The 142806-nt window shown below is 50.3% G+C and overlaps 1 protein-coding gene across 2 annotated transcripts; it reads left to right on the plus strand.

Annotated features, from left to right (window-relative positions):
* Positions 1–41762: 41762 nt before the first annotated feature.
* PTCH1 (patched 1) lies at positions 41763–99243 on the plus strand. 2 transcript variants are annotated; one of them, XM_004591810.2, is made up of 24 exons: positions 49422–50523; positions 51918–52110; positions 69322–69511; positions 71526–71595; positions 71709–71800; positions 72986–73184; positions 73492–73613; positions 74404–74551; positions 75421–75552; positions 75949–76104; positions 76595–76693; positions 76988–77113; positions 81466–81584; positions 81820–82222; positions 82556–82865; positions 86735–86877; positions 88320–88503; positions 89813–90093; positions 91691–91828; positions 92798–92940; positions 95363–95462; positions 95945–96199; positions 97223–97787; positions 98577–99243. In XM_004591810.2, the coding sequence occupies exons 1-23, from the start codon at positions 50308–50310 to the stop codon at positions 97784–97786; spliced, it is 4383 nt and encodes a 1460-aa protein (XP_004591867.2). In that variant the 5' UTR covers positions 49422–50307; the 3' UTR covers position 97787; positions 98577–99243. The 2 variants fall into 2 exon arrangements, with proteins under 2 accessions (XP_058513319.1, XP_004591867.2); XM_058657336.1 differs by lacking the exons at positions 49422–50523; positions 98577–99243 and adding an exon at positions 41763–42294 and having other exon boundaries at positions 97223–98138.
* The last annotated feature ends 43563 nt before the right edge of the window (positions 99244–142806 follow it).

Here is a 142806-nt window from a genome sequence, read left to right on the forward strand (position 1 = left end):
AAGCAGAGCTGGAAAATTTTTTCTATATTATTTATTGACTCAACATTATTTACTCTACAATAAGATTTTTAAAAAATAATTTTATACATGGTGTGTAATGTTCCACTCGTGGCACACAGCTGGTGCTCAGAAAGTTTCAGATTTCAGGATATGTTGATTTCTGGTTTTCATGTTAGGAAAGCTCGGGGTGTGTTTCCATTGATGCCAGAGGCCTGGAATTGAGAGCATCCTCTATGAGGTCCCATTGTTCATCAACAAGTGAAGGGAGATTCCATCTTCAAAGCTGTGTTAGGGAATCAAGGCGAGGGCAGAACTTTGTCCTAGCAGTTAAAGACACCCGTTTCTGGGGAGCTTGCAAACCAAATCAGAGTAAGTGGTCTTTGGTTCCCACCTCTGGCTCCAGCATCCTGCTGTTGTGGGATTTGGGGGGTAGCAGTCATGGCTCAAGTAGTTGGGTTCCTGCTGCCTGTGTGTGAGACCTGAACTGAGGCCCTGGCTCTGAGTTTCTACTCAGCACAGCTTCATGTGCTGCAGGCATTTGAGGAGTGGTTAGGTTTCAGGCTGTCACCGAGAGATGCCTTCCATCCGCCCCCTTGAGCTGGACATGCCAGCACTAGGACACGTGAAGCAGCGCTCTCCCACAGAATCCATGCTGGGCTGACAGCCGAAGGGTTAAATCAGAATTCCTGAGGATGGGGCTCAAATCTTGGTATTTGTTGGGTACAAGACTCAACATATTTATTTTGGCTCTCTAGGTAAGAAAGTACTGGACCCTGTCCTTCAGAGGCACATGGGCAAGATACCATTGCCCCTCCCCAGAGACTGACAGCCACCCCAACCCTCACGTTGCAGCAGCAACATCCACATCCCATCACCGTGGCTTGCAAGTGACCCAGCATGCAGCCATGCACCCTTGCCCAAGGCTCCCACTCTCAGCGATCCCAATGCAGCTCACAAATCCAAAAACTTGCAACCACATGAGCGGAGAGACCCTGGAGATTCCTGCCCCTTCTTACAGGGCAGCAGGGCGGGTACCATGACCATCCCTAAACCAGAAGCTTCTTCCAGGTCTCCTACTTGGGTGCTGGAGCCCAGACACTTGAACCATTCTCCACTGTCATCCTCGCCTTACAGACCTCTTCAGATGGCCACTGTTAGGTCTTAAAAGTTATCTATGAAGCCTGTGTGACTTTCTTTCAAGAGTTGAGATTCTCTAAGAAGACTCCAATTGTAGGTGTTCTTGGGTCAAACTCCTTGGGCTTGCCTGGGAAGCTGTCATCTATATCGTGGTTACTTTCTTGACTTAGGCTAACAGAAGAAAAGATAGGAACATAAGTACTCCCTTCACTGGTCAACTCTGTTAGCTCTTACAATGCTATTTCTGCAGAACAAAATAGCCCCAAATCAGCAGCTGCAAGAATAAATATTTCTTTCCAGCTCACACGTGCGTGGTTGGCTGGAATGCAGCTCATGTTGGCAGGGCTTCCTCCCAGACGTGACCCTGGGGTTGTAAGTTTGGTTTGAGCCTACTTCTCACCATCCCTTTTCTCCAGAAACAAGCACATATCCATCATACATTCCCACAGCTGTGATGGACACACAGGAGGACAGAACCTACCACACAGGCACATAGCACATTTCAGCTTGTGTCCAACGGGCCAGAAAATGTGATCCACCTCTGGTCAGAAGGCTGAGGATATAAAGACAGAGATAGGGTAAGACCCTGGGGACAGCTCTGCCACCCACCGCATGAGCGTTCCTGTGCCTCAACTCTGGGTGTCAAGCAATGTGACAGGGTAGCTGGTGTTTTCCCATCAAACACACACACCCATGTATTTCCCAAGTCAGCAACAGCATCGTGGAATATGGCTTGGGAACTTTTTTTGGAAGCAGAGCTCTAAGTTTTGCACCTGACTTATGAAAGTAACAGGAACATTTGCTAGGGGGTAAAAAGGGGGAGTCCAATAAAGGAAATGTTTCCAGATCAGCCTGCTAGGCCAAAAAGGTAGAAGACTTGGAAAATACTGGGTCAGATTTCCACAGTGCGCTCTAGAGCAAGCTCGGATAAGTGAAATCGAGAAAGCATTCCTCTTCTTGTTATGAATGTAATTTTTTCTCACTCAAGTTTTACAAATAAGAGTCCTAATGAGATTGGCCCCAGACACTTAACACCCAAGCATGCTTTTTGTTTTTTTCTGATTTGACCCTCCAACCACAGGATTAGCGAGACCCGTTTGCTCTGGCAAGCTCTGCAAATCCTTCCGGTTTCATAATTCAATCCAAGATAATAGTAAAATGGCGCAAGAAGCTAGCTGCTCCTGGGAAAGCCAAAGGCAAAAGGGGAAACAAAACCAAAGGGAACCAAAGACTTACATTTTATGTATGTCTTGAATCGGCTTGGCAGGGGACCAGCCAGAAGAAATTGCTTCTCCTTCTCAGCTGGCACGTTTCCATGCCGCTGAGGCATTGTGAGGCCTGGTGTACTTCTGCTGCCTCCCACAAAAGGCTCAAGAAGAAGGCAAGCCTGGATGCAAAGCACAAGTGCCATTCAGACTCCCCGGGAAAAACCAGCCAGCAAGTGGCTCCCAGAATCCAGGGGACGTCCTCCAGCCTGCTGCAAAGTCGCCCAGGAAAACCTCCAAAGAAAACCAAGAAAATAGCATGGCTCTCAGCAGGGTCTCCTGACCAGAGCAATAATGAAGAGCATGGGCTTTGGAGAAATTTGGTTTCAGGTAATGAAACAGCTAGCTGTGTGGCCTGGGACACAATAGCTAACTTCTCTGACCACCCCCCGCCTCATGTTTTCACGCATCCTATGCAAAATACAAGTAAGGCTCTTGCTTCTCAAGGTTTTGGTTATGGACTGAAAAGCAGGGCCTGGCACAGTCTACAGGCTCTGTAAGTAGAAGTTGCTTTGACTTGAAGTTTCAGAAGAAAGCTCTGTGCTGTTCACAGATCCCTCTAGTATCAACTGCCCTGTTATCAGAGCTAAAAACAGCAAGAGACCCATCAGCCACATAAATGCTGAAGAGAAGGAGCAGATCCATCGGGCCTGCTCTGGGGACCTAATCAAACTGACCCTTGAAATGACATGTCTGCAACCAGGTAAACCAGCAACCAACATCAAGGTGGACACAATAGCAGGCCCAGACAAGAGGGGACTCCTGTGTTGGGTTCCCAACACCTTCCCCTGTGGCCTCGTCTGCTCACTGCCCAGCTCCCACAGTGAAGGGAGGGATCTGTGAGCTCAGCCACACCCCTCCCAGAAACCACATCCTCTTTCCTGGCCCATATTTGATGTACCTGGAACCCAAGTTTCTCTGCTTAAGTGGCCCAGATCTGTAGCCTGTGATGCCTCATCCCCTGAGCCAACACCCCATGCTGGTTAGTACTTCTGGGATGCACACTTCCAGGCCCAAGACCTGCCAAGAAGCAGCCTTTGGCAGAGTGTGCAGGAAGAAGCTGCTACACTGGTCTGCATGGATATAGCATTATCTATCCATCCATATATCTATTTATCTATCGTCTATTATCTGCCAATCTACCATCTATCTATCCATCCATCCATCCATCCATCGCCTATCTATTTATCTATCCATCTATCTTTCTCTTCCAGATTCTTAAGAAGAGTGTCAGCCAAGATGGCAAGGCATGCTATTTATCTCATGAACAGCTTGCTTCACTTCCAACTCGGGCATATTCACACCTGCAACAGATGACCTTAGCCCATGCGCTTGTTTCAGGCTCTGCAAACATCTGTGAGTGACTCGTGGCCTAGTAAATACATCTCAGACACTCACTGCACACTGCCAGCCTGACCCCAGCCTTCTTCCCACTTACTCACTTCCAAGTTTCTGGCTATAGAAGCCACAGCTATCCTCTCCTTCCCCACCCACCAGCGCAGGGGTCCCAGGCACCACCACACAGTCTGCACCACACACTACTGCTGTCATGGAGCCGGCTGGTCTTCAACTCTCCATCATGGGGTTGGAGGAAGTTTTGGTTTTGCAGCTATGGCAGCCACACTCTGACCGGACCTTGCCATGCCCTCATCAAGAAACGGTACTCACACGCCTCCTCTAGAACTTAGGGAATACGGTGTGACAAGCGACGTCACCTGACAGCCAAGGCTGCATCACAAACGGCTTCTGTCTTCCACCAGGAAAACCTGTATTGAGTGCCTGGCTTCTGGCTTCAGCCTCAACCTAGCCCAGGATGCTGTGGGTATGAGAGAAGTACAACAATGGACAGAAATGTGATTTCTCTCTGTCATACATATTTTTAGATTAAAATAATAAAAAGATGGTCTCAAAAACGGTTACATTGAAGCTCCTCAATGGCAGATGGCTTTATCTGTGAGGGGTAAGGGATTATTTAACATGTATTATTTAACATGTATTCGTCTGAAAGGCAGAGTCGCAGACAGAGTGAATCCATTTACTGGTTCATGTCCAGTTATAATAGCAGGCCAATAGGTCAGGCCAAAGGCAAAAAGAGGTCCATTTGGGTCTCCCATGTGTGTAACGGGGCCATGCTCCACTGTCTGCCCAGGCCCATTAACAAGGAGCTGCATGCAGCCAAGACTCAAAGCAGTGCCCATGGAGGAAGTCAACACTGTAAGCAGAAGTTTAAACCCCTGCACCATAGCACCAACTGGAGGGTCTGTGCTTCCCATGAGCACTGATTATCCAAAGGTCCTCTTGGCTACTAGCAGACCTGGCTCTCCCTGTCTCTCATGCAAGGACCTTGCTTAATGCCCAGTCTGCCCTGCAGAAGCACCCAGATGGACAGATTTCCCAGCAGACAAATAAGATCACGTCTTGGCTCCAGGCTGGGGCCAGAGGCTGTGATGAGCGTTATCCAAGAGCTGGCCTTTTCAATACTTGAGAGTCTTGGGCTTGGGCGTACAAGGACATGGACCAGTCATGGGGGTGGGGACCTCCGATCCCAGCCCTGGCTTCTCCAAGTAGCAGATAGAGCAGACACAGGAGCTTCCCACCCTCTCACAAGCAAACATGTGCTGGCGTCATGACTCCCCTGGTGGCAGATGTAGGGGAGGACAACAAAACCATGTCCATCTTGGTCCTTTCTGTGCCCCTTGACCTGAGGTGTATCAGTTCAGCTGTCATGGGTGCACATCAGGCTAAACGTTATGCAGCTTCAGACAGGAATCTACACGCCGAAGGCTAATGACACACTGGAACATGGGGCCCCATCTCCCGGGTGGGCAGGGGAGCAAGGAGGAGCACAGCCAGCTGGCTGCTGCCTTGGAACAGTGTCAGCAGTTGTGCTAGGTCCTTCACGTGTTTTTTTTTTTTTTCCTCTCTCTCCTTCCCCTCCAAGAAACCAGAAATTTGCATTTTTGCACGCAGGCTCCCTATTTTTAAAATCTTGGCAGCCCAAACAGAAACCATGAGCACCACACCCAAATCCCCAGGGCCTGTGGGCCCACCTCCATGTGTGCCAGCTGACTTCCAGCTGCCACCAACCGCCTCCCTGGGACAGGGGCTCTCCGAAGCTCTGGAAGGCCTCCTGCCTGCGAAAGGAGGCAGGAGAGTCACCACCCTCAGACACCAACAGGACTTGGCGTGCAAATACCCCCAGCTCCCTCACTGTATGCTGCCAGCCAGCCATGGCCCTGGGCCTTGCTCTACTCTGCGTTCCACCAGTTGTACCACCCCTGGGTCGGACCTTCAGCAAAGGACTGTCTTCTCTCTCTTTCCCCCTCTCTTGCTCTCTCTCACTCTCTCCCATTCCATCCCTGCTTGCTCACTGGCATTTCCTGAGCTCCCAAGCCCAATTCCCATGGAAACAGCCCCAGCCACAGCACCATAGCCCACCTGTCTCCTGTCCCACCCAGGCCGTGTCCCATTTCCACTGATAGGGTGCTCTTCAATCTCCTCACCAACACTTAACTTTCTCCCTTTTCTAAAATCACAACATCTATTAAATTTGGATTTCTCTAATGATACTGGACATCTTTCCATGTGCTGTTGTCTACATGTGTATCTTTTTTGGAGAAAAAGCTATTTGAGTCTTTGGCCAATTTTGAATGACATTGTTTGTCTTTTATTGTTGTTGTTGAGTTATAACAGCCCTTCATATATTCTTGGCATTGAACCCTTACCAGAAATACAGTTGGAGAATATTTTCTTCCCCCCTGTGGGTTGTCTTCCCATGTTCCTAGTGGTACCACTTGTAGCACAGGTGTCTTTGATCTATCTATATTTTCTATTGTTACTTGAAATTGTATTGTCTCCTGCAAGAAAGCTCGGCATAATTCAAGGTTGAAAAAATGTACCACTGTACTTAAAAGATATTTTTTTAAATGTTGCATTTGTTTGAAAGGCAGGGTGACTGAGAAATAGACAGGGAGACAGACAGATAGAAGAGAGCCTTCATCCACTGCTTCACTTCTCAGATGACTACCATGGCTGAGTAAGGCTGACACCCGGAGCCAGAAAGGCCAGGTACACAAGGGGTGTTTCCACGTGGATGCAGATGAAATTTACAAGTGTGGGTCTTCAAGATTGTCCTGTTTTCTTATGAATGCTTTGCCTATTTGGAGTCCCTTGAATTTGTACGAATTTTAGAATCAGCTTGTTAACTTGCCCCCCAAAAAAATTTAAAGGGAGCTGAGAGTCTGACAGACATTGGATTGGGCCTATGGAGTCGGAACAGGGAGTATTTCCTTCTTAGCAATACTAAGACTTGCACCACAAGGACATGAGATGTCTTTCCACTTCCTTTCTCTCAACAATGTACTTTAATTGTCAGGACACAAGTCTTACACTTGTTTTGTGAGATACAGTCCTCAGTGTTTAGTTTCTGATGGCGATTGTAGGATAATTCTTTTTAAAAAGAGATGTATTTTATTTTTATTTGAAAGGCAGAGTTACACAGGGAAGAGAGAAAAGAGGGAGAAAAATCTTCTATCCACTAGTTCACTCCCCAAATAGCCAAAGCAGACAGAGCTGAACTGATCTGAAGCCAGGAGCCTGGAGCTTGCTCTGAGTCTCCTGCATTCTGACAGGGGTCAGAGAATTTGAGCCATTCTCCGCTGCTTTCTCAGGCCATAAATAGGGAGCTAGATCTGAGGTGGAACAGCCGAACCATTGCTTGCCATTGCAGGCAGAGGATTCGCTTGCCATGCCACCACCCCAGCACCAGGAGAATATCATTTGTGGATTGTCCAGTACAATTGTTTGTGCGCACCGCTCTTGTGACGTGAAACGGGAATGAACACATGTTATAGGCTGAGTGCTGTGCAGTAGGTTTCTCGGGACATATGTCATGTCATCTGCAATTAGAAACACATCATATTCTTTTCTAATCTGGATGCTTTTTATCTCCCTTCTTGCCTAATTTCCATGACAAATACAATGTTTTATTACAATGCATTCTACATTCAAATTTATGACACTTATTTACTAGGAAATGAGAACAATGAGGCTATTTTGATGAATTCCTCCAATGTGGAACCGTGGGTTCCTTCACAAGCGGTGGCACCAAGCTTGCAGTGACTATGCAATGTCAAGAAAATTCTTCCTGGAGAAAGGTGGCTACCAGCATCACTTTAAACGTTTTGCAGAGGAAGCATTGTGACATAGCAAACTAAGCTTCCCCCTGTGTCACCAGGATCCCATACGGCACCAGTTCTGTTCCCAGCTGATCCATTTCCAATCCAGCTCCTTGCTAATGACCTGGGAAAGCAGGAGACAATGGCTCCAGTTCTTGAGCTCCTGTACCCATATGGGAGACCTAGAAGAAGCTTCCGGCTCCTGGCTTCGGATCGGCTCAGTTCTGGCCATTGCATCTATTGGCTTGTCTCGGAAGAAGTGACAGCACGCATCAGCACTCCAGTGTCCCATTGGGGGCTTCCTGGGTTTGAGTCCTGGCCTTGGCTCCCGACTCCAGCTCCCTGCCAATGCAGAATCGGTGAGGCAGCAGGGTTGGCTCAAATAAGTTGGTTTCCACCACCCACATGGTAGACATGGATGGAATTCTTGGCTCCGAACCTTGGCTCGGGGGGCGGGTGGGGGCAATGAAGGCATTTGGAGCACAAACCAGCAGATGGAAACTCTCTATTCCTCATGCTCTCAAATGAATTAATTAACCAATTGATTTGTTTAAAATGGAGGCTAGAGAGGTCAGCACTGGCAAATTAACAATAGGGAAGTTCTTCATTTCAGATATGACCGAGTAGAAAAGGCATTCTTGTTCTATAGTGCTTGTTGCTGGGGTGAGGCTCCAGTGGGTGGGGTGGGGGGAGCAAGGGTAGGGTGTGCCAGCGACAGTGCCCGAGGCTCTAGACTGTGCCTAGGATCCTTTGCTGCAGAAGAAGTCACCAAACATCGATGTCTGCAGACAACATGTACCCTCAGCCTCTGAAGAGCAGGAATCTGGGTGAGCCTTGTCTGAACCCACCAGCCCAGGGCTGGGGTCTCTCCTCCAGGCCTGGGAGGGGAAGGGTCTGCTTCCATCTGATTCCTGCGGCTGTCGGTGGTACCCACTAGCTATGGGCCCCTCCACAATGCACAATGCCCCTTAACACCCAGCCACCAGAGTTTTCAGAATGGATGATGCCAGCAAGGCACAAGCACCGCTTTTTGGTGGTTGTTCCATCACAGAAATGAGTTCCCAGCATTTTTGCCACATTTGATTAGGATGAGGGTCCCAGGTACAGCCCGATTCAAGGCAAGGAACTCGCGGGAGGCCCAAGCAACAGGAGGTGGACATTAGGAGCTGTGACAGCAGGTGCTCCCACAGCAGCTCCCAGCGTGGGTGAGAAAAGCTGACGGCACACAGTTGGGAATGGCTCCTACCCATGGAGGCAGCCTTGTGGGGCAGCAGGGTGAGCCACTGACTGTGAGGTCAGCATCCTGTGTATGTGTATTGGTGCAAGTCCTGGCTGCTCCATTTTTTACCCAGCTCCCTGCTAAGGCACCTGGGATCATAGTGGAATTGATCCCTGCCACCCACCTGGAAGATTCAAATGGAGTTTTTGGATCCTGACCCAGCCCTGCCCATTGCTACCATCTGGGGAGTGAACCAGCAGATAGAAAATCTCAGGGTGTGTGTGTGTGTGTGTGTGTGTCCCTCTCTCTGTATCTCTGCCTTTCAGAAAGAAAGAGAGAAAAAAAGAGAAAAGAAAAGAAAAGAAGAGGAAAGGAAAGGAAAGGAAAGGAAAAAAAATCCTTGCCCAGTGCAGTAGTCTAGTGGCTAAAGTTCTTGCCTTGCATATGCTGGGATCCCATATGGGCTCTGGTTCATGTCCCAGCTGCTCCACTTCCCATCCAGCTCCCTGCTTGTGGCCTGGGAAAGCAGTAGAGGACGGCCCAAAGCCTTGGGACCCTGCACCCACATGGGAAACGTGGAGGAGGCTCTTGGCTCCTGGCTTTAAATCAGCTCAGCTTCAGCTCTTGTTGTCACTTGGGGAGTGAACCAGTGGATAAAAAGTCTTTCTATTTGTATCTCCTTCTCTCTATCTGCCTTTCCAATAAAATAAATAAATCTTAAAAACAAAAAATATGCACTGGAGGGCCTGGCGCAATAACCTAAAGGTTAAATTCCTCACCTTGAACGCACAGGGATCCCATATGGGCACCGGTTCTAATCCCACCAGCTCCACTTCCCATGCAGCTCCTTGTTTATGGCCTGGGAACGCAACGAAGGATGGCCCAATGCCTTGGGACCCTGCACCTGTGTGGGAGACCTGGAGGAAGCTCCTGGCTCCTGACTTTGGATCAGCTCAGCTCCAGCCATTGCAGCCGCTTGGGGGGTGAACCATCGGATGGAGCATCTTCCTTTCTGTCTCTCCTCCTCTCCATACATCTGCCTTTCCAATAAAAATAAATAAATCTTTTAAAACTCTATGCATTGGCATAAAGAACACTCTCTTAAAAAAAATCATTGATTGTGAAATGCAAGTGCAAGATATTACATAGAATCATTCATTACTGATGTGATGACACTCATTTTAAAGTACAAACTACAGTGCTGGTATGCAAAAAAAGAGAGAAAAAAGGATAGAAAGCATGCCTTGCCAGACCGTCGGCTCCATCCTATTAATTGCTAATGTCAGCAGGCCACAGCTCAACTGAGAGCCCTGTGAGTACAAAGCCTGAATCCCACCACCCCACAGCCACCATAGCTGTCTCGCTCAGTCTAAGCATGGGACATCCTTCCAACATGAAAATTCTCAAAGCAGCAAGGAGTGTATGATGGTTTGTATCACACCTTGAGACTTGAGTTCTACAAGAAGAGATGAAGAGACAGACTCTACCACCTGTCAACTGTGTGATTTGGGGCAAATCACCCTACCTCTCTGAGCAAGGATTTGTGTCTTCTTTGACTTCTGCACTCTAGGAAAAGATGATGGGCACGGAATTGGGAGTCTGGCCCGTTACAAGTGTTCAAGCAATGCACCTGCTATTGTTATGAAGCAACACTACTGAGCAAAACGTGACTAGTACGTGTGCTGAGATCACCCACGTCGCCATGTTGCCGACCAAGGGATAGTGTCTCTTTCCGAGTGGGTCTATGAGGTATAGTCACTCCTTAGTGAGAGGCGCACTGGCCAATGAGCTTCGTTCCAATCAGGGAGGGATTTGGACTCAGCACAGCTCTGACACAGCTATGGCACTCAGGTCGTCCTAACCAACACTTCGGGAATCCCTCCCACCTCATGTTCTCAGCGCTTGCACTGATTATTGAAGGATGACAATAATCCCAATGTCATATGGCTGTATTTCCAATGAGGCACAAGTAGATGAGAAACCTAGCCCAGCTCCAGCAGCTCTGTAAGGCAGGAGAGAGGCTGATTAGCAGGTGACAAGCTGCAACTAGCTGGGAGGAGGTTGTTCTGGGGGTCTGTCATCCAGCAGGGGGAGTGGGGCTACAAGTGATAACGTGCCGCGCACTTTTCTGAAAATGACACAAACTCCAGAAGAAAAGATTTTTTTAATATTATCACTAGACAAAAACATAAATGTTGGAGTAGATGTCTCACCCCGATCGGTCATATGTTGAAACCTCACTTGGCACCTGATAAACCTGTATGCTGTTTGTATGTCACTTGAAAATAGGAAAACTGACATGTTCAAAGATTTAAAAAAAAAAAAAAAAGCAGACGCAGGAAGAAATCAAATCTGCAACACACATGCGTAACAAGGGTTACTTGAAATGAGACACTACATGGGAAACTTTTAAAGAAAAACGGCACAGAGCCTGGGAAACTGGCCAGTGAATGGTAACTGGGTTGCTGAGGTGTGAGCATTTGGCTAGCACTTAAGTTTCAAGTTCACCACATCCCGCTCTGGAGTAGCTGGGTTCGAATCCCAGCTCAGCTCCAGCTCTCCAACGAGGCAGATGCTGCAAAGCACTAATGATGAATAACTCCCATGAACTGTGTCCCTGCTGGCAAAGGTCATGAACTGCCTCACATTCATACAGCTGGCACCTGGGGTTAACCGCTGGGGAGTAGGGGCTGGGGGTGCCCCGGGTTGGTTCTGGCCAGTTCCAGGCTCCTATGCTGATGCCAGGGGTCCCAGAAGCTTCATCTGTTTCTCCCCGATTGGACGTGCCCCACCCCACCCCACGCTCATCTGGTGCAGCCCACCCTCAGCCACAAGCTGGCAGAAAAAGACAACTCGGGTTACTTGCAAGCTGAAGGAATTCGGCTCCCTAATTTTTTCCAATGCCAAATATAAAACAAACCCAAAAAGTATTAAAGTAATGTGTACTTCAAAGACTCTAACTCCTTGTGGTCACAATGAAGTTAAATAAAAATAAGTCCTTCTCCTCTCTCCTCTCCACTGCCCTCCCTTCTCCTCTCTCTCTCTCTCTCTCTCTCTCTAAGAGAAGAAAAAGTAGAGAGGACCCAGGGCCCATGCAGATCCAGGAAATGCTTGCACCAAACTTATTTACCTTCTAACTAACATTTGTAACCCAGGATTAACCAGCAGCCTCTTATAATTACCCTTGCTGTCCCATTTGCGGCTGGCTATCTCCGTGAGGCCAGTAAATCTTCAAATTGCGGGCTGACCACCCGGGAGCCTGAGACAGAGGCGGCCACATCTCTGAAAAGGCCCTGCCCTGAGGCCATTTCCACCCCCACTCCACAGCTCCCCCCCAAACACCCCCCTAAACGACTCCCCAGCCAGGAAGCAGGGCCCGCCTGGGAGTGGTTCCCAGACCTCACTGTGGCTTCGAGGTAAATAAACCCAGGGTGGCCCCGGACGCCCTGCACCCCTGCGAGCTTAACAGAGGCAGCTGGCTCAAGCAGGCCCTGTTCCTCCCAGCTTGGATGCCGTCCAGTTCAGGCCAAGAAAGGGACAGGAAGACAGGCCACAGCAAATGCCCTGAAAAGGAGATTTTTGCCGCCTGAACTACAAAGGTACTTCCAAAAGTTCCTAGAAAATGGAATGAAGAGACAAGTTTAGTTGGACATGAAAAAAAAAATCACACACATAGAAAGCCACACAGAGGCTTTTTTTTTTCCACTGTACACGATTCCCATGAACTTTATGAAAATCCTCATATGTGTGAATTCCAACATTTATTTTGCACCAAAGAAGCTTATTGTTTAATTTCATCTTTTCCATAAGCGTTTTGATGCATCTGTATTGTCCTGTGTCCTTGGAAGAATACAGCAGTACCCAAAAACTAGTAGCTTAGCCAGACACATGGCATTTTCAATCTGAAGGGCTGGCACAGTGGTACCGCAGACAACCCAAATGCCCACCTCCCAAGAGGGCCAATGAGAGCCCTGGAGCAGGTAAGCAGGTGCCACTGAGGCCCCAGCAGGTTGTTAGGATTCGCAGTGAGGCTTAATCAAACCTAAGGAAGGGGAAAATGAGAGGGAAAACATGAGGGGAAGAAACCAGGAAGAGAGAGAGGGAGAGAGGGAGAGAAAGGAAAAGAGACAAGGAGAATACCAAGTCCCGAAAGGCTGGGCTCCAAGCTGCCACCTGCAATGCTGAGCACCATGTTGGAGCACCTACTCCGCTTTTGACCTGGCTCCCTGCCAATGCACCTGGGAAAGCAGCAGAGGATGGTCCAAGTGCCGGGGCTCTTGCCACCCACGTGGGAGACCTAGATAGAGTCCTGGCCTCCTGGCTTCCACCATTCCAGTCTTTGTGGCCATTTAGAAGCCAACTAGCAGATAGAAGATATCTCTCTCTCGCTCTTCAAATAGATAGACAAATCAAGATTTTTCAAAAACAAAAATCATTGCAGACCACAGCGTATGATACACATGCAGTAAATTATCACTGAACTCCATAAAGTTGTGCAATTATTTTTGCATCAATTGAAAAGGAAGCCACCCATCAAGGCGAGAGTGGGTTTCGCTGGCGAAGCCTCAGAGGCAGTGCCGCAAAGTGGGGTTACGTCTGCTGAAGCCCAGAATTCTACTCAGCACCGCGGGCCTGGGTTGGAGGGCTTGGAATTGCTTACCTACAAGCGCCCCGAGGCGGGCCCGGCTTCCCCCCACCACCACCCCTATCCCGGCGCTGCTGACATCAAAACAGGTCCGACATTCCCACGCTGACCTCTTCACCTTCCCACCCTCGGCGACTCTGGGGTGGCCAGGGGGAAACTGAGGAACGGGGTGGTAGCCGGTGTACAGCAACAGAGCTAAGGCGAAAAAGGTAAGGCCTCATTAAGCCTCACTGCGCATGTGCGCCATCAAAGCGCGCAGGGCGTCCACGCTGCAGGATCTAGAGAAGACGGAGCGCTCTTTCCAGAGCCAGGAGGACCAGAGTCCCAGGTGAACACCCAGCTCAGCACTTTCAGGGCTCTCCTTGGCCACGCCTTCCCACTGTCCTCATCCACTGGCTCGCTGCCCGCCTGCCTCTCGCTACCCTATCCATTTCCAAAGGGGAAAAGGGCTGCTGGAAATCCAGACGCCCCGTGGAGGGAACTGGTACCAAATCGTCTGGGGCCCCTTCCCCTCCACCCCCAACTGCGGGGTGGGGGAACAGGAAGCAACTCCAGTCTTGTCACCGTGCCCTAAAGTAGGATGGATGGCCCTGGTAAGCCGATCCCCACTAAAGTAACCATAGGTGCTATTTCATATAAATACATCCACCCAGACATTTCCCATCACACCAGGCCCTTCCCGCCCCGCCCCGTCCCCCACCCCACAGCATGAAAGCACCAGGCATCAAGACAAGCATACACTCCCCTCCTCGGGGTAGGGGCAGCCCCAGTGTGTTCAGCGTTTTTGTGAGGCCGGGGCAAAGGAGGGTCCCCCAAGCCTACCCTTTCTTCATTCATCATTTTCTATAATGTTTCGATCACTTCCTCTGCCTCCCTGCTCTGGCCAAACCAAACCCTAGCCCTAGTCTCGCTAATCTCTCCTCAGATGGAGGCCACGCCATAAATCGGAGCCCATGGTAAGGCCCTCCCCAACCCATCAGCAGCCTTGCCATGGGCACTGGTGCTGCACGCACTGTGGTTCACAATCCAGGAGATAAAGGCCAGACCGCTGTTGCTGAGCACCGCTGGGTACCACTGGGCACTGGGTGCCCGCTGAGGGCTTTCCCTCTTCTCTTCATCCTTCCTCCCTGGTGGAATGATGTGTTGGGATGAAATTTCCAGGTGGGGATAGGAAAAGGAAGAACAGGATACCAGCAAATTAAATCCCCTGAGCTTCTTCCATCAATGTTACAAAGGAAAAAGACTTTCTGGCTTTGGCTCCAACATCCTCTGCATGGTGTTTTAGAAAGAGACGAGACCCACCCCCCCAGTCTCCAGTCATCACCTCTCCACCCCAGACACTTGCCCAATCACCTTTCAAAGCCCTAGGCTATAGGAGGAAACCGAATCTGTCTCCTCCACACACTCCCCTCCCTGCTCCCCCTCCCCCCCCACACTCCTCCCTCCTACCTTCAGAGAAGGAGGCAATTCCAAATGGGAGATATCACAAAAGGCACTAAGTAACACTGTGGTTGGGCACGTTAAGCTGATATTTGTGAGGCCGTCATCCCATGGTGTCCCATATGGGCACTGATTCCGGTCTTGGCTACTCCACTTATGTTCCAGCTCCCTGCTAATGTACCTGGGAAAGCTGTGGAGGATGGCCCAGGTCTTTAACTCCCTGCACCCACCTACTTACCTGGAACTGTGGGAGCTGAGGTACCCCAAGAACCACTATCTGATTCAGGAGACAGAACTAAAGTCCATGCTTGTCATGGACCAGGGAATTTTTCCTTTCTCCCTTGGTTTGGGTTCACCCAGAGGCAGACCCTTTGGCAAGTGCAAGGAGTGTATTGAGGAGGAGATTCGAAATGTGGAAAGCACTGCAGGAACAGGCAACAGCATCTGGAAGTTACCCACTCCAGTTGGCACTGTCCGTTGGGTGAGGGGGCAGTGGGAGACCTCACAGATTTCAACCAGGGACCCATCCCATCTGTTGGGTAGGGGCACAGGGGTACTTACACACACCAACACCCCAGAGCCACGGGGGCAGGGGAGAGGTCTTGAATTCCCTGGCACTTTAGTCAACCTGGAGTAGAGTTAATTCAGAAGACAAAGGCAGAGGCACACAACTGTTGGTGGATGGAAGGGTGGGGGTGGCAAGGCAGATGCACAACCTGTTCACCCTCCACAAAACGGGACCTAGTCCCACTCATCGATGGTTTAGTATTAGACATGCTGGCAAGGCATTAGCACGTAGATGAAAATAGCAGGGTCCATCACCAGTCAACTCTTACTGTCAAATAATGCTCCAGGTGCTTCTCCTCTGGTCCTCCACCCCATCCTCCCCCCACATACTTGTCTGGGGGAGCTTCTACAGAGTCCTATCATTGGGGACTCCCACCTGGAGTTCACGGCTGAACCTCCACCTATACAGCAAGCACAGAATACCTGCCCACGCACAGCCCTGCCAGGGACAAAAGAAGTTTCTGTGACATGTAGCTGAGAGTCCCTATCCAGCCTGAGCATTGGACTACCAGGACTGTGGATGGCCTGAACTGAAGAAGGAAGTGAACCAATCAAATTCCTCCCTAGGGGCTTGGAATTGGTATCCAGACACCCAGACAGTGAGAGAACACAGTGAACCAGGATGGGGTGGGGTGGGAGTAGCATCTCTTGGTTTGGCTTTTCCACTTGCATTTCCCTTCCTTCTGATCTCCTCATTGATTCAATTTTTTTCTTTTGTTTGCTTTTTAAAGAGCTGATTTCTCCGTTGTATGTCATCTCAGTGTCACTGTCAGATGTCAAGAGACACCGTCATCTGTAGCCCAAGAGTTTACTGACCCATGCCGGGATGGAGCTCCATCTCTGCAGGGATCTTGACATGGAATGGGAGGGGAGCAGCTTCAGACCACTCTGGAGTAGGAACTCAAAGCTGGCTGTGCCCTCTTCCCTGTCCCCTCCATCCACCTGCTCAATGTCTCTTCTGACACCTGCTAGCAGCTTCCTCCTGCATCCCATCCCTTGCCTGCAGCCATGCTGTGGTATTCTGTTCATCCCCACAATGTGCTCCCTGACACGCTGCCCCAGGGCTCTGGTACAGGAGGAATTTACCACCCCAAAGCTTAGCAGAGCAAAACCATCATTTAGTTTGGCTTTACATGGCTCAAGCCATTGACAAGATCCACTGGTGAATCATTGGGGTTCCCCATACAATTGTACTCAGCCAATGGCTATAACTCCATTGATATTCACCTGCATGGTGCCCATATGAGAGAGTTGCGGTATCTTTGAACTGTCAGCTCACTCGTGTTCACTCTCTCTCCTGCTCACTCACCTTGCAGGCACTCTCCCAGAGCTCAGCACAGGAAGCCAGGCCTTAGCCCAGCTGCCATGGCTGTCTTCCTCTCCTTCGCGTCCTCCTCTACTCTCACCTGTGGATCCTGACAGATGCCCTGACTCACACTCCAAGTCGCTTCTGAGGTGGCATATGTGCCCCCACGCTCTCCCACTGCCCCCCAGAGCATCCTTTCTTCGCTAAGTCAAGTTGTTTGCTCACAAGCAGAGCCTGAGGAGAGGCAAGAGGCAGAAGGGCATGCGGGTGCATGGTGCCTGAGTGCAGGCCATTGTCCTCAAAGGAAGTGACAGTGCAGCCACAAAGGACTGCTTTCCCTGGTCAGTTTAGATCTCTCACCACCTGTGGACCTCAAGGAACACCACAGGACCCTGTGCCGTGGCTCAACTGGCTAATCCTCCCCCTTCAAGTACCAGGATACCTTATGGACACCAGTTCGTGTCCAGGCTGTTCCACTTTCCATCCAACTCTCTCTCTGCCTGTGACCTGGAAACGCAGCAGAAGATGGCCCAAGTCTTTGGGACCCTGGACCACTTGGGAGACCCAGGAAGAGTCTCCTGGCTTCTGGCTTGGATTGGCTCAGCTCTCTAAGCCATCGCAGCAATTTGGGGGAGATGGAAGACCTCTCTCTGTGTGTCTCCTTCTTACTCTGTAAAATCTGTGTTTCAAATAAAGATAAATAAGTCTTTAAAAAACAAAAAAGGAACACCACGGTGAAACAGAGAAGTACATAGCGCATCACCATTGATCTAATGCCTCGGCACCAGAGAACTACAGCTCCATCACTGTGTCTTTGTAGCCCCTTTAGAAGCCCCCAAGATACCCTCCTCATGTAGACCAGTTGACCCTGAGCTCTGCTACCCTCCTCAGCTATCCCTAATGCAAAGGCTCCTGCGAGGACAACTGAGATTTGAATCTAGATGGGGTAAAGTGAGAGACTGAGTAGGGACTGATGTAAGAGGGTCTATGGGAGCCCAGGAACCATCTGGGGATATTGGCACCCCAGGCACAGAGAAGAAACAATGTAACGGGTGGGAGAGGGATTGAGGAAGCTAAGAGAAGGAAGGAGCCAAAGACCAGCTCTCCCTTCTGGGGAATTTGGTTTCTTCGGATCTTACCATGCTTACCTCCTTTGAGGTAGACAAGAAAAACTACGCTGTGCCAGGTGATAACAGATTTATGTGGGTCCCCCAATCAATGTGTAAAGTTTTACTTGAGGCATCTGGGTCAGGAGATCTGAAGATTCTCAACACACACACACACACACACACACACACACACACACACCCCAGCTCCACAGTACTCAATTGGAAAGACAGAGGAGACAGCTAGAATGGAAAAGTTCAATGATGTTCAAAGACAGCCTATGACAGGCGAGCCTTTGAGACTGGATGGCATCCAAGCGGAGCCACCCAAAGGAGCAAAAGGGAAAGCCTAAAGAAAAGGCACAAACCAGGATATCCCAGACAAACAGTGATACAGGTGCATAGGGACCCCAGCGCATGCTCTGTGAGTGACCAGAAGTTTACAATCGGAACCCAGATCAAATATGTGATTAGCACAGTTCCTCTTTGATTGAAACAAAAGAGTAGGAAATGTGTAAGGCGTAGCACTCAGAAAGATCTGGATTCAAGTCTGGACCCAGACTTTCACCTCTTAACCTCAGACAGGCAACTTTGCCCTTTCTGCAAAGTATGGCTGACTCGACCCATCCTCAAGGCTGGTAGGAAAGCTAACAACCACCCGACACAATCCCAGCTAACCCACGGCTGATGCGATGCTGGCAAATATCGTGTCTACTTGGGGGTAAATCTGGATAACCTCAGTGCATTGAAGAAAAAAAAAAAAAGAGGTTAGACCTAACGCAAGTGTCCTTGAAAACTATCAAAAGAATTCACTTGTGTTTCCATTAGGGTCTCATTAGGAATACACTCAGTTTCTTTCTTCCATGTCTGGTTACCCAGCCCGCCAGGCTCCTCCGTGGTTGAACTCGGACACAGCTTTGAGCACCTTTCCGCTCTCAGAAGCAGAACATCCCACCAGCCACGTGGGAGGGCGGGCATCTCCATCAACCCTCTGCCTGAGACCACTCCCTACCCCCTCCCATCCCAACCCAGGGCAGGCCACAGGCGGGGTTTGTGTCCTGCACTTGGCCGTCTCCACTGCCAGCTTCAGAAGGTACCATGGAAAAACTTACAGGGCCTAAGAAGAATAAGATGGAAGGTTTCAGCTGCGAAGGAAGACCACACACGTGGTCCCGAAGGGATTGCACCGCGGACCATCTTCAAAACATGGAAGCGGTGTTCGGGGCAGCCGTGCGTAGGCCCTGGTTTAATTAAACATAGGCCACAAACGGGCTGGCAGAGACGGGGCTCCTACTTCTGGGGGCGGAATTTCCCACCGTCCGGTGTTTCCCCGATGAGACGTACCATGCCAAGTGTAACCTGAAGGCCTGGCAGATGGGCCCATCTGGCTTTCCATCATTTTGAATTTGGTAGGAATCCCTCAAGCTATGTTTTGACACAAGCATGCTTTTTTTTTTTTTTTTGTTAGTTCCCTTCCCCACATTTTGAAATGACTGTGTTTAGAAGCTAATTAACTCCATATGCTTCAGATTCATTTACACTTAACTCATCAAAATGTTGTTTTGTAATAGCCATTTGAAGTCTGAGGCGCCTCTCGTAAGCCTTTTTTTTTTTTTCTAAAAACCAGGAAGTTATGGTTTGCCAGTCAACAGCAGGGTTCACATGCCCAAAGGTTCAAACACGGTTCAAGGCCAGATCACGGACCCAAGAGATTGCTGTGGTTAGCAACTGCTTTCTGGAACCTCGCTGGGGACTGTGACCTCGGAACCTTCTGTCACTGTCGAAGACACTCGCTACCCAAGATGGCAGAAAAGAAACTAGGAGAGAAAAGGGTGAGTTTTACTTGGATCTCTGAACCCAGTGAAGAACTTAAGTTCACAAAACAGCTGCCGACTTTTTTTAAAAAAAGAAAATGTATTTATTTTTATTGGGAAGTCAGATTCACAGAGAAGAGGAGAGACAAAGATCCACCCACTGGTTCACTCCCCAAGTGGCCACAACTGCCAGAGCTCAGTCCATCTAAGGCCAGGAACCAGGAGCTTCTCCCGGATCTGCCACAGGGGAGCAGGGTCCCCAGGCCCTGGGTTGCCCTTTGTACTTTCTCAGGCCCTAAGCGGGGAGCTGAATGGGAAGTGGAGCTGCTGAGACAGGCACCCTAATGGGGATCCTGGCATGTTCAAATTCTACTGAGAGTTTATTTATATGTATATATTCTATATGTAATATAGAATATATATATAATATAGAATATATATTATATATTGTTAAATATATATATATATTTTGCTTTGTTGGAAAGATAGATTAACAGAGAGATTTTCTATCTGCCGGATCACTCCCCAAATGGCTGCAATAGCTGGAGCTGAGCCGGGAGCTTTGTCAAGGTCCCCAACATGAGTACAGGGGCCCAAGCACTTGAGTTGTCCTCCACTGCTTTCCCAGCCCATAAGCAGCGAGCTGGATTGGAAGTGGAGCAGCCGGGATTCCAACTGGCATCCATGTGGGATACCAGCACTGCAGTGAGAGGATTTGCCCACCACACTACTGTGCTAGCCCCAACACTGTCATTTTTTTTTAAAAAGGAGCTCTTGTTTGACATATTTAGGCTTCGTAATTGAGGGCTTCATGCGAAGCTCTTCCCAATGTACAGTAGTCTCAGGACTACCTAATGCTTATTTAATGCGTTTCAGAGTTGGCCCAGAAATCAGCATGAAAACATAAGCCAAACTCCCCTTCTTGCAATGGTGTACTGAAGCATTGGCTAGAAACACACCTGAGAGTCACTGAATTTTGCTGGAGATGTCATTGTACGAGTCACTGTTTGTCAGTGTTCAGACCTTACATGGACAAGTCTATGGTAAGATGTTAAGCTGTACATGTTGGGGATGGATATTGTGGTCACAGGGTTAAGTCGTCACTCGGACACCCCATCAGCGTGCCTGAAATGAAGTCTCACCTCTGCTTCGTTTCTCCACTGAACCCTTCCTTAGGGCTTGCGTTCATTTATGTAGCAGGCACAGTTGACACAGCGAGGGCCTTTCCAATAAAAATAAATAAATCTTTTTTAAAAAGTGTACTCTGAAATTGCATAGGACTCAGGCTTGGCTTATCTGGTATATCTTTCCTCCTTACTAATGTCCATTTAACTGTGTACATTGAGTGAGCAATCAGAAAATTAAAAACTAAGTAGAAACGGTCCAAACGCTCAGCCAAGAGGAGGACACGGAGAAGGATCTAGCAGGCTGACAACCACAAGTGTATCAGTTGCCCAGATTTCATACCGCTTGGAAGTGCAGACAGACTGGGCACTGCCAGTCCCAAATGCATGTGTCCTTCTCAGCCCACCACCTCGTTTGCTGCACAGTGCAGAGTCTGGACAGCTAGAGATGGGGCAGGGAGGGAAAGAACACAGCAGTGTAAGAAGGAGAAAGGTGGGTGTGTGCTTGCATAGCTGTGAAGTCGGCAAGAATCCCCAGACTAGCATAGTGACTCAAAATGAATGCTTTAGGGACCTGGGGCACCTGCATGCCATATGGATACTGGTTCAAGCCTCAGCTGTGCCACTTCCAATCCAGCTCCCTGTTATTGTACCTAGGAAAGCAGCAGAAGATAAGCCAAGTGCTTGGGCCCCTGCCACCCACATAGGAGACCCAGCTATAGAATTCCTGGCTCCCGGCTTCAAAAATGCCTGCCCCCAAGAACCCTGGGGTCATTTGGGATGTGAACCAACAGGTGTAAGAACTGTCTTTCCTTCTCTATCTTGCTCTAACTCTGTCTTTCTGAGAAAAATAAATAAATCTTTAAGAGAAAGTAAATAATTTAAGAAAGAATGCTTTAACAAGGGCTGGCAGGACCCGACGCAATAGCGTAGCGTAGCCTAGCAGCTAAAGTCCTTGCCTCGCACACACAGGGATCCCATATGGGCTCTGGTTCTAATCCCAGCAGTTCTACTTCCTTCCCAGCTCCCTGCCTGAGGCCTGGGAAAGCAGTTGAGGACGGCCTAAAGCCTTGGGACCTTTGCACCCACGTGGGAGACCTGGAGAAAGCTCCTGGCTCCTGGCTTCAGACTGGCTCAGCTCTAGCCATTGTGGTCACTTGGGGAGTGAGCCATCAGATGGAAGATCTTCCTCTCTGTCTCTCCTCCTCTCTGTATATCTGCCTTTCCAATAAAAATAAAATAAATCTTTTTTTTAAAGGCCTGGCAAACTCGGATGCCCACCTTAATGACTTGTGCTATGCCCCATACATAAGAACAGGCTCAAAACCAGGAGCTGATGGGGGAAAGAATCACTTCCGAAGCCCTGAGGAGGAACACCGTGGGCTTCTCATGTGAGTCCCGGGCTGTACACTGCCCCTGTGAGGGACCAGACCAACACCAATATAGCTAAAATATTATGATCTAAACTAAAGGCAACGAATACAAAGATTACTAATAAACTATCTTATATTTTTTCTTATCTTATTAAGTCTTCAAAAATCCATGCTTTTCTTTTCTAAGATTTAGTTATTTTTATTGGGAAGTCAGATTTATAGATGAAAAGAGAGACAGAGAAAGAGCTTCCATCTGCTAGTTCACTCCCCAGCTGCCAGAGCTGAGCCGATCTAAAGCCAGGAACCAGGAGCTTCTTCTGGGTCTCCCAAGCGGGTGCAGGGTCCCAAGGCTTTGGGCCGTCCTCTACTGCTTTCCCAGGCTACAAGCGGGGAGCTGGGAAGGAAGTGGAGCAGCCAGGATATGAACTGGTGCCCATATGGGATCCCGGGGCATGGAAAGCAAAGATTTTACCACAAAGCTACCACATCAGGCCCAAAACTCCGCGTGTGTTTTATACTTAAAAGCACGAGCCAATTTCTGTTGGTCACATGTCAAGGCCTCCAGAGTGGTGGCAGCAGCACTGGACACAGTAATTGTCAATGATTCCAGTTGTGACATACTTCTCTTACTGACCTTCGATCCTTGAGTGGCGGGGCTTATTCTCAGAAAACCTGCCAAGTGCAGAAGTGATATCTGGGGGTTTCCAGAGGGCTCTCCTTCACTGCTTTCCCAGGCCACAGGCAGAGAGAGCTGAATCAGAAGTAGAGCAGGTGGGCTGCAGATTAGGGCCCGTATGTGATATTGATGCCACGGAGCCTTGCCCGTTTTTCATTCCTCATACCCAAGGCCCTCTCAGGATTCCACGGAAAACACCTGACTGCGATCTCTGTTTATATAGGTGGAGATGTTGAACGTACACAGAGGCGAAGCAAGCAGCCTGAGGCCTCACAGCAGCTACAGGGCAGAGAAAGGAGTCCAAGTCTGGTTGATGCCAGGCTCAACAGCGTGAAGAAGCAGGTGCGTGGAAGCTGACTCCTTCAGGTGATGAAACCCAAGACGCACAGATGCTTGCACCTGCTGTGTTTCCCTCTCCCTGCTGCAGCCCCAGCCTGGAGACACATCTTTCTCTCCTGTTCCTCATCCCTGGGCTGCACCAAAGCACTGGAAAAGTCCCACCCCACACTTTGTTGAACACTCTCATAGATGCAAAAGCAAAGGGTCCCCCCCCCCACCCCACCAGCCCCACGGAGTTGGCACTAGAGGGAACACAGGCATTTCAGAAACTCTCTTCCACCAGGGAGGTGAGCTCACTTCCTGAGGAAACGGCTGCAGGGGGCTGTCTGCAGGGGCCGGCCAAGCCTGCCTTGCAGGCCTCTGGAATGAACGGTCCACGGGGTAATCAGGCATGAATACAGTTTCAAATAAATTATGCATATTTGCACACTCGATGATTTCTTCACATGCTCCAACACACGTAGTTAGTCCTGAGCAGCCTGTGGGGTAGTCAGAGCTTGGATGCCTCAAAAAGTTTTTGCTGTGAAATATTTGGGAGGCCAAAGAGAAATACAAGTCATTCGGGAAAATTAGACCCAACATGACAGCAAAATTCTCTCATTTGGAAGAGCCTCATACCCAAGTTGTCAGTATCAGGCGTTGTCCTCGTTGCTGGTCTGTCGAGGCACTATAGAGGAGAAAATATGGCCAGCTCCAGAGCGTTCTAGCAATTATCATTCTAACAAATAGGGCTCTTTTCTGAGATTCGCATTCCTTTCCCATGGCCTCATGAAAACACAAACATTCACTCCATTCTCAAAAAATGCAGGCACTCCACGAGGACATGGCTACCGCCTGGCCCCGCAGCCCCAGCTAGATGGACAGTTGAGTTGGAGATTGGGCCCAGCCCTGGATTCCCTAACTCCCGCCAAGCCTCCTACCACATCCAGCCATGGGATGGATCGTTTTCTGATTCAGCTGATAAGCTCTCTGGACTTCTGGCCAGCCGTGGCACGTCCTCAGCTCAGACCTCTGCGACTTCCAGCAGGCATCTATCCGTCCCTTCACACCTACACAGACCTGAAGCCTCATGTTTGTTGAATCTTTGAAATGTTTGAAAGGCTGAATGACCAAGAACGAGAAAGACAAGACAGAACTCATATGTGTTGATTCACTCCCCGCAAAAAAGGGTCACAGCAGCCTGGGCTGGGCCAGACCAAGGCATGACGTCTAAAAGTCAATGTAGACCCCTCCAATCACTCCAGTCATTGCCTACTGCCTCCCGGAGTGAGCAGCAGCAGGAAGCTACAGTTATGAATAAAGCTAGGACCCACACCCAAAAATTCTGATGTGGGACACTTGTTTCATATACCACCAGCATCTTGACTGCCAAAGACAAAGCTGATATTACACGTTCATCTCCATCTGATGCCTTGGGTCTGTTCTCACTGGATTTCTCACATAAAAGGAAGTAAAATAAGCAATCCAGATTCCTTCAGAACATACCAGGATGCATAGATTTAAAAAAAAAGGGTTGGTACTAAACTTATCGTTTAATCCCATTTTCCATATACTTGTTGAAACAACCTCAACATAAAGGGATTTTTATTCCCAACTTGCACTGCATGTTTTGAATAGATAAATTAGCAGGTAATTTTGCCTCTGTGTAGCCAGGAGTGGGAGGTGTCAGATGTAATCATTTGGTAACCAGTGTGGATGAGTTGTTATTTTAAAGAAATGTGTTTCTTTTTATTTGGAGGACAGCTTTACAGGGATAAGGAGAGACAAAGATCTTCTATCCACTGGTTCACTCTCCAAATGACCACAATGGCCAGAGTTGAGCTAATCTGAAGCCAGGAACCAAGAGCTTCTTCTAGGTCTCTCACATGGGTGCAGGGTCTCAAGGCTTTGGGCCATCCTGCACTACTTTCTCAGGTCAGAAGCAGCAAGCGGGATGGGAAATAGAACAACCAGGATACAAACTGGTGCCTATGTGGGCTGCCAGTCCTTGAAGGTGGTGGATTAGCCAATTAAGCCAGCCCCTGAAGGATTGTTTTCAAATATCTTCATCTGAGAAAAATGAAAGTGGATGACACAACTCATATTCTCCTAGTTCCTTTTTAGATTTTTTTTTTTTTTAAATTTCGTTCTATTTGAAAGACAGAGTCTGAGTTAGACATACAGGAAGACAGAGTCTACCCTTCCCTGGTTTACTGCCAGCCACATAACCCACAATTAGGGTTGGGTCAAGCTGATGGCAGGAACCTAGAACTCAACCTGTGTGGGTTGCAAGAACCGGAGTACCCAAGCCTCCGTCACCTTCTACATCATAGGTTGAACTTCAGCAGGAAGTAGGGCGGGATGCAGAGCAACCTGAACTTGGCGCTTAACACAGGATATGGATACCAAGTCATAACTTAACCACAGTGCCCAACAGCCCTCCATAACCACTCTCTGTGAGACAGACACAGAAATGTTTCACTTTCTATAGTGTGCTTCTCTAATTTTTAAAAATGATTCAGTGAATCGTTTACACAAATGACAAAAAGAAAAAACTGCTTTCCAAGGAAGTGAAAGAAAATGGAATGTCAACATGTAAACCCTTAAACACTCAGGGAACATAAACAATGAACCCAAATCAGGAAGGCAGGGAGAGGCAAAAGGGAAAAAAGAGGTTCAAGGGACAGATGCTTAGCACAGAGCTAGGATGCTCCGCAGGGCACCCGTGTTCTGCCTCAGAGTGCCTACGTTTGAGTCCTCGTGCTGCTCTCCGTCCCAGCTTCCTGCCAGTGCACACCCTGGGAGGCAGCAGGTGCATGAGAGAGACTCAGATGGATGTTGCAGTCTGGCCCTCCCAAGGAGTTGCAGATGTTGAGGCAGCACACAGAAGGCCTCTCTCTGCCTGTCTCTGCCTTTCTAATAGAAAATGGAAATAGATGCTTAAAGCAGTTATGGGACTATGATCCCAACACACAATTCTCAGTAGTTTCCTGCTGAAGAGATCCATCTTTTGGCTATCACAGGGCACTTAACCTTGGAGTAAGTGTGCCAGGAACTCGAGACGGGCACTGTCTTTAAGTAACTGCCCTCTGGTACCTCGGGAACTCAGGCCAACCTCCACATACTAAATATTCATGGCAAAAGTATCCTTCTAAGCAGCCATGGAAAGAGGAAACTTCTAATGGAAAACTCAGGGCGATGATGGAAGACAAAAACTCAATCTTGTAGCCAAAGTAAAATGGGGGGAAAAATCAGAAACAGGTGTTGTGATTCGGTGGGCTAAGCAGTCGCTTGAAAACCTGTATCCCCTTCCACAGCGCCTGGAGTTCTGTCCTGCCCAAGCTTCTTAACACCTGGGAAACAGGAGGTGATGGCCCAAATATTTGTACCTCTACCACCCACATGGGGATCCTAGACAAAGCTCCTGGCTCAGGAATTTGGGTAGTGACCCAATGGACAGAAGATCCAAGTCTCCCTGTCCCTCCCTCTCTCTCTCTTGGCCACTTTGGCTTGCAAACAAAGGAATCTTCAGGAAAGGAGATCTCCCGCCCTGAATCTCCTCTTTCCTTAAAGGTCGGCCAAGGGCATCCATGCACACACACACAGACACATACATACCGCACCATGGCAGCATACCATACACACACTCCTCCACCACAGCACACCACACACACACACACACTACACCATATACCACACGCAGTATGTACAGAATACACACACACACAGATATACCCCTCCACCACGGCGCACCACACACACATACACACAATTAACATACTACACACAACACACACACCTTCATCACAGCATACCAAACACACAAAATACACACATCACACCTCTATCACACATGCACACATACATCCACCACAGCATATAAACACACACAGAGTACAGGCAAACCCCACCCCATAAACCCTGATGGCCCACATCAGAAGGCTGAGCTTTCACTGGGCCTCCCTTGAAAGACTGACTGGTCATTCGAGTGCGACAACTTCCGGGGCTGACCCCAGGAGCACAATGGCCCAGCTTTGGGCAGGGCTGGGGGACAGGGCAGGCAGACCCCCTGCCTGTCATTCTCATCCCTGGGATCTGGACACTGTAGAGGGCTAGGAGAGGGAGCAGCAGCAAACCTTAGGGCCACAGGTGTATTCTCCTTGCCTGGGGCGCTTCCAAAAGCCGAAAAACAGCAACACTCAATCAAAGGAACATAATCATGCTTTCCATCCGACAAGAGAGTACTTCAGAAAGTCATGAGGAAAAACAACATTCGAGAGATCATTTTTTAAAAAAGATTTATTTATTTGTATTGGCAAGATCAGGTTTATACAGAAAAGGAGAAACAGAGAGAAAGAATGTCCATCTGCTGATTCACTCCCCAAGTGGCCACAATAACTGTAACACATCCAGCCCCGGCAAGTCCCGGTCAGCCCGGCTTTAAATCTACCAACAACAAAGACCAAGTTGAGCTCAGGAGCACAGGGCAGCATCTCAGAGGGCTGAGCTTTGTGTCTCAGAAGATGGACCACGAATTTGCTGAGCATCGCTACATCGTGGCCCCTAACTCTTCAAAGAGCAGGTGTATACCCCTCCTGGAGATCAGCACTGGTGAGCGGTCCTGTTCCCGAGGCCACAGCCATCTTGCCACATGGAAAGCCAGGTGCCGTCCTGATGTGGACATGGAATCCATCAGCGCTGGTCTCTGGGAGGACTGAGCTCCTGCCCCGGGGATGTGTGTGGCCACACTGTGAGAGGATGGGACACATGGACCCGACATTGCCTTGCATTTCTTGAGGCAGCAGTGGCAGGGCCCAAACTTCTCCCAGAAGGCCTTCCCCAACAGGGCTGCATGGCTTGTTCACTGATTTTTAAATTAAAAAAGAACAAGAAGAAGAAAAGAAAATCCAGTGGTGACACCATACCAGGGGCTGCAGCTCAGCCTAGCAATTCTCTGACTCCTCACTGAAAAACACTCAGCCAGAACTAGCCAAATGGATCAATTGATCAGAACAACCTACCTGCACCCGCAAAGTCGGTCCCTGATCCCTAACACTATGCACTGAAGAAACCTGTGCTGCCTTTGCGTCGTGGGGACCATCCTGGCCAGAGGGGGCCCTAGGAGGTACTTTTCCACGTGTGCAGACAAGGTGGGCTCGGCCTGCTCTCATTTTGTCGTCTGCTATCCCCCTTGGGTTTAAGAAGCTTTGAGAACCTGTGTTAACCTGTGCTCCAACACTGACTGAAGCCAGATGCGGTAGGAAACATCTGGAATTCCCATGTTCCCTTCTCCTCCCCAAACCCAGGACCCAGCAGGCTGCTTTCCCTACAACCCCGTTTGCCCTGGTGCTCCCATCTGCCACCAGGCCCCTGCCCCTGGCTTCCCAAGCTCTGTGGTCTCCGTGTGTGCATGCACGAGCCCCCAGGCAGCCACGCTGTAGGCACGGGGAGGCTGCTGCTGCTGGGACTGGCTCACTCCCCACCACACAGCCTTCAAACCAGGGTGGGCTTTGAGCAAAGTGATGGGGATGGGGGAAGGCAGGGGGCGGGGAGCACTGAGGAATGTCCCACTTCCGTGAGTTTATTGAATCTGGAAAGCCTAGAGAGGAGAGGGAAGGAAACAAATACAGACAGACCCTCTTCACACTCTCCAATGCTCACACATGAAAAAGCGTTCACCCACAAAGAAGGCAGAGCTGCAACTTTGTGGGTGGTATTATGGAAACAGCTCTGGGCTGGGAGGGGAGAAAGATTCTCACCCGGTTGTCCCTGCCAGTAATAGTTCTGGGCCTGAGGGCATACGACTGGGTCTTCAGTTTTCTTCTCTTCTGTAAGAAAATGTTTGCGTTCACTCATGATGTCTTCCAGCTCCAGAATTTTGTACATCCTATGGATACTGTCGTGCGCATTCTCTTACAGGGAGGTTTACAAAAAGTTTGTGGAAAAGGAGCACCACGCAAAAGCCATGTAGGGGTTTTAGACACTTTTTAAATTTCTGTGCACTTCAATAAAAGCATCTTGGAAGTTCACGCTCAACTTTTTGAAGTAGCCCCCATGCATCTATAAGGACTGCATGAGCCAAACGCGACCTGCAGACTGGACCGCGTGACTTATTATCTCACTCGCAGAAATTGCGTTTCCCACCAGGCTGGCTGGCCCAGGCAGTCCACAGGCAGTGTGGGTTAGCCAGGCCGTCTTTGAAGGAGGCTCACCTTCTGCGTGAGTGTTCTTGTCACTCACTGGGGTTCTCGGGCTTTAACTGGCTTCTCTCCCACCACATCCCTGGATGAGAAAGCAGAGTCAAGGTGAGATGGGGAGAGGAAACCTTACAACCTAACAGGAACAAACCAGGAGGGGAAGAGCAAAGTAAGGAAGTCTAGAAAAATCACCAACAGAAAGATGTTCAAAACCCATCCAGCCGTACAGCTCAGCCTCCCGTTTCCCGGAAGCCAGAAAAGGAAGTTCAGCAAGGTACATAATGAGCACCTGGCAGCAGAAAGTTCCAGAAGAAAGAAACCAGTGTTTTAGGGGCCCTGATGCTTTCCCAGCACCGCTGATGGTGTGTAGACAAGGCATGTCTACACAGCGTCTCCTCTCGGATCAGCCAACCACAGGGAGGCCCACAGGCTTGTCAACACACCTGCCACACAGCCCACAGGAAGAAGGGTCTCACCAGAGCATACAGGCCAGTCCGTCTGCACGTCTGACGGGAAAGTCGGGCAGACAGAGAGAAAGGAAATAAGGCAGCTTTAGGAGGGGCTGGGCCTGTGTGGGTACACGGCAGCCTTTACCGTTCAGCCCCACTCTGTCGCTCTCATAGAGGACACTGGACCTTGGGTTTGGGGTCCACTCCAACAGTAGGATGCTCTCTCCCTGAAAACTTTTCCCCCGCTGCCACTCAGGGCACACTGGCAGGGACATGGCAGGAGCAGGAGGCTGTGATGGTATGTGGAATTAGCCAGACACAGAGGTACAGGTAGCCTATGACCTCAGTCTTCCATGTACTCTCAGAAAGCAGCTCTCCTGGACAGTTCGCAGGAAACTGAGGATTCCCAGGGGCTGGGGGTGGTGAGGAAAGGCTGATGGACAGGTACTACAACATAGTTACATAAGAGTAATAAGTGTTAGTTTTCTGCTGCACAGCAGGGTAACTGTACTGTTTCATAATTATAATATGTTGGATATTTCTTTTACTTCAGAGTTATAGAGAGAGCAGGAGAGACAGAGAGAGAGAGAGGAAAAGCTATTCCATTTGTTTATGGCCAGAACTGGGCCAGGCCAAAGAGTCCAAATTCTTGGGCCATTTTCTGCCGCTTCAAGTCATCAAAGCTGCCAGCTTTGGCGCTGGGCATCCCAAATGACACCGTTTCATCCAATCCAATTCCTTGTTGGTGCACCTGGGAAAGCAGTAGAAAATAGTACAAGTGCTTGGGTCCCTGCACGCTTGTGGGAGACTGGCTGAAATTCCTGGCATCAGACAGCTCCAGCTCTGGCCCTTGTGGTAATTGCCAAAAGTGAACCAGTGGAGAGCAAGATCACTCATGTGCTCTCTCTCTCGCTCAATAATTCTGCCTTTCAAATGAGTAAACAAATCTTTTTTAAAAATAATAAATATGTTGGACACTCCTATTGTATAGTTCGTGGGAGATCCAGAAGAAGCTCCTGGCTCTTGGCTTTGGATTGGCTCAGCTCTGGTTGTTGTGGCCACTTCGGGAGTGAACCAGTAGTGAACGGATCTTTCTCTCTGTCTTTCCTTCTCACTGTATATCTGCTTTTCCAGTAAAAATAAATCTTTAAAAAAAGTCAGTATAAAATGGAGTTAAAACCTAATTTTATTTTGGTGCAAAAAATTTTTTTAAATCCACATTTTCATAATGTGTATGTCCATGAACTTTATTATTTTTAAGATTTACTGTATCTTTTATTTGAAAGGTGGAGTCACACAAAAGAAGAAGAGACAGAGAGAAAGATTTTCCATCCAAGGATTCACTCCCCAAGTGGCCACAATGGCCGGCTGAGCTGATCTGAAGCCAGGAGCTCTTCCGGGTCTCCCAAGCAGGTGCAGGGTCCCAAGGTTTTGGGTCATCCTCGACTGCTTTCCCAGGCCACAAGCAGGGAGCTGGATGGGAAATGGAACAGCCAGAAGATGAACAAGCATCCACATGGGAACCCAGCATCCACAAGTCAAGATTTAGCCATTGAGCCATGGCGCCTGGTCCATATTTTTAATATATTCTATATTCAAATTTTTCATCAGATGTGTGATTTGTAAATACTTTCTCCTACTCTCTCTGTTCACTTTATTGATCATATCCTTTGATGCACCAAGACTCTAGCCTTTTTAAGATTTATTTATTTTACTTGAAAGTCAGAATTACAGGGAGAGCGGAGGAGAGACAGAGAGAGCTCTTATATCAGCTGGTTCACTCCCAAAATGATTGCAATGGCCAGAGCTGGAGTGGTCTGAACCTGGGAGCCAGAAGCTTCTTCTGGGTCTTCCCTGTGGGTGCAGAGGCCTAAACACATGAGTTATCTTTCACTGCTTTGATCCTATTAATGTTTCCCTAGAGAAACCCGACCAATAACCTAGTCTCTCCTCTGGAATGATTCGTCATGTCATTCCTTCTGTCTCCATTTGGACTATCAAACAAAGACGCTGGGATTTTGATACACACAGGCAAGAGACACACGGGGGGTGGGGGAGGCAGTGCTATCAGCAGGGACACCATGGAAGTGGGACAAAGTACAGCATGGGCTGTGGGGCATCCTGAAGCTGGAAGGGTCAAAGCTGTCCCAAGCTCAAGCCGCTGGGTTGAGTCTTTGCAAACCCATCCCCTCTCACAATGGACCAAGTAAGGAGCGCACTTTGGCCTGTCGGCCTCCTCTGCTAAGATCAGTACCCCAAAGGACCCCGGGAGCATCCTCCTCGGCCCACTCCCTCAGCAGCTCTGAGAAGCCATGCCTTCAAGGCAGGCACAGCCCTTCAAAGTTGGCCCCATTTTCACTCAACCAGTCAAGAGGCAAAATCCAGTCTTTTTGATTGGGGTCTTAGGGGGCGGTGCTCTCCCTTCGGTATTTAAGAGCTTCTGCAAGCGAAACTGAACAAAAAACTAGCAAAGAACACAAAAACAATCACCCTCACTGAGTGCTGAAAGAATTCTGCAGCAATTGGCAAGAACGCTGAGAAGCTGATGTCTGGATACAAAAACAGAATCTCAGAGGCACTTCAGAAAACGCTGACGTTCAAAATAGAGACCCTCGCACACGCAGATAGGCCTGCGGACGGATTGAGGGACCCACAGCACTTGAGCTACAGCCACACTTGTCTTCTGTATTTTCTGCTTTAGGTACTGCACTGAAAGAGCCTTCCTATGGTATGTGGAAAAGAAAGCGATTTGTTTTTCCATAGTAGAGAAGAACTGAAAGAATGAATTATTCCAGATAAACATATGTTCTGAGTTGCAAATATTTTCCATCCCTTGTTGTAGGAAAATAAACCGAAGACAGAAAAGGCCAAGGTGATACAATCAATTATGTATACATCATTGGCGAGAGAGAGGACGCCAGCTTCAACGCAGTGCTCGCCTGCCTGTAAAACCAGTTTTCAGCATTGAAACTCACTAGTGGCCACCACCTCACAGGGCGTAGGTTGACATTTGAGGCATTTGTAAAAGCCTTCTAAGGGACAGTTTCTTTCACATGGGCTCTAGAGCATAGCGGTTAGGCTTACAGATACCAAAACCTCTTCCTCGTGAATCTCGCCCGTCACACAGTGCTTCACTTCCGCTCACAGTCAACCATGTTTTCTCTTCTCTCCCAGCCTGGTTTAAGTGCAGTTCAAATTAAAGGACTCCCCTTCCATTGCTCCTTGCTTATGGGGAAACACACACACACACACACACACACACACACACACATACACATCATGTCCTTGAATTTCCCCAACAGAAAAGTGGGGCTGGCTTTGGTTGTTGGATTTCTGCCTCCCAGCGGAGATCTGCAAGGGGACCCTGGCTCCCAGCTCGCTTCAGCCTGGTCCAACATGCACCGCTGTGTGCATCTTGGGAAAGGGACTCAGTGGACAGGGGTCCTCTCCGTCTTCTCTTTCTGTCTCTCTGCCTCTATGGTAAGTAAACAGAAAACCAAATAAATGAATAAATAGGAGGCATCCAGTTTAAAGCAATGGCCACAGATCGAATCTCCCATGTCTGCGGTTACTGTAGATGGTATTTGTGTATATATATATCTCCTCAAAAAACGATTCTTGTGTTTAAACAGAGAGAGTAATCTAAATGAGAAAGGATCCTCTGCTGCACAACAGAAGAAAATAAAGCTCCCGGAATCTCTCTGAGGGATGTACACTCTTTTGACTGCACAGCTCCTGACCAGTTGCTCTCACAGCTACTGTATCCATCAAGACAAAAACCATTTATGACCCAGTTGATTAAAAGGCCTCATAGCTGGCTAGCAGGGTTTCTTGCCAGAATCTCAGGAACAGGTTCCACAAACAGGTTCAACTGAGTCCCACGATGAAAATGATGAAAATGCTTCGAGGTAATGGTGGTCACATAGATTTCCCCCAAAAGACTGAGTGTAGGCAGCTGATGAGGGGAGTGGCCAAGTGGGCAGGTGCAACAGAGAAGGGAGGAGGGAGAAAGGAAAGAGAAAGCCACAGAGAAAAGAACCTTGAACCCTGTTAGAGTCATCTACCTGCGTGTGAGTTCTACCTCCAGCACTGTTGACCCCAGCCGCTGAGTGGGGACCACAGGAGGCACTACGAACAGATAAACCTGCTGGCAGCTGGAAGTTAGCTCTATGTTACGAAGGGGTGGACTAGGAACATAGCTAGGGCACGGGCCCAGCTCTGTGCATGCCTCTTGCATATTCTGATTCCCGAAGAACCCCTCAAGGTGGGTATTATCACTAGGATTTTATAAGACAGGGTAGTTAGCATCTCCAAGATGGTGCAGCTGGCATGCCTCGCTCGCCAGTTCTGAACCATGACCCTGTCAGTGTCAGTTCTGATCCATGACCCTGTCCTGGGAGGACTGTCCCTGCCCCTGGGTGAACATGGAACACCCATTGCTCCACAGTGAATCTCATGCGGGTACAAGGCGGCCTTCCAACCAGTCAGGCACTGCCCTCTGCTTCACTGGCTCTTTTCCATTGGCACCAAGAGCGGTGCCAATTATTCAACAGTCAGTTGACCAAATACAGGACAACTTTGTGCAGAGCAGGGGAGCTCTGTTGGGCCTTTGACCGAAACCTGCAAATGAACATTCCATGTGGCCAAGGGCTCAGTGAGAAAAGAGCTTTATAATGGCTCTGGGCAGTGTTTGACTGCAGGCAGGCCTGAGCCACCCCAGACGGAATGCAATTATCAGCGGGTCGTCCCAGTGTTTCGGGGCACAAGGTGACTGTTATCTGAAGTCAGAAAGGAAATGCCTGCAATTGCTGTTGATTGTCCAGTGAGGTACAGAATAAAACCTTACTCTGCCGGCCCCTCCCAGGACTGGACCAGGTAAACCCTTGAGGTAGACCATGAAACCATTTTCAGGGACCTTCCTTCCAACAGCGAGTAACCCACCCATCTAAAACAATCTCCTTTCTGTAAACTGTTGCAGTATTAAAAGGTTTTGTTTTTGCGGACCTTATTGTGTATATTCAGAGTGAAGTCAGACCAACCAAAATCCTTCAGAGGAAATAAAATAGTACCTCTTCAGCCTTCATAGATTGAAGTCACAGTCTTTTCATTTCACCTTAAAATGAATGCATATCCAAAATGCTGTGGGTTTTCTGATTGTAATGTGCCCTTCTTTGCTTTTATTGGTTCCGGATTTCCTACCTCTGTTAGAAAGGTCTAAGTCACATATTAGGGGCTCCTCAGCCATATAATCTTCATGTTTTACTCTTCACTTGCCAACATAGATGCTATCTAGAATTTAGCAGAGGTCTAGCTATGTTTTTTTGCGGAATTTGTCAACCAGGGCTACTGCCCCCTTGAATTCACCACCAACTTAACTGATATTGTTGTTGTTGTTGTTGTTTGTCAAATAACAAAATTCCCTTACTGCTGTGTGTGTGTGTGTGTGTGGTCAGACACATGAATGGTAGACAAGGCAGCTGAGGTGGCACTGGGCTACTGTGGGTTTTGGTTATTTACCTGAGAGATAGAGCCAGAGGCAAATGGTTTGGAAGCAAAGGTGCTCTGATAGGAGAGGCACGCCTAACCCAGGACATCACAATAACACCCTAGGATAACACCCTTGTGTTTTGTTTCTTTTCTTTTCTTTTTAAGATCTATTTATTTTGAAGGGAAAGGCAGATTTACGAACAGAAGGAGAGACAGAGAGAAAGATCTTCTGTCTGCTGGTTCACCCCCCAGATGTCAGCAACAGCCGAAGCGGAGTAGAGCTGAAGCCAGGAGCTTCTTCCAGGTCTCCCACAGATGGGGCAGGTCCCCATGAGAACTTGGGCCATCCTCCACTGCTTCCCCAGGCCACAGGCAGGGAGCTGGATAGGAAGTTTAGCAGCCAGGACACAAACCAGCACCTATGTGGGATCCTGGCAATTATAGGCAGAGGAATAGCCAACTGAGCTACTACATCAGCTCCTGACATCCTCGTTTTAAAGAAAGCTTTTTATAATCACACGGCTCTTACCAAGTGTTGTTAACAGCCATATGTACGTTTTAATGCAGAGTAATGAAGGGGAAGATGCAGCAATAAAGTGAATTATTTGGGGGAAGCTCGCCAGTTCTCGCCACCTACCCTCGGAGGTAAAAGTTCTCCGGAAATAATGTATCATTCCCTCACTTTCCTCCACAGCACTTGGGGGCGGGGCTGATGGATGTGCGTTCTTAGGAGATTTGCTTCTGACTAAGGCATGCCAGGCAAAACAGTTTGCCCTCAGCTAAGTCTCTGATCTAAGGGACTGAGGAAGGGGGGCGGGGAGAAGCATGTGTGTTTTCTCTGGTTTTGCGTTGAAATTCCCCAGGTGACTGTGACCAAGGAGCCAGCCTTGAAAAACCATTGGCTTTAAGGAAGGTGATGAGATAAAGAAAGAAGACAGACTCCCAAGTAGCCCAACAGCCCTCCTGCCTTACTGGAAACCTCAGACCACCAGCAGGGCAGGCAGCGCTGGCTTTGTGGAGGCATGGGCAGGTTCACCAAAGACAGACCCTCTGGGCACTGGTTGCCACAAAGGACCCAGCTCCCTCCACCCTGGTTTCTTCTTCCAAACACCACAGGTCTGAGATGCCTTTGCCCTTCAGACCCTAGCCAGTTCCTTTCAACATCTGGGGAAATGTTTGGATGATTGGAATATGGTTTGGTCCCCAAACTCAGGCAGACATGGAAACCCCAAAGTCATAAGTTCATGCCACAGAGGGTGAAGGTGTAACTCAGTTATGGAATGAGGGAGACAGGGCCACTGGAGACAGGCCCTGGGAAGGTAGTGATCTCAATAGGGTTACAGTGAAATCGCGAGCCTGGACCCACATCCTTTCTATTTCCTGCCTTGCCACCACGTGATCTTCCTTTACCTACAAGGGCCACTGGATCTTGGGCTTGAACCTCTAAAGTAGTGAGCTAAAACATTTTTCTAGGTGGCAGGCACCATGGAAAATCAGGTTAAGCCTCTGCCTGGGAAGCCAGCACCCTGTATGGGCATCAGTTGGAATCTAAGCTATACTACTTCCAATCCAGCTCTCTAACAGGTGCATTAACCATGCTTGTGCCTCTGTCACCCACCTGGGAGACCTGGAGGAGGTTCCTGGCATTCAGCCCTGGTCAGTGTGGCCATTTTAGGAATGAATCATTAGATGAAAGACCTCTCTCTCTCTCTCACTCTCTCTCTCTCTGTCTCTCTCTCTCTCCCCCCTGTAACTTGCCTTTCAAATAAATAAAATCAAACTTAAAAAAAAAAAAAAAACAACCACTTTTCTGTTTATCAAGTTAGCACCCTAAGGTACTTCAGAGAGCTAAGAGCTACAGGTAAGCTGGAAAGTTTGACCCTGTCCTGCCCCAATCCTGATGCTGAACTCGTAACTCCCACCTCCTCAGGATACGACTGTACCTAGAGAAAACTCTTAAAGAGATAATGAAGTGTGGCCAGTGCCGTGGTTTCTCAAGCTAAGCCTTTGTCTGGCATCTCATATGGGTGCTGGTTTGATTCCCAGCTGTTCCACTTTCCCATCCTGCTCCCCGACATGCTACAGAGGATGACCTGAGTCCTGGGGCCCCTGCACCCACAAGGCACGTGGAAGAAGCTCCTGCTCTCAGGTTCAGACCACACAATCTCTGATCATTGTAACCATATTGGGGGGGGGGGGGAACCTGTGGCTGGAAGATCTCTGTTGTAACTGCAAGAGGTAATGAAGTGAAGAACAGGACATGAGGGGTCCCTGACCCACGACAACTGGCACCCTCAGCAGAGGAGGTTAGCACGGACTTGCACAGGAGGCAGATGCCCGAGGGCGTCTAGCAGCCAAGGAGTAAAGGGAAGGCACTAACCGGGCATCTGCAGGCAGGGCAGGAACAGTAGCCAGACGCCAGCTCCCACCTGTCCTGAGTGCTAGACAGGCCTCCGTCTGCAGCTGCACCTAGCATCCTGTCCATAGCAGGGATGGGGCAGGGGTGGGCATAAAACAGAAACACAGACTCAAAGATATCACAAACTCAAGTGTTGGCAACATCTAGCTGCCTGGGCTGTGGTCTTCTGAACCATGCTCTGGCCAGCGCATCCCCAGAGCACTTGGTACAGGAGTTAGGACTCAGCTCAGCACGCTCACATGCCACGTCTGAGTGCTTGGGTTTAAGTCCCAGTGTAAGTGCATGGGTGCCTGCCACCTACATAGGACACTTAGGTGGAGTTCCTAGCTCCCCTATCGAGTAGAAACACATGTTGGATGACCCTTGAGGAAGTTTCCAGCTTTGTCCCTTGCCTCCCAGCCCCGTACAACATTATCAAAACGCATGATGCGTTCCGTGAGCAACAGCCCCAGCCATGCCAAACTTGCCCCTTGGGTCAGACAAGAGCCTGTGCTTCCTATTTTACTGCATTTAATATCCTTATTTGATCCCGTAGGTCCCATGACCGTGACCCCTGTACTGCCCTGCTAGATAGCGGTGAGCTCTCTCTCTCTCCCTGGGCACTGACTCAACACCAACCCCTGGCTGCACCTACCTCTGCAGTCCTCTAGGCCTATTATTCATTTGCTTCATTCCCAAGGTTGCACTTGTAGGTTTCCTACAGCCTGGCCTCTCACCAGGGGCTCCTTACACAGTCAAGTGCACAGGATTTGAGGAAGGATGAGTACTTACAGAGCAGGCAGATTGGCCTGTGAGCTTCAGTCTCTGAGCTGGGGGTTCCACAGGTCTTTCCCTCTCTACCTGTTCCTTCTTGTCTCGAAACAATCATCTCATCTTTTGAACCTTCCAAAGCCTCACTAATGGGGTCCCGTGAAGCCTCCGGTTTAGGATCGTCTGGGTTTCACTCTGCTCTCTTTGTTTCCAGGCTTTGTTTGTTCTGCTTCTGCTATTCATGCACCCAGAACTGGCTCTTCTGCCATCCTGTATTCCTTCCTTTTGTTCTTGTTTCGACAATTCTTTTGACAGTTTCGATCCATCTTTCCATTTTGAATCTATTGCTGTTTCCACCTAATTCCATGTTGTAACAAACAACCAAGCTCTTTGAAATATTGGACTGGGCTTGTGAACATCTCCCTTCCTAAAGCAGTGGAGGGTGTGGTGTGGTCCTTGCAGAACTGGAAACGGTGCATGGAGCAAGGTTGCTTTATAATGGCGTGCAAGGATCCATCTGGCATTGCCAGCACAGTCGGCTGCAGGCTGTGTGCAAGGGAGCCCTGATCCTGAGGTGGAGAGCGAGCGAGCCTATGTTTGCTCAGAACCCTCAGCTATGTGTTTCAAAGCTTTCCAGTGACTGGAGGTTGTTATGCAATTGAGGAATGGACAGAAGGCTGTAGGCACTCACTTGTACTGGGGAGCAAGGAAAGAAGGGACCCTCGTGCTCACATGTACCTATGTGTGTACAGAACAAAAGCAACACTGTATGTTCTGAAAGATGGACAGAGCCAGGTAGAACCTGTCCAATCACACATTAGATCATGCCCAAGTGATCCATTTCTAGACATGATGCAAAAATTCTTTCTGTGTCCCCTCTCCCAAGGTCCCCAAATCTCCAAGGCAGTGGATGTCCCAACCATCTCCAACTTTTGGGACATCCAAATGGACTTGCCAGAGCATTGCCTGGCAGCCACATCAGCCATTCAACACTTAGATGACAAACGCAAGCTGAAGGGTAGCTACGCCTACGTGGTAGCTTTCTCAGTCTTGAACACTTGGTGCCAAAAGGGTTGTTAGCCTGGGCAGCTTTGGGGTCGGGGTCCCAAGAAGGGAAGAGCCAGGAAGCTGTTGTTGGATGAAAGAGAGCCCACCCTGCTTGGGGAGTCTCAGAGCCGCACCTGCTGCTTCGTCCTCCCCCAGCCCTCTCAGCCCCGACCTGGGAGGAAAGCAGCGTGGAGAGGAAAGACAGAGAAGAAGCTCTGCTTTGCTCATGGGGACAGCATTTCCAGCAGTGTCCCCTGAGTCCTGACCCTTGCAATTCTGGTACCAACAGTCCTTTCTCCCTTCCTCGCCATACCACCCACTACCCAGCTCCTAAGTCTGCACACTCCCTCAGGGCATGTCTTAGCACCCAGTTGTTGGAGATTGTGCCGGCAACACACATCACATGAACATGTCAAATGCTCACTTGGGGATGGAGGATACCCCCAGCATGACCTCCAGCAGCGCACTCTGAAAGGTGGGACAGAGAGGCAGCACGGTGATTCGTTGGAAGCCCACAATGCTGCAGAGGCCTTTCCAAAGTCTTGCTCTTCATTTTATGTCTGTAAGCTTTTAAGGGAGCCCTCCACTCATGCCCAGCGTGCACACACACATACATACACACAGAGCCCAGGTCTTGCCACCCCCTCTCTCCACCCCCAAAGCTGGGTTCCAGTCCTGATAACTCATCCAATTCAACAGGCACAGAAGGCTGGGTGTGTTCCCATGAGGGTATCCATTTCTTTGTGTGTGTGTTTGTGTCACAAAAAGCAAGCCCTGCAGGTCCTGTCCATTGGGCCCCATGCCACATTCACACCTGGCCACTGCACCTTGGGTGCTATTGTGCACAAAGCCCTTTCCTCAGCTGTATGTTTCTCTTGTACAGCCTCCATCACTCTCTGCCCATGTGTCTGTGCCTTCCCCTTCCTCCCCCCACCCACGCTCACTGACGCCTCCAGTCCCTGCCTGCAACACCAGGAGAGAAGGAGCTAGGGCTTCCAAGGGAAACATCCCGTGCTGCCACCAACTTTGTGTGCGTATTTCTCATTATTCAGGAGTCCTGCCCACCTCGTGTGCCCACTTTGAGCCCATTTCTGACAATTGTGTCGACTGTCACAAAACGACCTTCTGGCCCCACCGCCGTCCCACCTGGCCCTGTTTACAGAATGCATTGGAGACACAAACATTCCGGAAACCCAAATAACCTTACTACAAAGGCGATCAACTGTGACTTCTGGGATTATTGTTTCAGTTTAATAACACCTGGCCACAGAGATTCCCTCCCAGCACTGCCCTACCACACACACACACCCATTCCACGAATCCGATGGTCCAGCATACAGTAGGGGAAAGGCTGGCTTTTTCTGCACGCAGCCCACGCAGTTCACTCTAAAAGGTCTTGGTCCTGCTGGCCTATACCTCTAACCGTCTTCCCCAAGTGGTGCGTTTTAGACACTGCCTCCCAGCACCTCGTGCTTTAAGAAACAGGAGGTCCCCAGCACCAAGTCTCTACCGAGGGTGAGAGGCGCGGGGTCCCATCCTCACCCAAGCTTGCTTCACACGGGGAGGCAGCGTGGGTGGGAGCATTTGGGTGGCATACCCCAGAAACCACAGTAATTGGAAGGGAGAGGAAGCAAATATCAATTAGCGACTGCTCAGCCAGCTACCAATCTTGGTTTCCAAAAGACTCCACCTTGGTTCTCTCTAGAAGCGACAGCTTCCCGGGAACCTGGCTCAGCAGCGATGGCACCTCAAGGCCTTGACCAGTGCGGGCCTTCACCCGGGCCCAGGGAGTCATCCCCTGAAATCCATGCCGCTCTCCGGCGCCTGCGTGAGGCTGCGCCCCCAGGCCAGGCCAGGTGGTGCTGTCCCGCGGGTCCCAGCACACTACCCACGCCCCGCTGTGCAGGGGGCGCTGGCTGGAGCTACCTGGCACCCCAGCATCCACCTACAGGCCCCAGGATTCCGGCGAGGTGGCTAAAGGTTAGCAAATAATAAGGGTGACGGGTATTGTGTATGCGCTCGCGCGTGTGTATGTGTGTTGGAAGAGCAAGAGTGTGTGTGTGTGCGCGCGCGCACGCGCGCGAGGAGGGGGAGGGAGGGTGAGCGGGACCCCGGGCGGTAGTGGTGGCCCCCCGCAGACAGACCCGCGGGAGTGGGGGGTGGCGAGGCGAAGGGGCGGCGCGGCTCTCCCGGGCTCGCGCGGCCCGGGCGCCTCCCAGGAAGGCAGGGAGGGGGGGCGGCTGTTTACCCAAGAGGGTTGTACTGATAGCACGTTCCTCGAGTTGACTTTGCTTTCCTTGAGTTTATTGTAAAGGGGTAAAGTTTTCGGATCCGTCACGTGACCCTGACAGGTCCTGCCTATGGCGCGGCAGACCACCCACGCCGAGGGCCATGGAACTGCTTAATAGAAACAGGCTCGTAATTGTGAGTCCGCGCTGCACTCCGCCGCCAGCCTCTGGCGGCCCCGCGCGCCGGGGCTTTTACACTTTCCGTTCCTTTTGTAAAGAAGGAGCAGGAGGAGGAGGAGAAGCCCAAGACGACGACCAAGGAAAAGGCGACGACGGCAAAGACAAAGAGACCCGCGGCGACCAGGCCAGGGGGAGAGCGGGGCACACGGGGAGAAGACGCAGCAGTGCCGCATCCGGACAGAGGGGCCTGCTAGGGGAAGAGAAGGAGAAAAGGAAAAAAAAAAAGAAGGGGGGAATTGATGTGAAACCCAAGCCCGGCACCCGCGCCAAAGGCACCCGCGCTCCCGGCAGGGCTTGACGGCCGGCTATGGTGAGTGCAGCCAGCGAGCCCGCGCCCTCGCCCGCGCGCGCCTTGCGCCGTCCACCCGGGGGGCCGCGGATCGAAACGCCAGCTCCGTGCCGCGAGCGAGGGGCCGGAGGGGCGCGCTGCGCGCCGCGCCGTGGGGCTTGGTGGGCTGCGCCGCCGGGCGCGGGAGCACCAATCCCGCGGCTCCGCGCTCTCTCGCTCACTCTCTTGCTCTCCCGGAATCCTTGCCCCCCGAAGCTGGCCCCGCGGGGCGAGGAGGGGCGGGGGGCGCCGACTGCCGCGGGACCCGGGCCGGGGAGCGGATGCGGAGGGGACTTCTCACGGAGGGGGTCGCCTGGGATCCCATTTTCACGCTTGAAAGGGTCGCCACCTTGGCTTCTGCTCGTCAGCCTGCTGGTGGCTTCTGGGCTCGCCAGTGGAGGCTGAGCTGGTGATGGAGGGGCTGGTGCGGAGAGAGTGACAGCGTGGGGGTTGGAGGGGCGGGAAGGAGGAGGTGCGGGCTCCGGGGAGGGAGCGCGCACATGCAAGCTGGTGTTGGCCGCTCGGCGGCTCGGCGTGCTGCTTCTCCTGGGGCCGCCCGCGGGAACGGGTGCGCTCGCTCCGCACCAGCGCCCTCGTGGCTCCTAGAGTAGCCCTGATCCAAACCCGAGATTGTAGCACTTACCTCTCCCGTCGCCAAAGGCGGGGGGGTGGGGGGGGGAGAGGGCGCCAGGGACTTTTGTGAGTTCAGGAAGGGGCCAAGCCCGGGGAGAATTAGAGGCGTGTTGGGCCAACTCTCGCGCCCACGGATTCGGGCGCCCTGGTGCCTGCCACCCATTAAAGGAGTGGGCGGGCGTTGGGAGCGCCCTGGGGGTGCGTCGGGACACCCAGAGATCGTGCCTCTGGGAGGCATGTGTTAGGACTCTGTGTTGACGTGTGTGTTTAAAGGGATTCCTGGAGCGTGGATGAATCGCAAGTGTTTTTGATCCGAGAACCATATGGATTGTTGTTGATGAGAGACACCCAGAGGCGCCTGTTTTCCTGGACCTGGGTGAAAAGGAGCGTCTTCCTGCCTCCCTGGCCTGCCTTCCTCCCTGGGGAGGAGAACTTACAAAAGCCCCAGACATAAATCATAGAGCCCCACAATGGGTGGCTCGAAGTATTTAATAATTGGATCATTGAGGTCTTCAGCTACTACAATAGTCTTTTTCAGCATTCTGTGTGTGTTCAAAAAAGAAATTTTTTTTTGGCTCCTGTAGTTCAACATGCAATTAATTGCCTCCCACAAAGAAAGACAATGCTTCTTGGTTGGTGTCATCCTTTGTTACTGTAGCTTATTGTTTCTGGGTGGTACCTCGGGATACTGTTGCCTCAGGTGCAGTATGTCCCGTGTTGTAAAACAAGGGCCTTTCAGTACCAGTCTGTGTGTTCCAGTTGTCACCGGGCTTCCCTCCACAAGGTTGTAAAATGCCTTTGAGGGCACGGTCGCGTTCAATGAAAATGTGGCCTCAACGTGGACACCCAGAGGGTCCTTGGGGAGCCAGTCCCCTAATCTCAATTTGGAGTATTAGCTTCATTTCAAATGGACTGTGAGAGGTGTGTCTAATTTCTGATTATAATCGAGTCAGAATCTGACAGGCTCTGTTTGCGCCGTAGTTGTATTATTTTTTTTGTGTGTGTGAATAGAAAAAAAAAGACTTTCACAAATTGTCTTTAACTTAAAATCTCTGTCCCCGTTTTATCCTCCTCCTCCTCTCTCTTTCTACACACACACACACACACCTTTTATATTCTCCAGCCTCTACCACAGTGTATAATGCCCTATTGAGACATGTAGGCGTGATGTGTAAACCGGATTAGCAGTATGAAAGACAGACACACAATAAGCTGGAATTGTTTTACTTCCCTTTCATTTCTCATGCCTATATCTCTAATAAATTTGTTGCTCCAGCAGTGGGTCAAAGGGATCATGTTGCTTAGCTTCCCCCCCGCCCCGGGCCCCGCATCCCAATGGTAGATATCACAGACATGAGCACGGGTCCCTTCTGCCCAAATGCAAAGCTTGATATAGAGATATTAAATGGGGGAGAAAGAGATGGGAGAGAGGGCGAGAGGCAACAGGAGCTGGAGAAGCAGAGAGACTCGGAGTCTACATCTCCATCGTAGCAGAACCCTGTGGGCCAAGAAGATCCTTAGGGAAGGGGGTGGGAATCAAACCAGGGCCAAAGCTGTGTTTTCTTTCAAACTCGTTGTAGCTCTGAATGAGCCCTCTCCACCACTGGTGACTCAAGCTGCAGAGTACCCGGAGCTTTTGCCATATGAAGTCTGACTTCCCCTGCCAGCCAGGGGCTTCGAAACCTGGACTTCTCAGGGAAGCCCCTGGCGGCCCCCCTCTCCCCTCCCCAGTGCCCGGGAAGCTCAGAAAATGCCAGTGCTCCTGGTTGGTGCTGGAGCCCTCTCATTGACTCCTTTGTGGAGTTGGGAGCAGCTTCCCATTAAAGGAGATCAGGGGTAATTAGCAGCATTATTTTGACAAGCTGGCGAGGGCTGTTCCCTTTCCTTCAGCTTGAGGTGGGGGCTGGGTGAGGGTGGGGGGGGGAGAGGGAAGCAGGCGCCAGCGAGGAAGGGGAGGTGAGGCAAGTTCAGTAGTTTGAATATTGGGTAGCTGTGGACAATTTTACACACACACACACACACACACTTCCCTGGAACTTCTGAGACTCCTTTGCTGCCATCACCTGCTAAGTAAATACCAGAACTGCCAATGAGAAAATAAGATGCCATTCTCACAGAGCCAAGAAAATGTTGGTGCCTGGTGGCAAACTGCCTTGAGTTGAGGCAAGACTTCACGGAGGTGTCTAGCAGCTTTGGACTGCCCAGGCCCAGATCCATGGCTCCCATCCTTACCCCAGGCTCCCCTGTTTTTCTACCAACGATTTCATGTTATCTCCAGGCCCTCTTCCCTCCCACCTTCCTCCACCTGGGTCCCCTGGGAGGTGTGCAGCTCTTTGCTTGTCTGGAAGACAGCATTGAAAAAAAAAAAAGCTCAGCAGATAGAATTATAAATGACGTGTGAGTCGTTTTACCAGAACATACTTACATCTGCATGCATTTATAATCTGCAAAATCTTAGCCAGATCACATTGGGTTTGACAGATCCGTTTGGTTTGCTCTGTAGAACCCAGGGAAAAGTTAAGCTCACTGTGTTTTTCTGGTGCCCTCCCTGCCCCAACCCCATCCAGTGTGGTGCCCACCGTTGCCCAATGGATCATCCAAGCCCAGAGGGCAAATGTTTCCTTTTAGTGTCATCTCATCTGATGTTATGTAGGAGATGTGTGTGGCGCGGCCACAAATGTTGCGAGTATCAATCCAGGCAGTTTAAAGAATCTGCGTGTTGAAAACTCCCAAAAGGAGTCTTGGGTGGCAGTGGGGAGAAGACAGACATGACAAGCTCTGCGCGGAGCCCAGAACTTTCTCCGGAAAAGGAAACAGAATAGGCGCCCTTCCCCCTCCCCCCACTCAGCTCGCACGTGCTGGTGAACTCTCTAGGGGAGCCCCCCACCCCCCAAGGCCAGAAAAGCCCCTTTAGCGAGTGCGTTCCCACTTGCTCACACTTTTAGCTGGCCTGGCTAACCCACCACCACCCTCGGGAGCTTCTTCTCAGGTCGGTGGAATCTTACGGTTTCTTGAAGTTAACCAACCCGGCTGGGCCTAGCGGTCCCCTGCGCCAGGCATGCATATTAAAGTAGACACTGCTTACAAATGTAAATACGAGCAGATTGATTAGGAACAACATTCTCGCCGGGAATGTCGCACTCGTCTGCATCAGCAATGAGGCAAATTGGGGGCAGCCTGAGCCCCGGCCACCCACGTAGAGCAGGCTTTTTTTTTTTTTTAACCCTGGCTCCTTCCTCTTCCTTAAAAACTGAAACAAGGCCAATTAGATCCTCAAAGTAATTCATCTCTGCGTATTCAAAAAAAAAAAAAAGGCGGACCACAGGGAGAGAGGTGTGTGGAGAGAGTGGGGGGCTGGGGAGATTAAGACTGGCGCTTGGTGGGAGCCCTGGCTGCGGCTTTGGGATAGTCCAAGGGATAGCATTGAGAAACTGGGACCATTCATTGCGTTGCTGAAAAGTTAACCTACCCAACGGCGGGAGGCAGGGCTCGGAGCGCCAGGCAGCGTTCGAAACGTTTAGGAATGAAGTCTCGAGTGAGGGAACAGGAGCCTGAGTGCTCCCCACCAGCACAACCACGAAGGCGGTGGGCACGACGTGCCTTGGAACGGCCGCCGGAAGGGGCAGAGACACGGAGCCACGCAAGGGCCTGGGCCAGAACTCCTTCAGATCCACCAAGTCCCTAATCCAGTTGCGCATAAAATGGGGAGCATACGCGAGTGTCTTGGGAAGGGGATCTCAACACAAGTACGAACAGGGCAACGCATTTTCTGGGTGCGCGACCATTTTGCTTCCTTGCAAGCCTCGAAGGCTAGGGAACGGTTTTAGCTGGCAAAGCGGGGGACCACCGACTGCCTCTGCCTTGCCCGGTGCCAGCCGTCCAACGTTAAATAGGACGACGTTCCTCTGAGTGGAAGCCGGCTGCAGGGGGATGGAAAGGCAGCGGGAAGCAGGGCGCAGCCTACACTTGCTGTGAATGGTGATTGTCGTTTCAGCCGAGAACGCACCCGCACGAAGCTGGCCTTCCCGGCCCTTGCGGTGCGCCCGCCGTTCCCTCCTGAGCCGCCTGCAAAATCCCGTGCTGCCTGGGAGCTGGGAGTTTTGAATTTCCGCGCTGGCTCGGCGCACTCGCGTCCTGCCTTGCCGGCCTGCGAACGTCCCCGGACGCTTCTGCGCCCTTTGTCTCCCACGACTCCCCGCGACGCGAGTCCTTCGCGCGCGGGCGCACACACACGTTTAACCAGTTCGAGATTACAGGGGAGCAGGGTCCTCTCTGGGGGGAGCCAGGGAAGGAGCTAGAAAAAAAAAGGGGGGGACTTGCAGGGGAGAAAAGTGGCCAGGCTGGGGCCTGGAGTAAGTGGTTGGGGGTGGGGGGAGACGGGAGGAAGAGGAAGGAAAGGGGGGGAGAGGGAGGGACCGCCCGAGAGGAAGGAAGGGGGAGAGAGGGAGGGCTGGCGGCCGGGTCCCCCAGCGGGAGCCGCGTGCACAGCCGCGGTGGCCGGCGCGCCCCGCCGCAGCCCCTAGCGGGCCCGAGCCGGCGGCGCGGGGCTGCTCAATGGGGAGCTGCGCCAGCGCGCGGCCATTGGCCGGCGGCGGGGAGGCCGCGCGGGCATTGGGCAACGCCAGGGGGCCGGTCCGCCTTCAGGAATGTTACTACGGCGCGCCCGGCACGTCCGTCCGCACCGGGCCGCGCGCGCGCGCGCGCCTCCCCTGGCTTCTCCTGGGCTGCGCGGCCCGGCGCACGGCCGGCCCAGCGTGTCCACCGCCGTCCCGGCTGGGCTCCACGCGCGGGAGAGGTGCGGGATGCAGTGGCGGGTTTTGGCGGGGGAGCGGCTCCGGGCACGAGGCGCGCGCGTCCGCGCACGAACGGACCCCGGCGCGCGCAGGGCCTCGCCAGGCCGGGGTCACGTGGCCGCGCGGGCTCCGCCCCTCCCTCTCTTGCCCTCCCCCATCCCTCCCCCTGGCCTGCTCCATCTGGGTTTCTTTCTTTCCCTTCCTTTCTTTCTTCTTTTTTTTTCAATGAACACACACCGTGTGCATCTTAAAGCCACACCGCCCCATTTCACGGCTGCAGTGGGCGGCTTGCTACCGCGGGGCCCTCTGCCATCCACCCCCCACTTTTTTTTTTAATAAAGAGGTGGGTGGGAGCGGTTAAAATAAATACTAAAAACAGGGCAGAATCCAGGGTTTGTGGGTCTGGTCCTTGGCTCAGGAAAGAACCTCATAACTTTACAAACGCAAGAAAAACACATTCCACTTTGGCCGCCTTTTTTTTTTTTAATGAAATAAAAAGCGTCGCTGTGTGGCGGAGACTCCCGGCCCCGCACCCGGCGCCAGAAGCCGCGCGTTCCACGCAACTCGGCCCCAGCGTGGAGCTGGCCCTGGGACTCCCGCAGGGATCCCGGACGCGACGTGGGGACGACCCTCGCCGTCCGCGCGCGGTCCTGTGGTCGGGTTGACTCCACTCTCCCTGACGTCATGCTGTTATTAGGGACCCACGGCGCGCACGCCCGCGTTTGCACTTCATTAAAAGGCTGATTCCACGGGGGACCGTGGCGACGGGGCAAGATGCTCGCTCCGCGTCTCCCGGCTGTTGCAAGGATCCAACGGCTTTTAGCTAGGAGGAGCTATCCACAGGAACGTCCCTGCCCCCGCCACCTTCCCCGCGTCTGGAGTCCACTTTCGTGACACGCTGGCTGTGCCATCGTGAATTTATATATTTATATATGTGTAATTGAAAGGCAGGGGACTGCTTTTTTATTCAGGTGGCTTTCCTCTTTAACGTTTCTTGTTTATACCAACGCGAGGCGCTGTTCCCTGCAAAGGCTCCAGTCTTTCCACCAAGTTAGAAAAGAGGAGGGAGAGGGAAAGGGGAAGGGAAAAAAAAAATCTGGCACAGGCCGGCGCACTCTCCACCACCCTGTCATTATCGGTGCAGGCCTGGGAATTCCAACCGGACCTCCCAGGCTTCGCTGCCGCTGGAGGCCAAGGTGCCTGTGAAAGGGCTTTCTTGGAGGAATTTCTGAGATTGTTTAAGCGCGCCCAGAAAACAGAGAGCGCCCCCCCCCACTCCCCGCCCGAGGCAGATACTGGTGTGTGTGTGTGTGAGCGCGCGCGTGTGTATGAGCGTGAGCGCGCGTAGGGGGCGACTCACACACACACACACACAAAAAGGGGGCCCCCGTGGAGAAGAAAAGGGACCGGCGAGCCAGGAGGGGCGAGGGGCGCGTTCCTGGATGGCAACGTTGCGTGCGCGGAGGCTGGCGCGCTCCTAGGCTGCCCCGGAGCCGGGATGCGCGCTCCGGGGTTGCCTACCTGGGTGGTCTCTCTACTTTGGTGAGCTGTTGCTAAGCAGCTAATAATAGTCATGTTTGCTGAGTAATTTCTGCCCTCCGCGAGCCAATCGCCGCGCAGAAACCCAAGCCATCTGACAGCCCCGGGGGCGGGAGCTCCAGCCTTTTTCTCTCGCTCGCTCGCTCCCCCTCCACCCCCTCCCCTCCTCCTCCTCCTCCTCCCCTTCTTTCTCCAAATGGAGAGAGTTCTTTTTTTTTCTCCTTCCATCTCATCTATTGAATCAAGGAGCTGCTGCGGCCGCTGCCCGCTGCACACCACACACACACGGCGGAGTCCCCAGATCCCGGGAGCAGCCGCAGAGGCGCGCGGCGCGGGGGCAGAATGGTCCCGCGGGTCGGCGAACAGCACAAGACAACAGAGCCCGGGACCGAACAGCCACCGCGAACCCAGCAGCAGCCAGAACCCGAGCAGCGCGAGCAGCAGCTTCAGGAGCCGCCAGCACCGCCACCGCCAGCAGCGGCAGCGGCTGCGGCTTCGGCCCGGCAGCACTGAGACCCGCCGGTGGGCACCTTCGGACTCCGCGGCGAAGGCAGCCGCTCGCGCGAACCGGGAGGCGCCGAGAGATTCGGCGCGATCGGCGGCGGGGATTTGCTGGCGCTTTTTGCAGTGAAGGGGTCGCGGCGTGGGGCGGGGGACGGATAGAGGGGACTTGGGGACCTCGAGGAGCGCCGCCACGGAAGCACCCGGAGGACTGGCTGGCTTGGCGCGTCGGCTCTCGCTCTCCCGCGAACTGGATGTGGGCAGCGGTGGCCGCAGAGACCTCGGGACCCCCGCGCAATGTGGCAATGGAAGGCGCAGGGTCTGAGTCCCCGGCAGCGGCAGCGGCAGCAGCGCCCGCCGTGTGAGCAGCAGCAGGAGCAGCGGCAGCCAAGGCAGCAGCAGGTCTGTCAATCGGAGCCCGAGCCCGAGCAGCCGGCGACCAACAGCAGCGTCCTTGCAAGCCTAGCGCCCGAGCGCCCCGGGCCGCCCCGGTCCCCGTGGCCGCGCCGGCGGCGTTGGCGGCGGCAACATGGCCTCAGTTGGTAACGCCGCCGACCTCCTGGAGGACCGCGGCGGAGGCGGCAGCGGCAGCGGGGCCCTTGGCTGGTCGGTCGGTGGCGGGAGGCGTAGACGCGTTGGGGGGCTGCGCCGCGCCACCACCGCCGCCGCCGCCGTGCCGGACCCGGACTATCTGCACCGGCCCAGCTACTGCGACGCCGCCTTCGCTCTGGAGCAGATTTCCAAGGTGCATTTCCAAACTCTGTTCTCTCCCTACCCTCCTCTTCCTCCTTGGGGTCTCCGCGGCCAACACGCACACACCCCTCGCAAAAGCAGCAGACAAGTGGGGATTGAAAAATTCAAACCCTCCCTCTGGTGCTGGGAGGAAAAGTCTGCAGGGGGTGGAGGTGTGCACGTCTCTGTGTGTGTGTGTGTGTGTGTGTGCGCGCGCGCGCGCGCGCCCTCCCAGCTCGCCTTTTCCGGAGCCTTGCGCCCGCGGTGTGCGGGGGGCACCACCGCGCCCCAAAGTACCCCGGGACCCCGGAGCGCCTTCTGCTCGTGCTCCTGCCATCCTGCCACATTTCTTAACATCTTGGAAGAGGGGGGTTGGCGGAGGGGAGAGGCGGGGAGAGGCAGCGGGGGGGGGGGGAGGAGAAGGAGGGAGCCTTAATAAAGGTGGTTTCTTTTCTTGGCAGCCGGCATTGCTTTTGTTGAGCCCGAAATCTCAGCTGCCTTAAAACCTAGCCTGTCTGGGGGACATCCCTCCACTTCCCCCGCAACTTTTCAGCCACCGCTCCCCCGAGCCTGCGGCGCGGAGGGGCCATGGTAAACAAATTGCCACCTTAAGTGCGCGGCGCGGCTCTGCCGGGCGGCCGGGTTCATTGTGTTTACGAGGCTTGCTGCAATGTGTGGAATCCGGGGAAGGCAAGCGCCGGGACCGGAGCCCGCGGGGAGCAGCCCGCGCCAGCCCGGGCCCGGGCCCCGGCCCCATGTGCACTAGTACGTTTAACCACCCAGAGCTGGGAGATTAAAAAAAAAAAAACGTGCGAATACCCTTTTCTGCCCCCCCAAATAAGCGTGGTAAGTCGCCCGCGGCTACCGCACTTAAGTTTCTCCTTGGGCTCCTAACGCAGTGGAAAGAAACGCGTAGGAAGTGAGCCTCCCGCGGCCGCGCTCACCCACGTGGACTCCCGCAGGGGGCCGCCCGAGACACACGGACCAAGACGGCGAGCGCGCCGCCGGCACCCGGCCTGGAGAGGGTGGTGGGGGTCTCGCTGAGGTAGTTCACCGGCTTTGCGCTGCGCAGACTCATCCTCCTCCTACTAGCCAGGGGCGACTGTGGCTCCCCCTCCACACCCACACACTCACACATTGCCCACGCCGCGTCTGCTTTGGCGTCCCTGCGTGGCACGGGCGCGAGTGGGGGCGCCCCTGACGGTCGCTCCCCACACACACACCTCAGGTGCAGCTCCCACGCTTGGCGCCTGGAGGACGCATTCCACGCCCGCGGCGGTGGCGACCTCACGCCCGCTCCCTGGGTCCCCGAGAGGCCAGGGTCGCCGCTGTGAGCTTGGCCCGGTGGGCGAGCGTTCGTGCGTGGGCCTCTTAGTCCCTCACTCCTGCCTTTTGCTTCGTCCTCAGGGGAAGGCTACCGGCCGGAAAGCGCCGCTTTGGCTGAGAGCGAAGTTTCAGAGACTCTTGTTTAAACTGGGGTGTTACATTCAAAAGAACTGCGGCAAGTTTTTGGTCGTGGGCCTCCTCATATTCGGGGCCTTCGCGGTGGGATTAAAGGCAGCTAATCTCGAGACCAACGTGGAGGAACTCTGGGTGGAAGGTAAGAGACCCCTGCGCGCCTGCTTGCGCCTGGCCGGGACCCCAGCCCTGCCCGTCGCCCCCACTGATGAAGATATTCGGCCTGCACGCACGCACCTAAGAGCCCCGCTGCGGCCGGCGAAAAGCCCCTGCCCGCGCCCGGGGGAGTTGTTTATTGTTTGCGCGCCTGGCGACCGGCCAGGCCCTCCCGACAAAGGCCGCGCTGTAATCGACTCGGCCCCGCTGGGCTCTGCTAGGTGAGGTGGGAGAGAGGGGCGCGGGCGCGCCGGCGGGGAGCGGCCGTAGGGTCTCCGCAGTGCGGCCTCGCCCCATCCCTGCCCCCACCCACACACACACCCCAACAGACCAGACCCCCACCTCCCCGCCCCCCACCCACCGCGAGGGAGAGAAAAGGGCTGGGGGCGAGGGGGAGGCGGGCCACCCCCTCTCTGGCTGTAGGGCTGCGCGCGCCCCCAGCGGCCGGGGCGGGCGGGAGGGGGTGGGGGCGGGCGCCGCGCGGGCCTGCGGAGGCGGCGGCGTGTGTGGTCCTGTTTTTGGATGGCTTTCAACTCCCGGGGAAAAAAACATTTGTCTCAAGGTACAAAAAAAAAAAAAAAAAAAGGAGGAGGGGAGGATGGGGGTGGGGGGAGAAGTTGAAAAGAAAAAGGATGAAGCACAGTGGAACTCGTGTTTGCAAAGTGGATTAATGTTTCCTGGCGGGTGGGGGCTGCTTCAGTGGAATGGGGGGCTAAAAAAATGTTTTCAAAAAGTGGATTTAGAGGGAGGGACAGTGCCAGTCTTTGCTCGTGCTGCCTGGATTTGGGGATTTCCTTTAAAATGCAATTGTATATTTAAAATAGGCGATATTTTTCCCAAAGACAGGCACATTGTATATCCTCCAGGTGATGTGCAATTTTAATGCACTTTTTTTCTTCTCCCCCGCCCCCGTTACTTGTTTTTTAATTATCCTGTGGAAAAATTAATAACAAAACTTGTATATTGGAGAATGTTTTAATCCCTGAGCACAACATTGAGCACCTCTTTGAAGGCATGAAGGAAATATTCTAGGATAGCTAACTGTTGCACTTCAAAACGGAACCAGCCGTTTTTATAAAAGCTACCAAAAAAAAAAAAAAAAAAACCCAATGGGGAAGCAGGAGTTACCTGTGCCCCAGCTTCAGTGATCCGCTGTGGAGGGCAGTGGGAAGCCGACTTTGGAGGGAGGATGAACTTGGCAGTGTTTTGCAAGCCTGCAGCAGAGCAGTTAGCTGAGAAGTGACGATTAAGATAATAGTCCAAATAATTAAGGCGGATGTAGAAAAAGTAGCCCTGTCGTTAATACAACGGTGTGTGATTTGGGTGTATTCCACAGGGTAATTCAGCTCTTCTGTGTCACTGGCAGATCAAAGAAATCATTAGTTGAACACCTATTAGGCCTCTAGCTACACATTTGGCCCAACACCTGGGGCATCGGTAGTGCCAGTCTGGACCCCCTAAGGGGCCCTGACCTGTGTGAGGCACTGTGTGCAGTACACGGGGGGAGCTCAGATGGGCAGGTAAGTTTCATGGAAGAGCAGAGGCGGCAAGCGGGGCTGATGTTCGGAAGCCAACTAGACTGTGGGGAGCTCCCATGAGGCTCCAGGGCAGAACCGTTGGCTTCCTGCCCCTTAGATCAGCAGGTAATTTGTGAAGCACCAATGCCCATCATCGGTCACTGATGGAAGATGTATTCCTGTGGCGTTGGGAGGGACTTTTCATTGTAGACCTCGCACAAGCGCTGTAACAGAGGCCATGATGTGTTCCTGTTTCCTGTGAGCTCTGGGAGGGAATCAGGGAGTTGGTTTTTCCCCCGTGCACCTGCTGGCTGAAGACATACCTGGGATGCAGACACACCGCTGGGCCTCCACTCTCCTGTTTCCAGTTCTGGCAGTTCCAGAATGGTTCACTAGTCCTTGGGCCAAATGCTGTTTCCTCAATACTGGTGCCATTTTTGTTGAGCGACTGGGGTGTATGAGGCACTGATATTTCAGCCGTTGCCACAACACTATAAAGTGACTGTTATCATCTTTTCTTTTGTTGGCGTGACTGTTGATGTTAACCCATCTTATGTATAATAACCGTCACCCCAGTTTTGCCAATGAAACACACTTGAGTTGCCTGGGCCTCCATGTCCACCTGGCCTCCTAATGACCCCCGGGAGTCCACCACACTGTTCAGTATCAAGTGGTGGGACCTGTGTAAGAGGCCTTGCTGGTGATTCAGTGTGGTCAGTCGGTGGAGTACCTTGTGCATGCGCTTTGGGGAGTGACTTTCCTGTTGTGCTAGACTTTCGTCAAGGTCAGCTCCCAGTTGAGGCTCCTTCAGCGCTCCTGTCTCTTGGCTAGCACCTTGTTCCTCTCTGCAGAGGGTGCTTCCTTAGATACAGGGCAGCTTCTCGATCATAAACTTGGGCCTGCACTGGGCAATTGGCTTTGCAGATACACAGAATAGAAGTAGCATATTTCCTCATTAACACTCAACCTAGAAAAGAATTAAAAATTTTTCTTTGAAAGGTAGATTATCATAAAGAGAGAAGGAAAGAGAAGAGAGAGAGAGAGAATCTTCCATCCACTGGTTCACTCCCCAAATGGCCACAACAGCTAGAGCTGAGCTGATCCAAAGCTGGGAGCCAGGAGCTTTTCCCAGGTCTCCCTGGTTGGGGTGCAGGGGCCGAAGGACTTGGGCCATCCTCTGCTGCCTTCCCAGGCTGTAAACAAAGAGCTGGAATGGGAAGTAAAGCAGCCAGGACTCAAACCGGCACTTCTATGGAATGCCAGCCAGCACATGCAGGCACAAGATTAGCTTGCTACAGCAAGGGTCAGCCCCTAAAAGACCGATTCGATACACAAAGTACTGAAGTGACACACATGGTTTCTCATGAACTGTTCTAAAGCGCTTGGTTTATGTATGTATCCAGTTGCCCTTGCATGTATGTGTGCATGTACACATATAAGCTTGTCATATGCATCCTTGAATCTGCCAGAACATTATCTTTTCAATACAGCCAGCAGAGCAAAGGGATCTACTTGAAGGTTTCTGTGTGGGATTTGCCTGTTGACCTGTTGGGGAAATGATGCTTTATACAGGTGGTTTTGAATACATGAGCCATATGTGCAGACAAGGCTACGCGCGGTAAGAATTCTTTATATGAAGAATATAAAAGGCGTGATGGTATGAGAGTCTTGATTGTGCTGTTTTAAAGGGCCATACTATGATTATATTTGAAGAGATTGTCATATCTGTATTAGATGCCATATTGGGTCTTGGGGTTATGATCCATGCAGAAGGAAGAAATGTGACAGGTCACTCATTTGGGAGTGATGAAAAACGTGTGTCATGCTCTGGTGGCCATCTGCTCTTACAAAGGGTGGCAGCAAGGTTGGGGAGAGGCTGTCGTTTACAAATAAATACCCTCGCTTGGCACTGCACACGGCTCCCAAGACATGGGGGCCCTCCACGCAACAGGCCCACGGGCTCCTCTCTCCCCCACGTGTGCACGCACGCACATGCACACCCATGCTCACAGAGAAGTGGCACCTGATGGGGATGCTGCCAGAGACTGCCTTCCTTGCTGGTGGGGTTCTTGAGAGGCAGACTTGCAGGGCCCCCCAGGGTTCCTCCTGCCAGGAGTTGATGGGATTCTCTCCTCCCCCAGGCCATCCGTGCCTTCTGGCTGTCACCCCTCCAGGGATCCTGCCCCCCCCCCTTTTTTTCTGCTAAAGCCTCACCTCTGTGTTCTGCAGTTCCCTCCCTTGCCTTGGTATCCACCTGCAATGTCCACAGGGCGCTCAGAGGTCTCTCTGAGCTGTTTCATTTTTGTCCAAAAGCTGGCTCACCCCTGGGCATACCTGTTCACGAAGGGTAACAACAACCTTGAAGTGCATCCCTATTGCCCACAGGAAGGAAGCAGGAAGCAAGTTACAACTTGGATCTTGCTCCAAAAGAACGAAAACAAGAAGCAACAGTAATAATAATATGTGTTCGGTGCTGCATATGCTCCCTAGTGCTTATTCGCTGCTCACCTGTTAGGTGGGATGACCCTCATGGTGGGAGCTGCCCTGGGCCCCACAGGATGCCAAATACATCTGGGCCTCTGCCAGCTGGGTACCAGGATCACCATCCTCAATGGATGACCGGAATGTTGTGATCAGGGCCGAGCGGTCCTGCCTGGTGGGGAGTTGGACTGGAGAGGACAAAGCTGTCAGGGTGACAGACTGCAGCCGGAGGGCTGCGCAGCCCCACTGTGACAGTGGAGTTGTGGTCGCCCGTGCCTTGCCATGAAGTCTCCATCTTCTTTAAGATAACCCTCCCATCCCAGATCCTCAGTGAAACCGTTCAGGTCGCCATGTTTTTTGTGCAAGGACTTTCAGCTTCCAATGTGCTGTTTCATAAAATATCCTTTGAAAGAGCAAATTTACACACACACACACACACAGAGAGAGACTATAAGGGGGACCAAAAAAGCTAGGGAAAACCAAAAAACACTTTCTGTTGGAGCACGAGGAAGGCCATAGAAGGGGGTAGCTGATTTCACAGAAAGACCCCATGGAACCTCAGCCATTGCAGACGGGGGTCTCTTCCTCCAAAACGTCTCCGGCCACACTGGACTCCATGGCTCCTTTCAGAGTCAGGGGGTGCCTTAGCTCTTGCGGGGAGGCCCTCTTGCTAGAGCAGAACCAGGAGGTGGGCAGTAGGGGGTTGGGGCATCCCAGCCCGGGGTGCTTGCTAACCAACAGAGTTGGTTTGGGGACCTTTCCCAAGGGGGTGCAAAGACAGCAGAAATACATCATCTCTCTACTATTTGGGCCCCTATTTTTTTTTCTTTTTTTTTTTAATGGAAGAATATGTTTATTTAGATAGATAGTAATTAGATTCCAGCCATGGCCACACACAGAGATGGCAGCCCTGGTGATATTTGGATTTGGAGATGTAAAAAGCCAGGCGTGATGGCTCATGGGCAGCTACGGAGCCTAGGGGTGCTCAGGGCACCCCACCTTGCCTGCGGGGAGGGGGTGAAGGTTGCCGGACCTCCCCACTGCCCGCCACTCCTGCCTGGCCAGGTTAGGCCGCGGGGTTTTTCCAAGATGCACACACCACTCGGAGGTTCCAGCGGATGACAACTTCCAGATGTATGCGCCGGCCTGATCCGTTTGTTTAGATTCCGCGCCACAGCTGATGCCGAGATTAATGTTGGCTGGAGGAGCGATGGGAGATTTGTCTGGTTTCCACAATGCCATGTTTATATTTCGTTGGGAGTTCTCCTTCAAAGCTGACCTGCCCGTGACCCCCCAGGGGCCCTTGTCCACTCTGGGTGAGCTGGAACTTGTTCCCTCTCCCCTGCTCCCCTCATATTGGGGTGAGGCGGGATAGGTATGTGTGTTTGTGGGGGTGATGATCACCCATTTCACTTGCCCAGCCATCTGTCCAGTTGGGGCAGCTGAGAATACTTGGTTTCGTACAGGGATTTAAGCATGAAAAGTTTACTGGGCTTTCAAGACAAAATGTGGGAATATTTTAAAAGTTATTTTGCAAAGGGGGACCAAATTGAATAGAGGCCATTTTGCCTGAATATAGTGTTTTAACTCCTGGCATTCTTTGGCTGGTGGGGTGGGAGGGCAGGCAGAAAAAGTTGAAGGCACTGCCCCAGGTTAGGTATCCCTGAGGGACCACCCTGACATTGTATCACTCAGACCATGACTTCCCTAGGTTCTGCCTGGCTTCCAGCACCTTCTCCCTTCTGGCCAGTCTCCTTCTAGCCACCCACCCCCAAAGCCACCCAAGTGACTTCCTCCCACATGGCTCTCTGGAGATACATGAGTGTATCTGAAGTGGCCCGAGGCATGGGTTCACACACAGCTGTGGGCAGGTCTGGGTGCAGAGCTGCCGTTGTCATCTTAGGGTTCTCCTCTTGGTCGAGGTGCTTGTAAGAGCACACTCTACACGGCGCTCTTGTGAACAGATGTAATTCCCCACATGCTAGAATAGGGCGTGGCTCTGCAGAGTCCATGGACATGGTTGCAGTCCATACCAAGGTGATCCAGGAACACTAGATAGAACCCAAGTATGTTCGCACGGGTGTGTCCGGCATTACTCCCCACCACCACCACTACCACCATTGCATCCCAGTAGAACTACCCGCTGCCCAAGCCAGTGGCAACATGGAACCTAGCTAGAGATACAAGAGAATGGTTCTCCTTATCTACATTTTGGCAGGCACCATGGCCTTGGGTTGTTCCTCCTCCATAGAGGTCTTGGTGGACATTTCAGGGAGCCAGGGAGAGCTCTTCTCTGTTGGTCTGGAAGTTCAGCAGGAAGCTCCTGGAAATGAGAGTCCACAGATAGAACGAGGCTCATTGCGTATCCATACTTCCTTTCGCTCACTGTTTACTGCCAGTTTCTGAAGGGGCAGGTACCTTACTAGATTTTTTTTTCCGCTGTTAAATGGGAGTTGGGGGGGATCATTTCCACCTACTGTTTGAGAAGCTGTTGCGTGTTAGGGAGACTCACAGTCGAGTACTTACTCACAGATGCCACATTTGGGGTTGAGAGAGAAACGTAGCATGTACCCACTCTACACTGGGGTCATGTCATCCCAGTAGATGTCAGGGGAGACCAGTGTGAAGCAGGTCCCCTCCCAATCCTGCGAGCTTTGTTTGCTACGGTGAATGAAAAGAAGCTGCAGGCGACCACAGAGCCCATTTAGCAGCCAAGATAGTTCTCTGTTACTGATGCGGCACGCACTGCAAAGGGAACTGCAAACAGGCTTTGTTAAGTGCAATGTGCGAGATTTTTTTTCCCCCTTAAATCATTGCTTAAGGGCTTCTGGCCCCTCGCTTGGGAAGCCTGCCCAAAAATGCCAGATGTATTACACAGTCAAGTATTGCAATGTAAACACTGCTCTGTGCCACGAGGCAGGGTGGTCCACCTATTTCAGAAGAGCAGGAGTTTGAGAGGGGTAAGTCCTGGGCCACAGAGTCATCGGATCCCGTCACGTTCTGGTCTGGGTAGAACCCCATACCTCCAATTAATGAGCACTTTAGCAATGGCTTGAACTGGGATGCTAGGGGAGGCAGGATAGGGGTTCTATTGGATCCTGGGGTCAGCGGGTGGAGAGCAGAGAGGAAGAGGCTCCTGTGGGTCTAGCAGCAATTTCAAGTCCTTTTCATTTGAAAGGTGAGGAGATGTCAGGCCAGCTTCCGGCACACCTTCCTGCTGGCCCAGTGTGTCCTCCTGTGCTTTGGTTTTTGGCTTTTTTTTTTTTTTTAACCGAAGTTGAGTGGTAGGCAGGGGTTGGATTGCCCAAGAAAACTATGGAACAAATGACCTTGCAGTTGGCTTTGGTTGGCTCATGGTATTCTCTAGGGGTGGTGAGGGAGGCACTGGGCACCTGTGGCCACGCCTCAGGGAGGTGTGCTCTTGGAGAGCAGTGGACTCCTGAAGCAAGCTGGAATGCCCAGGTGTCATCCAACCAACCCCAGAGCCTGAGAACCAAGCAGGTGTTTGGTGTGCTTTGGTATTTTTGGGGAGGGGATTGCTTGTGTTTTCAAACCCAAAGGAACCTATGTTGTGGATCAGGAGGAAACAGAATCTCATTTTGACCTTGATTCTCTACAACCTAAGAAAGTCACTTCTGGGGTGATCCAAGACAACTGCTTGAAGAAACAGCTGATCTTAGAAACGGGAGTTTGGAGGTTCGGGCCAACCCCTTTCCTCCCTCCACTACGCCTTTTCTTTTTTCCCCAAACCCCACTTCCCTTTCCGCCTTTAATGGGAAATCAGAAACCTTCACAAAATAGATTTGAACGCCCTGCTGCCTCTTGTTTAAATAGAGGCTTTCCAAGAGAGAATATAACTGTAATTTTTTTCTAGCTGCCTAAGAAATGATTTTCTCCCTTCTAGCCCACCCCTCAGCCTCCAGCCCATGAGACCCACATGTGGTGTACTGAGCGGTTAAAAAAAATGATAAATATCACATCATCCATTTAGTGTACCCATGATCCAGGAAGGGAAAATGCATGTGTTTAATACCTTGCTTAATTGCAAACAAAGCTAGCAATTTGAGAGAATTGGGATTAGGGCTAACTATCTATTAACTGCTCTTTCTGGAGATTTGGGGAATAGGATGACCCTTTTTTTCCTTCTTCTTCTTCTTCTTCTTCTTTTTTAACAGGCTACAGTTTCACATGGCTCCCAAAAAGAAATCTCTCTCTCTTTTTGTTTCCCACACCAATTGATTTATCATTTTGCTTGCAAGCAGTTCCAGAATGTTAGGGCAAGAACACACTCACTTTTTTCTCGTAACTTTTTTGTTGCGGACCGAAACCAGTTGACTTGAATAAATTTTTCTGAGGCCTGAATGTAGCCAGCAACGTGGAAAAGTCTTGCTATTCAGGGCCGTCTGAATGTACATTTCAACCACACAGTAAGCTGCATTGGTAGGCACTGGACTGCTAAATACAACCATTTTTCGCAGCGGCGAGTTAGACAGATGATTAACATAATTAGCACGGAGCCGCTATACATATGGTAATGCTGAGTGTGTAAATGCCAGCTGCGGTGTAAAATTTATGTCAGGGGTCGGCAGGGCTGTGCGAAACTATTGTGTTCCAGCTGCAGGTCAGAGCCGGCACAGCTCACCTCCCTTTCTCTTGTGGCTGAATACGCCAAACAGAAGAGAAAGACAGAAATATAACAGATACGGACGGCTTTGAGGGAACAGCCAGAGCTGTGCAAGCGAGGTTGCACAGGAACGCGCACGCGCATACACACACACACACACAATCGCATGCGCTCACTCACTCACACTTACAGGAGATCTCGTTCCTTTCTCCGTAAACTGTTTCCTTACTGTAGGACCTGGCACCTGGGCAGGGGCTAGGGGAACTCCTGCTGGCATAAATTTCAGACTCAGAGTGTCCCCAGAGTTAGCAAATTTTTGCCTTCCCTTCCTGGGCCCTGGCCCCTCCACTCTCCTCCCTGGATCGCTTCTCCTTCATGTTCAACCATGGTAATCTCTTCCCCACCTACTCCACTGGCTTTTTGGAAAAGGGTTAGCAGATGTAGTGGGAGCCTTACTTACAAGGGCACTAACTACCCTGTCCTCCCCAACTCCCAGTGTACCCCCAAATATCTGTCAAACAAGAGGAAGCATCTCCCAGGCTTCCTGTTTGCAAAGGAGTCTTCAATGGCTCTTGCACCTTTAGAGGCATGATGGCGAGTTTGTGGCTATGCCAAGGTCAGACGTTTGGCACTGTGAGCAGTTTTTTCCACCGCCACCACCACCACTGCCACCACCACCCGTGGCTCAGCCTTAGCGCCCTCCCCTCTCTGTTTTCGGGGCTGGGGCTTCTACGAAGTGATGATGTTGACAGAATACAGTTCACACCACTGCCGACTTCCTCGTTGCACCAGGGGGTCCTTATGCCCTGGCCCCCTAATCCAGCTAATCCTCATGGCAACAAAATCATGCAAGTGCCCCTGGTGTCATTGTGGCTGTTGCATCTCCCTGCACGTACTGGATGCAGAGGAGGAAGCGGCAGTGTGGGAGAGAACCAAGGCCAGCATGGTGGTGTTCCGGCCCAGGCCGGGGGAACCTGTGTGCACGCAAGGTGGCGTCTGTAGTGCCTTCTCCGCGGCCCCCCACCCCCACCTCCTGGGCAAGCTGCTCCAATGGGAGCCCCCCCCCAGCCGGAGAGCTGAGAGGTGATGTCAGCCCACAGAAGCGGGGAGCAGGCACTGGGGTTAATGTTATGCATCAGGGCTGGGAGGGAGGGAGGGCCAGCCAGCCAGCCCAGCCAACATTGGGGTTTTGTTGTTGTTGGGTTGCTTTCTGCTTTTATTTTGGTTTTTTCGGTGAATTTTTTTTCCCACCATGAAGGCATTAAAATGTCTCCACCAAGGACTTGTACAACCGGGCAAAAATTCTCTCTCTCTCTCTCTCCTTCTTTCTCCCTCTCTCTGCCTTGGATTATGCATGCTCTGCTGCATGCTGGCTGTCACACCCTCTGGCCTGCCCGGCCTGGGGTTTGCATCTGCTTACAGCCCACCAGTGTCCAGGAAAGAGGCAAGATGTCCCCAGGTCTGCCTGCCCTGTCCCCTACTTGCCACTGCAGCAGGTAACCCCTCTTGCTGATGGATACAGTGTCAGCCTAGGAACAGTCTCCGCAGCTGCACACAGCAGCTAGGTCTAGGGCAAACACAGGATTGGGCTGACCTGATCGTGCCCTGTGCCCAACAGGGCTAGCGGGCTGATCTCGGGCACAGGCCACATCAACTCAGCCAGCTGCTTTTGGCAGGCCAGAAGCTGTGCCAGGGACATCCATGCCCATATGCCCACGCATGCCACCCATGCTGCCTACCTGTGTTTGGCCAGGCGAGCATTCCCCTGGGTGACCCCAGGACAGCACCCCTCTTGAGTTTGGGTTGTACTCATCCTCCCAAGTGCCTTCCATTCACAAGGGCAGATTTTTCTTTGGGCTATCTGCTTCTAGCACTTTCCCATGGCAACACCCAAAGGCACAACCCTCCCCCCCTCCCCCCAGAGAAGACCAGAAAGCTTAAGCAGCCTTTTGGGAAATAAATAAAAGAGGTGGGTGGAAGAGCAGCTAAAAACTTCGCTGCAACCCGGCGGTTTTCAAGCCAGTCGCCCAGATGACTGGGTCTTCAATTTTTTTCTTCTCTCCCATTTGGGAAAGGAGCTGGTGCGAATAATTCTGCAGCGACCCCCTTTGAGGGACTCGTACTTTTTCCACCCTCACAATAAGGAATGGCAACAGTGAAAGAAGGACCTGGAGCAAGGAAGGGGCTGTTAGATAATCCATGGGATTAATCAAACGCAAATGCTACGCTTGCATATACACAGACCCCATTTTCCTAATTGGACTCTGAGTGGGTACTTTTCAGGCTGAAAGGGCCGTTTGTTTTGACTGATTGACTTTTGGAGGCTTCGGGGGGGAATTAATATCTTGTACAGATGACTGCCTGTTCCCAAGGCTCTGTATGGAGACTGTTCATTCATTCATTCATTCCGTCAGTTTCCCAGCACAACGTCTGCGTGTGTGCCATGCGCCTCACGGGGAGGTGAGTGGACGGGGCATCTTGTGGCAGTGGGCCGTGAGGTCCTCTTTGCATGGATCACAGTTGGCTGTATAGCAAGGTTTCTGTGAGCACTGCAGATGTCCTGTGTGTGAAAGAGGATACTGAGGAAGGATCAGGTGTGGGGGGTGCCTGAGTGAGCACCTCGACTGGACTGGACAGTGGGCTCCAGGAAAAGACGTCTGGGTTTCTCACCTCTGCTGCGCTGGGAAACCACCACAGTGGGTTTGACTTGGCAGGGGAGAGGCCCCGACTGAGCTGCGTGAAGTCCCAGCTCTGTGTGTACTCTGGGCGGGCATTGGTTGAAGCCTCGAATTTCTGAAGACTGGAGCTTGACGGCTGCTCTGTGGGTACCCTCATCTGCGGAGCCACCCATTGCAACCCTGTTGGGAAAAAAAAATAATCTGTCCTTCTCAATCCCAGCTCTGTGCCCTGTAACACACTTCTGTGCATTCTGGAAGGTCTGGCTGAGAGCTTAACATCATCTGACTCATGGGATTTGGCACTCCAAAGCATTGAGGCTGGCAGGGGCTGAATGGACCCAGGGTTAGAGGGTCAGTTCTGCCTGCTAGGGAGTTATGTGCCCTTGAACAAGCAACCCAAGCTCTGCCACCTGCATTTTCTCCCCTGTAAGGCAAGGGCAGTGGAGCACGCTCTGTAGTCAGTGAATGTATGATTCAATTAGTGAGTGAATGAATGGTCACCTGCTCAGCTTCTACGTAAGGATCTGGGCCAGTTTTTTGTTTTTAATTATTTTTATTATTAGTTATTTGAAAGAGTCACAGAGAGAGAGACACAGAGAGAGATCTTCCATCTTCTGGTTCACTCCCCCAAGTACTCCCAGTGGCCAGGACTGTGAGCCAGGCCAAAGCCAGGTTCTCTCTTGTGGGTTTCCAGGGCTCAAGTCCACGGGCCCTCCTTGACTGCTTTCCCAGGTGCATAAACAAGGAGCTGGATGGGAAGTGGAGCGCTGGGAGAGGAACCAGCATTTGGGATGCTGGCATCACAAGCTGTGGCCTTGCCTGCTGTGCCACCACACCGGCCCCTGGAAAGTTTCCCACCCGTTGTCAATGAACCCTCCTCCCACCCTATGAGGATGCAGCATTTTTACAGAAAAAGGTGCCAAGGCTTAACTGGGATGGGGATCTGTCCCAAATCTCTGTGCCTCAAGTGGAGGTATTGGGAACCTTGGTTCGCTCTCCGACTGGGCTATCCCCACCTTATTTCTGAGTAAGTCAATAATGTGAGCTAAAAGCTTTTGCATGCAAAAGACCCAGCAGATATAAAAGGCTCATTTGTATCCCAGAATCCTTAGATACTATTTGAGTCTAGTTCCAAGAGATTGGTTATTGTATTGTTACAGTTGTTGCTTTTGAGGGGGAGAGCAGTAAAAAGGGAAGACTATCCAAAGGCATCAGGATGTAGTGCAAGGGAAGACACTGTGGCACTGCACATTAAGCCGCTGCTTGGAATGCGCACATCCGCTATCCAAGGGCCCATTCAAGTGTGTAGGCTCCAGCCACCCACTTTGGAGACCCAGACAGAATGGTGTGAGCTCCCGGCAGGCACTGGGAGAGAGAACCAAGAGCAGGACACAGTCCCCCCTTCTCTCAGCCTGTTTCCACTAGACATCAATACATAGTTCTTCAAAGGATTTGATGCAGGTACACCTATTATTATTTCTGCATTGAGCTTGGATTTCATTCTAATTCCTCCCTCACAGCTTTTTCTATTTCCTTTTTCTTTCTTTTTGGTCCATGTTTGTGGGGGAAGGGAGTCCAGAAAGTCCATGGGCATACATCGAGTGTTGGAAAACATCAAGAATTTCAAGGATTTCGCACCATAACAAACCGTTTGGTCCCATTTTCCTGGGACTTTGTAAAGTATCCTTGAGATAGCCTCAGTGGAAAGAATTTAAAAAAAAAAGAAAAAAAATTTTTTTGCAGCCCACAACTGTGACTTTAGTAACAAGAGGGGTTCCGTGGGACTAGTCCTGGGCACAGAGTTCGTACCATGTGGATGATGGGGTTGATGGCAGGGTGATGGCCAGCTCTGGGCTGTTGTTGAGCTATGATTTGGCATAGGCACCTGCCACAGTAGCAAAAGTCAAGGAGAATCCATCAATTGGATGTGTGCACAGGGGTTCCTATTTCTTGTAGCTTCGAGTGGATGCTGATGTAAGGCCCTATGCTTGTTGGACAGTCCATGACACAGGTATACCCGAGAAGGAGCTAAGTGCAGCCAGGCAAGGACGGGAGTGACATCATTGAGGTCTGCAGACTGAGCCACTCTTGTCATTTCCCTTTCCCTGCCTGCAGTGAGTGGTGCTCCATTCCCAACTCTGCCCATCTAGCCAGCGTGGCCTCACCATCCTTATGTCCTTCTTGGCACTTGTCAAGCCATGAAGTGAGCTCAGGGGCTGGCTTGCGTTGGCAGCACCCTGCTCTCAGACAGCAGCCGTGGTGTGAAGTTGTCAGAGGCGGATGCTCGTTGGGGAAGCAGGCCGTCCTAGAAAGTCTAGACACACAGAGTGCGTGATGTGCACACAGTCCAGTCACTTTGCAGAAAGTTTCACATTGGGTTAAATGCAGCGCGAACCGTTCGGTACAACAGTAGTCGCAAGTGGGATAGGGTATAGGTGGTTGAGAAAACGTCCAGCTTGTTTTCAAGGGGTCTCCAGCCTAGCTGCGTGGCCAGCTGGTTGTCACAGCGGTTCCTGTTCTTGTGTTTTAAAGATTTAATTTGTATTGGAAAGATTAAGTTACCTGAGAGAGGAAGAGATGCCTGGGCATCTGCTAGGGTAGCAAAAGTTGAGGTGAATCCATAAAATTGCTCTGTAGATAGAGAGATCTTCATCCTCCAATGTCCATAATGGAGCTCAGTTGATCAGGAGCCAAGAGCTGCTTCCAGATATCTCACATGGGAGCGAGGTCCGAAGGCTTTGGAGTCATTGCCTGCTGCATTCCCGGGCATAGGCAGGGAGCTGGATAGGAAGTGGAGCAGCCAGTGTTCTGTACACACAACACTTAGGTTTGATTACTAGGGAAAAGACAGGGACACATAAGCCTTGGTTAAGATGACACGTTCCTTTCCAGTACATTTCTGGAAGCATCTCAGAAGGTGACACTGGGGATTCCCCGAGGTTCCGGTGTATTCTTTGGGGAAAAAGCAGCCTTTCTGAGAAAATCTGTTCTGAGGTTGGGTCAGAAGGGTACAGAGCAGAGTTCTTCCCCCAGCATGGGTTGGCTTTCTGGCTGTTGCTTTGTCACTTCATGAGTCATGTGGTTACAGGCAGCCAGCTGGGGCTGGGGGGTTGTAAGTGGTCCCTGCTGGAGTCAGTGCCCTTCCCAGCCCACCACCTTCCACAAAATAGCTCTTGGGGGGAAAAGAGAGTGTGAAGTTATTATGCTGTTAGTTTAGTTGTGCCTCCTGGCTTCTTCTTCTTTTTAAAATTTATCTTACTTAAAATGATGCATCCTTTTTTTTATTGTAATAGTCAACATTGTACCTATTGGAAAGATAGGGAGAGAAAAGAAAGTTTTCATCTGCTGGTTCACTCCCCCAAGATGTCTTCAGCAGCCAGGGCTGGGCCAGGAGCCAGGAACTCAACCCAGGTTTTCCATGTGGTTGGTAGGAACCCCGGGAGTCAGGATAGGAAGCAGAGGCTGGCTCTCTGTCTCTAAGGGTACCCTTCCTGCCATGCCAAATGCCCACTGTCCGTGTGCTGTTTAGTACCTGTGTACAGGGTGCGTTGGTCAGCTAGGGTGGCTGACATAGCCATCGTTGTACACATTCATCCACTCTGGTTGGGAAGACTCCAAATCACCCCCCACTAGTCCTTTGGGGCTACAGTATTTGTTGATGCCTTGCACAGCTACCCTTCTGTGCCATCAAGCCTGGAGATGTCCTATCCCTGACTGCCCCTCCCCAGTCCACCTGCACCTGTTAGAGCCAGCCTCTCACCAGCCCCATCTCCCCACCAGGCCACATCCCTTCCAGCCTCAGCTCACCACCCCTCTACTCTGTGCCTCTAGGAGAACAACGTCTTGCTTGGCACATATACAAGCAAGGACTTCAAAAAGTTGGTGGCAAAATGAAGTTAAAAGATCAGTTTGGGCAGCAAAAGAATTTTGACATCTGTGCGTCGTTTCTCATGAAAGGGTACCTGGGAAAGTGCCTGTTGGAAAAAACACTATGCATAGATTTTTTTTAATTTGCATCAAAGCTCATCTTTTAATGCCGTTTTTCCATGAACTGCTTGAAGGAGCTTCCCTGGGGTGTTAGTGAATCTCAGAGTTTGAAGTCACCTGAAGTTTCTAAGGTGCAGCAAGGGGACTAGCAGGCCACCTTGGGTGCAGACGGAGGCAGGCAGAGGCAGGGTCTGGCCAAAGGCTGGGGCCAGCTCCCTGGTGACCTGTTCCATGCAGCTTTTCGAAGTAACCTCTGGACTACTAATTGGCTTTTTAGCCTCAGAGTCTCTCTCTGGCTTTGGAGCCTGCGGGACTGAGTTAAATTCAGCTCATTAGGTAAATTGGCTGCCAAGTCCTTTTCGTAGAACAGCTATTCCTGCCAAAATGAAGCAGTGCCTGCCCTCAGGCGGCTTGGGAGAGGCCCGTGGGGAAGGCCCAGCCCTCTCCATCTTCAGGTGGTCCTCCAGCCAGTTTTGCCCATGACTTTTCTCCAAACCTCAAATGGATGACAAGACTGTCCTGATGCCCCGCCATGACACTTGACCATGTTTTCTGCCATCCTAACTCCCCCCCCAACCATCACCACTATCAGAAATCTTACTGTTCTAAATAAACCCCACTGGTGCCAGCCTCCCTCCTGTGTGTGTGTGTGTCCTGTGGTCCCCCCCAACACCTCGCAGAGCCCCAGCATGGCTCTGGCCTATCTGGGAACCTATAGAGAGGGTCCCACCAGTCGGTGAGTCTGTGCTGGTTTTCCTAATGAGGGCATGCTTTGCTTTGTAGCCTGCCCCCTTGTTTATAAAATATGCCAAGGGAGCTAAACACCCTGCTGTTCCCAGTACTTATTTACTTGCCCAAACCAAATGTTTACGTCCTTGAATACTAAACTTGAGGAAAAAGGATTCCTCTGCGTGGGAAAGCTACGAGCGCTGAGTGGTTTCTAAGCTGTCGCTTGAGGCCAGCTTTTCAGAAAATGCTCCGTTTACCCCTGTGACTTCAGGACTGAAGATGGGGCAAGGGGACTCTAGCTTCTTCCTTCTGGAACTGTCTTGCTGGGCTACTGCCCAGTTGCAGGTACACCATTGTAAGCCTAGCTTGGTACAAAGGAAAAAAAGGGGGGGACTGTAACCTGGACCCCAGAAATTGGCAAAGGGGAGAGACAAAGGCAGCCTGCTTGGCTTGAGCCCTTTTTATTGATGCCCAATATGCCTGGCTTTGCCAGGCTGGTGCTGCATGGAGCTTCCCACAGCAGATGTAGAACCCATAGGTGATTCAACCTGTATGTTTTCTGGACATTGACCAGGTGAGTGTTCTAGAACCAGATTCTGAGGGTTTCATTCATTTGGTTTCTCTCCAGTTGGGGTGAGAGTGTTTCTCTGTGCGTGTTACTGGAATGACTTTTTTTGTTGTTAATCTTCTGGCAAGCCCATGTTCAACACACTGGCCACCTCTCCTTGTTTTTTTTTCCACAGCGGAGAAACATTTCCTTGTTCCCTTTGCCACATTACTTAGAGGAGAGTGTAAATTGAAGCCATTTATCCTGCAGGGTGCCGCAGGAGCACACTGTTTATACAAGCGAAAGAAATTGTTACGGGGTGACTGGGTCTGGGCTGCAGGAAGAAGTGACTCAATGTCCCATACCGCCTTTGCCTGCTGCGTGGTGGGTCTGTTAGGTCCCTGGCCACGCGTGCCCTTGGTTTGGGGGTGTGGCGGCCAGTGAACCCAGTGGTAGGCTTACTGAGTCTTTGCCTCTCATCCAAGCAGAGCTAGCTGTTAAGGAAGTGAGAGCTTCACTGCTCAGGCATTAGACTTCATTGATTGCGTAATCCCGTCTTGGGGCAGGAGGCAGCAGAATGGGACTCGGTGGGGTGACTTCGCCCTTCTCATTGCCATTCGTCCATGTTTGTCAGTTGGTGGCCGAGTAAGTCGTGAATTAAATTATACCCGCCAGAAGATTGGGGAAGAGGCCATGTTCAACCCTCAACTCATGATCCAGACGCCGAAAGAAGAAGGTGCTGATGTCCTGACCACAGAAGCGCTCCTTCAACACCTGGACTCGGCGCTGCAGGCCAGCCGAGTCCACGTGTACATGTACAACAGGTAAGGCCTCAGGGGAACCTGCCTTGGCTTCTGTAAATAAGGTTGCATCAAGAGTATCGGCTCACAGTTTTCTAATGGAATCTTTTTTTAAGTCTTGATTTGGCACTAGAGTTTGGTATGTTGTGACAGCTTGAGTGGCCCTTATCCAAATGCAGGTTGCAGATTTTGATAAATGTGAGAATATTCGTATGGATTCAGTGAGGTATCATGGGGATGGGACTCAAGTCAAAACACCAAATTCACTTAACATTTCATAGACCCTTGTGCATGGAGTTTTACATAATGGCTTCAGTTTGTGTTTGAAGCAAAGTATGGTGTGGAATTTGCTCTGCGCTTCATGGGTGTGCTAAAAAAAAAAAAAAAAAGACCTGTTTAGATTCCACATCTTTCCATCGAGGGTGTTGAGCCTGCAACCACCCAGACCAAAAGAATAGAATCTGGACCTGCTTGTGTAACTCAGCACAAGGCGGGCTGTGAGATATTCCATTGCTGGGAGTGAGATATGTAAGGAGCTCATTTTTTGCCAAGTTGCCCTCAAGGTCTCACTGTCAGGAAAACAGCTACCCAGCACATGGCTACAAAATGTGACCCTGGAAGGTGGCTTACCAACACACATGCTCGTTTTGTGGCTCTCCCTCCCTGCTCTGAGAGGGCTCCTCGCTTGGTGCTCCCAGGGGAGGGATGTGGATCTCTACAGCAAAGTCATGGGCCAACCAAAAAGTTTAAGCAAAAACACAAGATTGAACCCATCGTCTTCTAATGATTTGATCTGAATGATGAGCAGATATGAAGTTCAGGTACGTGGAACCAGGCCTCAACTCATCCCTAGCGTACCAAGGCCACTGCTTTTGCCCTTGTGCCGCCACACTGTTCTTAGGAAAGCATTGATAGGTCACATGGCGAGCCTGCTCGAATGGGCCAGCCTGTGTTGATGCTGAGTGGAAGTGTGAAGTTACACAAACCTGAGTGGATGGAGGGGTGTCCAGTGTGGGGGGAGGGCAACACAGACAAGTACGCTCATCCCACTGTGGGTACTCCATAACTCCTGGGCAGAGGCAGCCTAACAGGTATCCTCTAGAGCAAGAAGGAAGAATCAGGAAAGGCTTAGCAGCAGAGCAGGTTCCCGGGAGAGAGCAGAGTACTGAGGCAGGTGGGCAGGTTCTGGGGAGAGGGCTTGGACAAAGACGATGTCCTACCGCACCCCCACCTTAGGAAGCCAATGAAGCAGAACAGTCTGGAAGGAGTTTTTTTGGTTTGGTTTGATTTGGTTTTTCCCTTTGTCTGGGGTTTCTCATCCCCACCCTCTTCCCAATTTCTTCTTTTCCCCAGTTCTGGCCCTGATGCCTTTGGAAAGGCATATAGGGCACTGTGAACGATAAGACGCCTTCCCCCCCCCCCCCAGCCCCACTACTTTTTCTGTTCTTTAAATCATACATTGCTGTGTGTTTCCATGATTCAAGGAACGGACGAGTTGATCCAATGGGAACTGGATCAGGCTGGCAAATGTTGTTTATCTGTGTGATTTGGAGCAAGGGAGAGTTGGTTTTGAACGCTACCAGTAAGAGAGCCCGTTATCTGCCAAGAAAGCAACCAGAAATGTTTGCCCACCTGAAACTATATCCTTGACGTTGTACAGCTCCCTGATTTAGCCCTCCCCCCGCCCACAAACTCATTGGAATTTGTGATCATGTAACTGGCCTGCCCTGGAGTTGTTTAATGTATGTAGTAAAGCAGCTGAATGGTGTAAACAAGATTATTGGGAGAACACTTAAAGAAACAAGACTTTTCAAGTACTTTGGTAGCATTCATTTACATAAACACCCTACATGTTAATTGCAATCGAGTATTATCTATTCATTAAAGCAAGCCCGCCCCACTCCCCCACTTGGCAAAAGCCCCGCTCGTTTTGACAGAGGCTTACAAGCCATCGAAATGGCAGCTCTTTCTCGCACATAGGCGATTCTGCACCAAATTTCTGTCCCCCCACCGGCGCCTCTGCTCTTTGTTTCAACAGGCAGTGGAAACTGGAACATCTGTGTTACAAATCAGGAGAACTTATCACAGAGACGGGTTACATGGATCAGGTATGATCTGGCTTGCACAAGTTGCTCAGCTTTTCAAAAGCACACGCGTGCACCCACACACACTCGCGCGTGCAGTCTGTCCGCCTCACGCATGGTCCCATTCTCTCTCACAGATCATAGAATACCTTTACCCATGCCTCATTATCACACCGTTGGATTGCTTCTGGGAAGGTGCGAAGCTCCAGTCCGGGACAGCATACCTCCTGTAAGTATGCACGGCTCTGGGACTCCAGTCTTCCCCGGTTACTCATCAGTGTTTATTCTGCTTCAATTGTGCATAGGGAACGGGGGTGGGGAGGGGGAAGCATTGAAATCCCATGTGCATTTTTGGGAGTGAATAGTGAGTAGGGAAAGGGGGATTTCAGCAGAATGTTTTTCCTCTTTTCAAAAAAAAAAAAAGTTCTGTAGGCATCATTAAATTTCATTCACTTTTAGCAAGCTATTTATATGCAAATAAAATGCAAATCATGGTAGAATATGCGTGATTTTTTTTTTAACTCTTTAAAATGTTTGGGATTTCACAGACCCCAGGCAGCTTTCACTTACTTTGGAAGGGAGAGAATTGATCAGAACTAAATATTTCTTTGGACCACATGAGTGGCATTTTGGGTAAGAAATGCAGTTCTTAAAATGCATCAGTATTTAGCAGTTGAATAGCAAATGGACAGCACCAGTTACAGAATGACGGTTAATCAGTGTGGACATTTTCAGTTAATTATGCAAGAGTTAGTGCTTGGGTTATTGTTCCTGTCTGGCCTGGCCCATCTCTGCCAAAGCAATTTGCAGTGGCCATCTCCTGACCCTCAGTGTACAGTTGTCGGTGGGAAATAAGGGCTTTTGTGTTTTCTGGTTGGGAGATTCTGAATAATGACTTCAGCTTGGTTAAGCAGCTACAGTGTGGTTTGAACAACATCGCAGGCAGCCAAAAACCTTTCTGCTCTGTCAACAGCACAGATTCAAAAGTGAGCAGGGGGTGGGGGGACGCGGCCGTGGCAGTGGTCGTGGTGGTAGTGGCAGAGGCCATCGGGAGTACACCCCACCCACCGCCTGAGTTGCCTAAGTGTGGGTCCTACAGGGACCAGACATGTTGATCAGCAGAGCATCTGTTAGGCCACCAAGTGCTCATCTCACGTGGCAAGTCCCTGGTGTTTTTCGTTGTTAGAATTTTGGAAATCAGTATTCAGATACCCCATCGCCTGTATCAGTGAAAGACATGAGAGCTTCCGTGGTGAATTGCCTTCCTGGCTGGAGTTTGCACGCAGATAATGTTGGGAAGGGTCATTGACCCAGGGCGACAGCCGTAACAGCAAAGCCATTGGCACTTCCTCGCTGTCCCCGACTGTGGTCTTAGAAGGTTGTTTTCAGTCTGATTTGCTGCTTGCTCCCACAGAGGTAAACCTCCCTTGCGTTGGACAAATTTTGACCCCTTGGAGTTCCTGGACGAGTTAAAGAAAATCAACTACCAAGTGGACAGCTGGGAGGAGATGATCAACAAGGCTGATGTCGGCCATGGCTACATGGACCGGCCGTGCCTCAATCCAGGAGACCCAGACTGCCCGGCCACAGCCCCCAACAAAAACTCCACCAAAGTGAGTGTGGTGCCCCAGCTGCTTCCGAAGGAGCAGAGGGAGAATGCTGTGCGTTCGCTGCTATTTTTAGTTTTCTGTGATTTTTTTTTTTTTATTTCACTCCTCGCGCTTTTTTTTTTCTCGGTCTGTAGAACTAAGTTCGTTAATGGATCTAAATTTTGTTGCAAGATTCTGCCATCCGCCTCTCGTTAGCTTTGTTTATTAATGTCCTCTGTGAAACCAACAAGCCCTTAGTGCCCTGGATTGTAGCAGGGCGTGGGACCTGCCTGTGAATGCCTGTCATGATGCGGCTGTCTTTCCACTGCAGCCTCTTGACATGGCCCTCGTGTTGAACGGTGGGTGTCACGGATTATCCAGGAAGTACATGCATTGGCAGGAGGAGTTGATTGTGGGTGGCACTGTCCGCAACAGCAGTGGGAACCTCGTCAGGTAAGCTGACACTCGCAGAGCCCAGCCCAGGCTGTCTCTTCCTCCCGTTCACCCCCCGCACCAGCCAACTAGCCCCCAAAGCCATCCCCTCTCCCCACCAACCTGGACATCTCTGTACCTGCATTTGTATTAATACTTAACTCTTCATGCCAGCCAGCCATCTTGTGTCATCAGCTAAACATTACAGGAGAGGGGCAGGTGTCGGGGAGCCTCTTTAGGAACTGTAGTTTTAATCAACAAGGTCCTAGCAACTGACTTCAGGGTTTCTAAAGAGCTGCCTGACAGGTGGAGAAGAAATGGGGGGGTCGAGGGTAAGGTTGGCAGAGACACCTGTCTTAAGGGAACAGAGTTAAAGGATGGGAGCTGTGCAGGGTCACACTGCATCCAAAGGAAAGACCCAAGACCCCAATGCTAAGTGAGAAGGATGTTTTGTGCGCTCTGGTGAGGTGAGGTGAGTGTGGAGCCCACTGCCCCCGAGAGAGCTGTTGTCTGGGATGTCTGCACAGCCAATGTATACAGTTGAGCTCCTCTGCCCTTCCTGTTTCGTGGAATAGAAACTGAGAAAGGAAATTGCCTATTAATTTAATTTGGGGTCTATCTGTAAAGGTTGGTAAGGTTACACCTTGAATACGGTACCTCCATCTATTCAGATAAAATAAGCCGACCCGGTACCTGTGTGAATGGAAACGTGCATCACTGTGCCAGGGCGGGAGTGGGGGAAACTCAGGCCAGTGTCCCTGGGAAAGCTGCTGACTACAACCTGTGTCCTGCCCTCCTCCACCCGTCACAGCGCCCACGCACTGCAGACCATGTTCCAGTTGATGACGCCCAAGCAGATGTATGAGCACTTCAAGGGCTATGAGTACGTGTCTCATATCAACTGGAATGAGGACAAGGCTGCGGCCATCCTGGAGGCTTGGCAGAGGACGTATGTGGAGGTAAGCCCACCTTGGCTGTGCATGGCCATGGGGATGCCCTGAAACGTGTTCAGGAGCCCATCGTAAGCTCAAAAGCAGAAACACACACACACACACACACACACACACGCGATCACGCATACTCGGTGAACAAGGAAAGATATCTGGAAAGCATTAGCAAAGCACCGTCTGTTCACAGCTGCGGTCCCTTGGTCAGGTCACGTGACAGGAGCTGGCCTTTGTTCCCCAAACAGTGACCTTTGAAAAGTGGCTAGAGAATGAGGATGGTGCCACGAGGGAGGGGGAGGGCGGCAGAGCGCCTGTGAAGAATGAGTTGTTTGGGATTAGGGGTCGGGGCACTGCTGGGGCTGTGTATTGGTCATGAAGTTGCACAGAGGAAAGCAGGGGGTCTTAAACTTGGAGTGAGTCAACGGCTCTGAGCGAGGACCCCGATTGTCAGCCAGATCCAAGGGCTGACTCGTGCTAGTGTCAAGTTCAGCCCCTCCCTCCCACCTGAACCTCTCTCTGCAGGTACTGCTTTGGTAGGTTTCAGAGACACATAAGAGAAGGTCCCATCTCCTGGTTTGGTCCTCCAGGTGTCCATAGCTACAGGCAGGCCTGGGTGGGACAGCAGAGCTGGGAGCTGAGACTGTTTGATCCAGGGCTGTCACATAGGTGACAGGGAGCCCGCTGCCTCTCGGGGTCCGCATGTGCAGAAGGCTGGAGTCAGGAGCTGGCGTGGCCACTTTGTTCTGGGAGGTGGTATCTGAACTGGCATTTCAGCTGCTTAGGGTACACTTTAAGGTCTAGAACTTTCTTAATGTATCACAAAGAAGGGGTGGGGAGAGGTAGGGAACATGGGAGCTGAGCAGTGTGTATTGTGACTGCAGGTGGTCCACCAGAGTGTGTCCGCCAATTCCACGCAGAAGGTACTTTCCTTTACCACCACCACCCTGGAAGATATCCTCAAGTCCTTCTCGGACGTCAGCGTCATCCGCGTGGCCAGCGGCTACCTGCTCATGGTAACCGTGCTCCGTGGGGTGGAGGAGGGTTCAGCTGGAGGTGCTGGTTGGTTGTTTTACTTTTGCTCTTATTTTCAATGTTTATTTGCCTCCCCCTGCTTTTTAATTGCTCTTAACACACCCATGCACCCCAGACTCAGCGAGCTGGGCGGCTTCATGGCAGTTTAGGAAATGGTCCAGTTATAGAGCACGGGTTTTACCCCGTTTGCGATGGACAAAGCGGATCGCGTGGTAATGTCGCGTTCTGTGGTAGTCAGCTTTCCTGAGTCCTCCTCCGGATTGGGGCACCCGTGGCGGGGCATGGTGGTGTGGGGGAACTTTAGGATCGTGCCCCGTTCTGATGTTTGGCTTGTTTTGTGTCTCCCATCCCCATCCCCACCATGGTCCTGCTTACAGCTTGCCTATGCCTGTCTAACCATGCTACGCTGGGACTGCTCCAAGTCCCAGGGTGCCGTGGGGCTTGCTGGCGTCCTCTTGGTGGCCCTGTCGGTGGCTGCAGGATTGGGCCTGTGCTCATTGATGGGGATTTCCTTTAACGCCGCGACAACTCAGGTATTCACCGAGCTATCTGTGCATCCCACGAAGGGTATCCCAACCTCCCCTACCAGGAGGCCAGCGGGCGGGAAGTCCAATGGGCTGGTTAGAGGATGTGCAACGATCACTGGGACCTTGAACGCTGGTGGGTGTTGGCAGCACCTGCAGGGCAGGAGACGCCTAGGCTACTGGGCCTCTCCCCCAGGCTTCTGTCTGATTCTGGAGATCTACATGGAAGCCCGTAGCTTGTATTTCTGCCCAGTTAGCTCCCAGTGGTATAAATCTAAGGGAAACACTCTTGAGAAACACGTGACTGTCTCCCACAAGTGAGATCCCATCTCAGGTATTGCCTTTCCAAAACTTACTATGCGAGCCTAGATGGGCTGTGAGTTGGGGGCAGGCTGGGGTAAAGGATCTGCCAGCCTAAAGCCTCCACCACATCGTCTTTCTGTGAGCTTGCACTTGCCCTGAGAGCAGCTCTCATCGCTGCCTTCCTGCTCGGTTTCAGGTGTTGCCATTCCTCGCCCTTGGTGTTGGCGTGGACGACGTCTTCCTCCTGGCCCACGCGTTCAGTGAAACGGGGCAGAACAAGAGGATCCCTTTTGAGGTGAGGATGCAGACGGGGAAAGCAAGCTTCGGGGGAGGGAGGATGGGTGGTGCCTGAGCACCGGTCCATCTGGCCCCGCCCACAGTGCACATCTCAAGATGGCCACTTGGGTGTCGTTAGAGCCATGAGGGACTATCCAAGTGCTGCTTGCCATTTATCCAGACCATTGCCCAAGCCCTGTTTGCTTCCTGCAAGGGGTCATCCTCCCACATGGCTCCGAGTGGGGAGGGGATGGCACCTGACTGGCTGGGGGGATGGCACCTGACTGCAGCGTGGTGGCTTGTCATTCCACAGGACAGAACCGGGGAGTGCCTAAAGCGCACAGGCGCCAGCGTGGCACTCACATCCATCAGCAACGTCACTGCCTTCTTCATGGCTGCGCTGATCCCAATTCCTGCCCTGCGAGCCTTCTCTCTGCAGGTGAGTGTCACAGGCTAACATGGCTGCCTCGTGCCAGTGGTACACCAGTGGTCACCATTTCTGAGTCTACCTGCTCCCCCTCTCTCCCTGCGTCCCAGGGGCATATGGAAGGGACCACTGCTAGGATGTAAAGTAGAGTCTGCCAGCTCTCAGCTCTGCACAGCAGGGGGAATAGGTGCCACTTGAGGCTGTATCTCTGACAGGTGTTACTAAACAAAGTTGTTTCTCTCTGCCCTCCTTTGGCCACCTCTTCCCAACCATGCCACCCTCTTATCTGCCTTCCCCAAGTACCCCCAACAAGTGGGTGGCCATGGTGAAGCAGACAAAGTTGGATGCCACCCAGGCCAGGTAGCACTGTGGGAGCAGGTGTTGGCGACTCCCCCTACAGGGGTGTACCTGGGACAGGGGGCTCACTTGCACCTCCCTTTAATTGGTCAGCCCCCACAGTCTCTCTGCTCTTTCTGGTTGCCTAAGCAAACTCCAGAGGTTTCCCAAGTATGCTCTCCTCTCCTTCCAGGCCAGGCCCCTGCACATCGCACCCAGTGGCCATTAAGTTCTTTTTCTGAGCTAGCAGTCAGGTTGTCATGGTGATAGGCACAAGGAGGTCTTGGAAGAGGTGGCAGCCCTAGTGTCGCTGTGCGTGCAGCCTTCTGATGACATGGCCATATGATTGGCAGATGAACGGGGGCCTGGTCCCTCCGTGACAAGGTCCATGTGAGCCTAAGGCAGTTGAGGACTTTGGCGTCTCCCAGTATTCCCGACATGTGGGGAATGGATCCCTTCCCCAAAGAGAGACTAAAGGCACAGGTCTGCTTCTCTTCTCTCTCCCTCCCTCCGGATGCAACGTTCCAGGTCCTTAAAGGTGCCCCTCCTGCTCAGTCCCCCATCTTAGTCCCAGAATGACTCAGGATTGCAGCCCAGGAGTCATGAATTGGGCTACTCTTTGTTCTTTAATGCACATGTTCCGTCTCCCTTGACTTTCAAATGTATCCTCTAAGAGTCAGGTGGTAATGGATTTGAATGTCATTTCACAATGACCAATTGACTGTGCAACTCTATGTGTGTGTGTGTGTGTGTGTGTGAGTGAGAGAGAGAGAGGCAGATAGAGGCTCCCTTGGCGATCAGTGTATGAGGAAACACACAAGATGTGTCATTAGCCACCACCAGCCGAGAGGAAGTATCCTGAAAACCAGGTTGATTTTTTTTATTATTATTATTATTATTATTACAAGTGTATGTAGAAGTGGAACTTGTGAATCAAACAGTAAATCTGAAACTGGCCCTAAACACAGGGACCATGGAAATAGCTATCATGTGACTGCATGATGCTATGGGGGATAAGGAGCCAGAGGTGCCGTCTGAGTTAGTGGTACAGCTAACACAATAGAAAGCCTTGTCAAAATGGTTTTGTCTAACTATTCGAGAGGATGAGTCACAGAGCACTTCCGTCCTTTGGTTCCCCCTCGACAAATGCTCACAGCAGCTTGAAACCAGGCTCTGCAGCCCAGAGGCTGGGACCAGGTCTCCAACGTGGGCAGCCCAGTGCTTGGTGCTTCCCTGTGCCTCCAGGGTCTACTCCAGCCAGAGTCTAGACGGTAAATACAGGCACCGTGACATGCGATGTGGGTTTCTGGCCAACACCTTTGGTTCTTATTCCATGACTCCAGACCTGAGAACTGGCCTTCAGGTGTCCTGACAGCGGGGCCCTGTCCTCCTGGCTCTCTCCGCCTCACCCCTTCTCTTCTGAGCTCGACTTTTGGCCTCCCTGTCTTGGTCTGCTCTGTTCTGTGTCTGCTCACATTCCTTCCTTTCTTCTCTCCTCTCTCCCCTGTTCCCTCCTCTCCTCTCAGTCTACACTGATGCTTCAGCAAGGCAGACCCGCCTTTCATGATATGCTATGGCGTGGTGCTCCTGTGTCTCCCTTGCGAGGAGTAGCCAGTACGCTAAGCTCTCCCAGGTAAGCACCTTGCCAGAGACGGCATCAGTACTGCTTTTCTCTCCCAAGGTCCCAGAGGAGTATCCTGGCTCATGCTCTGTGCCAAGCATGGACATGTAAGGGACAGAGAAGGCCAGACACCAGGACGAAAGAGAGAGAGCTTGCCATGGTTTCTGTAACTCCCAATGTTGGACCCTGAACAACACACACAGGGTTTGAGTTTGGTTTTTTTGTTTCGTTTTGTTTGTTTTTTTCCACCCAAGAAACCATCTTAAACCTCCTACCAACCTTTGACTATCCACTCCAACGCCTCCTCTCTTCTGTTACACCACAAAGGCAACAGCAGCAGCACCTAAAGCTCTTGACCTGGGGCTCAGCCCTGGGGTATGCTCCACTCCCAGGGTGGAGCCCCGGTTATTCCAGGTATACAAGAGAATCTCTTACACGGTGACCACTTTCCTGTATTTAGAACTTTGAGCCTCAGGCATTGGGAGTGGGGCGTTTGGAGGCACTGAGGTCTTCCCTGAGAACGTGCCTACCCCCTTGTATACAGTCTGTAACACAGAACTGGATGGGATGCTGCTTTCTATTCTCTCATCGCATCCCCTTCCATCTCCATCACTGGCAATGGGGCAAGGGACTTGGCAGGTGTCTTGGACCCAGGTCCAGGGTCAGAGACGGGCCCTGCGCTTATTAACCAGCTGGCCAGCCAGCCAGCACCCTCAGTGTAGATACTCGCCTGGCTTTGCCTTTTGTGACCCCTGCCCTTGTCCACGTGGACTTTGCTGTAGGTGGAGACACCTGGGAGGTCTCCTCTTGCTACTTTCCCACATGGCTGTCAGTGATGGAAGGGATTAAAGCTCCCTCCTCGCACCCCCATCCTGCCCCATCATCACTTGTTTAACTTCCCCAATGGAGTTTGTGGTCCCAGCAATATCAAGTGACTAGAGCCAGGTGGCCCCTGCCCTCCTTGTGGACACTGCCTGTTCCGGAAAATGGAGCATCTGGCCCACCCTTGCTCCTTCCCAATCCCTGTCTCTCCCCCTAAATCCCGCACAAGAAACATCTCCCAGGAAAGCCCCACTCTCACACTCCCACCTCCTATTGGAGCCAGCCTGAAACACGGGACCAGCTGTCCGGAGGTTTGTAAGCCAACTGTAATCACTGGGTCTGGCTGTTACAGGATACTGGCATCACTCAACCCCGTTAGTGCAGCCCTGGCACCTTGCACATGTCTCGATCCATGCCCCAGGCCTCCCTATTGGCATGCGTACTCATGCCCATCTCATCAGACAGATCTGAGGCACCTTGCTCCCATTGGTGTGGAGAGCAGTACGCATGTTTCTGAACCGATGAGAGATGCTCACGCAGGCTGTGCCACTTTTTGATGGAGACTTGGTTCTCCTATGCAGAGCTAGCAGGTCACAGCGAGTTCTGGCGCAAACCATTTGGGGAGCTCTTCCTGGAGGCTGTGAGGTACCAACTGATAAGGCCAGACCGTCCGTCCGTTCTGGCCCAGCTGGAAGAGTTCTCTGGCCAAGCCGTTCTTTGGGAAACCCCGTCAGAGTCCTTTAACCTCACCAAAGCCCGGCTTTGCTCGCTGCCAGGCTCTTAGCAGCCTAGCCTCCCCCCCCCCGCCCCGTTCCCAGGCCTCTCCTCTGCCGTGCGCCTCCCAGCCGACTCACCCTTTCAGCCATCCTGTGACGCCTTCCTCCTATTAACAGCCCAATTCTGTAATTTTTACTGGGTCAGCAGGAGACTTGCCAAAGCTGCTCCAGTGCCGAGCCTGTGTTTATTTTAGGTTATGGAGTGACTTTTGAATCTGTACTTATTTATTCTGCGTTACTGAAATCACACACAGGAATTCCTTTGTGCGTAACTCTCCCCAACCCTTTACATTGCGCGTGCGCTCTCTCTCTCTCTCTCTCTCTCACACACACACACACTCCAGGCTACTCCTGAGGCTGTGGAATGTGCCCATTCAAAAGCTCAGGGAACACATGCTATATTTTGTGTCATGTGCAGAATCCAGAGGACAAAGTCACGACTACCTGTGCTCTGAGAAACACTTTTCTATATTTTCCATTAAAGCGTTTTGAGGACGTAGCATGTTCTGAGAGTGTAGCTTGGGTTGAGTTGGGTTGTTCGTAGGACAAAGGCATGCGTATGAGATGCATAGTTCCTACCTTGTCCCTTCTGAGTTTGGGGACTTACTGGACTTGAAAAGGCCTTTCTCTTCTGGTTCCCGGTGGCCTCTTGCTGATGGGAGAGTAGCAGAAGAGTGAGAAGCCCCACTTTGGCGCTGCTTCTGTAGAAACGTGGGAGAGTGAAAACCAAGCACCTTGACTTTCAGAGCAGTCCCTGGCAGGAAGGAGCTCCCCCCTGTTGACCCTTCCCTTCTGTCTCCTGCCCCCAGGCTGCGGTGGTCGTGGTGTTCAACTTCGCCATGGTCCTGCTCATCTTCCCTGCTATTCTCAGCATGGACCTGTATCGGCGGGAGGACAGGAGGTTGGACATTTTCTGCTGTTTCACCAGGTACGTCTCAGCAGGCTCCTGTGGGCTCTGTGGTAATGGCTTAGTCCTCCCCCACCAAAGTAGATGGAGAAGGGGGTGTAGGTAATAACTGTCACGAAGACCCCAGACAAGGGACATCAAGTCCCCTGGACTTCATCCCGCAGCTGTACAACCCCAGCTGCCTTAAGGCCCTGCAGCCCTGGGTCCGTGAGCCGAATATAGATGTTGCCATCCTCCACCTTTGCCTTTCTTGTAGCCCTTGCGTCAGCAGGGTGATCCAGGTGGAGCCCCAGGCCTATACGGAAGCCCACGACAGCCCGCGCTACAGCCCCCCACCCCCCTACAGCAGCCACAGCTTTGCCCACGAGACGCAGATCACCATGCAGTCCACGGTACAGCTGCGCACGGAGTATGACCCGCACACGCACGCGTACTACACCACGGCCGAGCCTCGCTCCGAGATCTCCGTGCAGCCGGTCACCGTGACACAGGACAACCTGAGCTGTCAGAGCCCTGAGAGCACCAGCTCCACCCGGGACCTGCTCTCCCAGTTCTCCGACTCCAGCCTCCACTGCCTCGAGCCCCCCTGCACCAAATGGACGCTCTCATCTTTCGCCGAGAAGCATTACGCACCCTTCCTCCTAAAGCCCAGAGCCAAGGTAAGGCGTGGCCAAGACTCTGCTGTCTTGACGTAGCATTGACGTAGTGTGATCAATTGCACGGCTCCCCCTAGACAGCATCCATTCGGAGGGCCAGGCCCGTGTGAGCAAGCTCGCCCAGCAGTCCTGTTTGCCCTCGCACATCGGCGGCTTTGTTCTGCATGAAGCTGTTACAAAATGCACTGGCTGGGCTTTTTTTTTTTTTTCCCTTTCTTTTTCTTCTCCCATATTTCTTCCCCTGTGGGAGCACCACCCCTCCTGATGCACTGGGCCGGTCTTAGTGGAGGACATCGCTGCAGAACGTGAGCTTGAGTTTTTTGCTGTGTGTTGCAGGTCGTGGTGATCTTCCTCTTCCTGGGCCTCCTGGGGGTCAGCCTGTACGGGACCACCCGAGTGAGGGACGGGCTAGATCTGACAGACATCGTCCCTCGGGAAACGAGAGAGTATGATTTCATCGCTGCGCAGTTCAAATACTTTTCCTTCTACAACATGTACGTAGTCACGCAGAAGGCGGACTACCCGAACATCCAGCACTTACTTTACGACCTGCACAGGAGCTTCAGCAACGTGAAGTATGTCATGCTGGAAGAAAATCAACAGCTTCCCAAAATGTGGCTGCACTATTTCAGAGACTGGCTCCAAGGTAAGAAGCTGCCCAGTGGGGAGAGGCACTTGGGGGAACCTCGACCTTCTATCGGCAGCGCCAGATGAAGAATTCAGTGTACCCGGTAGAGTTTGGATAAACAATCCATGGGATTCCAAATTCCATATTTTAACCATCATCTTAAAAAAAATTAAAATTCATTTTGTTTTTAAAAAGTTCCATTTATCTGGATGGTAGACCGACCCAGGGAGAGACAGAGAGGAAAGGAGAGCTTTCTTTCACTGGCTTACTTGCCAGAGGGCTGCAACAGTGAGGGCTGAGCCAGGAGCCAGGAACTCCGTCTGGGTCTTACCCGTGGTTGGCAGGGACACCAAGCGCTCCAGCCATCTTCCCAGTGCCTTCCCAGGCACAGGAACAGTGAGCTAGACTGTGCAGCAAGGAGTGGAATGGGCACTGCCATATGGAACAGTGTCGCGTGCAGAGGCTCAACTCCCTGTGCAACACCGGTCCCTCATTTATTTTTTAACATCTTGTTTTGAGGGCAGTGTTCAGTACACGGTGCAGTTGAATGCAGGGTACAGAAAGGTCTGGAAGTCCACCCTTGTCACTCACAGCCCCCAACCAAGGCGTGCATTTGTCATGGTCCAGGAGCCGACGTCGGCTCTGTTACCACTGCAGACTGTGCTGCGTGCCTAGAGGCTGATCACCTTGGACGTGGCAAGTGGAGTCCACGTCTAAATGCTTGATTACGTTTCACTTTGGGGTTGTTTCTGGACCGTGACACACGGCGTGAAGGGGAGACTCCTCCACACAGTTCAAGTAAAGATGCTTTTACTGGAATACCCAAATAATGATGGCCCCAACAATTTTTTTTGGCATAGATTATGCAAATGATCATCTTCATTTTCCACTTCATTAATCTTGGTGAAGCAACACAGATTGAGGTGTCCTGTCTTTGTTGCTGTTCTGAAGTTCATACACTTGAAACAGTCAGGTTCCCTGTGAGCGGACTTGAGTTGGTTCTGGACTAAAAAAATGGCTTGACACAGTTTCTGGCCTTTGCTTAATATTCCTAGGATTTTGTGCAGATGTGTATGGGGGGAAGGTGGAGAAAACTGAGTGCCACCGTTATGCTTACTGAGCATGCTCGAAAGATTGACTTGAGTATGTTCCAAATGTAACTTTTTTTTTTTTTACACTTAGTTTTGGAAGCAGTGGTTTGGGGATAATGAGTCAAAAGACATCCCCGGAGAACAGTCCCTTGTTTTCATATCTCCCCATTGACCAAAGACAGGCAGATAAGGTGCCACAAGTGTCAAGGAGATGCGCTGGGCAGAGGAGGGTATCACCAGTTCTTGGGGTGCCCAACGTGTGGCCCAAGGCAAAGGTTGGAAAGCTTGGCAGGGGTAACTTCTTCATAGAGTGGAGGTTACCACTACCCTCTCCTCCCTTGAAAGGCTTAGAGCACTGGGACCTGAAGTTGGACTGTTAAGATACCTTGGCATTGCTACATAAGTAGCACACAGCAGGCCACATTCAGTCTCTTGCTTGCTCAGCAATTCCTATACCCGCTTTCCGGATTCTAGGGACCCTTGGCTGCTTGCACATCTGTTAGGTTATGGTGTGGTCCATATGGCCTTTGAACATTTCCTATAGGAAAGAAATCACCCTTGGTTCAGTCTGCCTTCCACTCACTGTTCCAGCAGTCATGAGTAATGGAAGTCTCCTTGGTTTGTGATGGAATCACCATACAAACCATTTGAAACATTGGCCTTGATCAGGCTCACGGCAGTTTTGAGGTTCACTCAGGGAAGTATCCATGCAAATGAAATGAAGAGCCATACCTTGCACCTGTACAAATGGGGTTCATTTAGATTTCGTGTTGCATTGCATGAATAGAATTGAAATGAACGTTTTCTGTTTTGGGTCTTAACAGTTGAAAGAAAAAAAATCAGCTGTCCTTACACTGTCCTCTGCAAATGTGGCCCGGTGACCTGAAGGGTTTAAAAAATTTTGGAAAGGTGCACTTGGCCTTGGGAGGACCCTCCTTTGGTGTCCCCCCCACCCCGAAATACTGTTGGTACCTGAGTTAGTTTGCTAGATGTATTCTTGTCTTCAGGGAATGCTTCTTGGGTTGTGCGGGATGGTGAAGGTTGGTGCCAAGCCTGGCATATCCTGCCTGCCTTTCTCAGCCTCAGCTTCTCCATCTGTAGATTGGGAATAAATGTTCTCATGGCACCGCCTCCAGTGTAGTTGCAAGACTTAAGCCAGGGACGACTCTATATCCAGAAAGGAATATGGAGCCGTGACAGGAAAATGGGGTGGGCCTCCCCCACTTGTGGGGGGTCAGGACTGGGGTGGGGGTGGAGAGCAGTTGTTTTTCAAAAACAAGAAGGGGAAGACTTTGGGTCATAAAGTAACATCTGTTCAGCATGGCCGTGTGCAGGCCTGGCTATGAAAAGCAGGCTGTCTGCAGGCCGGGAGTTTGGCCGTGCTGGTGGTCCCTCCCCACCCCCAAGCAGGGGCTTCCTTTTTCGCCTGCCACCACCCTCTCCCCCAAAATTACTCCTTTAAGGATCTTTCCCTGAAGCCATTCAGGAGAGAGAAGCCAGGAGGAGGAGCCTCCCTTCCCATGCCTCCAGTCCCCCCACTGCTACCCCCAACCCCAGAGCTTAACCAAGGCAGCCAGATTTTTTTTGTGTGTGTCTTTGAAGTCACCCAAGGCATGTCCTGAAATGAAACAAACCCCTCTCCCTCCTTACCAGCCATGTCTAAGCTATACATATACAGCTTGTTCAAACGCTGTGGTTTCCTGAACTGCTGGGGCCTGGGGGTTCTACTTGGGAGGTGCAGGGGGTGGGTAGGGAGACCAGGGGGAGCCAGGGAGCGGGCGCACCAGCCGGCGCTCAGACCCTAAGGCTGGGTCACCGGGGGCCCTGTTTTGCCTTCCAACACGCTTATCTCTTTACAGCTGTAGCCAAACCATCAGGTCTGTAATGATGGTTTTGATTACCCAGGCTGAGCGCAGCTGTGTGTGGTGGTGGGCTGGTGGGCTCCCCCATCCCCACCCCCACTCCCTACCCCCTTGCCCAGAGAGTGCCTTGCCTCTCCCTCCCCCACCGCCTTCCCCCGGGCTTGCGGTTTGTCATCTGTTCTCACAGAGCCTCCTTGTATTGGCCTGTGGCTTCCTGTTCTGCTTCTGCTCCAAGTCAGCCCTGGGAGGCATTGCCCCACTGTGTGCACAAGTGTGCACACGCACGCACACATACACACAATCTTCCCGCGGTCCCGCACCCCCACCCCTGCTCCTGGGAGAGGAAAAGAACATGGTGGCGAATGAGGAGGTGTTGGCTGGGATCTTTACACAACCTGGTAGCAGAGCCCACGGCTTGTGTTAGCTCCTCGAGCCGGCCAGATGGAACGAATTCACCCCCCGACTCCAGCAGCAGGCACATGGGTTGTTTGAAGTCGGGAGCCTGCGTGGCTTCCTCCTCCCATGCAAGTGCGGTTGCTGGGTGTATGGAAGCCCGTGGCTTAGCACCTTCCATGGTGTGCCACGGCTAATGAGCCAGGAATATGTCTATCTCACTCTCACTGCTGTGGTTTCTCTCTCTATCCCTGTCCTGTCTCTTTTAGAAAGGTTAGATGTATGCTTGAGTTCCCCAGAAACTCGCATCTCTTGCATCGCTCCCGCATTGGGAGTGACTATTAGCAACCTGCAGCTCATTCATGGAAACTGTAATCGTATTAGTTGGAGTGGAAGTATGAGCCAGAGATGGTTCTGATGGATGGCCAGCCATCCCCTGTCCCATCCCGCTGCTGCCCCGCTGTCCTCACCCCACCCGCATGAGCCCTGGGGTCCCTGTGCCTCAGAATGTAATGCATTCCACACACTTGCCGTTTCCTAGGGCTCCAGGATGCGTTCGACAGTGACTGGGAGACGGGCAGGATCATGCCCAACAATTACAAAAACGGATCAGATGATGGGGTTCTGGCATACAAACTGCTCGTGCAAACTGGCAGTCGAGACAAGCCCATTGACATCAGCCAGGTAGGTACTTCCCTGCCTGAGCCCCAGTGGGCCCCAGGAGGATGCTGGGGGCAGCTGCTTCGGGGACTGGGTTGGGAGAAAGACTTTGGACATGGCTGCAGTTCACCTCCTCCCACCAGCCACCCTAACTTGCACCACACACACACACCAGGGGCCCAAGCCCCTGCGTGATGGAGCCCGAGTGTTAGCACGGAGTCGTTTGCATGGGGTGGCCGTTGTCCAGCTGCGTGCTTGGCTTCTGGGCATGCTGAGGCGTGGCCAGGGGTGAGTGTGGTCCAGCCCTGCTCTGGGGTTCCTGCAGAACTTCTTCCCTCTACTCTCTGTAGTAGGGCTTGCTGGTTTCACCTTCAGGCGTACAACCGTCACGCTAGTGATCCTCCTCCCGGCAGCTCTGTTTATTGTCTGGCATGAGAGGTGACAGATTTACAAAGTACATTGTTCAGAGTTATTATGGAGTGTGAAACGTCCAGGCTGGGCAGCAGCGTGCAGCGGGCTGTCACGGCTGACGAGCGTGTGGGCAGATGGGATGCTCGGAGATGGGCAAGGCACGCGGGGCGGTGGGGACCTGCGTGATGGGGCCAGCCACCCCGACTCCCGGTGTGTCATTTCCTCGGCCACGCTGCGCACACCAGAGGCCGCGAGCTGTGCTCTGTAATTGCAGACACGGTTTGAAGACACACAGTTGTTACAGATCCCGGGCATTAATGGAATCCAGAGCCCCGAGATCCAGTGTCCTCCCCGTTCACTCGTTCTTCTTCCTCTGGTCTCTGCTGTCACTGGGCTTTCTCATGGCCTGGAGGGAAAAAAAAAAAAAAGACCAATGCGTTGGAACGGTTCCTGAATGTAAACAGGAAAAAAATGTTTCTCCATATAGAAAACCTACCCACACTCGGCCGCGCTCCGCCTGGGTGAATGCTTCCCCCGGGGGCCTCTGGCCGAGGGAGCCCCGCGAGGTCGTGGTGGCACACTAATCTCTTCCCCTCCATGGCAATGGGCACTTTTTGGAATCCACAGGTCAGAGGAGGCTAGTGTTAGCGAAATTTATACAGATGTTGTTTTATTTTTATAGCTCTCCTCCATTTACTGGGTGGCATTTCCTTCAGTGTTAACAAGAGGTTAACTGCACACAGACGTGGAAGGGGACGCTTGCCAGGTTTTCTCTCCCCTTCCCTTCGTATAAATATGTTTCTCCAGATTGTTCCTTCCCCGCCTTGGCTACAGTCAGTCGGGTTTAATTGCCTCAGCCGGTTTTCCAGGCCATCTGCACAACTGTGTGCGTGCGTGTATGTGTGTAACACCACTGGCAGTTGTCCTGAAAGAAGCAAAGGTTGTGCTCATTGGGGTTCCTGATCCTTGCACAACAGTGGGTGTGCCATGTCCCTGGGCATCCCTCGGCCACCACCCCGATCTGAAGGCCCCCTCTCTGCTTCTGCTTTGTGCAGCTGACGAAACAGCGCCTGGTGGATGCCAATGGCATCATCAACCCCAGTGCCTTCTACATCTACCTGACAGCCTGGGTCAGCAATGACCCCGTGGCTTACGCCGCCTCCCAGGCCAACATCCGGCCCCACCGCCCCGAGTGGGTGCACGACAAGGCCGACTACATGCCGGAGACGAGGCTGAGAAGTAAGTAGCAATGCTCCAGGCAAGAATGTGGAGGCACCTGCTCCTCCCTATCCGCAAGTCCCCTCACCCCCACCCGCTCTTCAGAGCTCAGCACCAAGCCGCTGATATTACCCAGGGTTCCGGAGTGTAAACAGAACCATCTATTTCTTTTCATTTTAAAACCCCAGGGCAGACAGATGAGGATGTGTAATGGAATACGACCCAGCACTCCGTGGCGTTGAGAAAGAATCTCTCTAATCTTCCTTTTGTAGTTTTCACTCGGAAGACGTGCATCAGGCCTGGCTGGAGAGTGCCAGCTGGTCCGTGTGAACGTTGGGGGATGCCTCCAGGTTGAGTGTGAGGTTGCCGGTGCAGGGTTTTGTCGCTGGGGATTGTGTGTTTATCTTCACTTTGTCAACTCCAGTGTTGAAGGGATTTTTGGTCACAGTGGGTCATTCCCATAAGCCACCAAGCACCTGTGGCCTGTTGAAACTGGAGCAGCCAAGTCCCCCAGCCACAGCAGCGCCGTCTTCTAACCAGAGTTTGCCGGGTGGTGGTTTCGTGTGGCTGCAATGTGCCCTTGGGTTTGAGAGGCCACGGGGAGCTTGTGTCTTTGGAGAGTGCGGGCCGAGAGAAGACAGGTCCCTTCGCACACATGGCCTGAGCAGGAGTCGTGCTCACTGGCATGTCAACCCCTGAGCCTGGTGGCAAGCAGCCAAGACGTGTCTTAATGAAAATTTATAGTTGAGATTATAATAGGGCAAATCATGTTTAGCAAATCAACTGAGTGACCCCCAAAGGGTCCGGAACACACAGCGGCAGCCACTAAAGGCTTGTTGGGTGAGGATTGCTGTTACCGAAGACTTAGCATCGCATTAGCAAAGAAGCACGGTCGACTTAAGTGGGTGCGGGCACTAAAGGGATCAGGCAGTTAAGCGGTTTTCCCTGCAAAGCATGACTCTGGATCCGTTCTGCTCTTGTTAAGCGATTGAGGAGAGCAGTGTGTGCTTGGCTGTGGCCACGTGTGCCCAGCAGCCCAGCAGCCAGCTACCACCTCCCCAGAACCACGCCCCCTCCCACCTCACAAAATGGCCCTGCTTCTGGAAGGAAGGTTAATATTAGGTGAAAAAAAATAAAAAGATGAGCGCCAATCATAAACCCCCCACTCCCGCCCCACACTGCACCCCAGCTCCAAGCTGTTTCTATTCGCTTTTTCATCCGACGTGAAAAATCTGTGCAGATCAGAAAGCTGCCTAGCTTTCTGGCACCATGTCTCCCCACCCCTTACCCTGGCCCACCCTAACCTGGCATCTTTCCCCTTCATCTCCAGTCCCCGCCGCAGAGCCCATAGAGTATGCTCAGTTCCCCTTCTACCTCAACGGCCTGCGGGACACCTCTGACTTCGTGGAAGCCATTGAGAAAGTGCGGAGCATCTGCAGCAACTTCAGCAGCCTGGGGCTGTCGAGCTACCCCAACGGCTACCCCTTCCTCTTCTGGGAGCAGTACATCGGCCTCCGGCACTGGCTGCTGCTGTCCATTAGCGTGGTGTTGGCCTGTACGTTCCTGGTGTGCGCCGTCTTCCTGCTGAACCCCTGGACCGCCGGCATCATCGTGAGTCACCACAAGCGTCTTTGTGGAAGGCAAATTCCTTTCGGCATAGCTCTTGCTGCAGCCGGAAAGTCGTGTTTATGTCTGGACCTCTAGAGGAGGGTATAGATTGCATCAGCCATTAATGTATTTATTCGACCGGAGGTAGCGAGGTTCGCGGCTAAGGTGGACCCTCTCGGATGGTTGTGATGGGGTGGGGAGTGTGGGGGAGGGTTGCTCCCCCCCCCCCGCCTCCCTGTCTGCAGCTGTAAAATCCTTCTGCAAAAGATAGGAAGCTTTTAAAACGTGCACTCCCCCGAGAGCTCAGAGCATTTCTTAAAGAAAAAGCAGTCCAGCTTCACTATTTATTTTTTAAATATTGTTATTGAAAAGTGGCCTATGGGGTCTTCAGTCTAGTCTTGAGAATACTTAGAAGGGAGGACCGCGGAATGTGGAGAAAGTGGCTCTGAGGCACTGCGTAGGTCTGTGCGTGTGAGCTTGAACTCCCGGGAGGGACGTGACACAGTGCTGTTGCTGACCTGTGTGCTCTGCCTGCCTTGCTTCTCCAGAATATTCCAGACTGTAAGTCAGTTTCTTATAGCGTCTTATTAAAGTCATGGCGATGTTTTCGCTTCCTGGAACTATGGTATAGCCTTTAAAAAGCCCAAAATACAGAAATGGGCCTTTGTTTGGCTTTTTGGAGTCTGCACAGCAGATTCACAAACAGGTGACAGTTGAACAGAGGCGTTTGCACAGGACACAGACCACTGTCCATCTTTGACCAGGAAGAAAGAGCACTTCCTGCTTTGTAGAGCTGTGGGGGATGGGATTGTGTCCACCCCTCCCCCTCCTCCCAAGAAACGCCAGCATCCACCTGCCACATCTTCCCTCCATCTCCTGCTCCTGGTGTTCCCAGGAACACGGAAGGTGGAAGCTTTGCTCTGGACTTAGCTTTGCTCTGGTCTGCCCAGTTGCTCCCCAAATGAAGAGAGCAGTCGTCTTGATGCTGGCCTCACCTGGGCTCTGCCCACAAGAACAGCCATTCGTCCTCAGCCGATCTGTGGTCGTAAGAGTGGCGCCCCCAAAACTTGAACGTTCAAGTTGGGAGCTGCAAGTGATCTCTGATGGCTGTTGTCAAAGCAGAGGGGAGGGGGTTTGTGTGAGATGACGGTCATCAGTTAATCTTTGGTTCTAGGACCAATCTGTTCATTCTCACAACCCTTATTATAAAAGTGGAAGTGCTGCGTAAATAGGTGTTACCCTGTATGGCTTGCTTAGGAAACACCCAGAAGGAGAAATGCTTGTATATGATGTATGTAGAATTGGAAGCTAAGTGATGGCTTCATTCCTAGGCGGGGTCTTCAGAAGTTCATGGCAAGTACAGATGACGAATAAACCACCTGTGCCTTTCAAAGCATCTTTGCCCCAAAGCAACTTTATCTATTCTACTGTCTTCCATGCTTCTGAAGTCCCTTTGTGGATTGGAAAATTTCTCAGCCTTACAAATTGACTGCCCTGCTCCGCACCCCGACCCTACTTCCCAGCAGGAAGTAAACCGGACACCAGCTGGACAGGGCCGCAGGTGTTTGCTGCTCACTGATCACCACGTGTCTTCTTCCAGGTGATGGTCCTGGCTTTGATGACCATCGAGCTGTTTGGCATGATGGGCCTCATTGGAATCAAGCTGAGCGCGGTGCCCGTGGTCATCCTGATCGCGTCTGTGGGCATAGGAGTGGAGTTCACTGTCCACGTTGCTTTGGTACGAGAGGAGAGCGGAGAAGGGAGCGACATGTCCTCTGGTTTATTTGGGTCTAGAACTGGGAACCTTTCTGAATATCCCATGCATCCCAGGGAGAGGGCTACGGACAGCACAGGAGTCCCAGGCTGTGGGGGGTGGAGGTGCCTGACCACTGTCCTTCTTGGACAGTCAGAGGAAAAGGGCTTGGCAGTTAGCTGGGCCTTGTGGGAACTCTGCTCACTAGGTGTTGGCCAGCATTCATGTTGCTTTGGGACCTGAAGTTGTGGGCTTTCTTCCTGAACTAGGTTAGGTGTAGGGTGTGTATGCGTATGGCCATGTGTGCTTGGAAAGCAGGTGGGGAGTTCAAGATAGAACGAGACCTCACTCACGGACATAGACACTATTAGCTGGATAAATGCAACTTTTAGTCCTGTATTTTTTTATGATACCTTTGTGGTGCTTATCTGTACAACAGACATAATTGCGCAAAGCAGTGATGGAAATTCTTGTCTTAGCATAATGATGAGGAAATACAATGGGTCTTCAAGAAGTTCATGGGGAAGGCTTAGGATGAAAAACTCCTATGCATGGCTTTGAAAATGGTTTGTGTCAGACAGAATAAACTGAGCTTCTAATACCACATATCCATGAACTTTGTGAAGCCCAACCACCTGTGACACCAAGCGAGGATCATTTTGGAAGCAATGTCTTTAGACCCATCCAAACCTGTGGGCATACTGTTACTGTTTTTGCTACTCTGGCTCTAGCATGGGAGTGGCAGGTGATTGTGTAAGGGGTCAAAGAACAGAGAAGGGAAGGGCTCCAAGTCATGACCCGACAACAGAACAGGTCATTGTAGAGTAAGCGTAGACTTAGCCTGATGAGCAAGTCCAGTGGTCCAAGCCAAGCACTGGGCAGTGGGCTGTGAGAAGCTTACACACATGGACAACAAAGCTGACCAGGCCATCTCCCAACTCTCTCTGCTCACAGGCCTTCCTGACCGCCATTGGCGATAAGAACCGACGGGCTGTGCTTGCCTTGGAGCACATGTTCGCCCCTGTCCTGGATGGCGCCGTGTCCACTCTGTTAGGAGTGCTGATGCTGGCAGGGTCTGAGTTTGATTTCATTGTCAGGTAAGTGGGAGCATGGGGGAGCTTTAGGGCCAGCAGCAACACAGGCAGCTACACAGCTCAGAGCCAGAGAAATATCCCTTTCCCTTGCTGGTATCCCCAGGTTAGGGTGTTGGGGACATCCGCTCTCAATCCCAGCTTTCTGCAAGCATCACCCCCGGGAGGCATCCAGAGAGCTCAAGGGGTTAGGTCTCTGCCAGCCCCATGGGAGGCCTGAGTTCCTAGCTCCTGGCTTGAGCCTGGCCCAGCCCCAGCCACCAGCAGGCGTGTGAGAAATGAGCTAGCAGCAGATGGAAGATCTTACCTAGCTGCCTCACAAATAAGTAAATACAAGAAAGGAAGTTGAGATGAGGTGCCAAGATTTCCTAGTTGAACCCCAGTAAGATGTAAGAAGCACTGCGCGTTGGACATTTTTGGATGCCTGTCTTGGAGTCTCAAGGCAAAGCCTTTCTGGTTGACTTCATCAAGAATGTGGCTTTGTGAAGTCTCAGAATTAGAGGTAGCTTTCCTTTGGGGACAAATTGGAGAGCTGCAGAACAAGAAAGACCATCTTCCCTGGACAACCCTGACTGTTTGAGTGCCAGGCGCTTTTGGATGAAAAGCTGTTGCTTTGTGGAGAGGCGAGATCAAGATACTACAGCATTAGAACGTGGATAGGGCAGACCCAGATGTGGGAACTGATTGACTTGTTTGGGGAGAGATGCTTGTCTCTGCGCATTGAAGGGTTTGTGGGAGAGAGACGGTACCCCTGTCATCTTCGAGTTAAGAAGAGGAGCCAGTAGTCTCACCATGTTTTATTTATCAGAGTCCATTGGACTCCTCGTGGGGTTTCAATCTCGTATAGTAAGAAGAGACCTCCATTCAGCCTGGGCCATGATCTCTCATAAATAATTCAGAAACCAGGGCTGACACAGGGTGTGCCAGGAACTCCCCACGGAAATCGGGATGTAATGAATCCTTTCGGTTTTGGGGTGCCACCTGAATGAGGGCATGTAGCCACTAAGTGGCAAGGGGGACAGTTGCTTGTTGCCCTATACAGACACCGTGATTTCCATTTTCCGAAACTGGCTGGAACAGCCTGATAAAGCACTCTCCGAGGTTGAACAAATGAACAGACGTTGTATACACTAAGCCGTCAGGAATCTAATTGGTCTGTTTATGCTGCGGGCAGATGGATGGAAGGCAAATGGCTTAATGCCTGCTGCTGATATATGTGCCTGCGCCGAACGTCCCAGCGGTTTACATTAGAGCAAGACGCTGGCGGCTCAGTTTTATACTAGTACAGCTCAGAAGTTTCTGGTGTTTACAATAGCCACGAGGTATTTGTGTTTTTATAGGGGATCCTTTCTGCTTTCATCTGCTGCTGAAGCCTATAGAGACAGGGCAAAGTGGGGTGCCTGTTCCGTTTGCACAACCCCGGAGGACCATTGGCAGACCAGATACCTTGTCCTTGCCGCTTCCCAAACCATGCCCACTGCCATCCTTGTGGCCCCCCAGAAATCATTAGTTCCAGAAATGCCGCCTCCCCACGCTGCACCAGAGAGCATCCGCCAGGCCCACCTTGGTGCCCGTGAAAGCTCACAGGCCTTTGCCCTCTGCCACCAACGGTGGGAAAGCGGACCTGCTCATGTATGCTGCTCTCCTTTCGGTTGGCATTGGCCGAACGCGAGCATTCAGAGGTACTCAATTGTGCAACAAAAGCCAGCCAGCAGAACAGCCCCGCCATTGTGGAGAGCCCACACCCAGCACAATACCCAGCTCTCACAGAATGGGCAGCATTCTCCTTGGAGACAGTGCTGGCTCCTGTCTTCCTAAGGGCTTGCTGTCAGAGCTCTTTGGTTTAAAAAAAAATGCTTGAAACTTGCAGAATTTCTGGCAAAAGTTGTGATTGGTGTGAAGGCTCAAGGGGCAGGGAGCAGCCTCACCTGATCTCCCACTGACTACAGACTTTATGAATTAAGAAATTGACCCTCCTGTCTCTTCCCAAAATGCAGGGACATTTCACAGTGGGTTAGCTGCCCACAGAAGCAAAGGGGGTTTTCCTCCTGGACTAAACGGTTGCGCCTCTGTACGCTTCACTCCACTGTCATTCCTATTGGGGTCTCCTGCAGGTCCCTTGGCATGGGGGCCCCTTGGCATAGTCGACGCCTTCACTTTGCGTCTACACAGCCCTCCGCTGGCGTTCTGTGTTTTTCTGTGTTTTCATGGTACATTCATCAAGAATGTCATGCGCCCCTCCCACCCCCAGAGTTCAGCCAAGTCCCAAAGGGATTTTATCTTTTCTTCCCTTCTCTGAGTGGTGAGTTGCACGTTTACACACCAGCGAGCCTCCTGCTGAACCTGAGCAGTCATCTGGAGGCTTGCTTAGAACGCTGGCATGCAGCAGGGGTCGTGTCGTTGACAAGGATTACCCTCTCTCTTCTAGGTATTTCTTCGCTGTGCTGGCCATTCTAACAATCCTGGGCGTCCTCAATGGACTGGTGTTGCTCCCAGTCCTGCTGTCTTTCTTTGGGCCGTATCCTGAGGTTAGTCCCCAGGCCGCCGGGTGCTGGGCGTGCATGCTGCGGGTACAGCTTTCCCTGGGGCTGCCCTGCGTGTAGACATGGATCTGTTTCCACACTGGCTTTACTTACTGTGTCAGGACAGTCATGGTGGGCTGGTTTTATTGGTTTCTTGGTTGGCCCTCCTCTGTTTCTTTCATTGAATACCTTTGTTGGGGTGAGGGTGTGGGCACAGGTCTGCTTCTATCTGGGGTTTTTTAAGCCAGCCAATGAGAAGTCTGCATCTGTATAATTGAACCTCCTCCCCAGTCAAGATGACTCTTAGCTTTAACCAAGAGTCAAAAAGTACGCTTCCCACCTCTTTGGTCTCACCCACGGGACTTGAGGTGGCATAGACGAGGGGAGGTGAACATGGTGTAGCATGCAGGGCTCCAGGGCACCACACTTGGAACGTGGCGAAGTGTGTGTGGCCAACAAGCTAACTGGACCGTGACACCTCCCAACAGGTATCTCCAGCCAATGGTCTCAGCCGGCTGCCCACCCCATCACCTGAGCCACCCCCGGGCATGGTCCGCTTCTCCATGCCCCCCGGCCATATGAACAGTGGCTCCGATTCCTCTGACTCCGAGTACAGCTCGCAGACCACGGTGTCAGGCCTCAGCGAAGAACTCCAGCATTATGAGACAGAGCGGGGTCCCAGGGGCCCTGCCCACCAGGTGATGGTAGAGGCCACGGAGAACCCCGTCTTTGCCCGCTCCTCTGTAAGTCACTCCAGGGCACCAGGGAGGGTCTACGCATAGGTCGAATCTAAGCTGAGCAGTCAGGCAGCCTTCGGGAATTTACAGATCACACTGTGATCCCTAAGATGGTTCCCCCAGCCCCCATGCATGCACACACCACACACACACACACACACACACACACACACACACACACACACACACACACACACACACACACCGTCAGTACCAGGAGCTCTGCCTGGCAAGCCCAGGGAAGTCTCCAGGCTCCTGTTGCTGCACCGGGGCCCCCCTGCTGTCCCTCCAGGAAATGGGTATTCCAGTCCCAGGCCGGAGCAGCCCTTCCGTGAAAGAGTGAGGGGCCAGCCAAATAACCTAAATTGTCCTCCCCTCACCCCCCATGAGGATCCCCGCTGAGCTGTAGTGTGAATCTGGTTTTGTCCAGCGGGAGTCTAAAAATAGGTACAAGCTGAACGACTTTGAAGTTGGTCACGGTCCTGGTGATTGACATGGTCACTGTGCCGCTCCAGGCTTTGTATAGAGACCCAGAGAGCAGAGTCCTTTAACAGTCAGGCAGAGAGAGCTGTGCCGCTGTCCCATGGAACTTTCTGCAACTATCGAAACCACAGCCGCACTCTCCCAGGCACTCAGCTCTCCCAAGGCCAGGAGCTACCTGCAGCCAGCCAGCCGCCACACATGGCCAGTGAGCCCGGTCAGATGGCTCATACGTAGTCCAGCTCTCCCCACTGGGAGTGGTAGGTTGTAGAGTGGTGCTCAGGGCCTGATCAGACTGGGCAGGGTGGCGTAAAGGGAGCAGCTGGCCGCTGTCTGACCACAGCCCTGTGTGTGTGACCAGCTCTTCTAGGGGAAATGCCTGGAACGTAGCAAAGCAAGCCCTCTTTTGGGGCCTGGGGGTTGTGAACAGAAGTGTCTTTGGGGGAGGAACAGCCTGGGTGTTTGCCTGCAATTGCCTGGGCTCTTTGCAAAGCCCAGTACAGACTGTGCCCAGTACCACCACCTTAATCCACCTTCCCCACTCTGCAGGTGGTACATCCCGAATCCCGGCATCACCTGCCCTCCAACACTCGCCAGCAGCAGCTCCTGGACTCAGGGCCCCTGTCCCCTGGACGGCAGAGCCAGCAGCCCCGCAGGGACCTCCCCAGAGAAGGCTTGCGGCCGCCCCCCTACCGACCACGCAGAGACGCTTTTGAAATCTCTACTGAAGGTCACTCTGGCCCCAGCCACAGGGACCGCGGGCCACGCGTGCACAATACCCGGAATCCGACATCGTCCAGCGCCTCCTCCACAGCCACCCCGGGCAGCACATTGCCAGGCTACTGCCAGCCCATCACCACCGTGACAGCCTCTGCTTCCGTGACCGTAGCCGTGCACCCCCCGCCAGTCCCTGGCCCCCTTGGACCTGGGCGGAATCCCCGCGGTGGCCTCTGCCCCGGCTACGAGGGCTACCCCGAGACTGAACCTGGGCTGTTTGAGGACCCCCATGTCCCTTTCCACGTGCGCTGTGAGAGAAGAGACTCCAAGGTGGAGATCATAGAGCTGCAGGACCTGGAGTGTGAGCAGCGCGCCCGGAGAGGCAGCTCGGCCTGAGGTGCGTTTGTCGGGAATGGGCGACTGGGGACCACCTGCAGCATTGGTACTCCCCACATCTCACCCTGCAACGTGTGCAAGCTGCCATCCCACAGGAATCAACCCGATTGCAGACGGGTCTGTCCTACCCCCACTGTGAACCAGTTGAGGGAGTCGTTAAAACTCACAGCCCCTGACCGACTTGCCTTTCTCCTACTTGCTGTTTTTTTTTATTTTGTTTTGTTTTTTAAGATTTATTGCGTATTTGAATGGCAGAATTACAAAGAGAGAGAAAGATCTTCTATCCATTGGTTCGGTCCCCAAATGGCCAGAATGGCTGGGGTTATGCTAGGCCAAAGCTAGGAGCTTCATCTGGGTCTCCCATGTGGGCGCAGGATCCCAAGGACTTGGGTCGTCCTCCAGTGCTTTTCTGAGCATATTATAAGAGATGGACTGAAAGTGGAGCAGCCGGGACTTGAACTGACGCACGTGTGGAATGCCGGCACCCTGAGCTGGCACTGTGCCAGCCTTTATTTGCAAGTCTTCATTGAAGAGCCAGGGCAGCCGCCATGGGTCTCCATGGCGGCTAATGCCTACACCACCCCAAGAAAGCTTGTCTGGCTGGGACCACCAGGAGTCTGGGTACTCTCTGTCAGGGCTAAATGCCCAACTGGACATGACCAGCGGGTCCCAGTGTCCTCAGTCCCCAACACCTCACTGGTCACCTTGTCCAGCCTTCGTCCGTTGTAAATGTGGACTTGGGCACCTAGTGCCCAGTTTAACTTCGCTTTTTTTTTTCTTCCTTTTAAAGGGTCGTTAAAATCTGAAGCAAAGAGGCCAAAGATTGGAAGCCCCGCCCCCCCAGCCCCTTCCAGAACTGCTTGGAACTATGGGAGAGATGAGCTGTGTGTGGGCCGGAAAGCAGTTTCACTGTTACTGTAACGGACTGTATTATTTGTGAGATATTTCTATACATATTTAAGAAGTGTACACATATGTAATATAGGACAGAACATGTTAAAGTGGTGTCGTCTGTCTGGGGGTTTCTTCCCTCCTGCCTTCTGTGCCCCACCCTCCCTCGCCCCTGGGAGCAGAAGGGGTGGCAAAGAGGGAAAGGCCACCACAGGTTCCTCCCTGTTTGTGCATTGGCCCCAGTGCTACAACCAAGCTTAACGTAGTCTTCAGTTCCAGCCTATGTTGCTGCTGCTTCAAGATTGTACAATTTACCTGTATAATTCTATGCAAATATGGCTTAGGTGATAGGGTGGTTTTTGTAAAAGTTTCTGTTTAAACTATTTGAAATTTGCATATCACAACCCTGTGGTAGTATGAAATGTTGCCGTTAACTTGCAGACACGCTATGCGTGATAATTTTTGTTGTTGTTGTTGAACGAGCAGATACAAAGAAAGCATGGTAATGCCAGTGGCTTCCTTAGGCATATGGCGTGTGAACTCATGTACTGTATTGTAAGGGTTTTTTGGGGGAGGAGGTGGTGCTGTTTGTTTTTTTTGTTTGTTTGTTTTTTTTTAACCTGTCTTTAGCCCTCTACTACCCTAGTAGGTTGAAAAAGTCAGGATGCCTTTATCTAAACTCTGTGCTGGCGAAGGGCTAGCCGACTCCAAACAACCACCTTGACCTTTGCAAATAACCCAGGATGACCCACCTCCCCAAGGTCACCGTCAGAAGCCCCAGCTTGGGGTCTTTGGTGTGGAGCTGAAACACCTGCTCTTCTTGAGCTAAGTAGGGTGCCTCATGGCAGGCCCTCCCAAGGCCACAAGGGTGTACTACAAAATGAGGACAGCAGGATCGCGGCCCTCTCCTCATCAACACACGCATCCCACGATGTAAGAGCAGATTACTCCAGCGCCAGGCAGGAGCAACTGCCCTCTTCATCCCGGGCCCAGGCCTAGAACTACCCTCTCTCTCTCATTGGGACAGCTGAAGGGAGCTTTCTGGGTCTGCTTGCACCTGTAGGAAGTGTAGGCATCCAGTAGGGTGACCCCCACCCCTGGGTCCCCAGGCCTGGCCAGGAAGAGCTTTGCAAGGGCTCTTCGCCCTGTGTTTGTGTTACGGGTGCTCACCTGCCAAAGAGATGACCCCACCCCTCCTCTTGCCACTCTTCACGTGAGAGCTGGGAGGGTACCAATGGTTTACTCTCAGCCAGGCGTCAAGGTTTGCTTCTGCATGGATTTTGCTCTCCTCCGAAGTCTGTGTGTGCTCACCTCCTCTTAGCCAGAGAGCAGCAGATAGCCCGGAAGCATTGGGCATCCAGCTGCCCTGGCTGAAGCCTGAAGCTGCCTGAGTACGGGGCAGCTGATAGCCCTGCTCTGCATAGGGCCCGGAAAGGTGGCCCCAGGACTGCCAGCAGTGTAGTGACCTCAGCCCTAACACTCACCACCTCGCTATGAGATGCCGCCAGGAAGCTACTGTGGCCGGCTGCCAGGAGTGTGTGCCCTGGCCACCCCCCACTACTATCTTCGTGCCTACATGTCAGCCGCACCGTCTGCCTAACACCCAAGCCTGCTCTGAAAACAGAAGTCCTGCGTGGAGGAGAGACACATGGCAAGATTTTGAAATCTGCTTCCCCTTCTGGGGCTGTGTATCCCAAACTCCTTTGCTGAACCCCACTCGTGTGGCAGCCCCCCCCCCGTTTCTGCACAGTGTAGGACTTTTCTCCACCAGTCACAGTAACAAAGGGAGATCTCGGGGGAGCCGGCAGCCAAACCAGAACCCTTGCGCGTGTTCTTTCTCTTTTTTAAGGTAGTTTAATTTTGTCTGTCTTGTTTGTCCATTTGGATGTTTTTTTTTTAAATCTTTGCTGATATTTATAATTTTGTATCATAAGAAATGTTTTCCTACAGTATTTGTCATGCCAGTTTATAACAAAAAATGCAGGGATTTTATTTCTATTGGAAACACTATTACAGCTGTGTTTTACGTTTGAACAGAATTTTTTATTTGTATAGAATGCTTACTAATGTTAAATAGTTCAGAGTATATGACATTTACATTATGGACTCATGCTAGGTTTTAGTGTATGGAGTTTAAAGGAAATAAATATTCAAACTGGGTCTCATTGTCTGCCAGTCTGGGTAGAGATGAGTTTTGTGTCACTTCAGTTACAAAGATAAAAGTATGCCATATAATTTATTTATATGAAAATTTATTTTTGTAGTGTACATAGTAGTCATCAAGCCTTTTGACAGAAGTATATTTTTAAAGAATTTATATGTGATGAATCCATAATGTCTGGAACTTGGCAGAGACACGAGTGGGGCCCACTTGCCATGGAAAAATCCCAGCCAGGAGATTTCCTCTTCAACAGTGTTAAGAGAGTGAGAGCGAGTGGATATTCCATGCGATTGTGAAATGTTGATTCCCGTGTGACCTGGTGTGGTTCTCATTTTAAACCTCGGAAGGTGAAAATGTATAAACTCTCTAAATATTAATGTTCAAACACTGATAGAAGTTCTAACATGAATAAAAAATAATATAACGTGTTGGTTATGTCTTTGTTGATAGAATGCTTCTTGCGATAGCATACAGAGGCAGGCATGGTTTCAGGCCATTGTAAACTTTGTTCTTGGATCTTGCCAGCCTCAAGTGTTCGCAAAGACAGCTCTTTTTCTAATATCAAAAATTTCCTAAGATATTGCTCAAAACTAGCCCTTTTGGAGCTGGTGTGGTGGCATCACAAATTAAGTTGCCACCTGCAACACCAGTGTGCCATACCAGAGCTTATTTGAGTCCCCACTGCTGCTCTGCTTCCAGTCCAGCTCCCTGCTAACGCACCTGGGAAGGCAGCAGAGGACGGCTCAAGTGCTTGGGTCCCTGCCCTTCCTAGCGGAGAACTGGATGGGATTGTAAGATCTTGCCTTTAACCTAACCCAGCCTTGACTTTTGTAGCCCTTTGGGGAGTTGAATCCGCAGATGGAAAATCTCACGTGCACTCACTCTCTTTCTCTCTCTCTCTCTCATTATGCCTTTCAAATAAATAAATCCTTTTTAAAAATATATCCCAGCTGTTACGCTTACTTATATGATGCCTGCTAATTAGAGGGAAGATAAATAAAGCTAAATGCAGTGACTGTTAATGCAGGTGTCCTACTTCAAAACAACATGACTGATCCTGTGGAACTGATTGAACCTGAAACAAAATAGATTTTCTGCAACCCCTGGTATCATTCCACTTTGTCCAGCCAAACTTGCAGCGTGTTTCCTTTGTCCTGTCTCATTCTGTGTTTAAAATAAACGTGAAAAGTCAGACCCTGGTAGCAGCTGTACCCTGGGTTATGTGGTGGGATTGTTTTATATATAAGGATTTATTTTAATTGGAAAGTCACATTTTAAAGAGAAGGAGAGACCAAGAGGAAGGTCTTCTGTCCACTGGCTCACTCTCCCAAGTGGTCACATGGGCCGATGCTGAGCCGATCCAAAGCTAGGAACTTCTTCCATGTTCTCACATAGGCACGGGGTCCCAAAGCTTTGGGTGATCTGCTGCTTTCCCAGGCTATAAGCAAGGAGTAGAGCAGCCAGAACATGAACCAGCACCCATATGGAACCACGGCTCATGCAAGGCAAGGATTTAGCCACTGAGCCATTGCACTGGGCCCATGTGTTATTTCTTAATTCAGCTTAGTGTTTGGTTATAGCTTTGTCATAGTCCTGGAGACAGACAGGAAAACATCACTCCCACCTTACCACTACATTCAGTAATGGATGAAGGACTCAAGACCTAAATCTGTGTGAACCTCTCATGGGTCTTAAGAGAATAAGCCCATGATAGATAACCTGTGGATCACCTGTTTCGGCACAGATACATTCAATGGCCAACTAGTCTCCCAACTCTGCTTTCTTTCCAGTGTGGACCATGGGACACAGCACCTCGTGTTCAGCTCTTGGCTCCCAGCTCCAGCACATCCCAGCAGCTATGGCGGGCCCTGGGGAGTGAACAAGCAAGTAGGACTGGTGTGATCTCAAAGAATAAATTCATGGACAATGAAATTAAGAGGTCTGCTTATCTCAGTGCCAAAGACATTGCGAGCTGTAGGCTTCTGAGAGATTCTTCATAAAAAAGAAGTCTTAGAAAAATCTGCTGTGGGTATAGACTGTCCTCTGCACTCTCTGGGGACTACTTTTAGGCTGTCATGACTGACTTGGGAAGCTACAACACACCCTACCAGAGAATACGGGTAAGCAGTCGGCCTTTGCAGAAGTCCCGAGGCTGTGAGGACCGGGGCCCGCTGCACCAGACTGCCTGGGAATCGGCAGGCTTTGGAAGCTTGCTAGAAATCAATCAATCAATCAATCAAAGCTTCAGCTCCCTCCCAGACTTAACCCATCAGAACCCCTGGCAGGGAGGCCCAGGAATCTGTAGGGAGCGAGTGTGGCATTTCAGAGGCACCCATCCAGACGTCTCCCAGCCAGACACAGCTATGGCTGTATAATTTGACTCTGCCTACACAGCCGAGTACAGGCCAGTTCTGGAAACAACCTGGAGAGCTCAACTACTGTGTGGTCTTCCCACAAAAACACATGCTCCTCTGTGGGGAAAGAGTCAAGATGTGTGAACTTTGCGTCTGTCTGGGTGTACAGACAGGAATTCCCTCTGTAGAACTCTTGCCAGGGCTCTGCCGTGGCACTCGGGGAGTGGCAGTTCCTCTATCTGATCCCCAGACCCAGCAGGGGAGCCCCACCAAGCTACGCACACCCCTGTAGTGCCCTGCCTGTCCTGAGCCCATCTGGGGGGCTGGCTCTGACTTGAAACCTGGTAGTCACTTATAGATTGAAAAGGCGTGTCCCTTGTAGAGCCATGGTGGTCATAATGGTCCGGGGCCAGGAGCTAGTAAGATGGATGACATGTAAAACAGCTTCTTTCTGAAGGACCCCCCCCATTCTGACAGTTCAGACACCAGCCCCGGACCAATCAGAGTGAGGGGTGCTGTGAGAAGGGACTACAGTGAAGTCTGTCCGAACAAGTAGGCTTTGTGTCTTTCCAGAAGAGCCATCTTCCTCCCTCCTGGCTTAATCTGTCCATCAGCCCACCATTGGTGAGTTTCACATGTAATGAACTTGGCTGGTTCAAGTTGTAAGTACTTGGTGGTGGAGGGGGGGAACCCTGCGTCCAGAAAATATTCATTGCTCTCATCGGACAAACGAAGAAAGGCTTTCTCTGAGCCACGCCCACTACTACCAACTCTATATTCCTTATACATGACAAAGAGCTAACTTAGTTTTCAATCGTGTTGGCCTAAGAGAAATTTTTCCAATGGATTTGTACCTCCAAATCATCCCTATTTCTCCAGGACTTAGGAAAAACACAAGTCCTTGTGTGAAGGTGGAGAGGCAGGGGCACAACGTTAGTCTTTCACAGCTTCGAGAAAGCGTTGGGCCAGTCTGTTTGAGGTAGCAGCCACGTAGACGTCATAGCAGGTGTTTCATTTTTAGAAACTGGTAATGGCCCTCACCAGGGATGTGGAGATGATCTATTCATCATGTGGAAAGAACACCTGCCAAGTTTTAATTACTTCTCACGAAGGACACCCATGGTAAGAACACGGATGTATTTATCACTCACGTGGAAGGATGGTGGGCACACTGGAAGCCACTTTGTGCAGAGGCTTCAGCCCAGAGATTTCAACAGCCTCCATCAAGGGACTCGAAGGCAGAGTCTGACCATGTAGGGGCAGAGACCCCCAGCACTCATGGGAACCTTTGAGATGACCCCAGAGGAATTCAGTAGGGTCAGAGAACATGGCTCTGTCCCTGCTTGCTACTTCCACTACAGAGGAATTCCTTTTCAGGGAGCAGGGGGCAGGGCGTAGGTTCAAGGCTAGTTAGCTGAGATGCTGCAAAACCATCCACCTTGACCCTGGGAAGGAGTCCAACTCCTGGGAGTAGCATCACTCAGAAAAGGCAACGGTGGCCACAGAGTGAGCGTTGTCACTTGAACCCCTTGTATAGAGCATCTTCCCAGAGCATGTTACCTAACGCACCTGCCGTCTGTCTCCTGGACTTGAGGCTGCAACTATTGGGTGTGAGGAAAGCAACAACAGAGGAAAATTGGGTGTGAAGTCCAGGAAAAAACTGTCAACAGGCACTTATACACAACTAACAAACGGCTTACATGCTGATGGAATGAGGGGTGGCGATAATAACCATCTTAATTTTTATAAAGAAAAAAAACTGTGTAGATGCAGCAGTAATAGATGAGCAAGTTCTGACCAGTGAGTTATTATAGAATAATGAGGGTTGCCTTGTGAAGCCAAGATGCCAAAAACCTCAGCTTTGGAATTCTAAAGTTCAGTCAACAGCAGGGGTCAGGGAATGGGGGGTGGGTGTGGGGGCTTGTGCCCAGAGCTGCTTTTGCAGCCAGAAGGAAACCAAGATGAGACAGCAAAGGAGAAGGGCAGTGTATCCTCAGCTATGGCCTAGGACAAGGGATAAGGCCACACGGCCAGCAAGTAAGACCAATTTTCTGCAAAGACCCAAGCCAGGAAAAGGCCCATGCGTTGGAACAGAGAGAGGAGAAACGAGGATAGTGGTGGCGATGGCCAGCCAAGACACCTTCTTTAAAAATCTCCAAGGGTCACAATAGCAGTTGCCAGCTCCTAACCCTGGCATTAGAACTGTGTCAAAACATACCCAGGCCCCTCTGGGTAAAGCATTGTGTCCCCATTTGTCCTCAATGTCATCATGGGAAGGGTCATGATCTTTAGTTTGCCATGAGTCGTAGAGGGCACAGCTATGTAAGGCTTTTGCCATTTAAAGAAGATAAAAAGATTATTTATTTACTTAAAAGGAAGAATTACACAGAGAGAGAGAGACCTCCCATCTGCTGGTTTATTCCCCCAAATAACTGTGATGACTGAAACTGGGCTAATCCAAAGCCAGGAGCCAGAGGCTTCCCTCCTCGGTATCTCCCAAGTGGGAGCAGAGCCCAAGCAGGGTCCCAAGGCTTTGGCTCATCCTCTTCTGCTTTCCCAGGCCATTAACAGGAAGCTGGATCCATTGTGGAGCAGCCAAATCTCGAACCAGAGCTCATATGGGATATCAGCACCGCACATGGCAGCTTTGTACACTACGCCATAACACCAACCCCCAACTTTTGCGATCTTACATCCAAGAAATTTGGAGAAGGAATAGAATTCACCAGCGTTCACCAATGTCCTTAAGCGACTGGGTCAGATTTGGAACTCTGATCTCTGAAGTCCGATCTGATATTTTATTTTTTTTTAAAAAATGTGTTTATTTGAAAGGCAAAGTGACAGAGAAAGAGAAATATCTTCCATTCCCCAGTTCACTTCCCCCAAAATGGCCACAAGGACTGGAGTGGGCCAGGGCAAAAGTAGGAGTTAGGAACTCTATGAAGGGCTGCCGTAGGTGCAGGGATCCAAGCACTTGAGCCATCCCCTGCTGCTTTCCCAGGTACGTCAGTAGGGAGCTGGATTGCAAGCAGAGCAGCCAGAACTCAAACTGGCGCTCGTGTAAGATGACAGGGTCCCAGATACTGGCTTAACTGACTGTGCCAATAAAGGCAGCGCTGAATCTGATGTTTTTCCTTTTGCCCACTTTTCCTCTATTTGGTGTGTGTGTTCATTTCCAAGCTGTGGAGGAGCCCTGTTTACACAGCCCACCATAGCCAAAGACCTTGGGACCCTCGCCACAAGCACGCGTTTGTGTCACCCTGCGCCCACCGTGTGAGACTGTGTGCCACGCACACAGCTGCAGTGGGGGAAGCAATTAGCAAAACTCTGAATTCTCCTTCTACTTACACTTAAACTGCAAAAGCTAATTGGCCAAAATGTTCCTCCTTAATTAGAAGCAATTAATATGTGAAACCAGGTTTGCATTTCACAAGAGAGTTTGCATTTCACGATGGAAATCTCGCTGTTCATTCACTAATGGCCTCTAATGGCCTGTAATCATAAGGTACACACAATTAAGGTGGGATTTGCAAAGTGGAAGGGAGGAAGGATGCCTGACTTTATGAATTATTCCTCTAATGCTGAGAACATAGCTGGGATTCACCTTGGGCTGTATGACACACCCTGCGCGCACACGCTTGCTCGGGCACACGCATGGGGACAGGAAGTCCGAGCCTGTCACCTCTGACCCTCTCTGCATTTGCTGCTCTCCAGTCATTCTTCAGCATTCTGGGAGAGGAGGTGGGCAGGATGGCGCCTGACCTCCACAGATAAAGTGGTGTTGTCCCACACACAGTCTTCTGGGTACCTGGAATCTTTGCGAAATTGCTTGCAAATGCCAGAACATAATGTAAATACTGGGTAATTAGTTGTTCCACTGTATTGAGCAGGAAATAGTAACAAGGGAAGAAGAAAAAAGGAACAGGAAAAGAAATCCGGACACCTTTGGTCCAAACACTTTTGGATCCACTATTTGCATCAGCAGTTTTATGGTTTACAGAGGCAGAAAGAATTGGAGAAAATTGATTTCTGAGCTGGTTTCTGAGCTGGCCGAGTCAGACCTCACCACCCCAGCACCCACAGAATCCAATCATACCAAATGCTGAAGGTTCAGCTTTATCCTGGATGGTCGGCATTACCAGTAAGAGATGTTCCCATTTTCTAGAAGAAAAAAGTTATGTGAAAGCAAAAAGACAGAAACAGGCATCTCCCATCAGCTGGTCCACTTCCCCAAATGCCAGCAACAGCTGAGCTGAGACAGGTCCAAACCAGGAGCCAGGAGCTCCATCAGGGTCTCCCCATATGGGCACTAGAGACCCAACTCCCTGCGCATTACTGTTGGCTCCTGCTGCGCACATTAGCAGGAAGCTGGAACCAGAAGCACACCTGGGATGCCAAGCCAGGCCCCCTGAAAGGGAATGTGAGCACCCCAAGCAGCAAATGAAGCTATTGGGCCCCACCTCTGTTCCAAGCCCCTTGTTTTGTGTTCAATGTGTACATGACCTCATCGAGTGAGCCCCTGAACAAGTCAGCAGCTGAGATGCCATTGGGCAAGCCGAGCGCTCACAGGCAGGAGAAAAACAGACGGGATGGAGCAGTGATGGGGGCAGTGAGGGACAACACAAGCAGAGAGCTGGAAGTGATGGTGGTCAGGGAAGAAAGGTGGGAAGAAGGAAAACGTGAGGTAGGAGGCACTGGCAGAGTCAAGACCAAAAGCGAAAAGCACCAGTTCACGCTGAAGTTGTTTCTTGGGAACAACAATGTGCTAGCAGAAAAATAGAAGATGTGCCAAAACAACAGGGCCTCAGCTTCAGATGTCAACTTTTCCAATAGCTTCCTTTTCCCAAGTCCTCGCCTGTTGTGTGTTTAGACTAGAGACCCGCAAGCTTCAGCACACAGACCTGATTAAGATGCGTTGTGAGTTATTTCTTTCAATAAAGTTTTTATGAGAACACAGCTAGACCCAATTCATGTACGTCCCGTCTCCAGCCGCTTCACAGGGTCACAGCAGAGCCAAGTTGTGGTGGCAGAAGCTCTCTGGCCCAAGGCATTGACGAAAGGATGCTTCCCAGCAAAGCTTACCCGGGCTGTGCAGGGCGATGCCTCCACACCACACCATACCCGTGTTCCACTTTGGGCATGTTTCTTGCAAGCACAGCCGTTACTGCTTGCTTGCCGCTCCTCGAACAACCAGCCACTGTTTTGCCTGTGCACTGAGTCACTCGAATGCTTTTCTCCATCCATTAACCCCCTCCCATGGAATCCAGGTCTTGGTTGAGACATCTCATTTTCTCAAGGGACTCTGCCTCACCACTCAATTCAAAATTGCATAGCCAGGGGGCCAGTTCTTTGGCACAGCCAGTTAAGCCTCCGCCTACAGTGCTGGTATCCCATACAGGCATACTAGTCGTGTCCTAGCAGCTCCACTTTCAATCACTTCCCTGTTGATGCATTTAGGAGAATAGGAGATGGGCCAAGTGCTTGGACCCCTGCATTCACATGCGAGACTCTGATGAAGCTCCAGGCTCCTGGCTTCTGGTTTAGGCCTGTTCCAGCCCTGGCTGTTGCGACCATTTGAAGAGTGAACAAGCAATTGGAAAATCTCTCACATTCTCTCTGTCACTCTGCCTTCTAAATAAATAATTTAATTAAAAGGTTCATAGAAAATGTGTATTGTGAGCCTAGCACAATGACTTACTTGGTTAATCCTCCACTTCCAAGCATTGGCGTCCCATATGGGTGCTGGTTCATGTCCTAACTGCTCCACTTCCCATCCAGCCCCCTGTTTGTGGCCTGGGAAAGCAGCAAAGGATGGTCCCAAGTGTTTGGGACTGTACACCTGCATGGCAAATCTGGAAGAAGTTCTTGGCTCCTGGCTTCAGATGGGCTTAGCTCCAACTGTTGCAACCATTCGGGGAGTGAACCAGAAAATTAAAAATCTTCCTCTCTCTCTCCTTCTCTCTGTAAATCTACCTCTCCAATAAAAATACATATTTTTTTAAAAAATGTGTATTGTACAAAAACAGAATTCTCTATCCAATCTCCACCTAACACATCCAATCACCCTTTCCTACTTCATTCTCTCTACATTTAGTATTTTGTGATCTCCCTATAGGTCTGCCAATGTATATATACACGAATGTTTTGTATATACATATTATATTTATGTATCCATATGTGTATATTTATATACATAAGTGTTTATAGCATATATGTGTGCATATGTGTATATTTGTGTGTGTTGTATATATGCATATATACATATTATGTATATTAAATATACACATTATATACATATTGTATTTATGTGTCTAGATATAGATAGTATCTGTTCATGTACTTAAATAACACCAAATCTTTGAAGATCAATAATTTTTCCCAGAAGTCCCCACTACGTCCTCAAAGGCAGGAACATGAGCTAAGCACTCAGCTCATTACAGCAGTCATGGGAAGAACAAACCCTACGGAGTAGCTGCTGTGACGGTAATTACCGCACAGAGAACACTTCGCTCCTGTGGAGTTAAATGACTTGACAGAGACTGATGGTCTGGGAGGGAAAGAGCTAGCCACAGATTCCTGGGTGCAGCCTTGAGGGTTACTGGTGGGGCTGAAGACCCACTGCGATGGCCGCCGCTGCCACTCATTTATTCGGCCACTGATTCAGGAGTCCAGCGTCCTGAGAGACCCCCAGTTGCATTCTAGGTTTAGCGCAGACTGTAACAGGGTGAGCCTGAACTCCACATCTCCCTGCCTTTATGTATCTATGTCTTTGAACGGGGAGGAAAGTGAGAGGGAGAAAGAGAGAGAGATCTTCCATCTGCTGGTTTAAGCCCCCCCCCGCAAATTCCCGCAAGCCAGTATGAGCCCAACAGAAGCCAAGAGCTTCATCCAAGTCCCCCACGTGAGTGCCAAAAACTACAGTATTCAGGCCATCATGCGGGGAGATATGAGATGCCAGCATCATCAGTGGCTCATGCCACCCACCAAGGACTGCTTGAAAACCTGATCATACTCCCCTCCCCACATGCACACAGGAGGGAAAACGGAGACATTTGTCTCACCCACTTCCACACCAAAGCTCTCCATCTCCATCCTAACCAGAGGCCCCCTGGCTCTGCAATACCCTCACCTTTGTAATAAGTATTATAATAAAATTAATTTTTTTTCAATCCTGATCGCCCCTTCTTGCTACAGAATTAATAATAATCCCTTCCTATTGTATAATGACCAGCTCATATTCAAATCTACTCAGCTGTTCCCAAGACAGCTTTCCATGTGCTAATTACCATCCATTTTTGAAGCAAATATCTCTTTATTATTTTCTCTTGTTAAGAGTCAGAGAGAGATCCTCTGGCCACTAGTTTATTCCCAGGATGCCCACAACATCCAGGACTGGGCCAGGCTGATGTCAGGAGCTGGGGTAGCAGGGACCGGTCGTTCAGGTGATTATCACTGTTTCCCAGTGGGCACAGGGGCAGGAAGCTGGAAACCAAAGTGGAGCCTTGCACAGTGGGCCACAGGTGTCTGCTTACCGTTTCACCAAGCTGAGACAAATCTTCTACACTAAGCTTGCTTTGTTTCATCTTGAAGTGGAAAAGCAATACAACATTTTTATATTTTAAAAAATGACGCCTTCCATCAATTAAGAGAGCCCACAATGAAATACTACAACACAGAATACAATGCATCCTTGTTTGAAGGAATAATTTCTGTAAAACGAGGCTCAAAGGAATGGATAGATCAGAAAATGTGTCCCAAAGGAGTTGACATTTGAACTTGTCCTCCAAGGGGAGTGCTTCAGCAGCTAGAAATGGGGGGAGGGGTGTTGTTCATAAAAGAACAAGCTCAAGCTAAATACCAGAGTTCCAGAAAGTAGGGGTGTATCTGAAAAACAAGGGGCCCATTCTGGTGAGACTCTGAGCTCTGGTTCGTGCACGGCGGTGCTGGGACCGACAACTTTGGCAGCATTGGAGAAATTGCTACAAGTGCCAATCCACAGGCCCCACCCCAACCCCACTATGTCAGAGTTGCTGGGGCTGAGACCCAGGAATAACTGTTTAAAGAAGCTCTCCAGGAGATCCTTGGGGTTGGCACTGTGGCACCATGCATTAGGCTGCTGCCTCGCGTGGTACCATCACCTATGGGAATGCTGGTTTGAGCCTCAACTGTTTTTTATTTCAGATCCAGTTCCCTTCTAGTGATGCTGGGAAGGCAGCAGAGAATGGTCCAAGTGCTAAGGCCATTGCCACCCATGCGGAAGACCGTGAAGGGGTTTCAGACTCTGGGTTTTGGCTTGACCCAGCCCCAGCCATTGAGGCCATTTTTATAAAGAACCAGCAATGAAAGATCTCTTTCTCTCTGTATCTCTCCTTCTCTTCCTTTCAAATAAATCAAATGAATTTTTAAAAATAAGCAGTTTTTTTTATTAACAAGCTCTTCTAGAGATTCTTAAACTCCCCAAAAAGATTTATTTATTTTTATTGGAAAGGCAGTGCTACAGAGAAAAGGAAGCGTCAGAGAGAAAGATCTGTCCACTGATTCACTCGCCTAGTGGCCACAACAGCCAAAGCTGAGCTGATCCAAAGCCAGGAGCCAGGAGCTTCTTCCAGATCTCCTCCCATGCAGAGGCAGCCCTTTCTGCCTCTTCCAACACCAAGAAACCACCAGCTTGGAATGAAGTCACCAAAACCATACCTCTTGGGCAAAGCACCAGAAGCTGCACAAAACCAACTATGTGTTGCTCCAAAAGGGATAGGGCTTCACATCCCCCACGCCAGCTGCAAGGGAGGCTGGGAAGCCTTGTGCTTCTCACGTTCCAAACTTGCCATGAGTGAACCTGGATACAAGTCCACGGTGCAGTCCACTCAGGTCCCTCAGACACGCAGGGGCAAGGTCAGAGTTCAAAGTCGAGTCATGATCATAACCCCCACACCCCCCACCCCAGGGCAGTTCTTGCTGGGATCACAGTGGCCTTTCTTGCTTCTTCAGAGCTGGGCTGAGAGAACAGCACGCCGTGCGCAGGCGCAGGTTCTAATCCTCAGCCATGGAGGACAGTGTTTCCAAAAGTTTCCGGGAAGCAGAATGAAAACATCTTTGGGGGCCAGAAGAAGGCGAGGGTTTGACCAAAGAGTTAAGACACCCACATCGGAGGAGCCGGATTTGCTTGGTGTTTAACAAAACCACATGAATGAAGTCATGTCTCTTACCCACATGTCTACTGTGAAGATTCTTCCCTAGAAAGAAGCTGTACAATTTGTGTCCCCCTTCCCCCGCAAACAAAATCCATTTTGGGGAGAGCTAATGCAGACCCTGGGAGGCAGAGGTGATGGCTCAAGTGAGTCACATACTTGGAACATTCCGTAGCGCATTTCTGGCTTTTGACTTGTGCCCCGGCCACTGTAGGCATTTGGGGAGTGGATGGGCTGATGGGAGCAGTCTCTCTCTCTCTAAGTGAATAAACAAATACATTTTTAAAAGATAGGTTCATTTTGGTGTAAACATTTTAAAACCCATGCATAGCTTTTCCACAATATACATTTCCCAAACATGAATTTGGAGGAATCATAGTTGTTGATACCATCTGAGTTGTGCCAGTGACTTGCAAGTTAGGCCTGTAATGGTTGGGTTTGTACTAAATACATACAAACTTGTTCTCATTGCCATTATTCCCTAAACAATGCAGTCTAACAACTATTTACCACAGGGCTTGCACAGTGAGTGTACCAGGTATTGTAGCAATCTGGAGAGGATTCAACATATACAGGAGGTGAGACTGACATTTGGCCTAGCAGTTAAAATGCTCAAGTCCCATTGGAGGGCCTGAGTTTGATACCTGATTCTGGCTCCTGTCTCCAGCTTCCTGCTAAGACACATCCAGACAGGCCATTGGGATTGGGTCTCTTCCACTCATGTGGGAGACCTGGGTTGGAATCTGACTTGTTAGTTTTGGGCTGGCTCAGTTCTGGCCATTGTTGGCATTGGCAAAGTGGTATCTGTCTGCCTACCAATCCTTTGATCTATCTCTACCTTGGTCTCCCTCTCTATCCATCCGTCTCTCTAATACATAAGTAGATATGCACAGGTTATCTACAAATGCAATGCCTGATCATTTCAGGCTGTGGATATTGAAGGGAGTGCTGGAACTACTCCTCCACCAATGCCGAGGGGTTCTTCATCATCAACCTGCAGAGGCTTCGGATATGGGAAGAAATACAAACATTCCACCATGTCCCACAGTGAGCAGGATCCAGTTTTCTTCCTGAGCTGGTCATGTCAATCCGTCCATGCAAGGAAGTCAACAAAACAATTAGACCCAATCTAAGGGATACCTGGGAATGTAAGAACTATGGGGGGATGGAGAAACGATTTTTTTCACAACAATAATTAGAATCTTCTGGAATGAGAATCAAGGCTTCCTCTGATGTTCTGTTTGTGTCCCAATCAATTCCTCCCAGAGTCCTAAACAAATCCCAGGGAACCAACCCAGGAAGCCCCTCGGGCAGGAGTGCTGGCACAGCAGTAGGAACCCTGACAGTTGCTGAACAGGTGGCTCAGCAGAGGTACCCACACACCTGTTGTTTCTGACCCCTTTATGACCACCGGGAACTAGGAAGTGAACGTTTCAGAGTGTCCAGAGGGCACCACGTTGGCAAGTGTCCACACTGTCCAAGTTCCAGGAAAATGATGGACAACTCCAAAATTCATAAATCCAACGCAATGGTGTCTTAACATATTTATTTAAGTGGAGAGGCAGAGAAAGAGAGAGACATACAAAGAGAATTCCCATGCATCAGTTGATTTCTCTGAACATTCGCTGTAGCGGGAGCTAACTGGGCCTGGAGCCAGGAGTAGTAGCAACCCAGGCACTTGAGCAAATCACCTGCTGCCTTCCACGGTGTCAATCATCGGGGAGCTGGCGTCGGGAACTCTGATATGGGGACACAGGCTTATGAAGCACAGGGCTAAATGTCTACCTCCAACATGGGTTTTCGTTTTGTTTGCTATGACACAACTGTACAACTTTATTCTCGGGGAAAAAGTTAGCCTGCAGGAAACTTTTGTTCAAGCGAAATGGCCTTTTCTTCTACTACAAGTTCTTAACTACACCTCACCTGTCTATATTTGGCTGTTGCTCTTCAACAGCGGCAGAACCCAGGCTACATGCACATGCACTTTGATTTGCGGGTCTTCTATGATCTGGAAGATCAGGAAAAAAAAAAAAAAAGAAGAAGCCTGTGGCTTTGAAAGAGCATCTATTTAGTGGTACTAAAATGTGCTGATGACCTGTTACAGATTAAAAGGCGAATTGCCGAAGCAAGGACAGTGAGATCTTGCTAGAAGAGCAGAGGTAAAAACTCAAAGTATACCTTTGCTTTCTATGATGGCAGCATTGCGTGTTGTTTCTTGGTATTAACAGCATTGGATCGCTTCTCTCAGTATTTAATTGCATTACCTCCCGTGCTAGTTCATTACATTTCTGGTTTTGAGTGGTTCGTATCTGGCATGCATCTACATTTGGAAATCTCTCTGCCGAAAAAGATTTTTTTTTTTCAAAAGGAGATTTTATGACTTTCTTCCTCCCATCTCCTCCTTCCACTGCCCCCACTCCCAACCTCTCTCTCCGCTCCTCTTTGTGTTTCCCGCAGGAGTATTTCAAACATCAACCTTTCTGGGGACTGGGGAGGGGGTTCTTCCCAACAGCAAGGTGCTGGGAGAGGGGCGCAGTTCCACGAAGCCCCGAGTGCGCGGGCGTACGCGCGGGGCCAGGCAAGGGTTCGCCCGTGTACAAAGGGACCCGCCTGCACATGGCAGGCTAGCAGATGCCAGCAGCCGGCTTTTGTGAGTCCCTTCATGTTAATTAACTTTTGTGAGAACCTTCATGTTAATTAACTTTGCTGGCGCTTTCCCTGGACTTGAAAGCCTCGGAGTGGTTTGTTTTTGCAAAATGCTTTGACTCCGAGGAAAGCCGCTTCAAGGGGGGAGAAAAGGAGAAACAAAAAGAAAGAGGTGGGGGGAAATTTTTAAGTGGGGTTTTGCTTACCGGGAACTGTGCTTCCTGCGCCGTCTCCTTCCCCTCCCCCCACGTGCAGGGCCCTGAGCGTCACAGAGAATTTTAATCACCCTTGTGATCCCTGGAGCCGACTTCCAGGAGATGGGCTTTACCTAGGGGGTCACAAGTGCGGGTGGCAAGAGTGTGTGTGTGTGTGTGTGTGTGTGTGTGTGTGTGTGCGCGCGCGAGCGCGCGCGCGCGCGCTGTCTTTAGGCAACCAAACTGGGCCTGGGCCTAATTTATTCTAAGCTGGAGAAAGAGGGAAAGGAAACCAGACTGGAGTGTTGTTGATGTTTGGTTCAAGCCGAGGGCGCATGTGAAAACTGTCCAAATTACTTTTGCATTTATTTAGGAGAGAGAGAGAATCTTCCTTCTATGGTTCATTTCCCAGCCCAAAGGGTCGCAATAACCAGAGTTGAACCAAGCCAACACCAACAGCCTAGAACGTCAGCCGGGCCTCCCACATGAACGGAAAGGACCCAAGTACTTGGGCTATCTTTTTGTTGCCTATCCCAGCGCATGAGCAGGGAGCTGGATAGGAAGCAGAGTCTAACAGGACTGTCCCATATGGATGCCAGGATTACAAGCTGTAGCTTAACCCACAACACTTAGCTACCACTCATAGTTTTTCATAATATATGTTTCTATGAGCTTTTTTTTTTTTAAAGACATTTATTTTAATTTGAAAGACAGATTTACAGAGAGTCAAGATAACGAAAGATCTTCTGTCTGTTGGTTCTCTCCCAAAATGACTGCAGTGGCTGGAATTGAACTAGTCTAAAGCCAGGAGCCTCTGCTGGGTCTCCCAAATGGGTGCAGAGGCTCTAGGATTTGGGCCATCCTCCACTGCTTTCCCAGATTACGAGCAGGGAGCTGGATGGGAAGTGGAGCAGCCAGGATATAAACTGGTGCTCATATGGCATGCCAATATTGCAGACAGTGGATTAACCTGAGAAGCTAAGGCAACAGCCTCATTCACTTTTTTTTTTTAAAGATTTGACATCATAAATGTTTTTACATCTGAACAATTTTTAATTCCATTTTTCATGAACTTTGCTCTAGTATTTCTTGATGAAGAATTTCCAACCTACAGAAAAAAGTTGAAAGAATGTCCTCATGGCCAGAACTGGGTCAGACGTAAGCGTGGAGCCAAGAACTCACTCCAGGTCTCTCCTGGGATGGCAGAAACATGGCTCTTTGGACCATCTCCATTGCCTCTCAGGGTCTGCCTTGGAGAAAGCTGATGTCAGTAGACAGAGCCCAAAACGGAGCTCAGATATTCCCATACGGGCTGTGGTGTCTTAATCAGCATTAACCATGAGCCAAATGTCTATCCCAAGGGCTCTTTTGGTCACAAGGGATACTCGTGTTGTTGGAAATCATAAATAGACTGAATTAAATCCATTTACATTGAATCATTTGGAGTGTTTGCTCTCAATTCTGTCCCATTATCTTATATTCTGATTATAGTCTCTATTCTATGATATTCATTGTGTACCTTTCTGTATTTTTTACGTCTTCTATATAAATCTTAAGGATTTTTTGTATTTAATCGGTTTTTTATTCTGATCATTTCCTTTGTATCTATCCATTGTATGCGTTCCCTAATTTTTTTCCAGTCTTTCACTTCCCAATCCATCAGATAGAACTTCTGACTTCTACTTTACTACGACAAACCATGGTATTACCCTGCCTTCTGCCCTTGTCCGTTCTCTCCCGCTCTCTCTGGTCACCCTGACCTCAGGCTAGAACCTGGAAGGGACATCAGAAAACTGACGTGTCCGTGAGGCAGCGGATCCACTGCTGCACCAATGAGAGGCCACCTGCCAATATCCAACACCAAATAAGGACCAAAGCAGCCCCCATTCAGCTTCTGTGTTGGGGGGGTTTAAAACTCCCTGCATGCCCCTTTCCTTGACTTTCTTTCTGTTCCTTCACAGCCCCTTCTCCAGGTCTGTCTTTCTACTGCAAGGGAGAAAGACCCGAGAACTGGGTTTCTTTGAATAAAGGTCATCTATATTCTTTTCTATACTTGGCCGATATCTTCTTTCACAGATGGTTGGTGAATCTAACACCTTCCAGCTCCCTGCTTGTGGCCTGGAAAAGCAGTGGAGGACGGCCCAAAGCCTTGGGATCCCGCACCCATGTAGGAGACCTAGATGAGGCTCTTGGCTCCTGGCTTTGGGTAGACTCACCTCCAGCCATTGTAGTCGTTTAGGGAGTAGACCAGTGGATGAAAGATCTTTCTCTCTGTCTCTCCTTCTGTCTGTAAATCTGATCTGCCTTGCCAATAACAATAAACAAATCTTGAAAAAATACAAATTTTTAAAAATTTAATTTTGCTGGAGAGGCAGAGTTACAGGGAGTGAGAAAAAGATAGAGACTCCATCTCTTGGCTCACTTCTGAAAATGACCGCAAAAACCAGGTCTTGGTTGGGTTGAAACCAGGGGCCAAGAACTTGAGCAGGCCTGCCATGTTTAGCATGGTGGCCTTGGGCCACCTTCTGCTGTCTTCCAGGGCACACCAGCAGGAAGCTGCGTCTGAAACAGAGCAAGTGGGACTCGAACCGGCGCTCATATGTGATGTTGCCATCACAAGCAGTGATTTAACCTGCTATGGGCCCCACTCTGGCTCCTGAAATGCAATTTACTTGAAGAATCATATTGGCTGGTTGTCATGGCGGTAGAGGTGGCAGAAAGAAGAAATTGACTGATTCATTGTGATAACGATGTGTGACATGTGCCAGTTTAGGTGTCACTTGTACTCCACTGTGGCTGACCATGAGCTTTGAACTACCAGCTCCCAGATAGGGGCTGATCATTTGGACCCTTCCTAGTGACCTCTCCTGGGGCGGGTTTCACCTGCTGCTTTCATTTCTTGTTGTCATTTTTAGGAATCTCTCCTTTTTTCACCCAGCGTGCCCAGGCTTTGCAGGGATGCTGGTAGCACTTTCCTGGGGTCAAGAGTCTATTTCTTTATGATCAGGTCATCTGAATGCTGTGGCATTCTCTGTCCGCTGCTAATGATGACGACACGGGCTGGGTTCATGCGGACACCAGTGTCCCCAAGTCATGACAGCCCCTTTGGCTTTGCCTCTTGTTGGCCGATGAATTAGATGTTTCAGTGTCATGTCCACACAGGATGTTCCCTAGTTCAAGTGAGACTTGGCCCAACCCGCCCCTCTACCCCCAGGTTAAGTCCGTGTGCTCCAGCAAGGAAAGCATGGTGTTACTGTCTGCTCAGCCTGATGTACATGGTAAGCGGCCAGTGTTAAACCTACTTCTCTGGGTCTGTGGGCTTGGCGAACTGATCAAAGCAAAACTTCAGGTCAAGTGTCCTCCAGCTGTTTGGATCAGTCTGACCTCAATGCATTCCAGGTCAGTAGAAATGCTTGACCTTTGGGGGCAGTTGTAGAGGGAGAAGGAGAGGAACACAGCGAAACTGGCAATTTCAAACTGTTTGTTTAAGTTTTACGTCAACAGAGTGGGACATGTCTTCAACGAACAGCGCTGGTCAGTGTGCCAACGGCTCTGGTAGCCACAGATGCATTTAATGTACCCTTGTTTTTCACTTGGTGACCCATGCATGAAGATGTCCCATTTTGATGTTTCCCACAACGCCTCGCATTGATCTGTGAGCAAAGTGACTGATTTTTAATGATAAAAGCTTTAAGTGCCCAGAGTCATAATCAATGACACAGCCAAAGATACACAATCTACAATGCAAAACTCAACAGCCCGGATTAGTGAGCATTCAATCAGCAAACACATGACAGGCACAAGATCCAAGGGCTGTTTTAAGACTCACAAGACAGGAAAACGAAATCTGACCAAGATCTCACTCTGAGGAAGCCGAAGTCAGAGTTCCCGGCTGCCCTCCTGCCTCCAGCTTTATTTTCCATTCTCGGTGTCCACTGCTTCTATGCAACACGCAAACAACTGGAGGAAAAGTTGGAAAGTCAATCTGTTGTTTGTGTCTGTTTATCTCGTGTTCCTACTTCTGGATTGTTTCATTTCTGTGTGTTTGATGTAGCATAAGCCTACCGCACTTTAACGCAATTAGAAAGTCTACTCTCTGATTGGCTAGAAATGAAACTTTTTTTCAGGGGACCCCTCAACGCTGATAGAATTTTGACTTTGTTCTTCTTAAAGAATTTGCTGGTCACTTGGACCGGTACTTTGGCTCAACCAGCTAATTATTCACCTCAAGCGCCGGAATCCCACATGGATGCCAGTTCCTGTCCCGGGTACTCCGTCCAGCTCCCTGCTTGTGGCCTGGGAAAGCAGTTGAGGATGGCCCAAAGCCTTGGGTCTCTGCACCCATATAGGAGACCTGGGGGAATCACCTGGCTCCTGGCTTCAGATCAGCTCAGTTCTGGCTATTGTGGTCATTTGGGGAGTGAACCAGTGGACAGAAGATGTTTTTCTCTGTCTCTCCTCTCTGTAAGTTTGGTTTTCTAATAAAACTAGATAAATTTTAAAAGTAATAAATTGTTGGACATTTTAGTAAGTTGTTTTCATGCAAAGAGATAAATATTGTGAAGTGTTTTCAAATGTTCCAGTTCAGATTGCCTTCTGCTTGTGAGGGAAAAGAAAAATGCAACTTCATACAACCTGGACCTGGGATAGTTTGGCTTGGTAAGGTAACATTCCATATTAAAATTCTGAAATGCAAAGAAGGTAATATACATCCGATATTCATCCAAGAACATCCTCAGGGGGTGTGTAAATAGAGCCTTCGAGTTATCGAGAGCACCAGGTCTCTACAACACTTCTCTCTGTGACCAGCCTGCCTTGGAGCAATCTGTCATGCTTGGGTCTTGAGCGCCTGTAATTCTCTGTTTGGGAGGCATTTTCTGACATACCCCTTTAATTAAACATGCCACAGCAGACCGTGACTACGTGGCTCCAATTTTCTTAGCCAACTGGTGAAGCAAGTGTGACGTCCCAGCCTCCCTGAATTGGAGGAGTGTTTGACAATGCCTCTACCATGCGCAGCCACAAAGCCGCCTTGCTTAGGTTCTATGGACGGTCTCTAAAGACCTAAGAAGATTAAAGAGGCTGGAAGAACCTCCTGGTGGTGGAGATTAAGGGTGAGTTTTTAAAAATATTTCCCTCCATCATGCAAGGTTTGTTCAATGTATGTATGTATGTTATTTTTTCAAAACCACATTGGTGGAGATTTAGCTAAACACAGTTTCAAAAGGAAGCATATCAGAGTTGTGGGAGTAGAAGTAATTTGTGTATTCTTCATATTTTTAAGCATGTTCCAAATACCATTTTTCTAATAGTAATAATAGTTATATATATATATACATATATATATTTAAACCCACTGTGAGATACGAAATAACCAATTGTCTTTATGGAACTGAATAAACATTATAAAGGAGTGTGTTAACATTTCTGATCCTTTCATACTCAGCATCACAAAACGTAAAAATTTGGGCCCAGTGCGTTGGCCTAGCAGCTGAAGTCCTCACCTTGAATGCGCCGGGATCCCATATGAGCGCTGGTTCTAACCCCAGCAGCCCCACTTCCAGGCTCCTGGCTTCAGCCTGACCCCAACCCGGTAGTCACAGCCATCAAGAGAGTGAAACAACAGATCAAAGACTGCTTTCTGTCTAGTTCTGCCTTGCAAATAAATCTTTGCAACTAATAATAATGATATTATATGCATTGTCCGCAAATATTTTGGAACACCCTGTGTACTTTTCAAGTGTTCACTTACTTGTTTGAAAGGCTGAACTATGGAGAAAGAAACCTTTATATAATTTCTAATTTCTTCACCAATACTGCTTCTCTAACAGCAGTCTGACCCTCTAAGTAATTGTCTTCTACACAAACAAAGCTTTGAGCCACCTGGGAGACACAGAAGAAGCTCTTGGCTCCTGGCTTCTGCTCAGCTCAGCTCCAGCCATTGCAGCCAATTGGGGAGTAAACAACAGACAGAATATCTTTTCTCTCTGTCTCTCCTTCTCTTCGTAGATTTGCTTTTCCAATAAATATAAAATAAATCTTTAAAAAAAACTTTTAAAGGGCCCGGCGGCGTGGCCTGGCAGCTAAAGTCCTCGCCTTGAAAGCCCTGGGATCCCATATGGACACCGGTTCTAATCCCGGCAGCTCCACTTCCCATCCAGCTCCCTGCTTGTGGCCTGGAAAAGCAGTTGAGGACGGCCCAATGCATTGGGACTCTGAACCCGCGTGGGAGACCCGGAAGAGGTTCCAGGTTCCTGGCTTCGGATCGGCGCGCACCGGCCCGTTGCGGCTCACTTGGGGAGTGAATCATCGGACGGAAGATCTTCCTCTCTGTCTCTCCTCTGTATATATCTGGCTGTAATAAAATGAATAAATCTTTAAAAAAAAAAAAAACTTTTAAAAATCCATTTTGAACTTGTTGGTCCTCATTTTCTGTGTTTGTTTTCTACCTCAGCAACTCCAGCTTCTCTAGTTACTCTTTTCTTGCAATCCTCTCTTTGGTTTTGCTGTTCTTTTCCAATTGAGATGCATCCTTGAATTGTTGATTTTTAGATCTTTCCTCTTCTTTTACATCCCATGTCTATAATGGCATTATTTCAGTCTACGTATTTTCTAACTGCCTTGTAATCCTAATGTGACCCAGAATCTCATCCCCGTTTGCAACAGATGGGAAACGCTCTCAGAGTCAACACAATTTCATTGTGGTCAGAGAACATTCCTCCGTAAAATTTCTGACATTTGCTTTTCGGGGCCAGGATGCTGTAAACACCTGTATGTTTCTGAGTCACTTAAATAGCCTGTGTGTTGTGTAGCTATGGTGCACATCATTTAGTCCAGGTGTGTTGCTGGAATGTTCTATAGCAATTTCCTTTCAGTTAATGAAACAAATGGTTTGGTGACTGTTTCTTATCATTGTTATCAGTTTGTAGAAATATTAAGATTATAACAGTAAATACCACATGTAAATTTAAAAGTATTATCCTTGTGACACTAGCCTTGTGTCAGCATGAATTGGTTCTTGGCAAATAAGTAAGTAACAATGCTGATTAAAAAAAGAGGAAGGCCCCTCCTCACTCCCTATATGAGGGTGATGTTCGTGCTCATGGAAGCCAGTAGGCGTGTCCTTTAGCAGACTAACATATTGCAATGAGTGTATAATGACCTGGGTCAACCTTGACTCCTACAGTGGTCTGAGCCTGGTCTTGGCAGGGGTCTGTTTATCTTTAGAGCGAGGGAACCAGACCCAAATCCTGTAGGTTTTTTTTTTTTTTAAGATTTATTCATTTTTATTGGAAAGTCAGATTTACAGAGAGGAGGAGAGACAGAGAAGAAGGTCTTCCATCTGCTGATTCCCTCCTCAAGTGGCCGCAATGGCTCGAGCTGCGCTGATCCAAAGCCAGGAGCCTCTTCCAGGCATCCCACGCAGGTGCAGGGTCCCAAGTCTTTGGGCTGTCCTCTACTGCTTTCCCAGGTCACAAGCAGGGAGTTGGATGGGAAGTGGGGCCGCTGGGACACAAACCAGCGCCCGTATGGGATCCAGTTGCATGCAAGGTAATAGATCCTAGTAGGCTGGGCCCCCAAATCCTGTAGGTTTTGAGATTTCAGGAACTACCCCCAAGGTGACTTAACTGCTCCCCGCACCCGCTCATCTCCAAGAAATGTGTGTTATTTAGGCTACTCACACTTACTACAGCAACCTGAACTCACCATGATAGTCATTGCCAAAATATAGCTGTTCTGGCCACAAAAAGGAACAAATTACATGTAACGGTAAAAATGAATCCTGAAAATATTGTGCTGGGTGAAAAAAGCCAGGCCTCTCAAAATATTTTCTATGTAGTTCTATTTATATGAAGTTCCATAATTGGCAAAACAAACCTAATGCATGTAATTGAAATCAGATCGGTGGTTGCTTTGGGAGTGTGGGGTGGGATTAACTGGGAAGGGGCATGACACATTTCTAGAGGTCAGAAATGTTCTGTATCCTACTCAGCATATTCGTTTGTCAAACTCCACTACACAGTACAATTAACACCAGTACAACCTCAGTACAGCCAGTCCTGGAGAGTCAGCAGGAACCTCATCCATGGTTTCCACCAATCACAGACCAAAAATGTTCCAGAAGGAAAGCACGTTTGTACCGAACATAGGGACTGTCTCTTATTATTCTCTAAACAAGGTCATGTAGCAACAATAACATTCTGTTTCCCACCCAGCTCCCTGCTTGTGCACCTGGGAAAGCAGTGGACCACAGCCCAGGTCCTCGGGCCTCTACACACATGTGGGAGACCTGGAAGACGCTTCTGGTCCATGGCTTCAGCTTGGTCCAGACCACACCACTGTGACCTTTTGGCGAGAGTACCAGAGGATGGGAGTGTCGCCGCCGCTCTGGCCGTGGCGACACTAAAAACGCCGAATCATACTCTTGGAGGTCCGGGAAAAACTGGCAAAAGCGGCTGCGTTTCAAAACCTTTCCTCCGGGGCCCGGCGGCATGGCCTAGCAGCTAAAGTCCTCGCCTTGAAAGCCCCGGGATCCCAATATGGCCACCGGTTCTAATCCCGGCAGCTCCACTTCCCATCCAGCTCCCTGCTTGTGGCCTGGGAAAGCAGTCGAGGACGGCCCAATGCATTGGGACCCTGCACCCGCATGGGAGACCTGGAAGAGGTTCCAGGTTCCCGGCTTCGGATCGGCGCGCATCGGCCCGTTGCGACTCACTTGGGGAGTGAATCATCGGACAGAAGATCTTCCTCTCTGTCTCTCCTCCTCTGTATATATCTGGCTGTAATAAAATGAATAAATCTTTCCTCCACTGCTCCTGTCCCCGTCTAAGCTTTCCTACCCGCTTCTTCGCCACCCTTCCTCCCGTTTTCCACCACCCTTCTTCCCAATTCTTCCCATTTCCGTATCCCCCCCCCTTTAAGGCCACCAGAATGTCACAAACCAAAAAGGCCTTTATTGCCGAAAGCGAGCTGCTTAACTACAGTTCTTCCACCAATCACTTCTGCCGGTGGTCCACAGGGCGCTATCTGATAGGCCAGCAATTGCAGCCAGGGAGAATTAGCCTATCCTTGTGACTTCCTGCCTGCCCACTGGCGGGGACAAGTCCCGCCTCCTGGCACTCGGCCAGCCGCCATCTTGAAGCCCCTCATCCATGTGGGGTGGGCGGCTTCCCACATGGGAGAGTCCATTCATCACCTTGTGTGGCTTCCTTTGTCTCTTGTACCACTCTGCCTTTTTAAAATTTATTTGAAAGGTGGAGTGACACAACAAAGAGATCTCCCAACCACTGGTTAACTCCCCAAAATGGCTGCAACAGCCAGGGTTGGGGCAGACGACAATCAGGAACCAGGAATCCAACTGGGTCTCTCACGTGGGTACAGGGACCCATGCAACTGAACCATCCTCCTCTGCTTTCCCAGGCGCACAAGCCAGGGGCTGGATGGGGGAATGGACCAGCCGGGATTCGACTCTGCGCTCAGGTAGATGTGCATACGGCCTCGCTTTTTGGACCTTGTTCTCCAGTTCCCATCTAGGCTGGCTGACCTGGGTATTTTCTTGCAGTAGCGTGAAGGCATGGGGCTGACCGCCCAGCACCCAGAGGGGCTCCCCAGGGCCCCTGGAGGACTGGCTGAAGCCACCCTTTCTCCCTCTGTCCCTCTCCGCACCAGAGCCTGGAGCACTGGGCGGGCGCCGCTGCCACTGAAACTTGCGGAGGCAGCTCGGGGCCTCACTGCAGCCTCGCACACCCACCACTCCACGGCCCTGTTCCTGCTCAGGGATCAGGCCTGAGGACCCTACCAGCCTCGGCTACAGAGATGCCCCACACTTCCCCAGGCCGCACCTGCCGTTGCCACGACGCCCCCAACCCTCGCCCCTGAAAACGAGACAAAGATTGCCCTCACCTCTACTCGCCCCCCACCCCCTTCTCCCGGTCAACCGCGAAGATGAAATGAGGAAGGACGGCTGGTGGATGGCCCCCCACCCCGCCCCCCGACCCCTCGCGCTCCTGCAAGCCTGGTCCTCCGTGGGGAGGAGGGGATGGGATGGGGATTGCGGGTTCCCTGCCCCAGGGCTGCGCTCCACACCACTAATCCCTGGCTCCTGTGCTCTAACCAGCTAGCAACTCTGTCAGAAAAAAAAAGCCAGAAGAAAGTTAGCAGCGCCGCCGCCCCCCTCCCCTGCGCAGGCGGCCCCCAGCCCCGGGGCGCTGCGGAGGAGGCGGCCGAGCGTGGCCCCAGGTAGGGGCAGTTTCCTGCAGCCGGCCACGAGGTGATGGGGGTGGGGAGGAGGGGGAGGGGGCGGGCAGCGCTGGCGGGCCTCCGGGTCCCTAGGGGATCTGGGGGGGTTGTAGGGCTGGGTTTGCTTTCTGCGCTCAGCTGGGAACAGGCGGGAGCGAGCTGCCTGCCGTCCCCTCCCCCAGCCGCGCCCGCCGCCCGCCGCCCACCGCCCCGTCCTGGGAGACCCCCAGTTAGCAGCAGTTCGGGCCTTTTCTTTCCGCACACAATTGCCGCCGCGCACGGCCAGAGTGGAAGTCCATTCAGACGCCACATGGAACGCTCCTCCGTTTGTCCCCGAGCCGGCTGCTCCGGGGAACGCAGTCCTACCTACCCCAGCTGGCCTGGCCTGCGGTCCCCGGGGCCGTGGCTGGGGCTTTGTCGTCGGGCTCGGCGTTTCCTCAGACTTCTTTCTGCATCATGCACAACTGAAAGGATTGTTGTGTGTTTTCTTGTTGTTGCTTTTATTTATTTATTTTTTTTTGCTATGGGGACTTCTATCGAAGCTCATTTCTGGCGATTTTTTTTCCTCCTGCCTAACACTGAAAAGTTCGATTCTTCCATCTATCCATCAACAAATTGCATTCAATGACGGTGCTCACTGACCCAGGCTGCCACCGGAGACAAAACACACCATACATATTTTCTCGTCTCCCTGGAAAATTAGCGAGAACACTTTCATCAGGGCAGACACGGAAAATATGCACACGGGGTGAAGATCCGCTTTGGTTTTCTTTTGTTTTTTTGTTTTGTTTTGTTTTGTTTTCCTTAGAGGATCCCTCCCCCTCCCTCGCACGGTGAAATTTATATTGGTCTTTGTCCTCAAATTAACCAGTTTCAGTAGAATTCCTGTGCGGCTCTTTCGTCTTCTCTCTCCTACCCTGGACTCGCCTCTCCTCTTCTGGCGCTGGTTGCAAAGGGGTACCCCGCTTTTGCCCTGACTTGTTAAAGCACTTAAACGATGTGAAGTCCCAGGCTTGTTCCAAAAGTCCATCTTGGCTGTAAGCTAGGCATCCAGGAATCCCAGCCTGTTTGGGGAGGGGGACTCTGGTGCGGTTGCTCTGGCCATTTCCTGCTCTAGTTCAGGTTTTTGCTTTTTATGGACAGACAGGATCCGGGCTTCTGGAAGAGGAGAAGCCGCCCCCCCTTCCAGCAGGGGATGGGGGGGGGAGGCAGCCTTAAGCCCTGCTTTGTGAAGTGGCTCAGGAGAGACTCCAAGGTGAAGGCGTGAAGAAGTCGGTGTTTGTGCACGGGGTGGTCCCACTGACCAGAGTTCCCGGATGAGGCTAGGCAACTTGAAAGGGAGACTGTTTCCTCCGATGAGTCACCGTGGAACAACAGTAATTAGCATTTGGGAGTCTGGCTTAGAACTCCCCACAGAAGGCCGTGTAAGGGATGGCTGAAGAAGTTTTGTGGGGTGGTAAGGGCTCAGTCAAGACAAGGCAGTGTTCAAGACTGCCCTCCAAAAACGCTGGTCTGAGTTGATAGCAGGGGAAGTTCAGGTTAGCAACAGCTCAAGAGAAAAGGAATTTAGAAGACTTCAAAGTCAGGAAGCCTTCCGTGGGACCTCGCTGTGCAAAAAGCTGATACTATGTTGGCATGCACTTGCAAACAATGTCTTGCACAAAGCAGGTGGTGTTGCCTCTAAAACTTTGATGATCAGGCAATTTTGGGAGTATCTTATTTTCCAATTACAAAAGACAAATTTTGAAAATAAATGCTGGAGTCGGCGTTACACGCCGCAATGAGGTGTTAAGCTGCTACCTGCCATTTCCCACGAGAGCCTGTTTAAAATCCTTGGTTGCTCGGCTTCTGACCCAGCTGCCCGCTGCTACACCGAGGAAAGCAGCAGTGGGTAACGCCAAGTTCTTGGACCCCTGCCACCCTGTTGGGAGTTCCTGGCTCCTGGACTCAGCTTGGCCATACATCTTTTTATTTTGATTTAAGGTTTATTTTACTTGAAAGTCAAAGTTGAGGGGGGGGGAGATCTTCCATCTGCAGGTTCACTCCCCAAATGACTGCAACATCCAGAGCTGGGCCAGAACAAGGCAGGAATCTGGAGCTTCTTCTGTATCTCCTATGAGGTGCAGGGACCCAAGGACTTTGGCCATCCTCTCTTGCTTTCGGAAGTGGAGCACACAAGACTAGAATCAGTACCCTTATGGGGTGCCACCACTGCAGGAGGAAGGTTAATCTTACTCGCCACCACACCCCACCATGAATTTTTTTTCTAAGATTTATTTATTTTTACCTCAAAGTCAGATATACAGAGAGGAGAAGAGACAGAGAGGAAGGTCTTCCGTCCGATGATTCACTCCCCAATGGTCGGTGCTGCGCAGATCCGAAGCCAGGAGCCAGGAACTTCCTCCAGGTCCCCCACATGGGTACAGGATCCCAAGGCTTTGGGCCGTCCTCGACTACCTTCCCAGGCCACAAGCAGGGAGCTGGATGGGATGTGGAGTTGCCAGGATTAGAACTGGCACCCATATGGGATCCCGGCGCATTCAAGGCGAGGATTTAGCTGCTAGGCCATTGCGCTGGACCCTCTCTCTCCCTCTCTCTCTCTTTTTTTAAATAGATTTTAATATGCCAGAAGAAGAGCCACCTGAATAATGAAGGCTCTGGAAACCATACAAAATTACAAAGACTAATAACCAGTCCAGGTTTTTTTTTTTTTGCATCAAAATAAACATCTTTTAATTTTATTTTCCACAAACTTTTTTTCTAAATGTATTTATTTTTATGGAAAAGGCAGAGTTGTTTTAGAGAGAGAAGGAGAGGCAGAGATCTTCCATCCACTAGCTCATTTCCCAAATGGTTACAACATCCAGAGCTGGGCTGGTCCAAGGCTAGGAGTGTATGTTTCTTCCAGGTCTCCCAAGTGGATGCAGGGACCCAAAGACTTGAGCCATCTTCTGCTGCTTTCCCAGGCCTTTAGCAGAGAGCTGGATTAGAAGTGGCATAGACAGGACTTGAACTGGCATTCATATGGTACAGGAAGTAGAGGATTAGCTTGCTACAACACTCTACCCGCCCCTTTTTGGAGTAACTCCGTGTAGCTTGCTTAAGTGAAAGAGCGTCTTGTACATACTATGTGCTCAATAAATATTAATTATTATTATTTATGTTGACAAAATTGATCGTTATGTTCCTATCACATAGCATTAGCAGCTTGTTAACTGACCTGTTATGTTTTCTAACGGTCACTTTTTAAAAAACATTTATTTGAAAGGCAGAGCATTAGAGAGACAAAAAGAGGGGCTCTTCCATCTGCTGATTTCACTTCCCAGATGGATACAACCTTCAGATCTAGTCTTCAACCAAAGCCAGGGGTGTGGTTCTCCCACAGGGGTGCCAGGACCCAGTTACTTGGGCCATCCCTGTTGCCTTTCCAAGCACATTGGCAGGAAGCTGGTTTGGAAATGGAGCAGCCAGGACTCCAACTAGAACCCCTATATGGGATGCTGGTATTAATTTAACCCACTGCACCACAATGTCGGGCCCCTAATGTCTACACTGAATATGATTTCATCATCATGAGCTGTGCATCCCCCCAACCGAAAATCCCCAAGTCCAAAAATGCATTAAAATCTAAAAGATTTTGAGTATTGGCACAGTGCCACGAGTGGAAAAATTCGTAACAGTGAAACCTTGTTGCAAACACAGAGTACTTAAAAATATGGTATAAAGTTACATTCAGGCAACATATAGTATAGACAGTGTGTGAAACAGGAATGACAATCATGTTGGATCCTGTCCTCAGGATAGCTCATTATATATATACAAATATTCCAAAATCTAGGGGGGAAAAAAGAAAAAGAAATCCCTGTTTTCAGGAGAACAGGACCTCTGGTCTGCTCCAAGAGTCCTTTGCTTTGTGCCCCTGGCACTCATTCACCAACCCCCCTGCGTGGCCGGGCAGCAGGCGAGTTGGGGAGGGCTGCTGGCCTGCCCTGGCATCTGTCCCTGTGGAGCTGGCCAGTCCTGGGAACCACATGCCTTTGGTCCCAGCCTGCCTCTTTGTTAGCAGCTGTCTCCGGGAGTGATGGTGGGGACTGTGGTTCCTGGGCCTGGCTGACCTGCTCACTGTCCTGAGTAAGGCAAGTCCTGAGAGCAGCGGAGCCTTGAGTTACCTTCTCTGCACATGCAATGGAATAAAAGAAGGATTGGCAGCTCAGGAAAGCACACATCCAAGCAGACACCAGAAAGTCCTTAAGAACAAAAAAGCCACAACACTATTGCCAAAGAAATTCTGCCGCACATGCTAGGTAGCAGCTTTGAGATCTCAGCAGATCTCAGAAGGAAGGCCCCGTGCAGCCCGATGGGTGGGGATGCGGGAAGGTGGGGGAGGGTAAAAGCAGGCTGGTGCTCATCAAAGCAGTCTTTGAGGGCCTTGAATTCTGAGGCTATGGCTGTTGCGGCCACTTGGGGAGTATACCAGTGGACAGAGGATCTTTCTTTCTGTCTCTCCTTCTCTATGTAAATCTGCCTTTCCAATAAAATAAATAAGTAAATAAATCTCAGGCCCGGCATGGTGGCCTAGAGGCTAAAGTCCTCGCCTTGCACGCCCCGGGATCCCATATGGGCGGCGGTTCTAATCCCAGCAGCCCCGCTTCCCATCCAGCTCCTTGCTTGTGGCATGGGAAAGTGGACAGCCCAAAGCCTTGGGACCCTGCACCTGCGTGGAGACCTGGAGGAAGTTCCTGGCTCCTGGCTCCTGGCTCCTGGCTCCTGGCTCCTGACTTTGGATTGGCTCAGCTCCAGCCGTTGCGTTCACTTGGGGAGTGAATCATCGGACAGAAGATCTTCCTCTCTGTCTCTCCTCCTCTCTGTGTATCTGACTTTGCAATAAAAACAAATCTTTTTTAAAAAATAAGTCTTAAAAAAAGAGAGAGATAAGAGGCAGGAGGATCTTGATATCAGTTCAACTATGCCAACATCTTTTGCTGTTGGTCAAAGTTATGCCACAGACCTGAAGATATGGCCAGTATTGTGGAGCAGCTGGTGAAGCTGCTGCTTGAATCAACAGCGTGGGCACCAACACCCTATTACACATTCGGGAAGACAGTGGAACATGATCCAAGTGCTTGCTACCCTATGTCATGTGGGACACCGGGATGAAACTCTAGGCTCTTCCTTGTTTTTTCCTGACCCAGCTCTGGGCATTGTGGCCATTTGGGGAGTTGACCAGTAAATGGAAGATGGATCTCTTTCTACTCCTCCCTCTCCCCCTGTTTAAGTAAAGGAATGCCAGACATCAAAATAACCCATTCACGGTACTTCAGTCCATTTTTTGACCAAGAAAGGGTATATTACATAAATGCGTGTGTGTGTGTACATATGTTCATGTTTGAAAAAAAAAACCACATCAGAGCCAGCATTGGTTCCCTCTGAATAAGGAATTATAGGAATTTTTAAAGTGCGTTTTCTAACTTTAAACTATGTATATTAAAAAAAAAAAAATCTCTGTCCACTAGTTCACTCTCCAAATGGCTGCAAAGGCCGGATCTGAGCTGATCCGAAGCCAGGAACCAGGAGCTTCTTCTGGGTCTCTCATGTAGGCAAAGGGACCCAAGGCTTTGGGCCGTCCTCTACTGCTTTCTCAGCCCACAAGCAGGGAGCTGGATCAGAAATGGAGCAGTCAGGACACAAACTAACACCTGTATGGGTACTGATGCCACAGGGTAGAGGATTATTAAGCTGTGCTGCCGTACCAGCCCCTAAAATATTTTTATAATTAATTTGTACTGTATGATAATCAAGAACTAAGACATGATTTAGAACAACCTGGACTATTGTGACAGGTTCATAGGAGCTAATGTTAGAAATGCCCCCAAATGCCTGGCGTGAGAGCTAATGTCCTCACCTTGCGTGTACCAGGATCCCATACGGATGCTGGTTCGAATTCCGCAGCCCCACTTTCCATCCAGCTCCCTGCTTATGGCCTGGGAAAGCAGGGGAGGACTGTACAACACCTTGGGACCCTGCACCCATGTGGGAGACCTGGAAGAGGCTCCTGGCTCCTGATTCCGGATCGGCTCAGCTCTGGTCCTTATGGCTACTTGCAGCGTGAACCAATGAATGGAAGCTCTCTCATTGTCTCTCCTCTCTTTCTCTGTTTTAAATACAATAAAAACATTTTTTAAAGTAGTAAAGTAATTGGGTTCCTACCACTCAAATAAGAGAGCTGGATTATACACCTGGTTCCTGGCTTTGACCTCAGCCAGCCACAGCCACTGCGGGAACTGGAGAGTGAACCCCCTGGAGGACAGCCTCCTTGTGTACCTCTGCCTTCTTGAATTAAAAAAAAAAAAAGAAGAAGCAAGAATTTGTATGTGGGCCTTTAGACTTTGTTCTTATCACAATCTTCCTTTGTATGCCTGCAGCGATAGGAAATGTTTGTAGGAAGTTCGATTTCCAACACTTTCTCCACCTTCATGCAGAACAGAAGATCTTGAACGCCAGGTGGGCAAACACCTGGAAACAGCCCATTAGCCAACTCCATGCCTGCCTCGCAAAAAACCCTGCGCTTGTGGGCCGGCACCCAGCGTGCAGGTCTCTGCAGCTAATGTGGACAAAACAGCCGCATGAGACCAAGGCGAGAGAGGCCGGAGAAAGGTGGTGACTCTGAATGTCACAAGGTCCTTTGTCTGAGAATACTGCATGTTCCCAGCAATTCCTGGAATTTGTTAAGTGGCCCCCATTTTTCTTAGGAGGAGACGCTTAAAATGATCCGCTTGGCTCCCCACCTTTTCAGCCGGCTCCTGGACCCCTTCAGTCCCAACCCCTGCAGGTGCTGGCCCTACCCCCACCCCTAAGGTGGGCTCAGGCAGCGGCAGAGAACTGAATGCAGTATTCTGCAGCTTCTCTCTGCTTCTGTTACCCGGCTTGACGCCACAGAGCCAAGATCCCTGTAGGATGTGTTTATGTTTGCACATCTGTTTGTGGAGAGGAACAAAGGTAAAGTCTTCATAAAATGTTCCCGAGACACTTGCTTGTGTCCCAGCTCGATGAGGTGACCCTGGGGGCTCCTCCGTAGGGACTTTCTGCTTCCAGTTGGTCACAATGAGCTGAGGGGGGTCCCCTAAGATTTACTCTAATTTTTCTAGGATACATCCTATTTAAAGGGAGGAAGAAAAAAATGCTTGTGAAGATGCCCATGAGGCTTCCGCGCTGTAAGCCTTAACATGGAGCTTCTTTCTTTCGAAGTGTGTGCCCTTTTCTATCCTGTCCCATAGATATTCAAACTGGTCAAAACAGCACTATTTTTCTTTTTTAAACTTCAGGCAAGTGAATTGATGAAATGGAACAGCCCTGATGAATGAAGTGGAAGAAAATGCAGAAGACCTTAACAAGAGCAAAACTATTGAAATGAAAGATCCCACACGTTGTTCTGACAAACTTACCAGCAGCGCAAACCAGATGCGGGTTGCCAAGGGAAGCCGAGTTTGTAAATGGTAAGAAAAAACTGCCAGGCGCTGTTGGGCCCTGCTATTCCTTCCTTAAAATGCCCTGTCAATCAGGTTGAAAAGCAAGGTCTAATTAACACCAGAGGGCACCCAAAAATTTAGCATCAGAAACCCAGCAGCTCTTCTGTTTCACACCTGCATCTCAGTAGCCCAGTGCCTTGTACCCTTCTGCCATGCCGTGCCGTGCCCGCCCCCTCCACCACTTCTCATGTATTCTATTTGTGTTTCCTTCAAACACCAGAAACTGCATCAGCAGCCGTAAACAGTTCCCTATATGTACTAAGAAGCAGCTAGTACGAATGTTTTCAAGAATTTGCCTTCTTTCTGTACCACCTGTTCACACAAGGACCCAGTTACCACAGAACCTACAAAACCCAGCAGGTTCTGCCAGTCCAAAACCAGGAGCCTGCACAGGGGACCCAGGGACCTGGGCTGTCCTTTGCTGCTTTCCCAAGCCACAAGCAGGGAGCGGGATGGGAGAGGTTGCTGTGAGTTTATGACTCTTACCATCTCAGCACAACTATCCAAGTCCTTGTGGGTAGTAGCAAGCCTATTGTGTCTTTTGCAATGGCAGTGGCTCCCAAGTTCAGCCCTCACTTCACACTCTGAACGGCCCCTGGTCACAAGGGCTCAATGGAAGCTCAGAGCCAAAGGTTTAGGTCTGGGGAAGCTGCCGGAGGAGAGGCAGTGGAGAGACGCTGAGGCCCAGCTTGTAATTCCCTCAGCACTTACTCCCATTGGCTCTCCCTCTGCATGCCACGCCCTCCTGATTGTTCCATCCTCACCCGCTGTCGTCACCCTCCTGCCATGGAATTGCCAGTTGATTTTTGTGCGACTCTCCTCTCTCTGATCTCCTGCACGTGGCAACCAGTTTGATCCTAGTTAAAAACCACTTAGCACGTGTTAGTCTTGTTTTTTTTATAAAGATTTATTTATTTTTATTACAAAGTCAGATATACAGAGAGGAGGAGAGACAGAGAGGAAGATCTTCCATCCGATGATTCACTCCCCAAGTGAGCCGCAACGGCCACTGCTGCGCCGATCCAAAGTCAGGAAGCAGGAACCTCTTCCAGGTCTCCCACACGGGTGCAGGGTCCCAAAGTTTTGGGCTGGCCTCGACTGCTTTCCCAGGCCACAAGCAGGGAGCTGGATGGGAAGTGGAGCAGCCGGGATTAGAACCGGTGGCCATATGGGATCCCGGGGCTTTCAAGGCGAGGACTTTAGCCACAAGGCCACGCCGCCGGGCCCACGTGTTAGTCTTAATCTAGTAGGATTTCCATGAGTCTGTTGTGTCTCCAGAAATACAACAATGAAAAATATCGATCACTAAAACAATAGCAGAGATGACAGAGGATAGAAGCAAATTTGAGGAGAAATCAAGAGAATTTATCTAATCTGAATAATAAGAGGAAAAAAGAACTGGAAGAAATCAAATGAAAAATCAAGGACCCGTGGAACAAAGGAGATAACAAATATGGCACTGGAACCCCAGGGGATAAAAGGAAGTGAGACTGAAAAACATTTGAGAAAACAAAGATTGTAAAGAATGATGAGATTTGGGCCCAGCATGATCACTCAATAGCTAAATCCTCACCTCGCAAGCGCCAGGATCCCAAATGGGCGCCAGTTCATGCCCTGGCTGCTTCCCATCCAGCTCCCTGCTTGTGGCCTAGGGAAGCAGTAGAGAACGGAGAAAAGCCTTGGGACCCTGGACCTGTGTGGGAGACCCGGGAAGAAGCTCCTGACTCCTGGGTTCAGATCAGCTCAGCTCTGGCTGTTGTGGCTATTTGGGGAGTGAAGCAACGGATGGATGATTTTTCCCTCTGTCCTTCTTTCTGTAAATCTGCCTTTCCAATAAAAATAAGTAAATCTTAAACAAACAAAACAAAAAAAACCAGAATGATGAAATTTGAAAGAAAGCCTATAGGGTTGAAATGCTGAGTGAATCCCCAAACAAACAGGATAAACCCAAAAAAGTATGCCAAGTATTAAATGAATCCGTCGTACGTTAGGTAATGTTTCTGAAAACCAAAGACAAAGGAAGAATTTTGAAAGCAACCGGAGAGAAAGTATGTATTACTTAAAGGAGAAAAACAAACAAACAAAAACACCTCTTGATGGCAGATCTTGAATCTGAAACCATAGAGGCAGAAGCAAGTGGCAAAACATTTTTTCAAGTAATAAAAGGACTGTCAGTTCGGGATTTCATATCGAATGAAACACAAGAACACAGAGGAAATCATCAGTCAAGTAAACATCAGGCGTACTTGTTACTGGCAAAGCTATTGTTAGAGAATGGCTGTGAGAAAATTCTCCAAACAGAAGGAAATGATAATAGAAGGCTTGGACCCCTAAATGGAACAGTAAGGATCAGAGACAATCTACTTCTCGTGAGTTTTTTCAAACACTTTGATATCTGAGACAAAACAAAAGTACAATTCTGGCTTCGTGATTTTCAACATGGGCAGAGAACATGAGTCAATTATATGTAGACAGCGGGGAAGACAAAGGGATGCAAATGGAAATAAGGACTTTGTACTGTATTTATAGTAAAACCGGTACTAGGAGACCGTGGCAAGTTACGTATGTGCATCGTCATGCCACAGTAATCACTACGAAAAGCTCACAATGTGACAGACTCACAATACTAGAAATAATTCAAGACAGAATCCTAACACTGCTCAACCAATCTATAGAAGTGTAAGAAAGGAGAAACAGAACAGGAACTCTAGAAAACCATCAGAAAATGAATAATGAAACAGCAGACATAAACTCTAACATTTTAGTAGTTATCTTAAATGTAAGTGGTTAGGCTCATTGGCTAAATGTCTCCCTACAAGCACCAGCATTGCACGTGGGAACTAGCTCATGTTCCAGCTGCTCCACTTCCCACCCAGCTCCCTGCCTGTAGCCAGGGAAAGCAGTAGAGGATGGCCCAAAGGCTTGGGACTCTGTAGCTACATGGGAGATCCGAAAGAAGTTCCTGACTCCTGGCTTCAGATTTGCTTGGCTCTGGTCATTGCATCTTTTGGGGAGTGAATTAATAGATGGAATACTTTTCTCTCTCTCTCCTCTCTGTAAATCTGCCTTACTAATAAAAACAAAGAATTCTTTTAAAAAAGAGAGAGAAAACAAGCTACTCATATCAAGAACAGTACAAAAGACACTAGATTTGTTAATATTTACTCTTATTATGCATTCAATGGCTGCAGGATCTGTAGTGATATCCCATTTCATTCCTGGTTTCACTGAAGCATTCTACTCAACATTTAAGAAGGAATTAATACAAATTTGAAACACATCCTTTCATAACATGGAAAGGTGAGAATATTTCAAACTCATTTTGGAGCTAGCCAGATTCAAAAATCAAACAAAGACAACCCCCAAAAAGAAAACCCTGCACCAATATTTCTCATGAACTGAGAATGCCAAACTCCTAAACAAAATAAGAGCCAGCCAAATCCATGAATTGAATCCTAAGTCCAAAGAATTTCATTCCATGACCAACTGGAATGTATCCCAGTTCTGCAAGGCAGAGTCAACATTGAAGAATGAAATTAGTGTGATCAACTGTACCCACGAGCTAAGAAAGAAAAGTCTATGTTCCTATCAATTGGTGCAGAAAAACCTTTCACAAAATCCAACACCAATTCATGACAAAACTCGGAAAGTTAGGAATAAGGGACCTTAAATGACTCGGTAAAGAACAGCAGCTAGCATCATCTTATTTAAGAGCAGGGTGATGAGTCTGCCTCTAAGATGAGGAAACTACGCAAGCATCTCCACGCCATTGCTCTGATTCGATGTGTTACTGCAGGAAGGAAACAAAAAGGATCTGGCTTGGAATGGAAGCGGTCATCCTGATCTTCAGATAGTGTGATTATAGCTACATAGAAACCTTCAAGATATTCCCCAGAAATCTCCTGGAGGTGATAAGTCAGTTTAGCAGTACTGCAAGAATCAAGAGCAACACACAACATCAATAATATTGCACACACAGGTTGAGTGTCTCCTAACCAAAATTGATGTCTTAGCCAGAAACAGTTCACAATTTGGATGTTTTGGTTTGGTTTTAGAGATATTTCTCTGTGTGTCTAAAATGAAATTTCCTGGAAATAGGATCCAAATCTAAATAATAAATTCATTTATATTTCATGATCACCTTATACTAATAAAATATAATCTTTTTTTTTAACAATTTTGTGTTTTAAACAAAGATTCATGGGATGAAATTTGCCACTATACTGTCACACGGGCACTCAGAAATCATAATCTGGGAGCATTTCAGATTCAGATTAGAACTATTCAGCCTGTACTAACAGTAGGCACAGGGAAAGCAATGTTAAAAAGCATAATAGTATGCATAATTATTTCCAATAAAATGAGCTATTTAAATATCTAAAACATGCATGGGGTTAGCATGCTGAAGATGATAAAATATTGATGAAAGAAATCGAAGAACTAGATACACAAAAACAAGTCAAAACTTGACAAACAATAAAATGAGAGAAACCCTAGTGTGACGTTACCAAGGGGCTCTTGGGAGGAGATACTAACGTCATGTAGCCTGAAGAATAAGCTGAAGAGAATTGGAAAGGAAGTTACAGCCGCTCCTCTGCTCCTTTTTGCCCTTCTGCTTTCTGCTCGGTGAAGGTAGGTTCTTAGAAGAGACTGGCCCAAGCTTGCAATGATTCTGCCAATGCTGGTAGTTTGTTCTTTCCAGTCTCAGAACCAAGAGAGAGAGAAAGAGAGGGAGAAATAAAACATCTCTGTTGTTCCTAAAGTACGCAGCCAGCGGTGTTTTGTTATAGCAGCGCCAACAGGCTAAGACAGGCGTGAAAGCTGAAGAATGTTCTGGTGGGTGGGGAATGGTCGGGGTCATGACAAGGAACAGAAATAATAAGGAAGCCTAGAACACAGCAGAAAGGACTCAGTGAAAGATGTTACTGTAAGCAACTCCATCGGCACCAAGAGAGGAGAGTTGTTCACAAGACAGAGGGAGCTCACGGCAGGAGAGCAGAGGGCTGACGAGCAGGACCAAGCATCAGGGACAACCACCCAGGGCATCAGCTTCTTCTGGGGTTAGTAGGACTCATCTCAGAGATCAGAAAAAAGGATCAGTGAAGCCAAATTGCTCACCACGTACCTGACCGTGACAAACTGTCAGGCGTTATCGAGTGACGGTCTTACGAGGTTTCACTGAGCTGAAGTCCCTGATACACACATTAAAATCTGTTTGAAATTATCTTGCTGCCACAGAACAAGGAGTTTTGGAGGCAACTTGTGATTTAGAAGCTGTTTAATTCTTGTATTGGTGAAATCATTTTTCTCAGCTGGAACCGGGAACGTAGGCCAGTGGTGTCCTATGGGACTGTGGCACAAGAGAGGTGTCCCGGAGTGCGTTCAGTGGAGTTGGAGTTTATTTGTTCTTGGCAAAGTGGCAGTGACATGAAAGGAAGTGAGCTGATCTGCTCTGCCTGGACTCCTCCAGAGGGAGGTCTAAGATTCCAGAACACAGTCATCATTTGGAAATGCAGGTCAATCCAGAGATGGGATTAAGATAAGCAAATCAGCTTCATATCCACGCTGGAATGTGAGTCTTCCAAACAGTGAAAATATTTCACTGCTTACTGTTATCTTATCATCTCATTTTCTAGAAGGAATTAATCTCACTGCCCACCAGGGGAACTGAAGAGAGATTTTGAAACCACAAATCCCGATGACAGTCCAGAACTAATTCGCCAGGTTGCCCTCAGCAGACCCTGTTTTCTATGAATAAAGGATCTTTCTTTTTTTGTGTGATTAAAAATCTGCAGACTATTGCACTAACTTTAATGACATCGATCAAACCAGAAACCTGACGTTGACAAAGAAGCAGATGCAAGCTGGCAGGCGACTCCACGGATGTGGTCCTATTTTTTCAGTGCAATTCCTTTATTTCTGTTTGTTTTTGGGTCATGTAAGAGCCTTCGTTTGTTTTTAGATCTCAGGCAAAAACTAACTTGTTGAGCTGCTATCAGAGCTGTCGGGCCAAGAAAGATGATGATAGACTTTCTTTGTATCTGATCACATTTCAGTAGTTCATTCTTCCCCATCCGCAGCACCCAGAATGACCCAACCACCCCTCACCACCTACCCCGCCCACCCGTGTCAATCGAAAGATGATTAGACATCGTCAGAGAGCGTCAAATGTGATTGAGTTGTAACTGAACTTTTGTTTGAAATCAATGTGGAGCAACGATAAAAACCCGAACATGTGCGCCGAGAGAGAGGATTTGGCTGGGTGGCTGCTGGGTGTTCCATGCAGGGTGTTCCTTCATGGGCCGGAAAGTGTGGGGTGAGCTTCAAACACAGGAGAAATCGTCCTCAATCATCTTCCATGTGCCAGAGACCTCGCTGGACTCTACGGGTGACAAGCAGAGGAAATCTATGCCTTCAGGTAGCCAGGGCCTGTGGGCAACACAGGAAGTCAGGGAGATGATTATGAATTGCAAATAATTGCTCCACTTAAGAGTTTCCATTATTGAGGGCACTTACCTCACAGCCCAGTTTCTGTGGATCTGTACAGCAGATGCTCGTGAAGACCGAAGAAATAGTGAATGAATAAACAAACAACCACCTTACCGGAGGGCCAGTTAGAGTACTGCAATTAGCTCTGGCTGGAAGATAAAGGAAGTTTTTTTTTTTCTTTTTTAAGATTTATTTTATTTTTATTGGAAAGTCAGATATACGGAAAAGAGGAGAGACAGATGGAGAATTAGCCTGTTGAGCCTCTCTGCTGGCGCCGAAAAAAACATTTTTAACAGCCAGCTGAGCACTTCTTAGCCCAATCAGGCTGACAAAATTACCATTGCCCAATGCAAATGTCAATCAGTCGGTGAATAAAGAAAATTATCTATATACCATGAGATACTACTCAATAATAAAAAAGGCACAAACTATTGCGTTACTGTTGAGGAAGGACAGTCGAGGGAATGAAATAACTGCAGATGTAAGATTTCTCCTGTTTCCTGACTTCCAATCAGAGCAGCTCCAGCTGCTGTGGCCACTTGGGGAGTGAATCAGCAAGCGAAAGATCTTCCTCTCTCTCTTTCTCTGAGTGTATCTGACTTTGCAATAAAAACAAATAAATCTTTTAAAAGAAAGATGTCTCTCTCTCTCTCTCTGTCACTCTGCCTTTCAAATATATAAATCTTAAAAAGCATCTTTTTTTTTTTTTAAGCACTAAGTTCAATTTTAAATGATGAAAATCTCAGGGCTTTTTTCCCTTGGTGCCGCCCATGCATGTGAATGTTAGGCACAAAGTCATCCCACAGATGTTTCTGAGTTCTCAAGGACTACAATCAACACAGCTAGCTTTGAGCCATCTTCCCTTACTTTTCCAGGTCATAAGCAGGGAGCTGGATCAAAAGTGGAGCTGCCAGGACATGAATTGGTGCCGCTATGGGATGCCAGTGACAGCAGGTGGAAGACTAGCCTGTTGAACGACGAGTACTAACCCCACAGATTTTTGTTGTGGTCGTTGTTGTTTTTTAAGTGGAGTTAAACATTCTATCTCCTAAACACTGGGGAATACCATTGTGATTGGTTTTAACATAGTTGCTAGGAAGAGCTTTGGGAAGTCTGTGTAAAGAAAGGGACATTTTGATTCCTGGAGTCAGGGGTAATTGAATTCAGCTGTCCTGCAGGAGATGAGAAATCCCTGCTTGCCATCAGACCAGAGAAGAGTCTAGAAAGAGAAGCCTCTGGTGCTCCTCCCGCTGCCCCCCAACGACTTTCCCATGGGAGGGAGTACGCAGAATGAAGGTGCTGTTTCATCTCAGCCAGGCGAGGCATCTGTGCGGGCCTGTGATGGTCCCTCATCGCCCCTCTCTCGCCCCATAGTGTTTGGGTTAGAAGAGAAAGACATTCTATACACCCAATAGCGAAGTTCAGCCAAGCTAAGCATGTTTAGACCCACATTTTTGGATAACAGATTTATTAATGGGCTGGTTGAGAGAACTGAACCATTTGGTGTTTGGGAAAACTGGAAATGTTTAAAATAAATACTTGGCAGTCCCCTCCAACTGCTGTGCTAGTTTCCGTTATTCTTGGGAATCCAGGCTGTAGATTGATTTTAATAGAAACGGCTTAGCAGTTTTTCACTACAACCTAAGGGAAGATTTAAAAAGACAAATCTCCATTTTTCACAAGAGGAAAAGCATATATTTCAATAGGACCTCCTCACTCTAAATGCCATTTTTAGCTTATGGTTAAAGTCTTGGGTACAGTGGTTATCGGTGTAAAAAACACATCTGGATGATACAGCTTAGTGGTAGAGAACTTGACAGCATTTCACATTTAGCTGACAAGAATATGAAATATTCCGTTTGAAAATTAGAAATACAATAAATAACTACAGTCTAAGAAAATTCCATACAATATTTGAGACCTATGAGAGTGTGTCCCAAAGTTCAGAGGGAAAAAAATGAAATGAGAAAATGAGTTTCAGGGGCCTAGGGTGTTAAGTCACTGCCTGCACTACTGGCAGCCCACGCGGCTGCCGGTGCTGGGTCCAGCAGCTCTACTTCTGATCCAGCTCCCCACTTTCTCTTTTTTTAAGATTTATTTTTATTGGACAGTCAGATATACAGAGAAGAGGAGAGACAAAGAGAAAAATTTTCCATCCGTTGATTCACTCTCCAGGAGCTGAGCCAATCCGAAGCCAGGAGCCTGTGCCGGGTCTCCCACACGAGTGCAGGCTTCCAAAGCTTTGGGCCGTCTTCGACTGCATCCCAGGCCACAAGCAGGGAGCTGGATGGGAAGTGGGGCCACCGGGATTAGAACTGGCATCCATATAGGATCCGGCGCTTGTGAGGTGAGGACTTTAGCCGCTAGGCTGCTGTGTTGGGCCCAGTCCAGCTCCCTACTGATGCACCTGGGAAAGCTCTGCTTGGGCCCCTGCGCCCATGTGTGAGACCGAATAAAGCTCTCGGCCCAGCCATTGTGTGTATTTGAACAGTGAACCAGCAGATGGAAGAGCTCATTCTCTCTCTTTCTCTCTCTCTCTCTAAATAGATCTTTAAAAGTAAAGGATGCTGCCGTTTCTGTATCACCCGGATTCACACAGCCAGGGCAATGAGGCTGCCATTCTTGTATTGACACAGTCAGCTCACGGGGGTCTGGGGGATATGGTTTGCAGAAAGAGAGGGGGATAGCATCAGTGGGCGTGTGCAGGGACCTGGGGTCTCAGGTCCAGACAGGAGGAGCAAGCCTGGGGATTTCCCCATATGCTTGGTCCTGGGTAAGGTGAGGGGAGGCGACAGCCCCAGGTTGGCATGCTGGTTTGGTGTGCTGGTGGCCCCAGCTTGGGGAACTTTGAACTTTTGAACTGGATCTTGGGTGTGTGGAAGGGTAAGGTCCCAAGCCAGCACAGGTGCCAGGAGGTTGGGACCTGGCTGGCAGACAGAGCTCCAGGCCAGCACACCACGCACTGGGCTTTGGAAGGCTGGGCTGAAGAAACCCTGCGCTCCTGGGCACAGGGTCTATGAACTGATTAGGGAAAGGGGCAGGGAATGTGGGGGAGCAGGACTGAGGAGGAAGTGTGTTACAGGTGAGGAGGGACTTCTGAGGGACTCTCAATGACAAGGTCACTGTACTTGCAGGTAAGTGAGGGGACTGTGACCAAGCGGATTGGAGGGGAGAGCGTGGAAGTCCTTTATGGGTCAGACTGACGCACCAGCCCGCATGGGAGACCTGAGCTGGGCTAGTTAGCATGAAAATACCGCCGATCACCAATCACTGACACACATTAAAGCTAGGGCTAGGGGCCAACCTGGCAGGTGAGAGGTGAAACAGGGAAT

The sequence above is a fragment of the Ochotona princeps genome, chromosome 31 (assembly GCF_030435755.1).
Source record: "Ochotona princeps isolate mOchPri1 chromosome 31, mOchPri1.hap1, whole genome shotgun sequence".
NCBI classification, from domain to species: domain Eukaryota; kingdom Metazoa; phylum Chordata; class Mammalia; order Lagomorpha; family Ochotonidae; genus Ochotona; species Ochotona princeps.

What these genes read in the sequence shown, in the direction of transcription:
- PTCH1 (XM_004591810.2), top strand. Translation starts at nt 50,308, where the DNA reads ATGGCCTCAGTTGGTAACGCCGCCGACCTCCTGGAGGACCGCGGCGGA. An exon ending in TTTCAGAGACTGGCTCCAAG is followed by an intron (nt 82,866 to 86,734) that starts GTAAGAAGCTGC and finishes GCCGTTTCCTAG; the next exon opens with GGCTCCAGGATGCGTTCGAC. An exon ending in TCACTGTCCACGTTGCTTTG is followed by an intron (nt 91,829 to 92,797) that starts GTACGAGAGGAG and finishes CTCTGCTCACAG; the next exon opens with GCCTTCCTGACCGCCATTGG.